The sequence below is a fragment of the Mugil cephalus genome, chromosome 8, assembly GCF_022458985.1.
Source record: "Mugil cephalus isolate CIBA_MC_2020 chromosome 8, CIBA_Mcephalus_1.1, whole genome shotgun sequence".
Lineage (NCBI taxonomy): Eukaryota > Metazoa > Chordata > Actinopteri > Mugiliformes > Mugilidae > Mugil > Mugil cephalus.
This window is the reverse complement of record NC_061777.1, coordinates 26,094,028-26,208,952: the sequence shown is the minus strand read 5'-3', so window position 1 is coordinate 26,208,952 and position 114,925 is coordinate 26,094,028. Positions and strand designations below refer to the sequence as shown.

At 39.6% G+C, this 114,925-nt stretch overlaps 6 protein-coding genes and 1 long non-coding RNA gene across 9 annotated transcripts; 2 read left to right on the top strand and 5 right to left on the bottom strand.

The window, feature by feature from the left end:
• The first annotated feature begins 21,776 nt into the window (after nucleotides 1-21,776).
• Nucleotides 21,777-57,659, top strand: sh2d3cb (SH2 domain containing 3Cb). 2 transcript variants are annotated; one of them, XM_047592521.1, is made up of 12 exons: nucleotides 21,777-21,913; nucleotides 25,554-26,241; nucleotides 30,452-30,491; nucleotides 31,476-31,604; nucleotides 34,796-35,190; nucleotides 36,862-36,959; nucleotides 50,179-50,609; nucleotides 51,068-51,183; nucleotides 51,564-51,735; nucleotides 54,744-54,855; nucleotides 54,974-55,180; nucleotides 56,589-57,659. In XM_047592521.1, the coding sequence occupies exons 1-12, from the start codon at nucleotides 21,895-21,897 to the stop codon at nucleotides 56,756-56,758; spliced, it is 2,577 nt and encodes an 858-aa protein (XP_047448477.1). In that variant the 5' UTR covers nucleotides 21,777-21,894; the 3' UTR covers nucleotides 56,759-57,659. The 2 variants fall into 2 exon arrangements, with proteins under 2 accessions (XP_047448477.1, XP_047448478.1); XM_047592522.1 differs by lacking the exons at nucleotides 21,777-21,913; nucleotides 25,554-26,241 and adding an exon at nucleotides 26,793-26,947.
• LOC125012536 lies at nucleotides 26,251-34,172 on the bottom strand. Its single transcript, XR_007113295.1, has 4 exons — nucleotides 31,739-34,172; nucleotides 31,507-31,652; nucleotides 26,803-26,920; nucleotides 26,251-26,622 (listed from the first exon to the last, which is right to left on the bottom strand). It is a non-coding gene; the product is annotated as an uncharacterized LOC125012536 (long non-coding RNA).
• Nucleotides 40,795-50,166, bottom strand: LOC125012534 (UDP-glucuronosyltransferase 2B31-like). Of its 2 annotated transcripts, none has more exons than XM_047592524.1 (2): nucleotides 49,600-50,148; nucleotides 40,795-43,351 (listed from the first exon to the last, which is right to left on the bottom strand). In XM_047592524.1, the coding sequence occupies exon 2, from the start codon at nucleotides 43,335-43,337 to the stop codon at nucleotides 41,757-41,759; it is 1,581 nt and encodes a 526-aa protein (XP_047448480.1). In that variant the 5' UTR covers nucleotides 43,338-43,351; nucleotides 49,600-50,148; the 3' UTR covers nucleotides 40,795-41,756. The 2 variants fall into 2 exon arrangements, with proteins under 2 accessions (XP_047448480.1, XP_047448479.1); XM_047592523.1 differs by lacking the exon at nucleotides 40,795-43,351 and adding an exon at nucleotides 43,844-45,805 and having other exon boundaries at nucleotides 49,600-50,166.
• Nucleotides 57,660-58,534: 875 nt separating the features above from the next.
• tor2a (torsin family 2, member A) lies at nucleotides 58,535-66,284 on the top strand. Its single transcript, XM_047592525.1, has 5 exons — nucleotides 58,535-58,743; nucleotides 59,345-59,610; nucleotides 61,776-61,951; nucleotides 63,134-63,261; nucleotides 64,620-66,284. Exons 1-5 carry the CDS (start codon nucleotides 58,623-58,625, stop codon nucleotides 64,862-64,864), a joined length of 936 nt encoding a protein of 311 aa, XP_047448481.1. The 5' UTR covers nucleotides 58,535-58,622; the 3' UTR covers nucleotides 64,865-66,284.
• Nucleotides 66,285-87,210: 20,926 nt separating this feature from the next.
• Nucleotides 87,211-91,226, bottom strand: ptrh1 (peptidyl-tRNA hydrolase 1 homolog). The gene is made up of 6 exons (XM_047590822.1): nucleotides 90,589-91,226; nucleotides 89,529-89,748; nucleotides 88,781-88,880; nucleotides 88,109-88,154; nucleotides 87,699-87,936; nucleotides 87,211-87,556 (listed from the first exon to the last, which is right to left on the bottom strand). Exons 1-6 carry the CDS (start codon nucleotides 90,763-90,765, stop codon nucleotides 87,477-87,479), a joined length of 861 nt encoding a protein of 286 aa, XP_047446778.1. The 5' UTR covers nucleotides 90,766-91,226; the 3' UTR covers nucleotides 87,211-87,476.
• Nucleotides 91,227-104,260: 13,034 nt separating this feature from the next.
• On the bottom strand, nucleotides 104,261-106,582 carry LOC125012356 (natterin-3-like). The gene is made up of 3 exons (XM_047592273.1): nucleotides 106,541-106,582; nucleotides 105,566-105,659; nucleotides 104,261-105,477 (listed from the first exon to the last, which is right to left on the bottom strand). Exons 2-3 carry the CDS (start codon nucleotides 105,657-105,659, stop codon nucleotides 104,390-104,392), a joined length of 1,182 nt encoding a protein of 393 aa, XP_047448229.1. The 5' UTR covers nucleotides 106,541-106,582; the 3' UTR covers nucleotides 104,261-104,389.
• A 3,326-nt stretch (nucleotides 106,583-109,908) lies between these two features.
• On the bottom strand, nucleotides 109,909-112,428 carry LOC125012469 (natterin-3-like). The gene is made up of 3 exons (XM_047592442.1): nucleotides 112,333-112,428; nucleotides 112,055-112,133; nucleotides 109,909-111,356 (listed from the first exon to the last, which is right to left on the bottom strand). The coding sequence occupies exons 1-3, from the start codon at nucleotides 112,336-112,338 to the stop codon at nucleotides 110,263-110,265; spliced, it is 1,179 nt and encodes a 392-aa protein (XP_047448398.1). The 5' UTR covers nucleotides 112,339-112,428; the 3' UTR covers nucleotides 109,909-110,262.
• Between the last annotated feature and the right edge of the window lie 2,497 nt (nucleotides 112,429-114,925).

Here is a 114,925-nt window from a genome sequence, read left to right as displayed (position 1 = left end):
TTGCTCCAAATGTGAACTCAGTGTGTTTCAGTCTGCCTCAGGGCAGCTATGACCACTGAAGTAGTTTACCACCACCAGGGTGTGACTGTGTGGGCAGATGAATAATGTATCTCTTTGAGTGTCTATGATAAAGTGCTATATAAAATCAATGCATCATTATTATCACATGAACAAGTAAACTTACCTTCTATCCTTCATTACGCGCTAAAAAAAAAAAACAAAAAACAAAAAACAAAACGCAGAGAGTGAACTAAACAAGAGAACATTTATTTGTTATTTGATGATATAAACCCGGAGGTTTTTGAAGGTGGAGAGGAAGAAGCAGTTATTTACAGTGGAAAATTATATTGTTGCTCTATTTGAAAACCTTTTCTGTTGGTCAAAATGGACCGTGTATATCCTCTGAATTTACCTCTTAGTGTTTGTTTTTAACATCTGACTGCAAGTGTTCACATGCATTAAAATGTGTCCCCAGCCAGCACTTGAGAACGAGTGGTGTAAAATGGTCTGATTGAGACAATATTCAACACTGCTGTGGTGAATTATATCGTCATCAATTCCTTTTATAATATTAGTAAATGGGGAAAACATCTGAGAGGGTGAGTACTCTTCACCCTCCACTGTGTTTATAGAATATAAGTAGTAACCTCCAGAGGTTATTTTCCACGTTTTTTTGTGGACATTGCTCTACATTCATATGAATATCTTATTGACATAAGAATTGTGGCTTTTTAATGAATATGCATCCATGTTTGGTTTTAGGTGAACTTTTACCATCTCTATCAGCATGCTCATTATATGTGCATTTCGTTTCCATACAAAGAAGGGACAGAGAGGTTTGTGTGAGGATTCACAGTGAAGACATGAAGATGACTAATGTTTCCTTTTCCCAGCATCGGAACTAGTGCACATATGTTGATGCAGCTAAAGGAAAATTGTGTAATTTGTGTGCATGTTGATTTGAAAGTAAGAAATGGTGACCCTCTGTGTTTGATCTCAAGTCACCTTTTAGTTAGCAGGTCGATGTCCAGTCTGCAAAAATTCTTCTGTTGCGGTTTGACAAAAATGAGTTATTAACTCAGTCTCTAATTGAGCTCTACCTACCACTGGATCGGAACCATGTCGTGACATGGGGAAATTATGCATATTTTGGAACAAGCTGTATTTATTTGTTAATCTCTGTCTTGACATTAGTCATTTTTGAAGATGAAGCTCAGTTCAGAAATAAACCGTGGAAATGTCCATTCACACAGTAACTTCATTGTTGTGCAGTTTGAAGACATGAAGGAAAATCTCTGGTAATACTGGTGATCTCACCAGTAATTAGCCACAGACTGGTACCTTTTTGAATGACAGAATCAAACTCTTTATAGAATGGAAAAAAATACTTTATTCATCCTCTGGAGGGAAATTCGAGTGTCCAGTAGCTTGTACACAAACATACACAGACATCAAGATAATACAGCAAAATCAACATACAGCAGTAAGAGAAGTGCAGATAGAAGACTGGTAATATATATAAGACTGTATTTACATACACGTACATTTTTACAAGGGAACATTTAAACCATGTTGTTGTACAGTCTGATGTCTGTGGGAACAAAGGACCTCCTGAATCTTTCAGTTCTGCAGTGCAGTGAGAGAAGCCTCCCACTGTTGCTTCTGCAGTATTCATAATTATCCTCAGTACCCTCAGTATTCATAATTAGAGAAAAGGTAATTAAAACAGGCAAAGAATATAATTTAAAAATACAAATATAAAATTTAAATAAAAAGTCAGTTTTGAAATAGTAAAGGACCTTTCATGTATGCCAGCAATACGATCTCAGAACATGGTCCATTAAACGCACACAAATATAGTCATGAAGGAGAGAAAGTATGAATTACTGGTTTGAGCTCTGTTTTTGGTTCTGAGAATTTGCAGCAGAGTGACATCTCTTTGGTTTGTTATGCTCCACTCAGGTGTAAAATCATAAAAAGCTCTCCTACAGCAGAAGGCAAAGCAATTCAGGTAACTCTAAGTAATCCTGCTGGTGAGTCACCTCTGCCGTGCAGATTAATTCACTAAGAAGTGAAGCACAGGGACCACCTGGTATTATTCAGATTAGTTCAAGTCAGATCAGATCAGAAATGACAGTAATTGCAACAATTTCAGTGCTCACTTAAGGCTCCTTATACCATCATCATCCCTTTACAGCACTAACACTTTTTGCCGTTTTGCCACTCTCTTGTTGTTTCTCACATTCTGAGTCGGATTTTCTCTCTGCCCACCCGAACACAAACACACAGAAAGCTGACCTGTTCCATCTGGTGTTTGCTCAACGCCACAGACGTCAGGCCACCCCACATCTATCTAGAATACTGTGCATCCCCAGCCTATGAGTGGACAGGAGGGCATCTTATCCGTCATGTTGCCCCACTGGGTGGATGTGCATGCACAAGTAACCCTGTTTAGATGGTGAGACACGCTGGCTGTCGTACTGCTGCATCAGCAAAGTACTGGGTTACAGGGATGAGTGTGTGTTTGTGTGTCTCATTTAGCAGGTGGACTGTGGAGCCTCCCTCTCTGCTGCAGTCACACGGCCTATTTTTGTACAAATACAAGTTGTGATGATTCTCATGCTCGTTACAAATAATCTAATTCCATTTTTTAGCAGCCAACAGTGGGATGTGTTCATATATGGTCATACAAACCATCTAATCAGTTCTATTTTTTAACTCACAAATTGGGTGTAATGCATGGCACAACCTAAACTAAAAATGATTACTTTTACATATCTCTTTACATACTGTGGTGAACGCAGTCACCTCTACATCAGCCAACAAGACAAAAGAGATGGTGGTTGACTACCACCTCACAGACTGCACCACTGGACATCCAGGTGTTGGATATTGACATATGGATGAATATAAATACTGTCAGACAGGAGGCCACACATGGGGGTTGGAAAATCACGCAGAACATCAGCACTGCTGTACCTCCAGTCGCCAGTGTATCAAGTGGAGTGGGGACACCACAGTGGACACAACAGAAAGAAATGTACTTCCTGCGGCTGCTGAAGAAGTTTAACCTGCCAAAGACGATGATGGTGCACTTCTACACCTCCATCATCAAGTCCATCCTCACCTCCTCCATCTCCATCTCCATCTCCATCTCCATCTGGCATGCTGCTACTAATGCCAAGCACAGAGGGTGAATGGCTGCAGTCTCTCCAGGACCTGTAGCCCTCCCGGACACTGAGGCGGGCAGTAAAGATTGCAGCCGACGCTCTTACCTTGGACACAACGTTTTGAGCCACTCCCAGTTTATTGCAGGGCTGACACAGAGACAAGCAAACATTCACACTCACACTTATTTGTGTGAATAATGAATAAAAACTATGGACTAGGTAGACTGGATCAACAACTGACAGTAGTTAGACAGTAAGCAAAACTAGGATGTCAGCTCCCATAGGCTATGGCAATTTTCCTCACTTCACCTCACTTTTGTTTCTTTTTAAAATAGCATAGAATGAAACCAGTTTTCAAGAATTTTAGCTAAGTTCTCTCAAGGAAGGTAGTGATAAGCATTTAAAAAATAGGGAAAACTCCTAATGACACACATGATTAAAAACCACAAAATACCCCTGAGCATCAGATTAATAGGGTGATGCTATTTAATTTGAGGCCGGGACTTAAGCTCAAAATTGATTAAATTCTGCAATTAAAGTACTCTGGAGCTGAACATGTAACAATCCCCCTGGAGACGTCTGCCATGGTGTGTTTTTCAGCTTCTGCAACAGAGTGGGCTACAATGTGTGACTCATCGCGTGTTTTCTGATCATCTCACATGTCAAACGCCAGAAAAGCTCAGCATTTCTGCAGACAGTCTGTTTGTGTCCGGGAGTGATTGATGTGTTTACATGTGTGTGTTCAAAAGATTTCCATGTAGCAAGGGAGTCCTCCTCCACATGTTCATCTCTAGAAGAATAAAGTCCATTAAAATGGGACTAAAGATACAGAAACACAAACAAGCCTGTTGGTTTATTTCAGAAGTGAAAACTGGCATCAATCAACAATGTTTTAGAAGGAAAGTAAATTGGTACATGCAAGCTGACATAAAATATAATAATATACCTATAAGAAAATGTATATTCCAGGTACTTTTCATGATCTGTGAGTTCTTATAGACAAACTATCTTAGAGAAACTAACGTAGTTTGTCAATGTTAAATTTTTAGCTCTGTTGTTTTTTGACACAAACATTAGTTATTCATAGCAAAAAAGCTTGAAAACCAGCTTCATTCAACACAGTTTTAATAGGAAACCAAATTAGCGAGGGCGGCCTTTAAAAAGCATTTACTGGAGCTAGTTTTAAAGTTTTTTAAGATACATTTGCTGACACATAAGCTAGTATGTTTTGTCAGTTTTTTTTTCACATGCTGGCACTGAATAAATATTTATCACAAAAAAACACAAATCAAAACTATAACAATAAGAAAGACCCACAGGTCTGAATGAACAGTAGCTATGCTAGCTATATGGTTGGAAAGCACAAATTTATATGGGCAGCAATGTTGTAAATGGAGTTGGAGAAATAATTTCCAGCGGAGTGAATTGATACAAATGGATAGAGTATACTATATACAGCTGAAGCATAGTGAGCGTCAGTTCACATTCCTTCACACAACAAAAAACATCTTGCTGATTTGTTTTGTCCTAAGCTTTACTCCTCTTTTTTTCTGCACTGATCCCTTGTTTGTAATTAATTGCTGGAGGTAAAGGGCAGGAAGAAAAGCAGAGGAGAAACAGAAAATATTCCCTTGAGTGAAGTGAGTGATTAACAGCAAGGCTGAAGGTGACTTGGGTAGAAAAATAAATAAATAAATGAACAGAGAGAGTGCAAGCATTTTGTGCGTCAGAGGAAAGTGAGAGTGTGAAAGAGAAAAGAAGCGGAGGGAGGTGACGTGTGGATGAGATTCTCGCTGCTGGTAACATGTGTTGTCTGTGAGAATGGGGAAGAAACACAAGGTGCAGCAAAGTTTAGAGTTCAGAGCAGTGCACTGATGCAACATCTCACATCTGATTTTGTTCTGTTGTGAATGATTTTACCTAAATTTTGTTTGTACATTTGTTTGTAACTATTCGGCATTAATCACACAAATATATACACTCTAATACACTGTATATACAAATGTGTGGTGTGAAAAAGTGTTGGCCCACTTCCTGCTTTCTTATGTTTTGTATGTTTGTCACACCTAAATGTTTCAGATCATCAAACTAATTTCAATATAAGTCAACACACGTAAGCAGAAAATGCAGTTTTTAAATGAAGGTTTTTATTATTACGGGAAACAAAATCCAACCCTACATGGCCCTGTGTGAAAAATTGATTGCCCCCTAATCATAATAACTGGTTGGGCCACCCTTAGCAGCAACAACTGCAACCAAGTGTTTACGATAAGACTTTTACATAAAGTGTTAACTTTTCCAGTGCTGTGGAGGAATTTTCCCCCACTCATCTTTGAAGAATTGTTGTAATTCAGCCACAGTTTCCAGCATGAACCTCCCTTTCAAGGCCACACCACAGCATCTCAGTAGGATTAAGGCAGACTCTGACTAAGCCACTCTAAAGTCTTCATTATGTCCTTCATCCATTCAGAGGTGAACTTGCTGGTGTGTTTTGGATCATTGTCCTGCTGCACACATGGTCAGACATTCTCCTTCAGGATTTTATGGTAGACAGAAGAATTCATGGTTCCATTTATCACAGCAAGTCTTCCAGGTCCTGAAACAGCAAAACAGCCTAGACCATCATACTACCACCACCACCAGATTTTAGTCTTGGTGTGATGTTCTTTTTCTGAAATGCGGTGTTACTTTTACATCAGATGTAATGGGACACACACCTTCAAAAAGTAAATTTTTCTCTCGTTAGTCCATAGAGTTTTTTCCCTAAAAGTGTCGGGGATCATCAAGAGACGAGCCTTTATGTTCTTGCTTGCTTGCATGCTCAGCAGTGGTTTTGGTCATGCCATGCAGGCCATTATTGCCCAGTCTCTAACAAAGACCTTAACTGAGGCAAGTGAGGCCTGCAGTTCTTTGGATGTTGTTGTGGGGTCTTTTGTGACCTCATGGATGAGTCGTCTCTGAGCTCTTGAGGTAATTTTGTTCAGCCGGCCACTCTTGGGAAGGTTCATCACTGTTCCATGTTTTCACCATTTGTGGATATTGACTCTCAGTGTGGTTCACTGGAGTCCCAAAATCCCAAAATCAGAAATGGATTTATAACCTTTTCAGGTCCTTTTTTTTTTTTTTTTTTTTGGATCTCAGCATGATGTCTAGCTTTTGAGAATCTTTTGATTTACACTTCACTTTGTCAGGCAGGTCCTACTGAAGTGATTTCTTGATTGAGAGCAGGTGTGGCAGTAATCAGGCCTGGGTGTGGCTAGAGAAATTGAACCCAGGTGTGATAAACCACAGTTAAGTTATGTTTTAACAGGGAGAACAAACATTTTTCACACAGGGCCAGTAGGTTTGGAGTTTTTCCCTTTAATAATAAAAACCTTCATTTAACCAACACCTTTTCTGTATGTATGTGTATGTATAGCCCTGCCATTTCCTGAGGAGTTATCTACTATTTTACCTCTGCTGTGTTCTGTGATGTTACTCCATTTGTCTTAGACTTGTACTTTCTCCTGTTCCTTAGTTTTGTGATCTTATTAGTCACAAGTTTTCATCAAATCTGTTTTGTATCCTGCTCTTGCATCATCGCTGTGTCCTGCCTTTGGGGTCTTATCGCTACAAAACCCTGGACACCTACTGTCACAGAAAACTGAGCACATCCCCTGACAGACTACAGCAGTAGTTTTTCTGACTGTGTGCCTAAAGAGATGTGCTAATTTCTGAGCTTAGAGCATTTCTTTAATTTGTTGTTCAGATCTACCTTATTTGAGTCTTCTATTTGGAGAAATCTCAACTAATCAGCGATTAATCCACTCCTCTATTATCCCCTCACGTTGGGTATAAATCGCCTCACACTGTCAACACCACACAGTATTTCCGTCTGTTGGAGTTGCCAATATGCGAAACAGCTCTTGCCTGTCACCCACTTTAAGGTCGACTCTGCAATGAATCAAAATGAGAGCTGATGAACAGTGGTTGGCCGTCAGAGCCTGCAAGGCCTTCTCTGCTGGCCTAAAAAATATCTTAATAACAGACTTATTATATATTATTGTTATTATATATTATATTTTCCATGAATACCTATTAAATAATTCCCAAAGGTCTGTTCACTTCCTTTCATAGCTTTTCCTCTGGTTGCGCTCCAATCGCATTTCAGCCATGATGTGTTCCTAGGGTCAAAGACGTCTGCCTAGAGGCCTTCAGAATCAGTTCTGCAGGCCCTGCAGCATAAAGTGCTGATCAGACTGTTGCTTTAACCAGATTTTGAGTTGAGGACACCAGGGCCTGCTAGCAGGCGTACGGTGACGTCATTTACTGTATATTCTATGGACAACCACATGGATATATACACATAGATGCTGCCTCGACATCCTCTGTCCATTGCAGATGCACTGACAGTGTTCAGACCACTCGTTAGAACCCCTGCCGTGTTGATGTGTCTGACAAGCCTGAATATATCATCTATATCTGTATATATATGGCTGCTGCTTGGGTGACGTCAGCGTATTCACACCTTTTGATTGGATAGTCAGAAAGTGAGCTAGTCAGAGCTAACAAACTATATCTGTTTACAAGCAAAAATATAATTGTCTTGATTGTTATTGTCATCCATGTTTTTTCATCCCTGAATGGCTGAAGGAGGAGAAGAGATGGATTTGCTTGAGAATTTACTGTGAAAGACATTTTCAAGATGTATTTCTCAAGTAAAGCTGGACATCATTAAGGAAGGTCAGGCAATCAGAAGCTACGAAAAAGCTACTATTTAAATCAAATAAACTAACCATTGTAATCAAGATCAAATGCCACCAAAGAGCACAGACAATGTACTGTGAATGAGGGAGAAATGGAGGAAATCAAAAATTCTTTGAACTTTATGGCTGAGGAAATAAGCAAACTGGCAAAGCATACAAAGGTGATTAAACTTATGGATGAAGTGAAACAATGCAAAAAGGAAAATGATAAAAAAGATTGGACTATTTGAAAAAAAGAAGTTACGATCTGGAACAATATACTTGTGTAGATGATGTAATTATAATCGATCTTGAAAGCACCAAACTTACACACGAGCTGCGTCTGGCACAGATAAAGGTGAGGATGCAAACTCTGGAAAAACAATTCATTCAATTCATGGAAAAACTTAACATTACAGTTAACAATGATAACATTTTAGCTTGTCACAAGACAAACATATTGTTTTTCCCACTATACTGAAGCAAACAAGAATAACAAGTGATACAGCAGCATTTTATTTTACAAATGAGATTGGGCATAGGACTGTAAGCAGACTGCTTATGAGTGACATTAGCGACCACGTTTCTCTGTTTGTAATACTACGGAATTTTTCAAGGACAGAACAGAGAAATTTTAATAATATCAAGGTAATGTGGAAAAAAACATCCAAAGCTATTGAGACATGGTCAATTTTCACTGCATAGTATGATCAAGACAATAAATATGTAGAGAGGCCTTGGATTACCAAGGGTTTAGAAAATGCTTGTAAAAAGAAAAGTCTTTTGTATAAACAGTTTATACATTCTAGAACCAAGGAGGCAAAGGCTAAATATAAGAAATATTTAAAAAAAAATAATAAAAGGGATTATTATAATTAATAATTAGTCTAGAATAATTAAAGGGGAAGAAGCTAAATTTAACTGTCTTGCTTACTTAAATATAAATACTGAATCTGTTAATACAAAAACTAAAGATACTGTTAATTAATTTAACAAATATTTTGTCAATGTTGGCTTAGCTAAAGAAACTGTTGATCCTAAAACTAAAGAGGATGTAAATCAGAATACTATTAAGGTCAATTCTATTTTCTAAAAAGAGTCTCGAAATACTCAAAATAATGACTATTGTTAATCATTTCAAAAGCAAAAAATACACTGGTTACAATGATATTGACATAATTTAGTTTTTGCTGACAGACTTGATTACTTCCTTGAAAAGCAAAGCATACTCAGGAAACATCAACATGGTTTTAGACCAAACCAAGCCGTCACAATGACCTCATGCAACACATATCCAAAGCACTTGACAATAAACAGTTGGCATCTTCATTGACCTCAATAAAGCATTCGCCACAATAGGCCATATACCTTTAATGAACAAGTTAGAAAAATATGGAACGAGGGGGAGGGTACTAAAATGAATGAATAACTTGGAAACTTGGAAATTTCAAAATATCACTGATGATGTATAAGATATATAATAATCTTCTGCCACAATGTATCCAGAAGTTGTTTCATAAAAGACAGGGTGTTTGAACTGAGAGGAACTGTTGTATATTGATGAGTGTATATTGAAGAAAGAAGTGACCACCACTGACAAGTCTTATCTTGCATTCAAAAAGGTTTATTACAAGAAAGAACAATGTCAAAAACTCTTGCCGAATCTGAGTAAGCTTCTGGCCAAACGTTGAATCCCTCTCTCATTCAGCAGTCCCATATATACAGTAAGGGGACTCTTGCCCTTATATATCATGATCATACCCAAAAACTCCCATTCACAAACAAAGAGAACTTCTCTACTTACATCTAGTTAGTTTTATGAGCTGGCATCTGGTAAATGACCTTTTGACCTTTAAATTTTGTACACACTCCAAACACCAAAAACAGGAAAAGAACAGAACAGAAAAACAAGAAGACCATATACTACAGAACCTGTATGTTCTCAAAGGTGGAGAACAGAACAAATATCAAGCAGAGGTGCGTTTCTGTTCATGGGGTTGGTCTGTGGAAGGCTTTGGAAATGGATATTAAGGAGTCCATTACAAACCAAATGTTTAAAAAAGTATTGAGGAATAGGATGGATCAAATGAGATCTGGGGAATTTGGAGTCAACACTTTGGACTTTTTCTTCAAACCTTTCCTGAACCACGGACCATTATCCTGCTGTAAGAGGTCCTCAGTTGAATACTGAATAAAAGAGTGGACATGGTACACAGCAATGCTTAGGTAGGTGCTACATGTCATCTAAATGGCAGGACCCAAAGTCAGTGTAGCATCACACTGCATAATGAATTTTGGTGCCATATTTTAATCCACCTGAACATCCACGGGATGTTGAGAACATATGATTCCTCAGATCAGCCTACCTTTTTCAGTTGCTCTGTGTTCTGTTGTAGACATTTTCAGCAGTTGACAGACATCAGCGCACCACAGCATACCGAGATACGCTGTCATGAGCCAGCAATGGAATAAGAAGATGAAGAAGCATCCTCTCCACTAATCATGTGATGTACACACAATAACTGGTGGAAAAGTTAAAAAACAGTGAATGTGGAAACATGTGGAATGACATTTTTTATTCACCAGAATTGGATTCCCAGATATAATAAGTAATATATTGTCTTTTGTGGACCTCAGTCAGTTTCCACCAACACAATTTAAATGACTGTCAAATAGTGTGTACTCTAATTCTGACTATTCTATAATTTCACATGTTTGGCTTCACGGGTATAAAACTTTTTGAAATTCTGCTGCAACATCGACAGATTTTTCCGACTTTAAAATTGTCTAAAAACAATCCCAGTTACTATCACAACAATCTAGACTTATCTAGACATATGCTAGACTTCCAGAACGCAGACCTGAGTTTGAAGCATTAACCCCAAAACTATCAATTCTTAATGGATGAATGGTCCATTTCATGTCTTCATAGTAAGTCTGGACTTGAGAGCAGATGAGTTTTCTGTTCTTCTCTTTGCAGCCTGCAGCCAACAGCCCGAGGCCAGAGGAAGAAAGACCACATGAAGTCCTGAATTAGATGGAGCGGTAAATATTTGATGAGCTGCTGCATGTTTCCAGCAGCTTCACAGGCATCCAAGGTCAAAAAATCTGCAGTCTCACTCAAACACGAGCAAACACACAGAGACAAGCATGTACACAGGCCTACAAATATGTTCACAGTGCATGCTGTCAGAGGAATATGGATACAAACATGTGTAAACAAACAATCACACATGGCTAATTTATGCTTTTTCAATTGTCAGGAGATGATATCTTCACCAACCTCTTAGCAACCTCTGAACAAATTGACTTCCTTCGTTTTTGAAAATATCCTAAAATGTGATTAAGGCACCTAAGTCTTTCAAAAACATTTACACACCTTCTTAAATGTTCTCTCTTCGAAAGCATGTGCCCACAAAGATAAATACACATCTTCTCTTGCAGGTCAGAAAATGTCTGGTTATTTAACTGAATATTTCATTGTCCTTTTTCTATATTTTTTAATTTTTCCCTCCCATTTTCAATAAAAAAGTCCTAATTCTAAAAATATGGGTTTAATGATTTTGGGAGATGATACATATTTTGAAACAAGCAGTCTCACTCACTGAAAGCATATTTAAGCACAGTTATTATTTTCTGTTAGTTATTTATTTATTGCACAATGCTAAGATTATGATTTAAATCCTAAAAACGTCCATATGCACCATAATTTCCTGCCTTGCTGTTTGAAGCAGTAACAGAAAGAGATATATAGATTTGAGAACTAAACGATCTTAGCTGTTGCATTAACACCCATCCCAGATCACAACTGTCCAGTACCTGTGGTCATACCTGGCATTAAAATGCCAGTGTCAGTAGAATATTGTTAACAAGTGTAGTCTATAATAGATCTCTGTTTGTTTTTTGTTTATTATTATTATTATTTTTGATTTCCATATTATTGATTATAGCTGAATTCTAAAAAGGTCCATACGCACTGTAATTTCACCCCTGTGTGTTTTTTGAAGCAGTCACAGTAAAATCTCCTGTAATGAAGGTTAATATATACACTAGTTATTATTGAGGAAATATGTAATTTAACTCCAAGTGACTCAACATGTTCACATCAGAAATTAACCTCACATTTGACAGAATCACACACAGTGTATTACATTGAGTAACTGAATTTGTTCATTGTCGTTTAGATTTACCCATTATTTAGTTGGTTAACAGCTACGACAGAATACTTTAAAAGGCTCTCATCACTAATGAACAGACATCACTTACGGTGAATTAATGGAGCAAAACTCTGCTTACACAAGGGAATCCCTGTTGAGTAGGTGGCCTTTAAAGTAACCCAGGACTCATCAGTCAAATTGGACCTCGGTGTATGTCCTGGGTGTGTTCACAGCTACACCTTTCATGCAATTCATGCATCAGGACTGAACGTCTCACACCGGCATAGGCTATGTGGAAAGGTTACTGCTTCTAGTTTCCACAGTACTCTAAGGCACCTCTAGCAATGGCATTGTTGTAGTCACTCTGGAAATTATGAGCTGTCAAGAAAGCAAGAAAACACAACGTGATACCTGTTTCTTTCACAATTCTTTTTATTATAGTTTTCTAAAATTACAGATTTATACAAAAAAAAAACCCCGCAAACAGAGAACAAAAGCAAAACAAAAACAAAGAAAATTGACACGAAAACCCAGCCTGATCGAAGACACTGTTTGCACTTTTTAGTAAACTATTGATCAGTATCTTTCAAATCACATTAAAAAAGATTAAATGTTGCTAAAAATCTTTTTTTAATCCATTGCTCATGTGTCTTTACACAAACATTTTAATCGCTCATGTTTCTGTCTGTGTAGTGGAGTAAACTGCAGACAAAGGAGGAATAAAAATTCACATCTCCTCCACGCCCTGCTTCTGGATGACAAGTCTTCTATTTTGGGCGTTCGTTAAGGCAGGTGGCATCACCTGGGAATTACCAGAAAGCAACAGCAAGGTGATAAATCAGAGCCTTAGAGATGTGCTGAGCAAATGATAACAGAGGGAGAGGGATGAATTTAGCAGCAGAATGTGTTTCCTACAGACTCCAGAAGGTAAAAACAAAGGCAGCTCTCAAAGAAAGCTGTAAACTGGGCACTGACCACAGTGTGATGAAAAAAAAACGTTCATATCTCAGGATGGTTACCCATCCTCTCCCACAGCCAGCAGTACGGCTTTTGTTAACAGTAAACAGTCCTGGTTGCCTGGCAGGGAAAATATCCTTGCGTTCATCAGTCAGAGGCAAATATCTGAGACGGTATCAGCAAAAAAGGAAGGCTCATCAATATTTCAGAGCATGCGATAACAAAAAAAAAAAAAAAAAAAAAAGGGGGCCACTGGCTTTATGCTGACATTTCTGTGTCATTATTCAAACTGAGATCTCCGCTGTTCATTAATTCTACGGGGTTTATATGCAAGAGGCCTGACAAGGCAGGAGAAAAATCCACAGAGAGTGTTTGGATTGGCTACATGGCATGCCATTCTTGCTCACACAAGAATAAATAAAAATAAAGCACAGTTTTATTAAAAAATATTATATTGTGCATAATATATTGTGCAAATAAAAAAAGAAAAAAAAGTGGTACTGCAGCAACACACATTTGGCCAGCCTCTTGGAGAACTCACCATAGTTCTTAAGTCAGTTATGTTTTGTAAGCACTCACTAGAAAACTTCACTTCACTGTCATTGTGTATGGTCATTTAGTTATCTAGAAATCTACTCTAGTGTCCCCCTAGGATCTGTTCTGGGTCCCCTTTAATGCACTATCCAAGCGATCCATGACTTCATTTTAGTAATCATCATGATTACTCCCCTGACAGAAGCAGCCTTAACAACCTATCATGTAGTCTGGATAATATTTAAAAAATAATCTGGGAAATAAATTGTTGCTGTCTTTTGATGATCAAAAGAATAAGGTCGCACATTGTCATTTGAATATATTTCAGCAAGATATGATTTCTTTCATCAGCACATCTAGAAATGGATTGTCCCTTCCCCTTATCTCCCAGACTCTGTTGCAGTGTTCTTTATTCTGATATTTGCAGGTGAAAAGACAACAGCTTATTCAAAATGATTTTATGATTTTAACACTCAAGAGCTACAAGAACTGGCCAGCTTTTGCTGTGGTTTACTGGATCAAAAAACAAATGTATTTTTTTTTTTTTTTACTAAGAAACATCCATAAAAGATTCCTCCAACATTAAATTTTAATAAATAGCGATGAAAAACAACAAGATTACCAGAGGTCAGTTGGGCAATACAGTCCTACTTTCTCTGCATTTTTGCAGATCATAAATCAAATCTGAAACATAAAATGTATTAAAAAATAACAAATAGTGTTTTTGCAATCATAGATGATTGATATGACGCCAGAGGGTTAGCTTAATGAGTGACTGGTCTCCCCGTTCCTTAATCAAACAGTAAGAACAAACTCAGACAAACTTTCTTTTTGCCCTGTCCTAATATTAATACAATTGACACTGATCAGCGATAACATCATGACCACCTACCTAATGCTATGTAATTTCTCCATTTTGCAACCAAAACAGCCCTGACCCATGGAGGCATGGACTCCTCCAGACCCCTGGAAGTGTGCTGTGATATATGACACCAAGACGTTAGCTGCAGATCCTTTAAGTCCTCCTAATAAGGAGGTATCCACCTTTCCACCTCTGCCTTTCTACTTATTGGTACTCAAAGCACTTTACACTCACAAGCAAATTTACCCATTCACTCCCACGCATTCACGCACCAGTGCCAAACACCGGGAGCAGCTCGGGGTTCAGTGTCTTGTTCAAGGACACTTGACATATGGTTCATGGACAATCTGCTCTACTGAGCCATAGTCGCCGCCAAGATAATGGTTTGGATTGAGATCTAGGGAATCTGGATGCATGACTTGTCATCATGTTCAAACCATTCCTGAACCAGGGAGCATTATCCTGCTGAAAGAAGTCATTTTGGAATGTTGTTTCCATGAAAGGGTGGTCTTCAACAATGCTTAGGTAGGTACTATATGTTTCAGAGTAGCATCCACATGAATGGAAAGACCCAATGTATCCCAGCAGAACATTGACCAAAGCTTCTCACTACCTCCAGGTCATAGTGCATCACAGTGCCTTGTGTTTTCCAGGTGACCAATGCGCAGTTATCCATATAATATAAAATAAAATGTGATCCATCAGGCCAGACCACCTTCTTTCATTTCTCTGTGGTCCAGTTCTGGTGATCACATGTCAGCATGGATGCTCCTGGTCTGCAGCTACACAGCTCCAAACAAAGCAAACAGTGACCCACTATGTGCTCTGACTTCTTTCCATCAGAACCAGAACGAACGCTGAGATCTGTCCACTTGAACAACAACTTCAAGGTCAAAATGTTGAACTGCTGCCTGGTTTTTCAAACTGACAGAATCAGTGTTGATTATTTCACCTGTCAGTGGTTATAATGTAGCTGTGTACAACTTTCTATTTCTGCTCTGCCCAAGAAAATACAGGAATAATGTCAATGGTGTGGTTGAACTCTTTATTCAAGCTCTTCAGATTTTTTTAAAATATTTTTTGCAACACTCAGAGAATCCAGATGTCAGTGTATTTCGGCCATCACACTATAATAAAAGAGTGTGGATCAGGGTAGAATCAGGCCGTGAATAATGCTCTCTCAGTAATCCTCTGTGATGGATCAGGATCTGATCCTGTACTTCATTCAGAATCACTTTAGCCGAGTGCCACAGGAAAGTGACGGCATGTGTTTAATTAATGTGCAGTGATTTAGCATTTATTTACCGGAGCCGAGTGGGAAAAAAATAAATAAATAAAACATCATAAATTAGCGAGTTTACGGCTCTGTGGGCCAGATGGTGTCGTTAGTTGAGGGACACATTTTAATTTGATCAACCAGATGTCCTCATATTCTTCGTGTTTATTTGTGGTATGGAGACCTTGTTCCAGACGTCATGTTTCTTTACTGGTGGATGGCGCAGACAGGAAAGTCCTCCAACAACCACGAAATACTTTCAGGGACACATCCAAGGTTTAAGGAGAGTCTCCTGTGACTTCACTTCCTGATCTGTGAAGATTTGCTGAACAGAATTTTAGACCTTGAAAACAATTGTGTACGTATACAGAATAATAATAGTACTAAAAACAAATAAACACAAAAAAACTGAATTTGCATACAGTTACTAAAAACATCATCAGTCATTAGAGTAGACATAGAGGAGAAGAGAGAAGATCAATAGAATTTTAGTCCATTTCTCAGTACAGAACTACTTCACTTTTGAGATGATGGGTGTTTCTTCACATGAACTACACAATATTTCTTTTGGATTAAGGTCAGGACTTTGACATGTCCATTCCAAAACATTCATTTTGTTCTTCTTTAACTGTTCTTTTGTGTTCTTGGGGTTGTCTGCATGACTCATTTATTTCCTCTACAGATTCAGCTCATCAGCTCACAATTTATTTTAGACCTTTCTGGTATAATTCAGAATTCATTAGTCCATCACTGATGGTGAATGTTCTACTCCAGATACAGCAAAACAGACCCAAACAAGGACATTCCTATCCCATTCCCATTTTTCACAGACAGGGTCAGGTTCTGTTGCTGGAATTTCTTCTCCAGGCATGATTCTCTCATATGAACCAAACAATTTTACTTGAGTTTCATCCATCCACAAGACACTTTCCCAATAGTCTTCTGGCTTGACCTCATAATATTACCACACTGCAAAATGTCCATCTTACCTTGGTGATTCATCCATCGACCCATCCATCCACTAGAGGCCACTAGAGGTTGGGCTTCTTCACATGATTCTGGATTATGAGATCCAACTCAATTCCTTTAATCTCTATTAGCCTCTTCTGTCCCCTGGTTAGCTCACAAGGCAGCTGGATAATTCTGAGATCTGTGAGATCAACAAGTCAATAAATCCATGAAGCTGCATGCATTTGTTTAAACCACAGATGTGTAGAAGATTCCACGTCTTGTCAGGAATTGCTGGCAGTTATGGGAGTGTGCATCTAAGGGCCTTCACACACCAAGCTGATGATTTGGCCGTTTTGCTGGAGTCAGGCCATGGGTGAGCATCTGTAACCTAAGTTTTCAGTTCTGCTGGCACTAGTTGGTAGGGTTGCCACATTTCAGAAATGAAAATAAGGGCCCACCACACATAAAAAAAAGGTGCAAAACATTACTTCTTCCCTCAACAGGCTTGGATTCATCAGAAACACTAGCTTACTGAGTTACTCATTTTCCAAGTGTACTTCTTGTCACTCCTTGCAGCACTGAGCTTTACTTTGCCATTTAAAGTGCAGTGGGAAAACCCTGAACAGGACTGCTCAAATTTGAGAATGATCAGGACCTCACTCCTCATGAGCTCCATGGGGCACCTGTTCCTGTAGTCACTCCCTTTGTCGCCCACTCGTCCAGCATGTGAACCATGTGTCAAATATCCTTGAAAGAGCGCCACCCACCTGGCAGCCACACCTTTAGGCAGGTGTGAAAAAATGGCATAAACCAAGAATGATACATTTATTTTGTTGTATTTATTTTGTGTGTGTGTGCATGCATGTATGTGTGCGAGACAGAAGTGTATTGGACATTTATTAAAATATAGAACAAATAGGGCGCAACATTTAGTTTCCAAATAAAGGGTGACTGTATTTTACAGGACGGGTGGCAAGCCTACTTGTCAGCATCTTTTCAGCATGCTGAATTGAAGTCAGAATGAGTTACTCAGAGAGATTTCTGTGAAGGTTCTCAGTCATCAAGATCATATATATGTTTCGTTCTTCAGTTGTAAAAGACTGGTGGTGGGTTGGAACATCTTTGGAACATCTTTGGATATTGTTTGACCAAGGGTTTAAAAGAGAAGTAAAGGAGGCAAAAACTCTGACACAACTCTGATTGACTAATCAGTTATTGAACCAGAACACATATAGAAAAGCAGAGTTTGAAAAAAGGGGGAAGTTTTTTTACATTTTTATCTAATGTTGACCTTCAAATACAATCAATAGGATTAACAAACTGTGGACTAACTGATCAGTCATAAGCTGGTACGCATTCCTCTTCCTGCATTTTAAGACATTTTTAGGGTCTAGGTTCTGTTGGATTAAGAAGCTATGAACATTGATCTGCTACACTTCAATAAAAGACCTGTCACTGATTCCTCCTGCGCGTCTTCTCTCTCAGAACTGAGGAGTTCTTCTGCCACCTAGTGGCAGAAATAAAACATAAAACAAACCAAACCGCAATTGACCATCAGCCACAACACACGCATTCAAGCCAGAGAATCAGTTGTTATTCTACTGAAGAGCCGAAGCTGAAAGCAGAAAAAGACATTTTCTTCTGCAGAAAGTTGCTTAATAACTGCTGTGACTGCAGGTGTTCATTGTGTTTTATGACTGAAGGTGGAAGTAGCAGCTCTGTGCACACTGACACTTGACATCTGTTTTTGCAGCATCATGACTTTATTTTGACACTTCCTGTCAGCTGTTGTGTTGTGTTTAAACACAGTAACATGTCTTACTTGGTGCAGCCTCCATTAGACCATGTGCAGCTGTTATACCCTTCAGACAGAAAGACAGTCATAACAGCCAGATGGGACAAGACACAGTTCATCGCCAGTAACAGGTCGGTCAGTGTGAGAGGTTTGTATTCAGTCTGTCTCTCAAACAAATCTCACTAGAAGTCTGTAAATGTAAGACAACACTACTGGCCACTGGTTAAATAGACACCGAGGCTTAAGTCTTTGCATTTAAGTTTGTTTTAGCTCTTTGTCTTTTTCCACTACTGTGAATCTGGTGACATGCCTTATGTTGCTCCTACACCCATTAGTTCCCCCAATGTCTTGTTTCCCAGTGCATGTGTATATTTAGCCTTGCCTCCACCTTTGCCTTTTTCAGTTGTTCTTGGTAAAACTGGGGACAGAGTTTCCAGACTTCCAGTCTTTATAGATTTTGACAAGACTAACAGACTTGCTTCAGCAGAGTTTTGTATTATGACTGAAAGATTAGGGATCACACACTTAACTGTGCTTGGTGAGGGATCACAGTCTGTAGGATTTGTCAGACTAACTAAAGCCAACTGAACGCATCAAGCTTTTGTGCAAATCTTCCTGAAGTAAAGCCAACATTATATAGACACTTGTCCTCCTGCTACAGTTTGATTCATCTCTCTTTCTTTTCTGTGGTCCAGGTTTGCTTTGTCGCCACTGTAGTTATTCTCCATCATTGTTTTCATATTCCCGTTACTTTGATTCGTCTTCTGATCCTACTCCTGCGTCCCATCAATGAATGACTCAAAACTATTAACCCAAGACCACTTCTACTGAGTAGGTGGTCTTTAATGTGACTCGGGACTCATTGTGTGTTCACACTACCCAAGGAATGAGATCACGAGTGTCCCAGACCACCTCCACATGTGTTCAGAGATCAGATCACTCAGATGTGTGCTCAGTGTGTACTGGGTGTTTGCACACTTGTACTTTTTATTTATTTATCCGGGACAGATGTTATTGCAGGGTCTGAATGCTACTGGACCTGGACTGTTGAACACTCTGATCTGCTACAGCAAACAGTAAAATCCTGCTTTATGTGGATTTATGAGTAATAGTTAACATTTTAAATGCAGGACTTGTTATTGAGCATTTTTACTATGGTGTATTTGTACTTAGGTAAAAGGTCCCATGAAATGGATATCTTCTGGGAGGGTCTACGTTAGGAAAGGAATAATAGAAGTAATAAGAAGGACACAATTCCCACAAGTTCCTTACAGTGAAACAAGCCTTAGATTAACTCAAAACACTTTTCTTTTCAAGAGTTGATGGACCTTAAAGTTGAAGACTATTCCAAAGTTTGCGGGCCATGACTTCAAACACTTAGCATTAGTTTTAAGCCTGGAGGAAGGAACAGCCAGCAAATCCTTCCTGTGGACACAGGCTTGTAAAATCTTATTGATATATGAAGGTGCTGCATCACAGGGAATAGAGGAGCTCATAATGGAGTCTGGATTTAATGGGGAGCCTTAGTGAGCAAGTCAGCCCTGCAAATTTTAGTGAGCACGAATTTCAAGAAGAAATAGTAAAATAATCTCATTTCAGATTATGACACTGGTGGAAAATTTCATAAACTTCCTTCCACTGTCACAATGCTGCTTAGTCACCTACGTTAGTGTTTCTAACAGGCAATCAATGATCAGTGACACTAGTCTGATCAGTGGGATTGATGTCCTAGAACTAGTGCAGAATCTGAATCTGATGTGTCCTTTATTTCAAATGCCTCTTTTAAATTTTTCTAAATCCTCAAACAATGTTTCCAAAAAAAACAAACAAACAAAAAAAGCAGTAGTGAATGGTTTCAGTGACTCTTCTCGTTCACCAGGAAACGTTGGCAGGAAACTTTACAAGATGTTGACAGCTCTGTGCCTCCACCCACTGAGCCTGTAGGGTGATAAATGCCCTCCTGCTGTGGCTCCATGTTTTCCTTATTCTGTATTTCTGTCCACTAAAGAGTTCAGAGAGTCTTTCATCTAACGTCTAAAACTGGAAAGAAATGCTGAACTGACCTTTTTTTGTGTAATTTAGTATGTTGATTATTGTTTTATTAGAAGCATCTTTACAAAGCTGTGCTGATGTAATGACGACAGCTTTTACCAGAATATTAGTGACTTGAATTTTGCCATATTTTCCAAATGAGTGAGCAGATTAAATTAAATGAACAGAAAAATGTGAGATCGTCTGTCTTTAAGGCTAAACTACCTGCAGTATTTTTCTTTTATCTCATGCTCTAACATTCATTTTAATGTAAAGGTAAGGCAGAGGTCAGTTTGACTCAAAGTAGAGCTCCACCCAGTGACTTTAAAGAACAGGAAATAGGAAGTGAAGTAATCCTAATGTGGCGTAGCTTTTTCTTAGGAAACAATGTTTTTTTTAATGGCCTGCATTGTATCATCTTCTCCATGGTACTGAGTATATGAAACATAATGCACCACCCAACAAAGCAAATAAAAAATAAGAAATAGTTTTACAAACGGTTCTAGGTGTTCTAGGTGACTCCAAATTTCTCTTTAAAGCCCAAAACAACCTAAAAGGCCTTCAGTGAAATCCAGTAGAAAATAAAGTATTTATCCTCTGGCATTGTTAAAAAAACACGAATTGAAAATCAGCTACTGTTTGAGGAAGTGTAATTGCGATGCGTTGAGAGGACTCATGGACATCATGTTGACCATCGGTTGGATTCTGTGTTCTTCTGGGTGTATGTTTGCCCTGTGGTCCTGCTCAACGTGTTTAATTAGCCTCTAAATTCCTAAAATCTTAGTCCAATCCAGCATCTGTGGGATGCAGCCAAAATGTCTGGTCATGGCACCAGGATGCACTACGGGAAGAATGTGGATGTTATTTCGACATGTACCACCTACCTAAACACTGCTGCAGACGGTGTCTACTCTTTCATGGAAACAGTATACTCTGATGGCCTCTATCAGCAGGATAATTGTCCCTGGTTCAGGAAAGGTTTGACGAATAACAAAAATATGTATCCAGCATCTGTGAGATGTTCTGGACAAACAAGTCCGATCCAGAACTCTTCTTGACCTTCAGAGATCTAGAAGAATCCAGGCCATGCACAACATTATGCAGGTGGTGGTAATGTAATAACTGATCAGTGTGTACAATCATTCATTACAGGTGAATACCTAAGTGGATCTCTAAGTGCATATTCATTTACAACATTGCAACTGCATTCTCAGAATGAATATGACACCTAACTGCATTAAAACAAAACTGCTCTGAAGTGTTTACCACCCCCTCCTGCCACTTCTGAGTGCTTCCGCTGTGTTCAAAGACAGGAAGTAGATTCTCTCTGTTAAAGAGCATGCGCCTCATTATCGCACTGCAGGAACAAGTGGAAGGTGGAAGGCTGTTTTATGTGTGACAGGACCCCAGGAAATCAACACATTCTGCCTTTGAGCCATGAGCAAACGAAAACTGAGTGAGTTTCATTTTATTTTCTAGCATCTGCTGTGCAGTATTTGAGATAGTTGGAAAGTTTACTCCAAAAGATGGCTATGAGAGAAATCCCTGTTTGAGAAATCAACACGGTAGACCATATAAAAAATCAGCAGTTAAACCAGTGCTTTCCGGTATTTTAGGTTTGGGACTTATTACACCATATTGGTCATTTCATGTTATTTTCAGCTGCTGTGACATTTCTGATGGTTCAATCAAATCCTAAACCTCTAAACCTGTTATTTGAGTGTTAGCTCTCTCTGAACGAATATTTGATGTCACCGAAATAAAGAAAGCAGTGAGTGTAAACAGAAAGTGGTTGTGATCTGACAAAATAACCATATAGCATGATGCTGCCACCACCATTCTTTACTATAGGGATGCTATTAGCAGCTGATGTCCTTCAGTGTTCATTTATTGTCTCCCGATCAGAGAACCTGTTCTCCTTTAACAGGTGTTTGGCAAACTTACCACACTTAGCAAATTAATGTAGCCGGTTATAAATAAATGTCTTTCATTTTGTTGCTGTGTCATGTAAATATATACATTTTTATTTACAATATTTTTTTTTATAATAATAAATTTGTTATTTTAGGTGATACGAAACATCGTAATCATGATATCCTTTCAAAATTTAGAGGTCCATGCGTCAGATGTGTTTGTTGAAGCAGCCCCACAGCATAACGCAGTTGCTGCTTTGCTTCTTTGGGATCTTGTTAGCAACCGATGCCTGTTGTTCAGTGGAAATAGTGCTCAGAGTTGTACACAGATCTCTGCTGTTCGTGAACTGGTGGCATAGTGGATGCTGGAAGTAGTTAAGTGAAATACCAAAAAAATATCTCAAACCTTTCCTCACACAAATATACTTTTCACACACGTTGATGGTTATTTTGAGTCAATGACTTTTGTAGTTGCTTGTCTTCAGGTCTTTTCAGACTTCCTGAAGTTATTCTTACAAAGCTTTCTTCAGTCACTGCTACACTACCCGTCAAGAGTTTGGACACACCTCCAAAGTTTTGACTGGCAGTGTATATCTATTTGTAATATTGTTATTGTTATATGTTAGTAATCAGTGGAAATGTTCCAGAGAACAGTATTTTCTTCTTTAACACGGTGGAAACAAAGACAGATATGTGATGAGTCAGAGAAAAGAGGCTGATGCTAGTTTATTTGTGTAATGCCGTTAAAATGAATGTGATCTATTGACACTTGTTTTGCTGTTTCTTTGTCCACTGTTCCACTTACAAACAGCTTTTTGGTTCATTGTAAACCAAGCATAGACGTTCTCTTTGTGAAGGACCAGCTGAGCGCAGAGTTTAGCACAGAGCTGAGTTAAGAAAAGGACAACAGCTCCCTGTATGTGTCTTTTCTGCTGTTTGACTTTGACTGTTAGGTGTTAAAAGTAGAACGTGGTGCAGCTGAAGGCTATTCTGTCTGGTTAGCCTTGCGTACAGAAAACTTATCACTTCAGGATGCCAAACATCTTCCGTACTTCTAATCAGTTTGGTTGCATGATTTCTGACAAAACACAATTTAGTTATTTCTTTAAAAAAAGAAATAAAACAAAATGTCTCTGGATCATAAGCACTGATGTAACGCATAGGTTTTTTGAAAAACATGTGGTCAGATAAGACAAATACACATCTGTTTCATCTCATCTTGCCCTGGAACTTGTTTTCAAATGAATCTGACACATACATAGCTGCTTAAAAACACCCCCTCACGGAATTTTCTGTGCAAAAATGACTCAAAAAAGTCCTGAAAGTAAACAAGGACAACCCAATTAGATACATAAAGCAGAAATATTATACATGTGCATTTATTTATGAGCAAATCTGTGAGTTGGGCATATGCCAACCCCTGTTTTCAATGTAATAACAGGAACTAAATGTCCAGAGCAGTGTATCTTTGGACCAGACACAATGAGACACAGTGTTGGGCTTCATTGCTAGGAGTTATTATTTTTGTGAGTCCTTACTTGAGACACATGCATCTGAAACAATTTAGCAAATGGTATTTACTCTAAAAACATCTCAGTAATGATCCAGCTACTCCAGAAAATATTAAACCAGATACAAGGAACCAGAAAATGTACATCTCGGGGGACTTTCATTATGTCTGTGTATCGTACAAATCCATGACCACCAAAGAAAGAGGCTAAATCAAGTAAAAAACTTACATTGCACAAAAAATAGCAAGTTTGGAAAAAAGATTTAAATGGCAGATGCTGACATTGCCAATCCAATACAGCTCAACCTCAGAGAAGCAACACATTCAGCTTTATTTTCAAGACATCTCTAAGCAAATCTGAAGACAAGAATAACGTTTACTGTATGTGATGCCTCTTCCCTTTTCTTATTTAGATTCTGATAATGAAAAGATCAGCACAATGGGAAATTCCCAACTTGTTTTTCATGGAAGATATTTTACTCATTTTGATGGTGCTGTACAAGAAATCAAGCATGGCTTATAATGTGCAGGTAAATGAAAATTTCAGGACCTACAGCAACCTCTTTCTCAGAGTCCATATTTAGCTGAGGAAATAAATATCCATTAGTGTCTCAGAGCCTGTGGTCCCCGGGGCAGAAACATAATCAAACACTGCTGAGAGCTCAGAATAGAAACATGGACACAACGACATTCCTCGGATTACTCAAACGCAAAGAAAATATTTTATTTTTTTCACAAGACTTAGTAAAAATTAAATGTTTGCAGCTGCAGATCCAACTTTAGATTGTAAATGTCGCACATTATTTTTCAATTGTGTTTAAAACTAAAGTCTATATGTGAAGATGTCTATAGTCTGTGTACTTATATGCATGAAGTTAGACACTACTCGCTGGTTTACAGACAGTTTGACAACAAATGGATCAACATTGTCACCATCTTGGCAGACTCCACCTAGCTCCCAGCTAATTCAGAAAGGCTCAAGAGCATAAGCAGCAGTTAGGTGAAAATGAGGTAGACAACTAGAAACGTATCGTTCAAAAAAGTAATTAGCTATAGAGAAAACTGTTTTAGTACCAGGCTGTAAACATGTTTATTTTTGCGGTAAAGTTTCTAACAAGAAGCTCTATCATCTCAATGTTGGAGCCAGCATCTAGTGGACATTAAAGGGACTACAGCTGAATGGGTGGCAAACTGGTTCTACCACTCCTTTAGTACTTTAGACATGACTTGGCAGCAGCTTGTAGAACCCTTTGACACATTAGCCAGAAAGCTAATGCTACTCTGACAAGTGTCACACTGTTTTTCCTCAGATTTGGATATTTCCACTCATTACAAAACTCTGATGTCACTAAGAAAAGTTTTAGTGTTCCCCTGTCTCTCCTAATCTGTTTGCTCTGCCTTTGGTCACTTTGTTTTTGTGTTGAACTGTTTAAGGGTGCACCTGTCTCAGCCCTGTAGTGCCTTTTGTTGTAAGGTTTGGTCTCAATAAACTAACCTTTAGCCCCCACCCCCCACCCCCCTTTTGCACCAAAACGGAAAAGATAAGGCTGGTAGAAATTTAATTCATGAGAGAAGATTGCAAAAATTGGCATTTCAGGATAGATGGCCGATGACAGATTTTTTTTGGTTTACAGTCAAGTATTTATCCTCATTAACTACCTCCTCCTTGACAGGTTTTAAATGGTTTGGGAGCCTCACCAATCTCTCCAGCCGCCATTCGCCAGAGAAGAAGACCGTCCTCAAAGCAGCCCCAGAGCATGATGGAAGTCTCAGCAGAGCAGCAGCACCAGCAGTGGGGGGTGAGACAGTGGACGACATGTCCTCCTCCCGCAGCCCCAGCTACGCCCGCTCCAGCGACATGTTCTCACACGTGGGCACTGTGCCCCGCAGCGACAAGCAGAGGAAGAGCTTCAAGGGGATAAAGGAAAAGAACAAAAAAGAGGACATGGAGGAAGGGATGAGTGGGGGGCAGAGCAAGTGGAAGGCGGAGGATTCTGTTAGAGCCTCCCCCCTCCTCAGTGCTCTTTCCAGCCTCGGTGTGAACAGCATGGAGCAGCCCCAGCCAGCCTCTGGATCGGCCCGGCCGCTGCCTGCCACTCCAATGCTCAGCCGAGCCTCACCTTTGACCTCAGCACCTGACGGCTGCACCAATGATCACTCAGCAGATCCCATCACCGGCCATGATGCACTAACGAGCGGAAAGCCTTCAAAGACGCCAGCTAGTGGCCGCAAAACTTCAAATCAGGACGTATATGTGCCGATGGACCCGATAACTGACTCACAAACAGAGAGGCCTCCAAGTGTCACACAGGAAACCAGCAAGACTTTAAACAGTTCAAAGGAAGTGGAGAGCGATAACAAGTGAGAACATTTATTTATTAATTTTTTATCATAAAATTAGTTTGGTTTCACGGTCATGTATGGCACTCTGAACCAAATCAACTGGTTTGGAGAATTGAAGCTTATTTATCTTTAATCCATCTAAAATAGGGGCTGACAGAAAGAAGACTTTAAGATTTATAAAATAGACACAAAACAAAAATACAGAGAATGATGCAGAGAAGTTGGTCGCTTGTAAAAAAACAAAAACAATGACTTGTCATCTTTTAGTTTGTATTTGAGAATGATTTTAATTGATTTTGATGATTTTAAGAAACAATTGAATCATTTTGAAAAATTTGGAAAAAGTCATTTTATAAACTACTAAAAAACAGTAATCACACGTAGCAGACATCACAGCATCTGGAATGAAAAAAAACATTATATTATAAAAAAAATACTGTAGTTTAACAAAAAGAAATCTAAATGTTTTCTGCAAAAGTGTGAAAATAATTAAATAAAATAATAATAATAATAAAAAACATTACACTGCCAGGGTCAGATACTCTTATAGTAATAAATAATGAAATAATTGTTACACACCGGGCATGCGCAGTGGCGGTGGGCAATCATCTGGGTTGTGGTCGGCGGCGGTGCGTTTTGTCGGACTTTTACGGGAGGAGATGTGTGAAGTTGGGAACGCTGACAGTCCGTCATTCCGCTGCGGAGAGGCAGAGACGATGGGAAGGTGAGGAAACTGTCCTGTGGGCATTTTTCAATGTCCCGGAAGTTTTCCCACTGTTTGTTCACGATCTTCACTTAATCTGTTAAATGTCATTCAGCCTTGATCTTACTCAGCTTTAAAGCCTTAACATCTCAACTCGAATCGACTTTTTTTTTTTTTTTTTTTTTTTGCAACAGTGCTTTATGCAGTTAAAGAGCAGAAATAAAAAAAACTTAATTTATTTTTATTATTATTATTATTTGTTTGTTAGTTTGGTGCTGTAAAGATTTATGAGAAGACAGTTCAAAGTATTTTCAGTGTGAGTGAAATCTTGTGTTGTGCTGCAGTCTGAATCTGGACCAGAGTGGACGTTACATAAGAGGGAATTTGATCCTTCTTTGGCTTCAGTGGGAGCAGTGATAAGGCTTTTCATTTATTTATTTTAGCATGCCAACCAAGAACAGTCAAAATACATGGATGTGATCTTGCCCCACACATGTTATTGATGATGCATCGGGGGTAATTTGTGTGGAGTTGGTACAGCCAAGCTTTAGCTCGTACCTTGGCTCTAGAAAACCTGTGTTCTCCCTAACCCTCTTTAGAATATTCTTCTCCTTGACACTGTCTCCAGGAAACGTTTCTTTTAAAAGCAGCGTTCAGTATTGGTTGTTGTTTTGGTGCAGCCTTTGACTGAGTAGATATGGATTCTGTTGGGTTTCTTTTTGAATTCGTGTTGAATCAAGTTGGTAGTATTGAATGATGATCAACTACTGGTTTTTCTTCTTCTTCTTCTTGGATTCTTAGACATTAGCCGACCATAATTAAAACCGAAGATGCTGTTTTGAGTTGACAGAGATGTGGTTTTGGTTTCTGACATGCCTAAAATAAATAGCTACAAAACATCAGGCTTGAGCATTTCTTCACATGTCTGGTTGGAACCCGATACCAATCAGGAGATCCCTACATTAAATGTTGTGAAAGGGTCTCTTTTGACTCCAAGCCTCACCAAGTTGTTTAGTTGCCTATATGTAACAAAAGTGAAAATAAAAATAATAACAAAGATGTGTGATAGCCCAGGCTGGACGATGGACACATCCATCTATGTTGTTTTGGTAGTCAAGCATAACTGATCAAGGCTGTGTTATTGTTTGACTCATCCACGAGATTGGAAAGATTGCAAAAGGAGCTATAGTAAAAAAACAAAAACAAACATTAAGTACACCTCAAAATGTTTCTTTTTATTATCAAATTTTGATCCCAGACTGTGATTCTTGCTTGGCCTCTTTGAACGCCTGGGACACACATTCTCTGTATTTGCTAGGTGGACTGTGAAGGACCCTAGAGTCCCTGGTCAGTCTGTATACAGAGTCTCTCAACTTGTTTTCACTTCACCATGAAGTCTAATATATTACGTCATAATGTGTTTTCTGATGCTGATGAAATCACAATTTTATAATCTGGAATGTACCACATCCAATTGAGATTGACTCAGGATTTAGTCTAATCTTGAAATAATTGGAATTATAATGCTACTTCTGGGGTTACCAAAGAGCTCCAACCTAAATCAGAACATGAAATCAACTTGCCTGGTTTGTAAACGTAACTTTAGAGTTTAGAGTTTCACTCGTGTGTTCACATCTGTGTTTGTGTGCTGCCTGTTCTCAGAGTTTGTGTTTGGGAACAAAAGGTCACCTCCCTTGACTCATGGAAATATGCAGCAAGCTGAGGAAGAGCAGAGTGACTGTTTCACACTGCCAACGTTTTACTGACACAACACATCACTGCTGTCAGAAAAAAAAACACGCACACTGCAGTTTTGGGTAGTTTTCCCCTTTTTCTACCGTCAGTTCTCCGTGTCCTCTGAGTGCTGAACTGAGTTTGTGTGACTCCCAGAGTCTCCAGACTTTGTGAGGAGCCAGCTGTGCTGTTACTGACGGGCAGAAAAAATGTTTCCTTTGCTTCAGTCCTGGAAGTAAAGACAGTTTATGGATGGGAGGCTTCACAGATTCCTCATCCTCTCTGGAGAAGTTTGTTGTGTTGCAAGTTGTGGCTGGGTGGTGTCAGATGAACACAGTGCTGCAGAGGGTTGTGCAAGAAGAAAGATGGGAGGATACTAATGCAAAGCACTACTGGTAGTACAGCTACTAGTAACCCAGAATGTTTTAGCAAGAACTGATGACCGAAAACCGTCAAATACTTGGAACCACTGCTGACTCAGAGATGTGGGCCATTTCCACACACCAACCAGATACACAACACAACACAATCTGGATGTCAATCTCTGTTTGCTTCTTTTTGGTGTTTTGCTTCTGTTACCTGAGGTAACCATAAAACATAGTTTAGTTACGCTAATGGAAATTCTCTGACTCATAAAACTCAGAACATCTTGAGTAATGAATATGCCAAAGTGGGACATGAAGTATGACACAATAGATCACAATTATGTAACATGACAGTTCCCAGATTCTCGCCACAGTCAACTACTCAGAGCAAACAAATAAAATAGCCCGGGTGCTAAAACACTCTCTTCAGTCTGAGAGCCAAAAGTCAAAAACTGCAGTTCTAAAAATGTCCACAAGATGCTGGCCCCAACAGTGAGCCGATCCCTATGACTTCTATGTTATAATTAACAGCAGAAATAAAAAAAAATATATTATTATTATTATTTTTATTATTATTATTATCTAGGGGGAAAAACAATACAAAAACAAAAAACAAAAATAACAATAAAAAAAAAACATCTGTTCTGCTACCTCACCCAGCCCACTTATGTCGCTCTTTCCACAGAGACAAAGTTTAGTCTCGTTTTAAATCATCTTTATAAGGTAATTAAAACAAATGAAATGAAAACCAAATTTCGTTCATCAAAACCGCCCTATCTGGCAATACTGCATGAGACTGAATATGATAATGACTACTAGTAGCACAATATAGCTAAAGTAGCACGTGCACTAACTGGCTCACTTTTCGATCGTGTGAAAATCAACATTTCAACTCTGTATCTGGAAGGTCCCAGCTAGAACAGAGCTGCAGTTTCTCGGTTTCAAAACCAAAATGGCAGTTCCTCTAATAATTACTGGAGCAGGGACGTCAAACTCATTTTAGTTTGGGGGCCAGTGAGATAACAGCACATTAACTTATAAATAATGGATTACATATTAGGGGTAGCAGTTATTTTCATTGAAAAATTGCAGTCTTAGTCTATGTAATTTTCGCAGTTTACAAATTCATGCTGCGGGCCAGATTAGATGCTCTCGCGGGCCGCTTTTGGCCCACAGGCAGCATGTTTGACACCTGTGTATGAGAAGTTCCGACCGCAAGTCAATCCTCATAGGCCTCCATGTTAAAATGTCCAACTTTACAACAGAAATAAACGTGTTTTCAGGATGGTACAAAACCATTTTGCTCTCTGTAGCTAATGTCGCCTTTCATGGAGGATTTCACTTAAATGATATCAGGACTTTTATTTTTAGTTAATTATGGCCAAGAGCACATTTTTATTTTAAAAATATTTCTCCTGTTTTTCAGTCGTCAGAACACGCGAGATGGTGGTGGAGAATATGTGAAGGTAAACCTGACATGTTTTGTCTCTTGTTTATGTGTGGTTTCCTTTTCTGGTGTTTCTTCTTTTTACACTTCCTCTGGTTTAACCTTACAGTTTTGTATTTGCAGGATGTTTATAAAAAATGCTCAAATTAAAACAGTTTTCTGCTGTGAACTCAATTCAAGCAGAAAGAGAAAATAGTCTGGGAATGTGCTGCTCTGTCTGTGGTGGCATACTTTAATGCTGCCTCGGTTACCAATGGCAACCTCCGCCTCTGCCGTTGCCTCGGTTCGACCGGTGCCTCAGACTGGAAGAGGCGCAGAGAGAGAATTTCCAGTTCATTGACTTATAATTGGACACTTGACAACACACACTTGTCTGAATGGGACAAGCTGGCAATGAATGATAATGTTAATGAAATTAAAGCCTTTTAAAGTTTTTTTTTTTTTGAAGTGGTCCTGGCTTTGTGCCCAGCCCTTGATTCACAGTTCAGTGGAACAAACCATTCAGGCAGAGCAGGAGGGGTGGGAGGTGCCAAAGAGTAAAAAAAAAACGCAGGGGTAACTGTAACCTAGGAATGTGTGTGTGTCAAAACAAAAGCTCATCCTCAACCTAAACTCTTGATATACAGTAGCTTCATTTTGGTTTTGTTTGTGTAAAGACATGAGCGACAAAGCGCACTGAGTGATGACCTCAGTCGCACAATGACGTTGCCACAGCGACGAGGCCAAGACTCCAGCATGGCTCTGGTTTTTGGGCCCCTGGTGCCCCCGTGTATGGATGCCAGTGTGGGAATGCCAGAGCTGTCCTCCCTCTAGCTCCCTGTCCTCCCCTTCTGCCCTCTGTTTCACACACATTTACACAAATACAGAGCAGGGGCTGCAGTTTGACTCATTTTCTGCTTCTTTTTGTGCCATTTTGAGCAATTTCTCCTTAAGGAAAGAAGCAAGTCTGCCAGATTCGACCCAAAGCAAGCATACATTTAAACTCATGTCGTTGTTTATAAAGTTCTCCAAGGAGAACCTCTGGTTGGACCCACCATCAGACAAACTGAGGAAGCAGCTGGAGGAGGAGCTGAAGCTAAGCGCCGCGAACCTGAAGAGTCACGCCTGGTACCATGGATGCATCCCGTGGGAGGTTTGCCTCAAACACACACACACATCAACATGTCGTCCAGGATTCTCCCTGTAAAATCCAGAGTAGTATTTAAAATCCTTCTCGTTCCAAACAGTGCCCTTAAAGATATAGCTCCATTTGATGATGTCCATCACCTCTGTCATTTTCAAGAGAAAAGTTTTTCCACATGGGATGCACATTTACTTTCACAATTCACGATGGATCAGCACCAGTACTGGTCCCAGTCAGTGCTGGGGCTGAATTTCCCTTGCTATAGTATCATATCACCCCCAAAATAGCTACTGCTCTCTGAGTGGAGGGTTACTAAAAGTAGAATGTGCCCCTAGTTTGGGTTCAGGAGGCAGACACCCTCTCTACCTTTAAGGTCCGGCTTAAGACTTTACTTTTTAACGAAGCTTATAGTTAGGGCTGGACTTAACCGTCTCTTAGTTATGCTGCTAAGCCTAGGCTGCTGGGGGACTTTTTATGTTACACAGAGCACCTGTCCTACTTTTTTCGCTATCTATGCATCTGTTTGCTACATGTTGTTAGCTGTGAATACCTCTCTCCATCTCAGTGACCTCAGTGACAACTGTGTATCCAGTAAATGGGTTAAGTTCAGTTTTGCGAAAAGAAAAACAAGCTACAACAAGGACAACTGGACTTGTGTGGTTTCTTGAAGACATTTGCTGTTGCTTTGTGTTGCTGTCACTTTGTGTACTGTACTTTATGTACGGTACTTCTTGCTGCTTGTTGCCTGTTGTCGCGTTTAATGTTTAATGTTGTTGTCCTATTTAATTTCTTTAATTTCTTTCTGGTCATTGTTGTACTGCTGTAACATTTGAATTTCCCCAATGGGGATCAATAAAGTACTATCTTAATCTTATTTCATCCAAGTCTTAAATTCTAAATGACAAGTAAGGAGTAAGGGCCTGTATTTGTGTTGCTCATCAGAAACTCATATTACTAGAGATTGCTATTGATCAGATACTCAGCTGTAGTGGAGGAATCGGTTTTGATCCTGTTTCTTTTCTTTCCCCAGTGATTGGTACTCTAATGATGCATTAATCTACAAAAACTGCAGTCTCACTGTGTGAACTGGGGTGAAGCTGTTTTGTACAGATGTTAAGACTGCTCAGCAAGGGGTTTTCCAATTTGACATAGACATCTGACTTTACCCTCTTCTGAACCAACAGCTGTTGTTTTGGTTTTGTGCACATATTTCTAGTAAGCATGAAAACCACTTGTAATAATCGCAAACCAACCAAACTTGTAGTCACAGAGACATGATTTTCTGAACATCTTAAATTTGTTACAAAATTCCCTTGATAATTTTGGATTATGCACTGATGGGAGAGGAAGATTTCCCACGAACAAATTTCCGTTGCGATTTGTGCTTCCACTGCAGAGTGGAGTGTGTGGTGCACCTGTGAATGACGATGTTTTCTGGGGGTACAGGTGTTAAGACTGTGGTTTATGTGACTACTAAGCTGCAGTTTCAAGATGGGAAATTAGCAGCTGTCATGAAGTTAAAGTTTAGAAATACATTATCACCTCAAACCTGATATAGTTTGTGTTTTATTTTATTTGGGTCAGTAATTTTTAGAACAAATCAACCATTTGGGCAGGATGTAAGTGGTGATATATTGAAGAGTAACAGCAAAGTAGTAGTACATGTCACCGGAGTTGATTTTGAAAATGCAAACTGTCAAGAGTCCACTTTTGCAGATGTTTTTAAAGATATTGCCCGCAAAACAACATCAAAGAATGAACAGTTAGCTGTGCATTTATTGAGCATGTCTTGCTTAATGCAACCCATGCAGACATAGGGAGAACATGCAAACTAGACTCAAACCTGGACCTATAGCTCTGACATGGGGTGGAGAGAGAGACAGAACAGCTGGCTGAACTATTGTGCATGAAAATACGGTGTGAACGGTAATGTGACTTTTATTTGATTATATTCATATATTATGTTCACTGCTGCACATTACGTGACGTTTATTTTATTGTATTTTACACCAGACGTTACAAGGCTGCACATTTACTTGTAGATTATTATTGTTATTGAGAAGAGTACTAATATTCTTCACTACCTCTTTATATACACACACAGTGGAGATACTTCATAACTGTTTACAAGTTAACTTCTGTCATTAACAGACATAACACCTACTGTGCAGCGTTATATGGTATGGAAGACTGTGATAATGAGTGTTTATATCAGTCTCTAATCATTTTATCTTATTTAGCAGTTGCACCACGTTCCTCTTTTTGTACTTCGTTTAGACTTGTGTTTGAGTTTCTGATTTTGCATCGTTTCTGTACTTGAAGCTGAAACGTATTTGGTCGTTGCCGTCCGTTTGGCCCGTGTCGGCCACCGTAGTTTACATACACGTTAAAAAAAAAAAATTATTGCCTTAATTGGACTCTAGCTGGGCAACGTAAGTGCACGTAAGCACACTAAAATCGGAGTTCTGTTTATCCGATTAAGACACCTAGATAATGCGATTGGAATTCGGTTTTTCCGCCACGTATACGCCTTAATCAAACTACAATCGGATAACGTGTGTGCGTGTGACCACAACAGCTGCGCAGGCGTGTGACCCCAGAACAAAAACATCCAGGAAAACCGATCGCAGAAGAAGACGGTAAACAGAGCCGTCTGAGGGATAGCGCATATCTCACCTGCACCAGAAGTAGCGCGCACATTACGTAGGAGATTAAAAAAGCTGTACTATTATCCATTTGGTTGTTGTGTGAAATGCCGGTCTGCCGCATGAACAGCTCTTGTTTATTATATGATGTGATCATTGATTGTATACTGTATACTGGATGTAATAGGTCAACCGGAAAACGGACCGTATTAACGTGGTATTAACCCGCTGAAAAAGCACATGTCGTCACCTAGTGCGGAGGAGGAGAACATGTTCTCATCAGTTATTTGATTTTCTTGTGCTGCTTGTAAACTTGGACAAGGACTGTAGTCAGAAAGTCGAATTTTTAGCATGGCTCGATTAAGCTCTGCATGCACACGCACTGATTGTCCAATTTCATGCAAAGGGATTACTTTTCTCTATACCATGTTGTGACAGATTTTTTATGCAATTAGATAAAAACTGAAACATCAAAATGACATTCAGCACCATGAACCATGTGAATTTCTGAAAAAAAAAATTGTATTGTAATTTGAGATTCAAACACTTTCTCAGGTGTCAGAGAGCCTAGTGGTGAACCATGGAGATTTCCTCATCAGGGACTCTCGGTCCAGTCAGGGCGACTTTGTCCTCACCAGCCGCTGGGAGCATAAAACATTTCACTTCCTCATCAAGAAGACGATGGTTCATTCCAGTGAGACGTACACTAGGTTCCAGTACAGCCTGGATGGTGAGACCTTCGACTCCTTACCGGCTCTTGTTCACTTCTACGTGGGCGGCCGGGCAGCCCTGACCCAGTGGAGCGGAGCTAAAATTCACCAGCCTGTTAACAGGATCTTGCCTCTCAGCCACCTGGAGATGGCCTTCAGCACCACCGTCAGCCCACCATCCGGCCACAGAGGGAGGAGGAGCGGCAGCGTTGAAGGAGAGGACAGGCTCTGTCCGAGAAGGTGAAGTTTAATCATTTCTCATAATTTGTCAGTTAGATTGTTTTTTGTGGTACTGTTTGCCATAGAAGAGTTGAAGAGTGCAAAGGTGGCATGAACCTTAGAGATACAATAAACTCATTCACTGGAAGTATACTGGGCTGAGCAATGGCCTTTCACCCAACAAAACTGGTAGAATCTGATGTAACTAACTGCCTTAAGAACCCCATAAATATGAGAGACAGTCAACAGTAAACACAATCCAGACTGCCATGCTCAGTGTCATTTGAAACTCCCGAAGCTTCTCTTTCCATTGATACAAAGCATTTCATAGCTGGAACTAACCAGCTAGTCTCAACTACCTAGCAGAAACATGCAACTAAATTTCACAGTCAGTGTGTCACAATTTCTTCTTGTTCCTCAATATGAAAATGCAACTGATACTATTTTTTTTTTACCATTTGTGATCCTTTTGATGCCCCACATGATTCTTCATCAACTGTACGCCAACCACATGGTGACCTGACAGAATCTAGTCCCTACACAGTGCCTATTATCTATTTGACTAATGGTGGTGCTACAGATAATAAACAATATGGTCATCTTCTATGGAACATAACCTGTACAAAAATGTACAACATGCCTCGGGAGTTACATGGTAAAGCAAAGGGTCAAAGGAAATGTGTGTACATAGCCTCCCGTGTTTGGAATAAGGAATATTTTGTAGCTAGATTTTCTTTCAAGAGATAAAAGCCAATATGGCACACTCTTGTTCTCCAAATGACCAAATGAACTATGAACTGCTGGTACAGTTGTAGTCAAAGAGTTGCCAAATGAGTTCAGTAGCGTCTCTGTGCAAGAAATCATTGCTATCACTAATTAATTACAGTGGCTAATGAAAATACTGGGATCCATTCTTTGAAGTCAAACCTATCCACAGAAACCATGGCCATGCATATGAACCTGACAGCTTTGTCATTCCTGATTTTGTGGTCTATTTAAGTGAGCGTCACCTCACTTAAGTAGTATAAACTAGAACAATCCTTTAAATTCAAGATAGAGTGCATCAGAAAGCAGCATTAGGAAACAACTGTTTACAGACAGAATAACACAGGTGATATCATTAAGTTGTGTTTACATGCAGACCACCTGCCCTGCTCGTTCTACGGTTTTGTCTGATAATTAATTAATTCCAAAACAACAGCTTTAAAAATTAGATTTTTGGATTTTTGGTATTCATTTACATCTCATAACACTTGACGGGTTTAAGAAATAACTAGCTTGGTTGCATTGGAGCACCTCCTGGAAAAAAGCTGGTTTTAGCTTTATTTTCCAGACTTTGACCCTGAAGACTGTCAGGATGAGTGGGAATGAACTGAACAAACACTCAGACTTACCACTTCTATGCATTCATTGAAAATAAACATGAAACCATAGAATGAAAAATCAGGCAGTCATCTGTAAAAAGTAGTTTGTCAGAAATATGACAAGAAAATGAAAATGCACAATGAAGCGTTACCTCAGAATTTTGCACAAAATAAGCAGAAATTAATATAATATATATATATAACAGAAACTTAATATCACATTATTAGTCTGAGAAAATAAACTGACACACTGTACAAATTCAAGATGAGACTGCTTCGTTTAGTGCGATAACATCTACTATCTGTCTCTTGCTGTCACTCCATGCAGTCCTTCCTGTCTCCGCCAGAGGGAGGCAGACTTTAACAGGGAGAAGGATGGTCAGCGAATGGCTGAAGAATCTTATCTATCTACTCCATACAACCACAGTGAGTCAAACTCTTTCTCCTCTTATGATTATTTCCTCATTATATTTGATTTACAGTTTGGATTTATAGATAAACACTTTACTTTAAGAAAAGATTTTGATTTAACTTCAGCAGTATTTGCACCTGCAACTATTGATAAATATTTTTAAACAAAATGCTCATATTCATCTGATATGACAGAACATAAAATCTTTTTAGGGTGCACAAAATAAGACATTACAAAAAACAAAATAAGCCCTAGCATTGGAGAGCATGAGGATTCAGTGTAGTACATCACAACGCATTTGCCTGTTTTGTCTGTATCACTGCAAATTTACAAATGCATTTGTGTAATTTTATCATGCACTAAAACGAAATGCACTAAAACGATCTTCTCCCATTCAGTTTCAAATTTATTAAGCAACCAGAGAGTGTTAATATACAAATATGCTTGTAAATGATATGAAATTTGATTACAAAACACATTATTTGTGTTTTTCTTGTTCTGTAGAATGAAAGAGTAATTTTTGCAAGAATATACCTGTGTGTGTGTGTAAGCTCTATGTAAATTCCTTTAATCAACCTCTACAAGGAAGTAAGTGAATGTGAGGCGTAAACAGAAACAAAATGGCATTGTATTACCAGTGCTATTGGATTACAGTAACCCAGAACTCATGTTGATTGAGATCCACGTACAGTAAAATGATTCCAGTAAGCTGCTGCAGTTTACTGTAGTTATTTTATATTTCTATCTCCACACAATTCATTGTGTTTACTACTTATTTGACAGAGACAATCGGTGAGCACTGATTCAAAATGTTCTTACTTCTGAGCCTTCATCTTTTTCCATTGAACATTTGTCATCTTTGAGAATCTTATACATTTCTTTATAAATAGTCAAAACATCAGTGGATTTTCACATTACATATATTTATTTGTTCAAGAAAATTGGTCCGTTACCTGAGATACTTACTTCAGGTCTTACACAGCATTACACAGTTCAGAACTGACTTGAACATCCCCAAACATTCATTTTGTTCTTTGTGGAAAGTACATGTCGTTCCACAAGATAGCGGTTAACTGTGGTGGCCCTGAAGGTCAAAACACAACAATATTTACCTTCTTATGCACATCAAAACAGACAAAAACACAACAACATTTCACAAAACACAAAGACATTTGAGATTACGGACAGGGTAGGGACAACACTTCTTGTTTCTGATTGAACAGACCCCTTGCTAAAATACTTTTACTGCTAGTCACGAAAGGACAGAACCCAACAGTTTAACGTCATTTCCTTTTCTGATCAGCCATGCCCGTGCACACCTTTCACAGTTTTTTTCCAACTGCTAAAACAGAATTTTGCAAACTAGGCAGGTTTTATCAAAATACTTGACACAATTCACAAAACCACACACCCAAACTACAAAATACCTCATATATCCTGCAAAATGAAGCACTGCAAGCAAAACTACATGAAGCGTTATCAAAATCCAACCTTTGTACCAAATGGCACACAATTTACACACTGTTGGGTATATTGAAAAGCACTCTCATCTTTTCTATGCTTTGCCATAATCCAAATTGCGGAAAATCTTCAAATTGTTTTTTATTGTTTTTTTTTTTTAATTATCATTATTATTATTATTATTATTATTATTATTATTTTAATTTCTCACCAAACCAAAGTCAGCGCAACATATGCACAGCAGATATTCTCACCGGCCACTTTATTAGGTACACCTTTGCTAGTAAAAGGTTGGACCCTCTTTTGCCTTGAGAACTGCCTTAATTCTTTGTGGCATACTTTCAACAAGGTGACATTTTGGTCCATGCTGGCATGACAGTATCACACAGTTGCTGCAGATTTGTCAGCTCCACACCTATGATGAGAATCTCCTGTTCCACCACATCCCAAAGGTGCTCTATTGGATTGAGATCTGGTGACTGTGGAGGTCATTTGAGTACAGTGAACTCATTGTCATGTTCAGCCTGAACTGTTGATACAAGGCAGGATAGATCCATGCTTTCATGTTGTTCACACCAAATTCTGACTGCCATCTGAATGTCGCAGCCGAAATCGAGACTCGTCAGACCAGGCAACGTTTTTCCAATCTTCTATTGTCCAATTTGGTGAGCCTGTGTGAACTGTAGTCTCAGTTTCCTGTTCCTGGGTTTGCATGAGTATCCATTTCCCTAAAAACAAAGAACAAAAATCAGTCATATAGTGTTATCCAGTACATTGGGAAACAAAGTTGCATGTAGTGTACTGCAGTTAATATTGTACTTACATCCACTGACATTGTCTTGGCTCTTTGTTTCTTTGAGAGTTTCTCTCAAATAGCACCTTATAAAGTTGTTTCATTTAGATTTGGTTTTGCTTGAGAATGTGAGCCAATCAGACTGACTCGTTGAATGTTGTTAACTATGATGTTGTCTTGGACGTTGTGGTTTAGAATTTCTCATTACAAAGGCGGCTCTCTGTACTGTGGTGAATATTTGGCCCCTTCCTCCACCATCATCTCTCAGTTTGGTTACATATCGGCACTCCAGTCTAAATGTCCGGATCACAGATGTGGCACTTTCAGTCCAGCCAGAGTTGGGCAGTGTTGTGAAATGTGACTTTATGTCAGATTGTTGTATCTTATGTAGAGGACATTGTTCAGTCCATTTACAAAGTGATATTTTGAATTGCAAAAAGTGTGTAAATGAGTTTTGGAGACTTGGGAAGACGTTTTGCTCTCTGTGTGTCACTTTAAATAATTGTGCTGTGCATGTCATTTGAGTGTGTTAGCTATTGGGAAAAAAATGTAAATTGTGTAATTCAGTGCTCTCAAGTTTTGAACTTAGCTTAGAGTTCAAATGCAGGCTAATTTTGAGCTGTAGTCCCTGGCAGGTTGATGGTATTGAAAAGGAGACTAAAAAGAACACAGAATCTTATAACACACAAGAACAAACAAAACAAGACAGAATCAGAGGATGGGAGTACAGTATTGTTTGTCTAGAAAACATCTTCTTTGTTGAGTGCACACATTCGCACATTGGTGGAAGGTGTGATTATGGAGCTCCTATTACACCTGGCAACGGGTTCTGTCCAATCAGAAACAAGAAGTGTTGTCCCTACCCTTTCCATAATCTGAAATGTTATGTGTTTTTATGAAATGTTGTTGTGTTTTGAACTTCAGGGACACCATAGTTAGCCCTTTTTGTGCCAAGGATTCAGTATTCAACTTGTCTACAATTAGTTTTTTTGTAATCTTAACCCCTTTCACATTGAAAATAGCGGGTCGACACAGGATTTTTAGACCCAGGTCAACCCACCTTTGGTGTGTTTTCACATCGTCAGTAGTCCCGGGTCTGACCTCCCACTGTGAGAGCTGCATGCCTGTAGTCCCTCTCATATGTCATTGCGTTGACAATGTAATGTCATCATTATACATTTAAGCACACTGTGAGGTAAACGATGGCCAGCATGGTGTATTTTTTAACGCTTTCAGTTTGTTGATGAGTTGAAGAATGGACTGGTCAAATCCCACTATTTCAAAAGGCTGCTGACATTTCAATAAATCACTGTGTCCTGCAATATCTGCCACCAAATCCCCTCTTCTCCTCAGATGCAGAGCACCTCGCGGATCTCATAGTCTTGCCAGTGCGCTGCCTTTGATAAAAAAAAAAAAAAGTGTGCCATATACACAAGCGCTACACGCTGTATAAACACAGTCACACCTGCATTCTCCGATCTATGCAAATTCCCAAATATGATGTAGGGCCAATTCACCTATGCTCTTCCATTACCAATTGTGTAACAACACATTTGATTTGTTTGATTGAAAAAATGGACAAAAGGTGGGCTTGGTTTTGTGCACATTTGGCATTTATTTGCTTTAAAGTGATACACATACAATTTTTTGAAACTGAGGTTGTCTCATGTTTTTCTTGAGGTACAGGAGAAATGTGACTGTTGTTCAAATTCAAAGTGTCATCTGAGCCACATGTTTTTCTTTTGCCCTCACCTACACAATTATTGATCCAGTTATTTCAATGTAATATCCACCATAATGGGAATTGACATACAACCCTGCCCTTTTATTGCCATCTTTGGAACTCGTGTTGACCCAAGGCTATTCAATTCAGTTCAACGAGAAAGTATTAATTTCACCTCTTTGATGCAAACGTCGCCTCCTCCTCCAGTGGAAGTCTTTTAACTCCCCCTCTGTGTCTCAGTGATAAAATTAAATACACAATGAGAAGGTGTACCCATAAGTTCTTTTCCAAGTGGCAATCCTTTATTGCCAGATTAGTTGCTGGTTTGGTAAATATTCATGTTTGTGATTTCTGCCTCAGCCAGAGTGGGACGTGAGAATGCTGGGATTAATTTAGCAATTTTGTTTTGTTTCATTCATTTTATTTTTGTCGCTGTTGTTGTTAGTGTTTCCTTTATGTAGTTATCTGCCTGTTCCTTAAAGATGAGAAAAGGATCTGGTAAATCTGTACTAAAGTTTCATTGTCATTCTTATTTTAAAAATATTTTGCAAAAAAAAAAAAAAAAAAAAATTCTCTGCCCTTCAGAGATCAGTCTTTTATGGGAGTGGACCGAAACTTTTGCCAGGTCATTCGACCTGGGTAGAAAACCCACGTGAACCCAGGTTTTTAGTCCGATGTGAAAGGGCCTTGAAATAATCAAACAAATTAACAGAAACATGACCAATTCTGCCAAAGTTATTCAAAAATCTGAAGACTGAAGATTCAGCTATACACACTGAATCTTGTTTATTACTTTAAAATGGAGGACATGGTGACCATCTTGCACCATATACATCATTCCTTTTTTACCTTTTTTCTGCAAAATACCGTCCGCCACAGAAGCCTTACTGCAAAAATAAATATAGTAAATATGAGCAAAATAACTGCAAGCAGAAAAGCAATCACATCTATTGAGTAGTACTGTATCCTGGACATCTTGTAAGACTCAGTCCTTAAGTGCGGGGCTCCTTTGTGCCTCATGACAAACTCGATCCAGAACATGGCTTTGTCCAGTGGTTTCATGGGCTGATCTCTGTGCAGACTGGACAGTGTCTTCATGTTCTTGTTGTAGGATGGTTCATAAAGCACCTCTTTCAGTGCCTCTAGGAAGTTGTCTTTGTTCACAGTTGCAATGTCAAGGACTTTGGCCACACCCCTGGCTTTCATCCTGAAGAAGTTGTCTGGTTGATCAAACATGAGGGGCAGGCCGACGAGGGGGACACCGTGATAGATGGCCTCCTGGATTCCATTGGTGCCTCCGTGAGCCACAAACACTCTGGTCTTGGGGTGACCCAGAAGGTCGTTTTGGGGTAGCCAGTCCAAGATTAAGGTATTGTTGCCAAGTGTGGATGGCCTTTTGCCTGTGTGCCTCCAGATAACCTTCTGAGGAAGTTGGGCAAAAGCAGCGGCAATGTCCTCAGCAAAGTCGCCAGGAAGCTTTTCCACTAAGGTTCCCAACGTCATCACAATGACACCGTGTTCACCAGAGCTCTGCACAAAATCCTCTAGTTCTTTAGGCAGAGGCTTGGCAGGTTTGCACTGAAATCCTGACATGTAGACAACGTTTGGCATTGTAGGTCGTGGGAACTCAAAGGTGAAATCGTTTCTCATCAGCCAGATATCCGCCGCCTGAAACAACTCCATGTAATGTACATCACTACCGAAGTAATGTTTGACAAATGGCGTGTAGGTTGAATCTGTGACATACCAAATTTGAAAGCATGTGAAGAAATAGTACATCATGTTCTTGATCCTCTGGGTAAAAGTCATCTTGTCGGTCAGCTCTGACCCTGGTATGGGAACATAAGAAAGTGGGGAAGGTGCAATTGCTTGATGCCCCTCACCCTGAATGGTCCATCGAACATTAAAGACGAGAGGAAGACCCAGACGATGACCCAGAAGAACCCCTGCTCCAACCGCAGGGTCCGTAAGAAACAAATCATATTTGGCATCGTGGAGGGCCTTTATGAGTTTCTTATCCTCAAACACCTCTTGTATCATCTTAAGTACTTGCTTATTCATCTGATAGAACTGGTCCACGAGTTCATACTCCAACGATAGTCGAGTCCAAAATGCAGCACCCTGGCGCCGAATGTTCACCATTCTCATTACAAATGAGCCAAAGCGATCCTTATCAAAACCAGCAGAGGAAGTCATGGTAATGCATTTGTAGTGTGGTGAGTCTTCCTTGATGTACCAGGCATCATATGGCCGCAACACTGTGATTTCGTGGCCCCTGGAGTGAAGTTCCTCAATGATGACATTCATGTTAACCCAGTGGCTTCCATCCACAGGGTATACCAGAACTTTGCCTCCATTTGCATAGGTTGTAGAGCAGAGCAATACTGCAAGTGTCACCAGGGTCAGTTGATACATCTCTGAAAGAGATTCTGACAAGAAACATAAGAATGTTAGAGCTGTTCTTTTTAAACAAATGACTCAAGTGCAACAGCATGCATCATCTTTACTCATAACTGAATATTATTGACAGACTTGTCTGGCTGAATAGATCTTTAGTTGTTTTAAAAATTTCAGTCTTTATAAAGGCTTCTTGTTTGTTGGTTCAGAAGTGAAAAAGTAGAATATTCTCTACTGACTGACTCAGCCAGGAATCCCAACCCATTCTGGCTGCATTTTACTTGAACATTTACTTGAAGACCAAACTAAAGGCAGAAAACCCCAAGAACAAACAGCTTGTGTAAAAAATTGTTCTAAGTCTTAAACCTTCTATTCATTGTGCATGTTTGTTATTGACAGCTTGTGTGCTAACTCAATATTTAAACAAAAATGTATGGAGAAATGGCATGAAATTATTGCTAAAAATCCACTAACAGTGTTTCATTTTCATCTTGCTCGATCAATATACAATTAAAGGACACATCTGGCAGTATTTATAAAATGTATTTAATTTTATTTTAGTAAGCTCAGTATTTTATGACTAATAATAAACAAATCAACACCATTCCTCTATCCTGGAAATAACAGTCAATAGATTTCCTTCAAGCAGTGTTAACCATTTAACAAATCGGTTTGTATATTATTTACAGATTTTGAAGTTCTGCTAACTAGCATATGAATAACTATCCACCCAATGAAATAATCAAACAAATTAACAGAAACATGGCCAATTCTGCCAAAGTTATTCAAAAATCTGAAGACTGAGAATTTAGCTATACATACTGAATGTTGTTTATTACTTTAAAATGCAGTACAGTTTATAAATCACAATAAACTGGTGACCATCTTGCACAACATACATCATTCCTTTTTGACTCTGTTTCTGTAAAATACCATCTGCCAGAAAAGCCTTACTGCAAAAATAAATATAGTAAATATGAGCATAATAACTGCAAGCAGAAAAGCAATCACATCTATTGAGTAGTACTGTATCCTGGACATCTTGTAAGACTCAGTCCTTAGGTGCGGGGCTCCTTTGTGCCTCATGACAAACTCGATCCAGAACATGGCTTTGTCCAGTGGTTTCATGGGCTGATCTCTGTGCAGACTGGACAGTGTCTTCATGTTCTTGTTGTAGGATGGTTCATAGAGCACCTCTTTCAGTGCCTCTAGGAAGTTGTCTTTGTTCACAGTTGCAATGTCAAGGACTTTGGCCACACCCCTGGCTTTCATCCTGAAGAAGTTGTCTGGTTGATCAAACATGAGGGGCAGGCCGACGAGGGGGACACCGTGATAGATGGCCTCCTGGATTCCATTGGTGCCTCCGTGAGCCACAAACACTCTGGTCTTGGGGTGACCCAGGAGGTCGTTTTGGGGTAGCCAGTCCAAGATTAAGGTATTGTTGCCAAGTGTGGATGGCCTTTTGCCTGTGTGCCTCCAGATAACCTTCTGAGGAAGTTGGGCAAAAGCAGCGGCAATGTCCTCAGCAAAGTCGCCAGGAAGCTTTTCCACCAAGGTTCCCAACGTCATCACAATGACACCGTGTTCACCAGAGCTCTGCACAAAATCCTCTAGTTCTTTAGGCAGAGGCTTGGCAGGTTTGCACTGAAATCCTGACATGTAGACAACGTTTGGCATTGTAGGTCGTGGGAACTCAAAGGTGAAATCGTTTCTCATCAGCCAGATATCTGCCGCCTGAAACAACTCCATGTAATGTACATCACTACCGAAGTAACGTTTGACAAATGCTGTGTAGGTTGAATCTGTGACATACCAAATTTGAAAGCGTGTGAAGAAGTAGATTAACATGTTCTTGATCCTCTGGGTAAAAGTCATCTTGTCGGTCAGCTCTGACCCTGGTATGGGAACATAAGAAAGTGGGGCAGGTGCAATTGCTTGATGCCCCTCACCCTGAATGGTCCATCGAACATTAAAGACGAGAGGAAGACCCAGACGATGACCCAGAAAAACCCCTCCTCCAGCCGCAGGGTCCGTAAGAAACAAATCATATTTGGCATCATGGAGACTCTGCATCAGTTTCTTATCCTCAAACACCTCTTGTATCATCTGAAGTATATCTACATGCATCTGATGGAACTGGTTCATCAGTTCAAACTGAATCGAAATACGAGTCCAAAATGAAGCACCCTGGCGCCGCATGTTCACCATTCTCATTACAAATGAGCCAAAGCGATCCTTATCAAAACCAGCAGAGGAAGCCATGGTAATGCATTTGTAGTATGGTGAGTCTTCTTTGATGTACCAGGCATCATATGACCGCAACACTGTGATTTCGTGGCCCCTGGAGTGAAGTTCCTCAATGATGACATTCATGTTAACCCAGTGGCTTCCATCCATAGGGTATACCAAGACTTTACCCCCATTTACAAGGGCTGATGATGAGCAGAGCAATGCTGCAAGTGTCACAAAGGTCGGTTGATACATCTCTAAAATGACAACAAAAGCAAGCATGTTAAAACTGCTTTAACAAGATTTGTGACGCTCATTCAAGATACTGAAGAATGGAATCAGTATTTTTTTTTTAAATCAGAATCAGAATTATTATTGTTTTTAATAATCCCAAGTTGAAATTACTTTTTGTTAGCTCCTACTCAAAGTGTACCAGTGTTCAGAATAAAAAGCAATGTAGACAATAAGAATATATAAGAATAAGTAGGCAATTATAATAAGAATATATGCATCAATGTCAAAAATACATAAAATATGTACAAGTATAAGTGAACATGCGTTCTGAGATGTTGCTCTAATAACACTGAATATGGGATATTGCACATTGGGAAATTATTGCACATGGTAAGTCCAGAGTCCAATAAATATATAGAAAGAAATATGTACAAGTATATGAAAGAAAGTGAACACGAGTTTGCATTGCATAATATCAGTATAAATATGAGTTATTGCGCAAAAGGAATTTATCCAATCAACTGAGTTGTACAGGTTGATGACCATAGGCAGAAATGATTTCCTGTGGCACTCGGTGGTGCATCGTGGTGTAATTAATCTGAAAGAACTCCTCTGTCTGACCAGCACATCATGGAGTGGGTTGGACACATTGTCCAAGATAGCTTTCACTTTGTGAAGCATTCTCCTATTCTCCAGCTTCACTCCCACAACGTCACTGGCCTTGCAGACCAGTCTGTTGGCATTATGCTGCTGCCCCAGCACACAACAGCATGTAAGATAGCACTGGCTACCACAGACATTCTGAGCATAGTCCTGGAGATATTGAAAGACCTCAGTCGCTTAAGAAAATAGAGGCAGTTCTGGCCCTTCCTGTACAGGCCCTTATTTGAATATTATTGAAATGAATGGCTGATATAATCTGTTTTTTACAGTTCTGAAATAACAAACCTTGTGAGAACATAAAGAATCTGAAAAGTTTAGGTATAGCCAAGCTTATCTTGGTACATACGGTGCAACTTAAGTCTTTGTGCCCTTCACAATATTCTATATTTCTGCACAAATCCTGAAAGTAGGCAATGAGAACCCATTTAAGTGTATGATGAGATGGAAAAAGTACAAAGCAAAACACATAATATTCCAGAGAAGGACTGAATTGTGTCAGTAAATTCTAAAAGATAATCAGGACATCTGTCTGCTGAGTCTAAAGACAAAGTGGGTCATGCCGAAAGACAACGAACCCAAGCACACAAGTCGTTGTACATAAGAACAGTTAAAGAAGAAAGAAATGAATGTTAGGCAATGACTAAGTCAGTGTCCTGGCCTTAATCCAATAGAAATGTGGTGGAAGGAAGTGAAGCAAACAGTTCATGTGATGAAACCCACCAACTTCTCAGAAGTGTTTCTGTACTGAGGAATGGGTATAAATTCTTACAAGCTGCTGCAGACGACTGATCAGCAGTTACTGGAAATGTTTAGTATTTGTGGTGTTATTGCTGCATAATAAGGTCTCACTAGATACTGAAAATAAGACTTCTCATACTGTTTAAATTGTCAGACATGTACTATTTTCAAGTATATTATCAAATATGATATTTTGCCTTTAATTTGTTTTGTTGGAATGTCATTTGAGTCTTTTTTTACAGAAATGTAGAAATTTCTGAAGTACGTAAAAACTTTTAACCAGCACTATACATACGGTTGGACACTTTTTAGTTATTTATCAAACATATTCAAGAACATATAAAATTAATGCTGGCTCAAAGACCAGGCCCTGAGCTTGAGTTTCAGGGTTTTCATATCAACACTGAAGAAAAGGTGTACGAACTTAAACAATTTCTATACAGTGTCCTATTTTCAGAGGCTTAAAGATGATTGGACAATTGACTCGTAGACAGGTGTGGATTATCTTTTCATTATTTCTTTATCAATTTAGTAGGTAGAAGTTCTACAGGTGATTTAAGTGTGGCTTCAATTATGCTTCAAAACATACAGCAAGTCAGTGTCAGGGGGCCACATTTGGCCACAGTTGGTACATTCTGAGAAAAAGGCAGAACACACTGGTGAGTTTGTCAACATGCCTGAATGTCCAGGGGAAACCATTCATGAGCTTCAAGAATATCAATCAATCAATCAATCAATCAATCAATCAAATTTTATTTGTATAGCACTTTTCCTACAAAGATGCAACACAAAGTGCTTCACACCAATAAAAACAGAACATTACACCAAGAAACAGAATCAACAACCCATGTCCCCACATGTACACATACTGACACATATACAAAACACATTCACACATACACATGCATACATACATACATACACACACATGCATGCACACATACATGGTACACATACACAAGCACACACACATGTCCACACTCATGCCATTATACACAATAACAGTTGTCAATGAGACATGAGTTTTCCTTCTTAACAACTTAGTTTTTGAAGGTAAAGAAATGGGATATTGAAAAAACAAGCCAAGCCAAGACTGGGGAAATTCTAGAGAAAACAAAACAAAAAAGAAACTGGCTCACAGTTTTGTACAATTCTCTGTGAGAATCATCAGAAATGGAACCCAAATAAATAAATATGTTGCTCTATAGGTTATAAACCTCAACCCTAACCCTGACCCCAACTGTAACCCTGCATGTCCAGAAGCTTCACAGAATCAGTTAACATTTGTAAAAATGGTTGTAATTCCGACACTAATTCGATGTGAAGATTCTCAAATTAAAGCTAAATAAATGTCACTGTGTTCTGGTAAACAGCTAGAATAACTACAATCGTGTCCGTGTGCAAAGATATTTAGATTAACTGTAGTGCACTTCCACAATGTGCTTTCTCCTTTCCATCACACTAAGGCATGCTGCTCTAAGACTTGCATAATACACAAATTCTCAACAGCTTCCTGATTACACAACTACAGTGTGGGAATTCCTGCCGCAAAATCCCGGGAGGTTTAGAAAAGCTCTTTGTTTTTGGTAGACGTTCTCTCTCAGGTTTCAGAGCTTTGTGTTCATGTATTGTAAATGTGTGGCCCCGTAATGACAGGAGTTGAAGTGTAAGGGGGATCTTTTCTATTTAGGTGAAAGTTTAAGTGAGCTTTTGCACAGCATTAACAACACAAACAGCTTATAATGTTCATTCAGTTTGAACAAAAGTAAGATTGGGTTTCTTGAAAGTAAAGTTCGAGTTTCTTTAATCCAGTTTAATCCACCTTTATTGAAAGCACTAAAAACCACCATAGTAAACCAAACTTTGTACAGTATGTAGAGAAGATATAAATAAAAGACAAGACAATAATAATAATAACACACACACACAAGGAAAACTACAGTACGTAGAGCTCTCTCTTTACTAGAATAATAAAACTAACTGTAACTGTAAACAACCAAGACTACCTGCTATAAACAGAAGTGAAATATACTTGAATCTGACAGTTTTATGTTTGCAAAGCAATCATTGTTCTTGCTTTAATTACCTCTGATCAGAACAAAGTAAGACTTTCTTGTTCGAGAGTTCATCATTTGAACAATATTTGTGTGACAGCACGGTTTATAGTGAAGTTGCTCACTGCATTCATAAAGATCTTGTTACAAGGAAACATCTGGAAATCACTTTCTGGCATGCTGGGAGTATAGAATCCAGCTGCAGCTATTCGGTTTGACTTCTTAAATATTTACAACACAAAAACTGCTGTGCTTAAAATGTGTCTAAAACCATTATCTCGGTTTATCCTTATCATATGAGCAGCCTCATCGCAAATTTATCTTCTGAAAGTCTTTTGATCTTTTGAGATTGGTAAACTTACCGAGTGCAGCCCCACTGATCTCACGTTTACGCACAAGCTTCACTGTTCGTCCGTCCAGCCTCCCTCAGAGCAGATGGCAGAGTAACTGACTGCCGCCCAGCTCTAGTTGTCATAGCCACTAGGAGGACCCTGGCATTGAAGTAGAAAGTCCAAAGTTTAGACAGAGTGTGTGGCTTGACGCTGCAGCAGGCAGGTTACACAAGTGAGAGCCTGTTGTTAAGCCTACAGGCTGATGTGGCCTATCAGAACAACTACAGGCTGATGTAGACCACATTTCTTGCTACTTGTCTTTTTATTAAGTCTTCTCACTTGACAGATAGAAAAGGCAAAGACCAAAAACATATAAATGCTAAAAGAATCTTTCAAAACATTGACAGAAGTCTTTTCTTTTCATTGTGGAGTCATTGTGGTTGAAGTTGAAGGTCATCACAGTGTTTAAACAAACTGTGTACACGAACTACATAACCCCTGGATTTTAAACCAGTCAGTATGTTGTTTTTGCAGGACAAATGAATGACATATTAAAACAAATAAAATTATTTGCTTTGTGAAAATGATCATCGCTCCATTTCCTTCTAGCCTCACACTCAAGAAGTCCGAGCAGTAGCCGGGAAACCAGCGTGACTCTGTCCCCACCCTCTCCAAACAGCACTTTGCACACACAGCGCCTTGACACACCTCAGCCTCATCAGAACCTGGTCTCCACCTGCTCTGATACAGACGGAAGCTGCTACACAGAGCTATACCCTGGCACTCAGAGCTACGTGGACAGGCTGCGAGTGGAGGAAGGGTCATCAGCCATCGACCCACTGAGGGCGGAGGATGGGAATGTGTACTTCTCACCAGTGGTGGAGACAGTCTCTTGTTTCAAACCCAGTGGGTACCACTCTCAGCTGATGCCCAAGAATAACAAGCCCCTGGAGGTGGGCATCCTACGGAGGGTGAAGGAGCTCCTGGCCGAGGTTGACCCCAGCACTGCAGCCAAACACATCACCAAGGCTGACTGCATGGTATTGATCTATACTTTAAATCAACAACTGCTAAAAACCAGAAGGGCTTTTCACAGAGCAGTAACAATTCAATTCAGTTTTATTTAGACACTTTACAAAAACTGGCCTGAAACCTCCAGAGTAAGCCTGAAGGCAACAGTGGCAAGGAATAACTCCCTTTTAACAGGAAGAAAAAAGGGAGACAAAGCGGTTGGTAATAGAAAAGAAATGATAAGAGATTAGAGTACAGGTGCTTGGCACCAGAGAAGAGAAAGTAGAGGACATGTCCTCAGTGCGTCATCCCCTAGCAGCCTAGGCCTAAAGCAGCTTACCTAAAGGATGGTTAAGGATGGTCCAGCCCTATCTATAAGCTTTGTCAAAAAGGAAAGTCTTAAGCCTGATCTGCGGGAAACATGTATAATGTGAATAATATTGGTCCTAGCACAAAACCTTGAGGAACTCTACTGTGTGGTTCACAGGTGGCCAGGATTTTGGAGGTGACTCCAGAGGTTCAAAGGATGATGGGAGTTAATTCTGGGATGGAGCTCCTTACGTTGCCACATGGCCAACAGTTGAGGCTGGACCTGCTGGAGAGGTGAAAACACAACCCACTAACACAACCCACTAACGCTTAACTTCAGGTGACCTGATTTAGTAGCGTGGCTTGGGTAGTAACCAACTTAATTAGTAGAATAAGGATAATCAAGTTAAAAAGGCTTTTCAGGCAGCATAGGATTGTTTTCGTTTTGCCGAGTTGTGGTGCTTTATCTATCTATCTTTACCATTTCCTCTGTAGGAGAAGGGTCATCTTCACTGTACTGTCATGCAAATAATTAAATTCCTTTGCAGTGTTCACATACAATATATGAATATAGTAAGACATGGATGAGCTTGACTTAATGACAGATGCATTCCGCTAGTAAAGTGTTGTTGGAATTTAAAGAATTTATCTTTCCTGTCACCATGTTACTGCAGGTTTCAAACCATGGCGATCATGTTGGCCGTGGATGTGTTGGGCTGCACCGGGACAAATGAGGAGCGGGCCAGCCTTCTTCATAAAATGATCCAAATTGCGGCTGAGCTCAAGAGCACCATGGGGAATATGTTTGGCTTTGCCGCTGTCATGAAAGCGTTGGAGCTGCCACAGGTAAACAAGTTGAGGTCACGTGTCTTCGGATCCAAGCAGGTCAGAGTGGAGAGATAATGATATGTTCTCATGCTGAATTATCAGTACAATAAAACTAGTTTCACCCTTTACCCACTGTGTATTCAGGATACAGTTTGCACTTTTGCACAGTGTTGGTACTGCCATTTAACCTTTGGCTTTTGCTTTAAAGAGCAAATGCTTTTTACCCAGTACCCTTTATTACCCAGTATGTGTCTTATCTTCTTAATGGGTGACAAGTTCTAAAAATGATTATGAATCAAGATTGTCCTCACGTACTAGATAGTGTGCTTCCCACAATAAAAAAATGTATTAATATTTAAGTGTTTATCCAAAAGTACCGCCAAACCATTTTAAAGATTCTGTGGGCGTTGAGTACCAGCGGTCACACCAGGTATTAAAATGTTCCTCCACATGCGTCCCCACTCCAAACCAGCACTAGAGGGCTGATCGTCAGGCGTCTTCAACCTTTTTTCCCTCATAAAGCTACTTTTACAAAATAAAAACGGCGAGAGCTACTCATGTTTTCTAACATTTATTCTCATTGCTTATTTTAACCAAACAGACTCATTAAGCGTTGTTTTCATGAACATTCACAATTTGTTATTGTCCACATCTCACATTGTGCTTTAAAACATCACAAAATTATTAAACTTATTATAGTTGTTATTGTTATTACTACAAATACAGATGTTGCTACTTATTCACTTATCATTGTTATATATGTCCATGTCACTGTATCACACTTCATAAAACTATTTACATGTACAAAGACATCTGAAAATGAAATGTTATTATGGATCACTTACAATTTCTACAAACTAAGAATCAAAAACTTTAGCCAACACATTTTAAATCATCAATATATCAGTGTATTCTAAATAGTGAAATCCACATAAAGAACAAAAATTACATTCACAATAAAAGTCATTCAGTTCAGTTCAGTTAAATATTAAGCAGATAATGTGTGTGTGTGTGTGTTTGAGTGAGTTACACTGAACAGAGAACCATTTTAACCGGTTCATGTCTGATTCCGGCTGCTTTGCCGCATCTGCAGACAGCGCAGGCACTCGCCTTGCAATGGTATTGGCACCAAGTTGTACATCGGCAATAGCAGACAAAATTTCTGTTTTATTTTTATGGTCCAGGAATAACGTTTCAGCCACCGCGGTCATGGCTTCCTTTATGATCCCGCCATCGGTGAACAGCTTTTTGCGCTTCGTTAAAATGTGCGCCACTTTAAAGTAAGCCTCTGTAGCTGAATTGGCCTTCTTTGCTGGTTTGGTGAACAGCGTTGTCTTCAGCTTTGTTATCTTGTCTCTTCGTACACTGCTACCAGCAGGAAAGTCCCGTGAAAAGTTGACGTGGACTTTGGTGAAATTGCGGTCCACATTACCCCTTTTACCAACCGACACGCTGGCACCGCAGATCAGACACACACACTTGTAGTTAACATTTGTAAAACAAAATTCGGTCTCCCACTCTTGGTGAAAATGGTACATTTTAACCGGCTTGTTCTTTACACTGGTCGGCATCTTAAACTCACGTTTCTCACGTCACCACCGACTTATCAAGTTTGATACCAGCGCAACTTTTTGATTGACAGCTAATTAGCTAATAATCGTGAATAAATCGTAATAAAAGTGTTGGAAGGGGCGGGACAACTATGACTGTGAATTCTGATTGGACATAACTTTAAGTAGATTTGCCGAGGGACCAATTAAGTTTTCAAAATTATATACGATTCACTGGCCCTTTGGCAAGCTACTTGGAAAGGGGCGGCGAGCTACTGGTAGTTCGCGAGCAACGCGTGGAGACCCCTGTTCTAAGATCTGCTGTCTCTAATGGATTTCTACCTCTGCAACGGAACAAAGGACTGCTGTTTGTTCATTAATTCAGTGTTTTTCAACCATTTTTAAACCAAGGTCCAATTTTTTTCAAAAATCACGAGGCACACCACCAACCAAAAATATAGTCATTCTTATCAAAGTGTCTTGAATATGAATCAGATAAACACAAAAAAAGTATTTTATCATCCTTTATATTTCTTCTTTCAAATAAAAAAATACAGCTTGAACATTATTGCCACATTAATGTAGTCTTAAAACTAAAGAGCTACTAGAAAACTTCAGTGTTTTGCAAACTTGAATTCTGTCCAGAAGCATTCTGTTAGCAGGAATACAGAAATATAGTGCTTATTCTGACAGAAGCAATAATATTTGGGAAAGATGTCACAGTTCCACACTGAGAAATATGAAGAGTTGCTAGCTAACTTTAAGGGCTCTCTCATTTACCTTTGTGTTTTTTCTCATAGAAGTTGCCTGTTTCTTTGTGTTCACACAGGCAAACAAAATAGCCCGCATTCTTGTTTTGAATTGAAGGGTGTTTCGTTTGGAGATGGTGTTTAAGCTTGCTCGGATCCATAGCACTGTTGGATAGCTTTTCACCACACACCAAGCACAACGGAGCATCCCTGGTGAAAGTAAATCCAAATGAATAGTAACTCTCGCTGTGGCTTCATCTGGGTCCAAATTTTGTCCAGGGGCCAGTGCGGAGTTAGCATTTTTCCTTTTCAAAACCTTCTCCATCACTGTCATTGCGGTCTATAGCACAGACACTGTGCATGTTATTTGCAGATAATAATTCATTTGTTTTCAGTTAGGTGAAATTGGACAATTTCCCACATCGCACTAGTGTGACGCTGCACAGTGGTTGAAAAACACTGCTTTAATTTACTGAATGCACACATGTTAAGTGATCGCTGTCCTAACGTTTTTTCCTATCCATCTGTGTGCAGGTGATTCGTGCTTATTACTTGACTATTTACGCCTGTCTTTATTTGTGGTCATTTGTGTCTGATTTGTGCCGATGTAGTCAATCAATTAAATGTTTGTTGCCCCTCATAAAAGCTGTCATCTTCTGATACTGTCCCATCCATTTGGAAAAACATAACTGACAGATTGTATTGGTGATGATTTTCTTTCTCTCAGGTGTCCCGACTGGACCAGACGTGGATGGTGTTACGGCAGCGTCACACAGAGGCCGCTATTCTCTATGAGAAGACCCTGAGGCCATTTATGAAGAGCCTTAATGATGGAAGAGGTGAACATCACATCAATATTATATACTACTTCTTGCTGGTCCTTTTATACTGTAGTCCACAGCTACTTTTCTACAGAAAAACACTGGCTCAGTGTGTGTGTGTGTGTCTTCCTTTCAGAAAGCTGTCCGCTGTCCAACACCACTTTCCCCCATGTCCTCCCTCTCCTAACCCTGCTGGAAAAGAGCATGGCGATGAGTGAGGGGACGGAGCCATGGGAGACGGTGGAAGTTGGGGTGGATGTGGTCATGTTCCACCTCGGGGCAGCAAGGACTATCGCTCAGCTGGGAGGCATCTACCGCTCCAACGCTGAGAGCAAACTGCAAGGTAAGAAACTCAGAGTAGGGCTGAGATTTGACCGACCCGATATGGATTCATCAAAAATAAAGTTTTTAAATATGTGCCACTGCCTGTATCCTGTCGTTTGAAATGTTGCCATGGTCTCACAGTACACAGTTTCAAACAACAAACCTCAGTGGCATCTCTTGGCATATCCTCATTACTATCAGGGAATAATCTACTTTCTAATGTATGTAAAATTTTTTATCTATTTTTCTCCTCTAGTTTATCACAAATTAATCAAACATAGTAACAGCAACAATGTTACCAACACTAGGAATCCATCCTCTGAAGTCATACCTATCTGTAGAGACTAAAGTCATGCATATGAACCTGATAGTTTTGGAGCTATTCATGTTCATTAATTTTATCATGTCTTTTTAGGTTTTTAACTTCACTTCTCAGCACCCAAGATGTTTAATTATCCTTATTAGCAGCAAAAAAATAAAATAATGATGTGGTAAAATTAAATCTGCCCATCAATTAAAATATTCAATGATTATTTTTCAAGTTTTAAATACTCTCCTCAACAGTAAAATTACTTTTTTTTATTTAAATAATCTTGAGTAGTAATAATGCCTTAGTTTTATATAGCACCTTATCATAGACACTCAGAGCGATTTACAATTGAATGTATTATTCATTCGCTCACACAGTCACACAACTGTGATCTCAGTAGCCCTGGGGCAGACTGATATATGGCAACCACCGAACATCACTCATTTGCAGTCATACACAAGTGGAGTTCACAGCAAAGACACAATGGACAGACTAGGGAATCGAACTGCCAACCTTTTAATTATTGAATGATCACTCCTGAGCTGCTGCCGCCCGAGAGTAGGTTGGTCCTTAATGTGACCTAGGACTCATGGTTTCAGGGTTTTGTAAAGCATTTCGAGACTATTTAGACCGTTTTTGGCACTATCAAAATAAAACTAGAAATGATTTGTGTTTTCACACTTCCAGTGGAATGTGTGTCAAATGCGTCTTAGACCACTTCCACATGTGGTTTGAGATCAGAGCATCGAAATGCTTCGCCAGTGCATCCTGATATTCACATCGGTACTTCAAGCAGGTCTGAACGTGGACACCGATGCTGTTGAATTAAGTTCTACCAAATCTGATGCAACACAAGGGAATAAAAGACACTATATGATAACAATACGATAACAATATGATAGGAGACGACACGATACGATACAATGGTATTTTAATTTATCCCATAGTGGGGAATTGTGTTAATTTTGAGTGGTACTACACTGCTATGTTGAATGAACCACACTCTGTATTCTTACATTGGTGCTTAAATCACAGATCTGTGCTGGTTCTGGTTCAGTTAGAAAAGGATGATCTGTTTACACGCTGTTGACACTGATTACGTATGTGCTGTCACCAGGTTTCCAGGAGCAGGCCGAGGTCCTAGAGCTTTTCTTGACTGATTTCCAGATGAGGCTGCTGTGGGGGAGCAGGGGAGCTGAGGAGAACCAGGCTCTGCGGTACTCAAAGTTCGACCAGGTGCTTACAGCTTTGTCCAACAAGCTGGAGCCCCCAGTCAGACGACACTGACCCCAGACCTGCTTTCGAAAAACTGGGTTTATGTGGAAAATAGCTCATTTCTACATGGACTAGTCTTGGGTTGAACACTGAGCACCTCCTCCTAGTAGCCTTCCGTTTAACAAATGTAACAGATACTTGAAGTGTATAATTAACTCTGGCTAACAACTGCATTTTTATCAGTGACTTGACTTCAGACTCAATTTGAAAGTACTATAAGAAAGAGGACATTTTTACTCTAACTGAGAACTTACACCACTTTAGAGTTCCTAAACCTCAATGGCAGAAACTAACCAGGTTGTCAGCAGGTCTTATTTAATATATTGAGGTTCATTACCACAGTCAGTATTCGATGTCACTGTAAATACTTGGTTCTGCTGTGGTTTCAGGAAGCCCTGACATCTGTTTTCATTATCTAGTTAGTGAGACGGGGCTGTGCCTTTGGATGCTTGATCTATGTGCTGTATATTGTCTTCCTGAAGGCTGGACCTTCATTAATCCTCCAACTGCATGTCAGAATTTACAACACAATAACAGAATAACAGTGTATTTTTTTTGTTTTGTCTTTATTTTAATGTCTGTATAATTTGGATTTTCTAAGCGAATTTCTAAGCGATTTTCTAATCTGTTAAGGTTTTTCTGTACACTTATTTTTAATTGAGAGTGAACCAGTTCAAATTGCTTGATATATAGCAGATTTTTCAAAGACTGTGAAATGTAAATAAACATATTTACCTCACTGGGAAGCCAGTCTTTTGGATAAAACAATTTTCTCTTCTCTCATTAAGCCAAAGTGAATTTCATCAAAAACGAGATTTATGGTACTTGGAATAACTTGTGGATTTTAAAAGTCTTTCAGTCTTAAAAGGTCTCATGTTCTCTTTTTATGAAACAATTAAAAATCTAAACTCTCTAGAGTGGCTATTTTTTTCTGCTCAGTCTTTCCGGAAATACTGTGTGATAAACCATTTCCACAGGAATAGCACCCTCTGCTGTAAAAATAACCTGTTTTTCCATGACGGACAATAATCTGTTGTTTTCTATGATAAATATCCAGGTGAAATTATAAAAAATCATTAGTAAATGGTTTTTCCAATAAATTAGTGATAGTGCAATTGTCATTTTTTCCCCAGATGTTTTCCACTCAGTTTTCTTAATTCACAACAACTCATTCAGCAACACTCCATAAGTGATGCCTTGGGTTTAAGTTTTCTTTTCTTTTTCTATTTAAAATTTTAATTTTCTCTTAACCTTATATAAAATAAAGGACAAGGAAATTGTGAAAGACAAACATATGTTACTGGATAAATACAACGAATAAAAACTTCCTATTATATATAATTATTCCATATTAATAGCACCCTATTCTGTATAAATGTAACTTTTAGTGTAATGTAATGTAATTTTTTTTTTTATCATTTTGGATTCTAGTCACTTATTTACAGGTTACGGGTGTCAAGCAAGGGTTAGAATTTATTAAAATTTTCAGAATTAATATGTTGAATTCAGCAAGAACCTTTCTGTAAACACCTGTACTGTTATAATCATGTTTTTGAAAAATGTGAGTCGATCGTGAATCAATTTCTTCGTTTTCTTTTATCATTATTATTTTTATTTGTATATGTTTGTTATATGTTTATTTGTTGCCATAATAAATAGTAAAAGATTTGCCTGTGAAAGTTTCTTACACGTTTTCTGGACTGTGATCCTCCAACGTGTCCTCACTACGCCCGTTGTCGAATGCCCCGTGGGAAACGTAGTCTTCTTCGTTATTGTGTTACGTTGTTCGGGGCGTCTTCCCTAAAGTAGAAGAACTACAAGCTCACCGGTGACGGTAGAGAGAAGTTCCCGTAGTTTTTGCCAGCAGGCAGCCAAAATGTTGGCCATCCTGTCTGTGCTGTTTTTATCCGTTTATAACCCGGTCGACTGCGTGTTTCAGAGACTTTACTGCACTATATCGGACAGCTGCGAGTGTGACTTCAAGCCCAATATTAGAGGTAAGTTCTGTTAGCTGGTAGCTGTTAGCCTGTCGCTACTGTTTCGTGTTAACGTAACCAGCTATCTGTGGCAGGGAGACAAAGTAAATATACATTCTTCAGCCAACTGTGGCGTGAACATGCGTGATATACATAATTCTTTATAGAAATTCTGTTCTATAGTCTTAGCTACCTGACATATTTTTGTGTATAGCTTCCTAACGCCGAGCTAAATGCTACTTTGCTAATTGTTTTGCTATCAAAAAAGGAAGTCCTCTCTTCAAAATAAGACTTTAAGAGAACATTTTGTATGACCGTAATTCCTATGGTATAGGTATTTAACCTAACCAGTTTATTTCAGTGTTGAGGTTTGGAAATAGAAAGTCCTGAGAGAAATTGATTCGATTAGTTAGATCTCATCAGTGTTGTCTTTAAGCATTTGAGATGATTGATTTATAATAATCACAAAGGTCAAATCCAGGGTTTATCACGTTACTGTATGTCTGTCGAATTTTTTTCCCTGATCTATATTTTGACTTAAGGAACCAGAGTTTATTTTTTTTTTTTTTTTGCTGTATTATTTTGATGTATTTTGTCCTTGCCTTTATTTCCTGATGTCCAGACTTTGAATGGGACCTCTACAAGAATGTCTTTGGACAACATCTTGCTCAGGACGTCCTGTCAGAGGAGGTGGCGAAGTTCCTACAGAATAAAAGCCCCGACCGGCCCCTGGTATTGTCGTTCCACGGCTCCTCTGGAACGGGAAAGACTCTGGTCAGCTCCATGCTGGGAAATCACCTGTATGGCTCTGCTATGAGCAGTCCATATGTGCACCAGTTTATCCCAACACTGCACTTCCCTTCACCTCAGCGGGTAAAGCGATACAAGGTAAGTCATAGATCACTGTGTGCTGGTCAATTATGAGAAATTAAAGGCTTGTGCCAAACTGTTTTTTATGTCAAATAACATACAAAGCACTGTTAATATTGACAGAGACATTATTGGCAAATACTTTCATAATTGATTAGTTGTTTATATTAAATATAGCATCTATACACACAGGATTTCTGCTTTGAAGATGTTGGATAACTGTGTTTTATGTAAGTTCACCTAAAAAGACCCCATATAAATTAGGAATAGCTCCAAAACTGCTAGGTCCATATGCATCAGCCTGGTCTCTATATGTAGGTGAGAATTCAATTCTCACCTACATATGAATGATACAGCACCAATAACAATACAAATTGTCTCAAGTCTGCAAAAACCAGCCTGCAACCTCCAGAGCAAGCCTGAGGGCGACGGTGGCAAGGAAAAACTCCCTTTTAACTGGAAGAAACCTTGAGCAGAACCCAGCTCATATGGAGGGACCCATCTGCTGAAGGCCAGCCGGGTAGAAACAGAGAAGATAGAGAGAAAAGAAGAGCAGGAGAAACAAGATAAACAAACTTCTGTCATAGATACATACATCAAGCTGTAGGAAACACATAGAATCGAATAACATAGCTGATGATCTTATGAGATTTGTGAGTATAACAGGAATCATGGGCAGGTTGGTGAATTGTTCATCTAGGTAGGAGTGGACAACTGGAGGAGGCCATGATGACTGGGGCAGATGCAGTTTATGGAGCTCCACAGGTCTGATACACAGACCATCAGACATCAGAGAATGGATTCTAAATTACTAAACTAAATTAACATTTAGATTAAATAGTAGATAACTACCTGATAGTAATGATGTCATTCCACTGAACTCATTCAGCAACTCTTTAACTATCAATCTGCATTTTTTGGTGCCAAAACCGAAAAAGTGTCCCAGGGGTGTCCAAGCAGAAGCTGCATTTACTATGTTACCCTCCACAATGGTTCCACTTACTTCTTGTAATATCGTTGTTGAAAAGGCTTCACTTGATAAAGACAGACCAGACTTTATCCCCTCTGTGTCCTCCTTTGGTCAAATCGTCCATCCAGTGAATGAGAGTGTAGGGGTCAGTGAAACTTTTTAAAGTAACACTCTGGGAGTGAGTTTTAGTATATTCTCTAAAATATGTTTTCTTCATCCATTCCTTCCAAAACATCCAACATCCGTTGAAATATGGTAATCGGCGTTTACAGGCTATAGTGTTTGAGATGTTTTACCTCCATGTAAGCCCTACCTCCAAAAACGCCACATTGTTTACAAGCCATGAAGAGGGCTGTACTTTACATGAAAAACAAACGTCCCTAACTGTACCAAGAGTTGGTAGTTAATAGTAGTAGTAGATAGATTGCGTTTTACCTCCGAAATCTGGAAACACAATACTACTGATTCCCACTACAAGAGACAATATACTCACTTAGTCTATCTCAAACTCATTTTATTTAGACTGTATATTAAACCATTGTGCACATTATTTTTTTCTACCATATTTGTGTTGTGTACGCATGTAAGGCTTGTTACACAACACGAGAAATTTGTTCTCGCTCCCAGTGTGGGATAAGAAGAAAAAAGTTCTCGTTGGGCCCTCCCACTCCAGCATACACCTTAAACATTGTGGGAGATGCGCATGCTGTATCTCACATCATCTCTTGCCAGGGGAGATTAGCACTCAGCTCACAGACTGGCCGCTAGCATTTAACATTAACCACACCCGCCTCCAATTCCTGACAAATGACAGAATAGTTGCGGAGAAAAAAATTACATAATTTTGTTCCCGTAGCCCTAGATGCGAGAACAAATTTCTTGCTCCTTGAGGAGTATGTATCAGCCTTAACTCCCAGAGTCTAGGGAGTCACCAAGACAAGATGTTTATCTGGCAAAGCTTACTTTCTATACAAGCTGTATTGGTTTTGTTATTTGTAGATAGAGGCAAAGGATCACGTATGAAACTGGTCCACCAATTCTATCAGACGTGGTGTACACACAATGGATAATTGTGTGGCTTTAAAATACCCTATAAGGGAATAAAAATAATATCGGTTGCATTTCTTGTCAGTTGTGTTTGAATTTGATTGGTTTTGAGTTGAATCCTGGTTCTTGGAGAGGGAGAACTAAATGTACCTCCTTGGGTTTGTAGACGCAGCTGAAGAACTGGGTGCAGGGAAACTTGACGGAGTGCGCTCGCTCTGTCTTCATTTTTGATGAGATGGAGAAGATGCCTGTGGGCCTCATCGATGTGCTAGAGCCCTTCTTGGGTCCTTCCCACGTTGTGTTTCGCACCAACTACCGCAAGGCCATTTACATCTTCATCAGGTAGGAACCCACACTATGAACCAGAAACAGTTATCATCATCATCATCATCATCATCATCATCATCATCATCATCATCATCATCATCATCACAGGTTTTATGTGCTAAAAATTTCAGTTCTTACACTCTTACCTTTGAAATTGTCTCTCTAACCTCTTTTGAAGATTTTTGAATCTGAAGATAATGCTCAACTTTGGGCTGTTTCTTAAGAGAAAAAAAATATCTGTACTATTACCTTGTAGACGACATCTCAGAGAGGTCCTTATGGAGTCTCAGGACCAGTTGTGATGGTGAAAATATAAGTGTCACAATGCTGAGACTGTACACTCACTCGCCAGTTCATTAGGTACACCAGTGAATTCAAATTAGAGAGAGTTTGTGTTCACTAGTGTACCTAATGTTTTGGAAGAAACATTAGCACTGCCACTTTCATGTTGGCGTTGCACACAACTTTACCCCTTGCTAACACATAATCTCTCAAGATGTCCAGTCTCCATGTACACTCACTTGCCAAAACATTAGGTACATTAGTGAATACGTTTTTATATAACAGTTGTGCAGTTAACCTTGTCTTTGTGAATGTTCATATATTGAGCATTGTTTTCAAATAACATATTAAACTGTGATTTCATTTTGGAGGCTGTGGTGTGTAGTGCTATTGAAATGGAGAGTGACACATGTTCCTATTATTTTGAAATTTTAGTGGGCTAGCTTGGCTAAATAACACAAACCCTTTTAATCCAGTCTAGTGTAATTCACAAATTACATGAAAAGTGAGGGAGATTTAATTCATTGTTGTTATATTAGAATGCATTCAATGGTGTTTTGGCAAGTGGATGTATATGGAGATTGAACTTGTGAAAAGAGGTTGTTTCAGCAAGGATTCAGGCTATGTGCAATACTGACAGGAAAGTGAGAATGCTAATGTTTTAGTCAAAATAAAATGACTGTGCTAATGTTCAGTTAATGTTGAAACCGTATCAGAAAGGTAGTAATTCAACTGGATGATCATTTTAGAGGATGTAGTTTGTGGTGCTGTTAAAATTCTTTGCCTAAATCTGAGTAATTGAATATTTGCAGTAACTTCTTATTTATTGCCTGTCTCAAGTCTAAGTTCCACTGAGGTCAGTAACCATAATGTATGAAACGGGTCCTAATAGTGTTAATTTGTGATTCCCTGCAGCACCACAGGAGAGGAGGTGATAAATAAAGTGACTCTGGAGAACCGACAGGCTGGACGAGAAAGAGAAGAGATTAAGTTGGCCGACCTACAGGAAGCCATCGCACTGGCAGTTTACAACAGCAACACAAGTAAGAGCAACCACTCAGCATGGCACCAACTCCCCAGTTCATGTGGTACACTAGTCGATGCATTCAAATTTGAGATCTGAGTCCGATATATCAGCCGGCTGATATTTGTAGATATTTACGTATTTTACTGGTATCGGCATCTGTCGATATGCGGGTGCGCGTTCGCAGATACATAGATTTTTTTCCTGGCAAGATTTCCAGACAGATGCATCCACAGGCAGCCCTGTGCTGCTGGAGACACTGCAGACTTGTGCAGCCCATACAGTGACGCTCCCCCACTGGCAGAGGGTGTGCAGCTGGAAACCTGTTTATTTTGTATGCATAAGAGCGTTAAATATTCTTTGAGTTCAATAAATGTTTATGTTTCTGGTTAAATTGAGACTTGTAACATTTGTTATCATTGTGTCATTTTTGTCATGTTAATGGAGGCGGGGGGGAATTGTCAGCATGTATCGGCAAAGGCTGATGTAAAAAAAATCTCTATTGGCCCTAAAAAATCCATATCAGTCTGTCTCTAATTCTGATATAGCAGCCCTGCTTTAAATCTCCCTTCATGACATCTACAATTGCCAGATGGTATTGAATCAGTGTCAGAAAGACGGTAATTCAACTGGATGACCATTCTTGGAGGATGTACATTGTAGTGCTGTTTAACAGGATTGAATTGTTTCTGTCATTGAGGCTAGCCCACTGCCTGTCAAAATAATAGGAATATGTGACAGTACAACACAATACAGTTCAATGGTAAAACAAACCACTTCCTGGAAATTCATGAGTGTAGACTATAGACTGTATGGTGTAGATGTTTCATTTTTAGATTTTGCAAAAAAAAAAAAAACAACATTATGTGAAATACAGAAACTGGAGCTTTCTTCCGAACAACCTCCCCCCGCCCCCATATTGCATGTATACAATATCTATATATATTAGTCTTAAAGGAAACCAGTGCAGGGATCAAAAACACTGCACAAATCATTTACGTCATCTCATCTCATGTCATCATCTACTACCACTTAATCCTCACTAGGGTCGCGGGGGTTGCTGGAGCCTATCCCAGCTGGCATCAGGTGAGAGGTGGGGTACACCCTGGACAGGTCGTCAGCCTGTCACAGGGCTAACACTGAGACATACAACCATTCACACTCACACACACACACCTAGGGTCGATTTAGAATCACCAATCAGCCTAACGAGCATGTCTTTGGAGGTGGGAGGAAGCCGGAGTACCCGAAGAGAACCCACGTGAACACAGGGAGAACATGCAAACTACATATCATTAGCTGCGAGGATGATAGAAATCATCAGTAACTTATGTAAATTCCTGAACTTGGCTCATCAATAGTTATGTCTCTCTCCAGGTGGGTTTTTCCAGTCCAGCATCATCCAGCAGAAGCTCATCACTCATTTCATTCCCTTCCTGCCACTGAGCCGGTGCCATGTTGAGCGCTGTGTTCACTCACAGCTCTGCCAGAGGGGCAGCTGCAACCGCAGTGACGTGGTGGAGGCAGTAGGGGGCGACATGATCTACACTCCTGCACAGGGACAGTACTTCTCCACAACTGGCTGCAAGGCAGTCAATGCCAAAATCAACTTCTTCCTGTGAGCTGACGGGAACAGTGGTTGATCTGTTCTTTTTTTGTTTGTTATTTTGGACTGAAATGAAAACTGCTTCTGAGGTGAGTCAGTGAAGAAACTTCTGAATCTATATGGATTTTGCTGTGCTGAGGTCAGAGCAGCATCTATGAAGTGATGGACACACCCTCAGTATGACCTCTAAAGATTCCTCAGTTCAGTCACACTCTACCTCTAATTAATTTGAGAACTTCAGGTCGCAACAGTGTGGTTTCAGATTTCAAAGGCTACATCCGAAGGTCATCCATTCATTTTTGTAGTTCAGTATTTACCCAGCCTGAATTTATTTTTCCATCCTTATACATTCATACTGCAGGAGGTACTGGGGCAGCTGGAGGATCGTGCATGAGTGTAGACCACAGACTGTATGGTGTAGACGTTTCATTTTTAGGTTTTGCAACAAACAAAAAAAAGAAATGTCCATAAAGAAATCATTGTTTGTATCATCTGGACGCTTTACTTTAGAGAAACAGATCTGCAAACAGTTTCATCATGGAAGGAGATTTTTGCTGATAAAGTCTTAAAAATCTTCTTTTTGGCATTTCATGTGGACAATAATACATATGTGGCCTCAAAGAAAGTTTCAGAGTCAGCACATGGAAGTGTATGTAATCAGTGCGTTGAGCTGAGTAGTTGAGGTGTCAAAGCAGTTTTTAAAAAGACAAAGACGGCGCGGAAGAAGAATTATACTTGAAAACTTGTTTGGGAGCACGTCACCACTTCTGCCAGTAGGTGGCGGTAAAGACTTTATTTTGCCAAGAGTGGAGGAGGTGAGGCAGAGTTCACTTGCAGCTCAACATTTGATCCACCCATAGAAGTGGCTTCTGTCACGTATTATTTAGTTATTTTATTTTATGTTGTAAAGGTAATAACTAACAACAGTAAAATTGCACTTTATGGAGTTTTTAAATGATGTACATGTTGAAATACTGCCAAGTTGTAACTGTTACGACAAGTTATTGATTGGAAAGTAATTTGTTATGTTAATGTGTGGTTAAATTTAGTAGGAATAAAGGTGAATTGAGTTCTCAGATGAATTTACAGACAGTCTATTATTCCAAATAAAACCATTAGTTTTTAGGTCATCTTCCCTTCTACCTGTCGATAAACACTATCAACATACAGAAAAGACAGGTGGTAGACTTCCACCAGAATCCAGTCTTATGTCTGCGTTTATATTTCCGTGCTGAGTGCATTTAGACTCTTCCACCAACCACCAACTTGTTTTGCGGGTTGTTTATGTGTTCGTTTTTTATGTGACTACATGTGCCGTGTAATTTTCAATTTCAGCTGCTGTGCAAGTGCCTGGATGTTGGTGAATGAAAATTGTAAGACCAAATGCAACTTTGGGTACTCTAGTGTAAAGTAAAAATAAAATGAAGACAAACAAAGCTCTTGATCCGTGCCTTTGTTCTGTTCTTAAGTGCAGGTCATTTTAAGTATTTTCGTTTTTGTACTTCAGTTTCAGATGGTTTCAGAAGTGTTCATTCTTTTATGCCACAATGTTTATTTGAGTGCTTGAGTTGAGTTTGAGTTGCTTTTTTCATATTAATAATACTAAATATGCTAGAGCATAGATACTCTTATAGATTATTAGTAGTATAGACCCTAACACTAAGACCCTAAGACAGCATTTTTTTAGTACAAAGTAGGTAACACAGCTCCACATAAACCAAAAAGATAGATAGATTAGATTAGATAGATCAGATTTGTCTGTTTATCTTTATTTTATGCAGACGTTAAGAGTGTGAAACATGGAGCTGCTGTGTCTCAGCTCTCTGAACAGATGCGATTGCTCTGATAACTTCTTCAGCAGGAAATTACTAGATTCTCCAACGGAAATGAAGAGGTGCCAAAGGTCTAGGGGATGATGTGTGTGTGTGTCACGCTGCTCAGTCCACCAGGCTGCTCTGGGTTGTGTAGCAGAAGATGATTTTACACGTATAGCCCCATGTTTCATTTACATGTGAGCTGTTAGTGTAAGAAAATATGGAAATTGGGCATGTTTATATATATATATGTGTATATATATATATATATATATTCACACATCTTATATTATATTATTATATTATATTATATTATATTATATTATATTATATTATATTATATTATATTATATTATATTATATTATATACACACACATCTACCCTTTGGGAGGGAGGGAAGCAGACAGTGCAAGACAGGTATAAGAAATATATGTATATGTATTAGGGGGGATATTGCACATATGTTGTTGTGGGTCTACTGGGAGCAGGCCTGGTTTAATTAAATGTATTTATTATTTAAATTTATTATATTAGTTAAACAACAAATAAAACATTCAAATATAACTTAAGTTAAAATAAATATATATATATATATTTTTTATTCAAAACCCTTTAGTTGTCAGTTCCATTCTTTAAATACATTTCTGTCTTTGCTGCTACTTCGCTCATCTTAGCATAAAGGCTGGAAACTGGTGGAAACAGCTAGGCTGGTTCTGCACAGAAGTAACTACTTTCTATTTAGTTATAATTTTGATGAAAACCCTTTGAACAGAAAATTGCAATATAGCAATTATGTGTTTAGTTAGGTGGGGGGTAAGCCCGATTTATACCTTACGCACCGACTCTGGGCCGGTGTGAGACATTTCTACTTGCGGCGGCGTCAGTTTGGTTTGCTCTGTAACAATGCAATCCAAACGCTAGATGGCGCTGTGTCTTTTTTGCCAGATGGAATCATTTTTGTTTTCACTTCCAACAATGGAGACTGAAGCTTTTGAAGAAATTTCGACTGAACTCCACCAAAAATGAGTCACGCAAATGTCTGTATCCCCAAACCTCCTCTGTTAACCTTACCAATTCTTTATTGATCAAAACAATCAATGTGAAATTTGCGGAGCTGCAGAAGCAGCCAGAAATACTAAAGCAGAAAAACGGACTACCAGGCAGACCAATCACAGCTCATGTGCTGTGTGCTGCTGCAGCGCGTTGCACTTCAGCTATGAAGTGAGGCTAGTAACTGGACTTGTAGGGAGACTTGTGGGGAGCTGGGTACACACCACAATCTGTGAGTTTCAACTCACACCTTGAGACTGGAGTCTCTGGCTGAAAATGGGTCACTAGAGTACCATTCACTGGAGAGGACAGGATCAAACAGATGGACACCACCCACAGATGTTTCTATTTAAACCCCAATTCCCCACCAGTCTTTTAGAACTGCAGTCTTGGATAAACCATTTTCAAGAAACTCTAAAAGTTCATCTGCCCTTGTTTCGGCTTTTTTGGCTTCACCTGCTTCTCAGTTCTCTCTCTCTCTTTTTTTTTGTCGAAATGCATTTTTTTCACCTCCCAACCTCAATTTCCTGATGACATTTTGGTAACATCTTCTTGTTCATTTAAAAAAAAGCCTCAGCATGGCTTCCTATATATGCCACATCTCACCACAATCCCACTGTGATGACTTCATCAACGCTCCGCCCTCCGCCACCGTCCACCCCACCCACCACCAACAACCACGCAGGCGGTGTGAGGAAGAGGAGGGGTTCAAAGGTCAGCTTTGGAGGCCTATTCACCCCAGCTGCTGTTGCTGTGCATCGTCATCTCAGTCCTTTTGGACAATGAGACTCGTAAAACATGGCAGGATGACCGCAACATGCTCATATGCATAAACACACTCCCATCTCGTGACCCCTGAGGTGTTTTCACACGCTCCCTGCAGAACAGCTGGACCAGACTCTGGTTTCGACCACTGGATCTCCTCTCTGTATTTGTGAAGAGTTTCTTTTCCATACTTATGTCTTTCCCTCCTTCATCTCTCTTTTCGTCTCCTGTCGCACATCTGCTGTAAAAAGCCAATTTCACTTCCCACTGTACCTCCTCACCCCTCCACAGCCCTCCCTTCTTCCTTCCCTCCATCAGGGTTTTTTTTTTGGGTGGGGTGGGGGGAGGGGGGCAACAATGGGACGCTGCTCCTTCCTCCCCTCCTCCCCACCCACCTCCACATCTGTGAGTGCCCCTCTGTCTCCTCATTCTTCTCCCTAACCGCTCCATTATTGGGCCTCTTTCACTTGTAAATGCAGCCAGCGATACTTCTGATGGGTCTTTTATGCCCGCGGCCGGGGTCAGGAGAAAGGTAGGGGTGGCGGCGAGGAGGAGGGGTGAGATGTGAGGCCGGGGGGGGTGGGTCACGGTTGAGGGTGGCAATGGGGGCAGTTTGAGGAGCCTTGTGCTGTTTTTGCTTGCGGGCCAGAGAGTGTGAGGGGACAATTGTGACAAAGAGTTAAATCCTTTTTTTGTGTGTGCAGTCATTTGGGACGGTTGGGGACGGCCATGCTCTCGCATTCCTACAGCCGGACGTCCCCCTGCAGGACAGAGAGGGACGTGATGGGCTTGAGGTGGACTGAAGCGAAAGCTCAGTCACAAGCTGTGTACTAAAAACTGCATATTGTGTTTTTGTTTGTTTTTGCTTTTAATGTAATTGGCACTCAATTTTTTATTCCCCTAATGAGAGAATATTGATTTTTTTTTTTATCTGCTTACCTCCAGACAGACAGACAGACAGACTATTGATCCCGTGGGACTTTCACTTTAAGGAAGTATAAGTCAGCACGCCTTGAGTAGAAAGTATAGAAAAGGTAAAAATAAATGCACAAATGTGTACAAACTGTACTGGCTTGTGCCTACCAAGGAGCTTGATGGTTCTGCTCAGTATCTTAGCTGTTCCTGGTACTGCACTCTTCTGGAAAGAGATCTTCCAGTTTTTTGGTAGTAACTGCCTCAAGTGATCCTATTGCTACAATACTACTGTTGCCTTCACCTTCCACATCTTTTCTAGTTCCTCTTTCAGTCCATGGCATTTCTCAAGCTACTCTTCTCGTTCCTCCTTCCTGATTTGCTACATCTACCACCATGACCCTCTTCTGCTGTTTGTTCACCACTACAGTGTCCGGGACCTTGCCTCGTCCATTCTCCACTACCTGTGAAGGTGTCTGTCATTTTGATAATGGGACTTCCAGCCTGTATTTTTCACCTATAGGATTACTCCTGGTGTGGTAGGTACTTTCTATTGATCGTGTAATCCAGCCTTTTCCAGTCACTGGTAGCATTTCTTAATATCAGCCACTTTTGTTATCTGCTGGTGGTACAGGGTGCAGGGGTTTGTCTTCCCACGACAGTTCCTGTTTGTCCTTCTCTTCCTCCTCATGTTTCTGCTGTCTGAGGAATTCGGACCAGTAAGCATTTCACCAAGGGTAGCCATCTTCCCGATGTACTATTGGCTCTAGGAAATGGATCTATTTTCACCCAGGACAGTGGCTCCGCCACTCACTATTACTCAGTCTCCTTCCTTCTGTACAACCTCAGGGTGCTGGATTTGAGGTGTAACCCTTCCTGCACTGTGAGAGTTTGTGTAAACCGTTGTTACTGTAGTCTCCTAATAACCATGTAAACATTCGATCTGCTTTCTCTCATGAGGTGAACATCAGGTGAGAAGTTCGCAGGAGGGTCAAAAACATAGATTTAGAAAAACAACCAGTTGGTCAAACAAGTATTTGAAAAGATGAGCTGGAATCCATGTGGGACGGAAACGTTGGAGACATGGAGAAATCTTGGTTATCTTCTTCTGCTCTATACATTCAGGGGTGGTCAATTGATTCAACAGAACCATTTGTCAATAAAGGTCTCTAGTGATTGGTGTAAACATGCAAATCCAATCTGATTACTGGTCTTTCTGTTGAGTTGAACAAATATCGTGCATGTCAACAAAGGAGTGGTCTGATCACAGGTGTCCATGTTAAGTACAGGTATGAACACACCCAGGACACGTTGACGACACATTTGAGAGATTCAATCTCAGACCACATGTGGAGGTGGTTTGGGTCTCATTTGATCTCATTCCTTTGGTAGTGTGAACACTCACTCAATGCGTTTACATGCAGAGCTTAATCGAGCTATGCTCAAAATCCGACTTTCTGACTACAGTCCTTGTCCCAGTTTACATGCAGCACAAGAAAATCGAATAACTGTTCTCCTCTTCCACACTAGGTGGCGAAACGGGTCTTCAGCGTATCTCTATTTCTCTTCTTCTTCGGCGATCGGCTTTCTTGGACGTTTTTGTTCTGGGGTCACACGCCAGCGCAGCGGTGGTGGAGCATGCGCACATGCATTATCCGATTGAAAACTCAGATTCCAATCGCATTATCTGGGTGTCTCAATTGGATAATGAGAACTCCCATTTTAATCGGAGTAACGTGTTTACATGCACTTAAGTTCTCCTGTTATAGTCCAATTAAGACAGTAATTAATTTTTTTCACATGCCTGTAAACGCACTGACTGCGTCCTGGGTTACATTAAAGACCACCTATTCAACAGAGGAGAAATGTGAAAGAGGAGGTGAGCTCATTCATTCAGTAAAGAAAGCACACAACCACTATTATAAATGAACACCTGAAAAGATAAAAGTAGCATGGGTGATGTCTGTTCATTAGCAATGATAAACAGGAATCAGCAAATACAATCAGTACAGTGTGTGTGATTCTGTCAGTAGAACAGCGTGGTGTGAAAATTAACCACATTATGTGACTGCATTGATTACAGTATACAAAGCAGCTTTATGGAGGATCTGTACAGTCATCTGTCCCTGTTTCAAACAGCACAGCAGTGAAATCATGGCGTCTATGGACTTCTTTAGAATTCAGTTCTTATCTGAGCTTTGTCACTAAAATTACGATCAGGGCAGAGATCAGTAAGCACATAAATTGATGTAGGAATGTACTTTCAGTCAGTGATAAGGACTTTAAGCTACTTCTTGATTTTTTGTCACATCCCCATCTCTCCACGACAAACTTAGCTGTTCATTATTCTGTTCCACCAGTAGGTAGAGATCCATTATAATATTCTCCTGATCATATTAAGTGTTAGTTTGCATGCAGAGCACAAAACTGTGAGCAAATTTTGAGAAGGATTTTAAATATCTGGAGTAAATAAATAATTTTCAGCTGGTACTTTGGTTTTCTTTTATAGGACTTTATTTTTTGGCCAAATTGAGCAATACTTGGATTTTTGTGAGTTATGTGACAAACTATTGTGTAATGTTCAGTTGTTGGTGTCACTGAGTGGCCTCCATAGTGTCATGGCCTGACCGGTGCTCTGTGGGATTATCTGTTATTTTAGCTTCTGTCCTGACCTCTGCCACACACACACACACACACACACACACACACAGTGGAAGGGTGGTCTCAGCGGCAATCGAGTCTCCAGGACAACAGGTGAACAAAGGGACGCTGTGGGGGGAATGCGAGGCAAGGAGGGATGTGGAGCAGGGTTGGGGTGAAGGGTGACGCTGGGAGAGGGCTCTTGCGGGGGTGGGGTTCAGGTTGACCTTGGCCTCAGTGCGATGGTCATATGGGGTGCGAAGGCCACCGGCCGTGAGGGAGGAGGAGGAGGATGAAGAGCAGAGAAGGATAAAGGCTGCGATGCCTCCCGTTCTCTTCAGACCCACAGTGATTAATAACAAAACACACACGAACACGGAGCACCCCAGCTGACCCCTGAGAGCCTGCAGCTCAAGAGGGTCTTTGGCGTGGTCACTTTCCCAACACTTCTGATTGATGAGCGATTCTTTTCCCACCGCAAATTATGGTAATAACGCTGAAAGAGACGAGGAGATGCAACGCTGCAGCTGCTCTGCTCGCCTCTCTGATCACGCCAGACAGGCAGCATGGCAGCCTCTGTGTTTGCTTTTTAAGAGCTGGTGAAGTTTTCTGTTTGGTTTGCCAGTAGCATGCCTCTACACTATATGCAGTGTTGACTTCTTGCACACACAACTGACATTCAGACCTCTGCTAGAAACTACACAGCTTGTCATGACATTGGCTTCCTAAATAAATTCTGAAGGTGAATTGGCGTCATCTTGGCCCAGATTCACTACTAATTTACATCTGCACATCGAAAGTAAAACCATTTCGTCTCGAATGAATTTGGTGCATTTAGTGCATAGTCTCAATATGAAATGATTATTCCATCTTTAAAATCAGTCAGAATGACCAAAACTGATCTGATAGCAGAACATTTGGATACACATTTAAAATGCTACTTCTGTTCCAATCAGATCAAGCAGAACACATTCAAACAATCTGAAAGGCACCAATGATACCTTATTTTACTGTTGGGGGACATGTTTCTTCCTTGGTCTGTGACACATGAGCATATTCATTGGTAGTGTGTAGAGTGAGTTTAGCCTCTTTCTTATAAATTATGGAAAAATCACTGTGAGGGATGTCTGTTCATTAGTAATGGAACTTGTAGCAAAATAATAAATACATCTAAACATATCTTAACAAATGAAAATGACCGAATATTAGTACATTGTGTGGGATCCCGTCAAATCTCAAAATATGTATTGATCTATTAGAAACAGAAGCTGTTCAGCTATTCTGATGATATACTACAGATGATGCTGATGATACGAATCTGGGATCAGACTTTTATTTTTCTGCGCAAATTGAGCAGTTGTTCATGCTGTGATGTTGTCTGACTTATTTTGTGCAATGTTCGGTTGTGTATCAATACTTCTTGTGTTTGTCAGTATTTTCAATATATCACCTGTTGCGCTCATATAATTGTAATATTCCAGAGTCCAGAGTATATAAAACTGCAGCCCTAATGTCTTTTCATTAACTTATTACATATACTGACTCGAGATGAAAAAAATAATAATAATATAAAATGTTGTACTTAGGACGGGACGGGTTATTAGGGTGACGTGCATGTTTCAACACAAGATCTAAAAAGCCAGGGATGGAGGGATGGGATGGATGGAAGGATGGAGGTTGATGGGGATTTTCTGATGGATGGGTGGTTGGCTTTTTCTGAATAAAATATAAAAGACAAATTGCATGTCATTTAAGATAATGGAAAGGTCAGTACATTAAAGGTAAAGCTGACAACTCGCATGGGGGTTTAAAACATCCATTTTACACTCAGGTTATGGCTTCTTTGATACACGTCATATTGAAAACAGAGAACCACAGCAATTCGCTATATACAGGTGTAGAAAAGTGAAACACTGGAGCTTTTGAAGAAGTTTTTTTTTTTTTTTGGAGAAGCTGAGCCACATGCTACACTATATATGTGGTACATAGAGGATGTTAAGATTAGGTGGGTGTAAAATGCCAACAAGACCCTGAAAGTGTCATGTTGACAAGGTTTCTGAGTGAATTTGATTCTGTCCTCTCTCTCTCTACCCAGTCAGCTTTATTCAGTGGCTGCTCAAGGTTTCTTCTTACCACTGTCACCTCAATGCTTCCTCTGGAGATTCTGTAAGTCACTTTGAGTCGTTACTGATGCCATATAAATGATAACATTTAGCAGAATTGTAGAAATGAGATGATTTTGGAGAATTTGTCACAATAATTTTCAGCTGACAGTTAAAAGAATGAACTGACTCAAAGTTATCAATGAGATATAGGAAATACACTGCACTGATAGTTACTACAAAATGATCCCTTTGACTTTGACTGTTAAAACATCTCCCGTGCTAAGTTCCTGCCAATAAACCCAACATATCTGCCCCTGGTCCGGCTCCGACCGCTGGTCTTGAGACAATTTGTATTGTTATTGATGATATATGAGTGAAATTGAATTGAAACGGATTGCTTAAAATAAATGGGAAGGAGGCGGTGATGTCAGAGTGGCCCCGTGCTGAACTGCAGCTGTGCGACCTGCAGCTGGGTCTGAATGGTGGTGCAGTGTGTGGGTGGAGCGTCAAAGGGTGGTGATGATGGTCCGGGTGTCTGTAGCTAAAATGGCGACCAAAAACTAAAACGACATGGCCCCCCACCCCCCGATCTTCAAAATGCCATACAGAGGACGGAGCTGGAGGGGTCGAAGGGGTCACCGATGACGATGCTGGTGTTTGGGTGATCACATGTGTGTGGGGAAATGATGAAGGGGGGTATCAAGTAAACCATCTGCAGTCCGCCTCACAGCCCCAATCCAAAACATCAGAAACCTTACGGCCCATTCAATCGTACCAGACCACAAGCAACACTCCTGTGACATGGTCCTCGTCACAGGAGGTCATTACCAGCACACTCACACACCTCTGAGATCCTGCTTCTGCTGCCACAGTTTGTGTGTGGGTGACGGGAAGGAGGACATGATGTGACGTCACCTGCTGTGATCCTCCCCCTCCCCTCCCCCCTGCTCCTCCTCCTCCGCCCACATCCGGTCCCCTCCCTTCACCGCTACACCTCCTCCTCTCCAGTGATGATGACACAGCCTAGGTCATGTGACCGTGGAGGTGGTGGGAGAGGAGGACGGACCTGAAGGAGGAAGTGAGTGACCCGGAAGGCAGGAGTTGCGCTATGGCGTCCAACATGGAGGCCGAAAGCCAGGAGGAGAGGGCGCTTTCCAGTGTTTGAGCGGCACATCAGCGTCGTCTGCGGTCACATTTATGTTCAGTTAATAGCCCCAGAACACACACATTCACACACTCAGACTATACTGGGGAGGGGAGGCACTCATGAAGTCTTTTTGCGTAGGATTCCCACCAATCATAGCGTCTCAAAGCAGAGGAGAGGCAAGTTTTTGTTAGCAAATTTGTGAGTGTTCGAACACAGATTCCCTTGTGGTGCTTTTTAAAGTCACATTTTGAACTAGTAGTTTTCAGTGCTGCAGAAAGACGGGAAACACCAGTGATTGGTCTATAGCTCATCAGCAGACGTCAGCGAGGTTAAATGGCTCTAATGATCTCCCTGGTCATGACACCGTTCTCCTAATTGTTTCCTCAAGATATCTCTGTCGTCAATATCTGCCGTCGATGCCGGTCAATCCTGAGGCGTACTGAGGGGAGCCTGAAGTAAACCCAGAGGGCAGAGCTACCTCAACGCTGCTGCTGCAGAGCTCTCACGACTCTGCAGTGTGGGATTTTCCTAAACCGTTTGGTTCTTTATAAATAAATTAAGCTGTTGTTGTTTAAACAAAGAGAAATAAGGCAGCAGATTTGTACCAAAAGACCCCAACTAAACAAAATGATCTCTACTTTTTAGGTCTTTCCGTTTCACTGTTGCACTTATTCTTTTCCCCCAGGCCTCTGCATAAAAGAATAAAGATCAAGGCAGCGAGTTTCTCTTATTTTTTAAGAGGTCTGGTGGCAAACAAGACAGAATTCAACTCCATTTGCACCTGTGCTGGCTCTACATCACGGCCTTCAAACGAAAACACTGTTCACGCAGAATAAAACCAGGATCTTTTCAGGGTGTACTGAAACTTCAGACGTTTAACAACTGTCAAGAATCAAACCATGAACAGTTTAGCTCCATCTTTAGACTCGGAGTTCTCCAGGAAAATTCCTTGTGCTTGTTTTGTTGTTGGAAAGCGCTCAACGCTTTTGTGGAAAATGTGTTTCAGGTATCGTTTTGGTGCTGGAACTCCAACGCAAACTTGATCCCAAACTGAGATCAAAATGGACATGAGACATGTCTCTTCTGAGCCACTCATCAGTGACACTCAGTCAACAGACAACTGGTGGCTCCCCCACCCTCCCACACACTACTTGGGTGGTGGTGCACACACTCACTCACACACACAACTCTCACTCTCACTCTGGTATTTTTAATCCTCTGAGCTCCGTCCCAGAGCAGCTCTGCTCCTCAGGCAACACGCTGGGAGCGGATTACAGCGGCAAATTAGCCTGAGGAGACCCAACGCATCTGAGGCCGAGGTGACGCTGTGGTGTGAAAATCAAACAGACCCCTGTCCCCAAAACCAAAGGAGGCCCAAAGTCAAACTGAGGAGGTTCGGTTGAACTGATGTGGCGTCACAAGCTTTCAGGAGGTTTCGAGGACGAACAGAAACACAAAACAATCACAAATCTCCGGAGAATTGTTTGTCTCCAAGCTGAGTCGAAACAAGGTCTGAAATCAATTTTTGAAATTAAAAATTGAAATTAACTGCATTTTAAATATTTTTTCTTCTAAATGTATTTAAATGTATTTCAAGTGTGACTCAATTTTTGTGACAAAGATCTCATGAAATAAAAGAAAGCATATATATATATATTTAAATCTTATTTAGTCTTAGTTTTTTTTAAGAGGAAATCAATCCACTGATTTCTTTTCCTGCTAATCTTTAAAATCAAATAATAGATGAAATCTAAATTTGAGGAAAAAGAAAAACAGGAAACATGAAGAGAAAAAGAAACACGGGTCAAAAACCAAATCAAAAAAAACCAAAACTTGATTCTTCCAACGACCATTCATTCTTTATTATTCATTAACAGCAGATTCAGCGCAAACGAGTTCCGTCTTTATTGGCTTGTAATGGCGTCCTATCCTCATCAAAAGAGATAAAGGGCTTGGAAAGGGTCACGGTTTGTTAAACAAAATTAAAATGATACATTCCTGGAGAATTATGCAAATGATAATCCTCCAAAACTGGCAACAAAAGGCTGCAACAAAAGCTCACCAGTGGAGCGACAATAAACCTTCCCTGCGAGGTTTTCAGCAGGAAAAGAGTGCGAATAAAAAAAAAAAAAAGAAAGAAAGAAAGAAAAAAAAAGAAGAGAAGCTGGGCCTGCCTGGGAAATATTAGTTTCACTCCAACAACTTAGAAAAAATGTCCCAGCTTGTAAAATACTTAATTATCACTCTTTATTATTTCCTGCTTGGCTTCTTTTTCATGCTGCAGGCCTGTAATGGAACAAAACCTGCACATAAAAAAAGGTAAACATTTTCTTTCTTTTGCTTCGATTAATCAATTACGCATCGAAATAAGTGTGATTTAAGTGGATTAAAAACGAATTACACTCCACTGAAGGTGCCAGGAAAGGACAATGGCCAACAAAAACAACAACAAAAAACTAAATGAAACAACAGCAAAACATGATCATGTGCGTTTAAATAAAATAAAATAAAATAAAATAAAATAAAATAAAATAAAATAAAATAAAATAAAATAAAATAAATCAAACATGCAGAGAAGGTTCAGGAGGATCAGGAGCGACCAGCAACAGATGTCCAGGCACAATTCTCGGGTTGGATTTGAAATTGCACAAGAATTGCGTTTGGACAATCAGCAGCTAGAGCCCATAAAACAAAACAAAATAAAATAAAACAAAAATAATTACAAATGAATCAGCGTTTAAAACAGAATAAATGATTCTGAAACCCGAAGAGAGATTAACAAACAGTGAATGATCCCAGACTCAAAGCTCAAAGTGACACTGACCACATATCAGCCAGTATTACTCAATTCCAGCTGCTAATTAGCCACTCTCCAATTTATCGGAGGGAGAAATGAATGAATGAATGAATAAATGAGTAAAAGCAGAAAATCCCGTCCCTTCATAAATATCAAAGTAACAACAACTCATCTGCAGATAAACGGAGGAATCCAGAAATCGATTCTTTCGTTTCCCCCCTTAAAAAAACTCCTCTCCGCCATATCTGCACCTGTTAAGACGCATCTCTCTCCTCCATCTCCATCCATCCATCCTTCCTTCCTTCCTTCCACTCTTATGTCCCCCTCCTCTCACTAAAAATCTAAAAGAGGAGAAGAAAAAAAGATGCAACAACCATGCAGGGCTGCTCTTCGCACAAACCTGCAGAAAGAGAAAGGACAGATGACCTGCAGGTTGCACGATGATGCACCTGCTCCTCCGTAGTTCCAGAAGAGAAAATTGGAAGCAGCAGCAGCAGCGGGCTACTCCGTCTGGAGGATGGAGGGACATTAAATAAAAAAGAAGAAGAAGAAGAAGAAGAAGAAGGGAAGCAAAGAGGCGCGCAGCAACGCTGGATGCTCCCCGGGTTTGGTGGCAGAGAGGACGGGGTGCAAGTGGACGCTCACACCGCCACGAACAACCACCATCACCGGCTCCTTCTCATCCTCCTCATCCTCCAATACTCCTGGCCAAGCTGGTGCGCCTTTTCTGGCTCCTCCAACAATGAGTCCCGGACAATCAGCCTCCGTGTCACCGGGAGAGAGCTCCGGAGTGGGGCCGCTCCGCTCTTGGTACTGAGATTTGAATAAACACATGCACACGCACCGCGGGGGTGATGATAAATACCCATTGTGCCCAGGGGAGGAGAAGAAGAAGAAGAAGAAGAAGAAGTAATGAATCTGCACTGAGAGAGAGAGAGAGAGAGAGAGAGAGAGAAAGAGAGAGAGAGAGAGCAGCTGCCAATGAAGGACCGAAGCTCTTAAAGAAACAACGCTCTCATTTTCTGTTCTTCTTTTCTAATAACAATCAAAACTCTGTTGACAGAAACACAGAAACACTGAGGGCCGTGGATGAGGTCTTCTTCCTCTCTGCTGAGACACCACGACACAGCAAACCGACTCACATGGGAAAGAAAAGAGATGGATTTCTGCTTCAAATTAAACTGCTTAAAATGTCTTTTTTATTTTCTTAGTAGTATTTTCACAGTAGCAGCAACAGACATTTTAGCACAAAAAAGAAACTAAAACACTGAAAAAAATCACATTGTTTATTTTACAATTTTTAGAAATATATATTTTAGTTTAAAATGGTTCAATTCAATTTTACAAATAATAATAAAATTAAAGCTTGACTTTTTCTGATAAAAAAAAAAAATCAAAATGAATTACTTGAGTAATTCAAGTATTAAAAATAAAAAAATATTTTTTATAATTCTTCAATGGATGGATAACAGTCACATAAAACCTCCATCTACTAAAATCATAAGATCATTATTTTTGTTCTATTTCTTATGTATTTATATTTTATTTGTGAATGACAAACATAAAATGGTCATTTCAAAACAATATTTATAAAATGCCATTGTAAAATGTTAACAGCAACAACAATAATAATAATACATTATGTGTTATTGTTGCTTGATGTATCACATTTATGCAAAAGGTGCTCATAGATCAATAAACAATAATCATAAACATCAACGATCATGATTTTAATGAATGCTAAGCTAAGATAGACCAAAAAGCAAAGCTAAGCTATGACTTTTTACACTATATATATTACCTATTAAAATTATAATAATAATCACAAACTTGAAATGTTTACCTCACTGAAAAATCTTCTATGTTGCTGCATAAACTGAAACACATTTGAGAACCTGAAATAAAAACATGAAACAAAAGGACTCCCATCCTTTAACTTAAATTTCTCTTAATCTTCATTTCACTTTGGAGCATTTGTGGGTGTTGTCCATCTGAGACTTGGCTGGTGAATGGCTTGGAGCTGAGGAAGCTGAGGTTTGGATCCTGTGTTCTATCGAGTCATTAATGAGGGTATTTCATAGGCATTTGACAGTGTTTTTAACTCCTCTAAACCATCTCTCTTCTCTGGATAAAAGCTGGGTTCCCATTCATAGGGAAAGAAGACAGGACCAAAACAGATCCCTCCGACCACAGGTCAGTAGCTGGTTAACAGGCTCTAGTCAAATTATTTTTTTTCAGGTGGACAACTCCCACAAATGTTTTTATTTAAACCCAAAGTCCCCACCAGTCTTTCAGCTACGTAGATGAAACATCTTCAAACACTCCAGTTCCTGACTGAGAACCTCCACAGTCTCTCAGCAGATACAGTTCTTCCGTTGGTTTTGATGCTCGTACAGTGAACCTTGAATTTGGGCCCATAGTTTATAAGAGCAACAAATAAAACCAACATATAGTAAATGGTCTTTTAGGAGTTTAAAATTAAATTAAGAATTTTCCATCGATAAAACATGAACTGCCTTAAAGTTTTCATTATGTTCATCATTTACAATATTTCCAGACTGGAACTAAAAGCTTTGGCTTAGACCATACCACAGATTATATGCACAGTATAAAGGGCTGTTAATAGATTAAAAAACGTCATTGTGAATAATTGCACAATTTTTTACATTGAAGCAGATCAATTCAAATTTATTTGAAATGTACCTGGCAAGCATATTTTTAAAGTTTTTATTACTCTTATCAACACCTCAGGTGCTCAGAAAAGGTCACTGCTCTGTTTATAACTCATCCACAGGAAATGTAGATGATTTTGTTCCTGTCAAGAAAACCACATCTTCTTGTTTGATAGACTTGTTTCTTTGTCCATTGCTGTTTGTTGATATCTGTTTGCTTTCTTCTTCTTCATTTCGTTTTTGGACTTTCCTGATTTCCCAAACTATAGTTTGAGCCGAGGTCATTATTATTACGTTAACTTCGACGCATGAAGCCAAAATATGGCAAAAATGCGTGCAGCCATCTTGTGCTGTAGTACCGCCTCATGTCTAGCCATAAAGCAAGCACACCATCTAAACTCTACATTTAATCTTCTCTCGAGGGACCTTTCTGCTTCTGAAAAAATGTGCAAACCTTGCTAAAGTGGAAATTTTATTTTTTCCCCTTCCAGAAAAAAGTCAATTTCTTGCTAGCTTGCGCCTAAAACTGGATTAGTTCAAATCTGTTTGGAACAAATCTGCAAAACTGCAGTCTTCAGTGACAGCATTTGTATTTTTTTTTATTATTTCTGTAACATCAGTCCATGGAAAACATTTTTTTGGACATAATGTGTTTACTAATGTGTTGACTCTTCTAACAAATGGCTTCCTTATAATTAAAGATAAAAATTATTCAAACTGTACATAACATCTAAATGATGGACTTAAGTCTGGGGTCGGTACCAGCTTTCATCCATACTGCCTTAAAAGAGTCACTCCGGGTTTAAAATGAATGCCTGATTTCTGCATAAGAGGAGGAAAAATATAAGAAAACCATCAGCTTTGCACCAAACAGTTAAATTACCCAGCAGGCTTTGCCTGTAAGACGATGGCAGACCCTTCCATCGCCTCTCATCAGACATATTAGTGGTTTCCCTCTTGCAACTGCTCCGTGCTCTGTATGGTGAGTTAACATTTCCGTTGCTGGGGGACATCTTTGCACGTTGGATGCTCATTTGCCTCTTAAAGGGCCCCGCTGCTGCCTTTTCAAGGCCCTGTAAGAATAATTTAGTGCGGGAGGCCCAAGATCACTGGAGATTATGGCTATGAATAGGGGGAGAAGGACGCGTTATTAATGCTTGCTCATCGGAAAGAGGCGAATGAGAAAGGGATCCCCAACGTGCCTGGACTCACTGTAACACAAACTGTGCCATGGGAAACCAGGACGGCTTCAGTCCTCATGAAATAAAAGAGCTGGAGTGACACCAAGGGACACTACAGATTCACTAGATGTCCTGTCTGAAGCATTAGAGCAATACATGATGAAATACAATGCATTAAGGTCACAAATAGGTCTCTATTCAGTTCCACAGTGAGTACTCGGCAGAAATATTACTGGAGCATTAACATGATACGTTGAGATTCATGTGGATAAAAGCAGTTCCTCGTCATACAGTCATCATAAGGCAACACAAGAAACATTATAGGAATGTTGTATGTTTAACTGAAGACCGATAAACGTCGATACTTTCAGTCGATTATCAGAATTTTTAGTGTTTGCACATCTAACAAAAGTTCAGTGACATATTGAGGATAGTAGATGCTACAAGGAAATGAAGACATTAAAGGTTCCATGAAAATATCATAAAACTAGAGTTCAGTGATGACTGGTGATTTTGATCAAGCTGTCTTCATGTCTCCACTGCTTCTGTTCACATGGATTCTAGCTTGATTCATCATTCCAAACAAATGGTTGTATTTCTACCTCCGTCCCTCTTGGAAACTGATGTTTACCCCGCGTGGAGCAAACACACAGATTCATTCTTACACCATGGTTTACACCATCCATATGTATCGGACTGAAAACTCCTTCTGATCAGATCAGTCTGTTCTGATGGAGTTCGGATTATTAGAGTTAGTAGTGACATTATTAAACCTGTGAAACCAGTGTTAGGTTGGGCGATTTTCAATTTAATGTGGCAGGTAAAATGTTGTGTTTCCTTTGGGAACGTCTCTGTGTTAGTACTAATTGTGCGCTCCTCGTGCTCCTTTCTGAAGAGTGCTGCCATCAAATGGCCTTGTAGCAGGTGGATGTTGGTAGCTTGATAATGAAAAGCAACTAGGGTTCTTGAAAGACACCCTGTCCTTAGAGAACCATTTACGGTGCAAAAAGATACCCCTGGGTTAATCTGAACAGCGTCCTCTAATATAATCAAAATACCCGAGTGTGTTCTAGCTTCTGTGGATTTTTGGGGACAGCATTGGGAGATAACTCGTGTGAACAGCCAGGCATCCCCGAACGCATTTCCATTTCCAGAATGACCGTCCTCCAGTCCTCCAGAGTCCGTTCTCAAATATCAGACGTGTTAAGTCCAAATTAGAGAGTACACAAGTCCAGGCCATGTCCTTTAGAACATTATGTAGCATTATCCTTGAGGAAAGGTCATCTGCGAGTTTGGCTGCAAACCACCTTAAACATATTGAGACATGTAACTCATGACAGTAACACATTTCAGCATCATGGTGGCATCAGAGGGTCAGTAAAGTCTGTGGGAGTGTTAACCACAAATGTTCACTATGATCCCAACAAAAGAGGTGCTTCAGACTGTGTGGTGGAGACAAACAGGTAGACTCAGCTGTATCTAAAGATTCATGAAAACACGACCAGAGCTTCAGACTAGTCTTCATCCACTAGAGGAGTCACACAGTTGTTTTCTGCTTCTGCAAAATTTAGTGGGAAGACCCCCCCACTAGGCTGCTACTTCTAGCCATAGAGCACTGGGGGAGGTATATGAACCCCCCCATTCCTGAATAAATTTCTTCTTTTGTAAAGGCCTGGTGTCCAGCCTGCTACTGACCTCTGACCCCTGCAGAATAAAAGTTATTGAAGCTGCTCCTAAAGCTGACCAGCAAAGAGGGGCTGGGAAAGTGGCCTGATGGAGGCGAAGGGTGGCTCAACAGGGTCATGAGGGGGGTCACAGAAGTTTCCTTTGAGTCACCCCCCCAACCTAAACCTCCTCCTCTTCGTGTCCACAAGTGTGTCCCTCCAGCTATTGTGACTCTGAGCTACGGCAGGACAGAAGGCCTCAAACAAACCGGGTCTAAACAATGTTTGGCCCCTTTTGTTTCTCGCCTGCCTTTCTTCCTCAGCCCTCCATAGCAATCTACCGGCCTCCTTTGTATTGATTTCCCTCATTCAGCAGCTCGTCAGCCTCTTTCCGCTGTTTTATATGCTCTTTTCTGGCCTTTTTTTTGTCCGCCACCTCCCCCGTCGAACTCCTCCATCGAACCATCCCTCAGTCCTCTGGCACTCTCTCTCTCTGCAGTGTGAGAATGCAACCTCTTGACGGGATGCAACTCATTAAAGACGCCTAATTGATGAAGAGTGTAATTAGTGTGACAATCGAAAGGGGAAATCAATATGTTTTGGGCCAAAAGAGCCACATCACAGAGGACAAGAGTGTGTTAGGAGAACCTTATGTTCTCAAAAGGGAGAACTGTTTGTCAATTAACAGAAAATGGCCTGGATGGACTCCCCCGTACATAATCATGAAAGAACAATCAGTTAGCTTTAACCATTCTGCTTGAAAGAAAATACCAAGACCCGGCAATAACATTATGACCACTATGATCTGGTTATCAAAGCTCCTGTCAGAGGATGTGTATGACGGAAACTCGTCAAGTGAACATTTCATCTTTAGGTGAAAAATCTTTGGGGGAAGGATTTGAGAGACTTCGACAATAACCAAACTGTGATGATTAGGTGACTGGCTCTAGAACTGCAGCTCTTGTGAGGTAAGAAGTGGAAGAAGATGAATCACATATTTTTCATGTAGATGGCCAGGTTTTCCTTCTCACAAGGGACCAGGAATCACTATGAGAAGAAGACAAGCTGGTGGAGACACTGTGATGCTTTGGGCAATGTTCTGCTGGGAGACCATGGGTTCTGTGTTTCATGTGGATGTTACTTTGACGCCTACCTAAGTATTGCTGCAGACCCTGTCCACCTATTTATAGGGAGATGATTCCCAGACGGCCTCTCTCAAGGAGGATAATGCTCCCTGGTTCAGGAAAGGTTTAAAGAACACAACAACTAGTTTGAGGTGTTGACTTGGCTCCAAATTCCCCAGATCTCAAACCAATGCAGCATCTGTGGAATGTGATGGACAAACAAGCCAGATCCCTGGACCTCAACTTACAGCAGGACTTTAAGGATCGGCTGCATGGGGCCAGATATGACAGCACACCTTCAGAGGTCTAGAGGACTGACTCGTCTAGGTCTCCACGGGTCACGGTTGGTGGCAAAGAGGAGAAGCAACACAATATTAGATCATAACGATACAGTTCATATAAAACATATTCATGCTGTGTGAGATATTTTCATTCTATATACATAACACATGGGGCGGCTATGGCTCAGTAGGTAGAGCGGATTGTCCATGAGCCGAAGGGTTAGCGGGTCGATCCCCTGAGTGTGCCATATGCCGAAGTGTCCTTGAGCAAGATACTGAGCCCCTAGTTGCTCCCAGTGCAACTGGCACTGGTGTGTGAATGTGTGTGTGCTTGTGTGAGCGAATGGGTGGATGTGTCTCTGACTGTAAAAGCGCTTTGAGTACCTTTGAGTAGGTAGAAAAGCGCTATATAAGATCAAGACCATGACCATTTACATGCATCTACAAACATCTAACGCACTCTTCATTCAATAAAGGAAAACGGATCAAGTGCAGAAAGTTTTAAAACTCTCTTAAGGTCGAAGCATCTAAAACAGTTCTCCACATCTATGTTTACAATGAAAACTTGTGATGTGTTCAATACTTATTTGACTCACTATATGTCTCCTCCAGTCCTGGTGCAGAGACAGACAAACAGCTGTTCGGGTTTCTAATCCAATAGAGACAGCAGCTGTGGCAATATTCTACTGAGCAAATTATGTTGGTTTGTTTACTTAAAGAGAAAAATGAAACGGATCAAATCTTAGGTGGTAGCTGGGGACACATGTAGAAACACATTTTAATACCAGGTGTGAACACATGAGCTTAAAGCTGGCCAGCTGTGATCAGATTGTCCTGGTAGAATGTTAATGTTAAGCCAACCTGCAACCATAAGTACACAATCCATTGAAATAAGCATAGTTTTGATCATTAGTAAATGTGTATGTCTGTGTCAGTAGATCTTAAACCTTTATTTTCAATCTGCTCGACAGCTTTAGGTGAAAACAGATGAAAAGGTTTTAAATGTCACTCAAGTATAGTAACATAGTGTTTAGTTCACATTTGACCTGATTATGAATGTGTTTGTTTTTAATGGTTTGCCAGGTTCTTAACCTTTTATAGGGCACTCATTGAAATAGTTAGAAGTTCTAAATTTCAACCCTAGTGTTATCATAGGACGTCAGAAAACTATTTATGTGAAATTTTGCAAATCTTTTCATTTTCATTTAGAAAATCAAAATGAATGAATTCAACATTTATGGTTCCTTATCCTTAAGTGGTAAAGAAATGTAAACATGAATTTAGAGCATTAGAACATCAGAGCTGATTCAGACGCTTGTCAACAACTTATCACATTAGACAACACCAGGACACTTCTTTGAGGTACTTAATAAATCAGTCATGCTCAGTGTTCATGCAGAGGTGGACCTAGCAGACACACTGATTTCACCTGAGAATGTTTCTTTGAGCTTCTCTAAATGGCTGAATGAAAACCACATGCTTCTAAACCTCACTGAGAGGCACAGGGACACAATTTAAAATGTGTGCCTTAGTGACTATACTTGTCCTATAAAGGGTTAATTGCTATTTATTAACTTTTCTTTCTCAGCTTGTTTCCACAAATGGATTAAAGTGTCTATATTACACACGTTACCCAGAAGTGATCCTTTTTAATGCTATAAAAAGCCTTAATCAGTACATATATCCTTATGACAAAATACCCGCTGATGCCAAGGTTCAGCAGTTTTTGTGGGTTGAGCCAGGAGCCAGTCTCTGCTGTGTATTTATAATGCATTGTCTTATATTTGGTACATGAGTTTCTGAGACCTCTGTACTACCCACATAATCAATATTTGCCCGATAATACAAGTTACAAGTTGATCATTACTGTACTGTATTTCATGATACTTGCCACAATACCATTTTATTTTTAAAAGGTACTATTTAAAAGATTAAAATATCATCTTAAATTGTTCTTTAAGTTATGTTCCATGTTTGTGCATCTTTAGACATGTGTGTTTTCTATGCAACCTAATGATGCCTGAGCAAAGACAGAAACTGTATTTGCTTTTCTACCAAATTTCAAAAGGTCATAAAAAGCATCCTCTTTGGGAAATACAACCAAAGCAACAGCAAAGTCTCAAATGTTCCAATTACAGTGACCTAAAAATGGTCACCAGTAAATGGTCATTACTGGCAGATTTATCAAATAAAATACAAAACAAAAATCTTATATTAAAATGGTTATCACTATATTTTTTATTTTGTTTAATGTATATGCACTTAAATGTCAGAACAGTAGATCTTTCTGTTAATCCATATGTCTGGCTTCACAGGGATCTCTGTGGCCTCCTCAGGATTCCCAGCAATAACCCTTTAGTCAGTTCAGTCATCAGAGTTCATAAATCTGCATGAAGCAAACACAGTGGCCTAACAGGCATACAGTTATCTGTTTGCATCAGCTATCAATCATTTCTTTACCAGAGCAAAAGCTTGTCAGCAAATCTGACTGAAACCATTTTCAGAATCAACAATCAGGTTGATGTGATTCTGGCTGCTGGTTTCACCGCCAATATCTGTGGAAAACCAGAAATCGCTTTCAGTCTTTTTTTGACTTGTTATGCACCTTTGAATGCGTTTCTTTAAAGTCATTTTTTTTCACCCCTGACAATAAATAAATAAACCTGGCTCAGCTCTGAGCAGCAGCTGATTGGCCACCTGGAGAGGCTGAGGGTTCCCTCTCCTTCCTCTTCAGTGCTGCTTGTCTGCCCCCTTTTGGTGAGGAGGGGGACTGGGTGTCCTGCTGGGAGAGCTGGGAGAGGAGGAGGTCCACACTCTGGACCACAACAGAGTCCAGAACCTTCTGTTCTTCAGAGGTAAACCGGCTCAGAACGTGGCGGTCCACCGGCGTTTTCCCTGACGGCCGGCCAATACCGACCCGAAGTCTGGGCATCACCTGAAGAGAGACCAAAGGATGGGACAGCCCTTCTTTAGTCTATACATTAACAGTGTGCTTAATTTATCTGGCATTTGTTTTAATTTGTACCCACAAATATCAAAACCGTGCTTAATCAGATCAGAACTCAAAACCCACCCCAAATGAGTCACACCATCCTACAGTTACTTACATCAGTCTGGAGACAATCGACACAGGAGCGGACTCCATTGTGGCCTCTGTGAAGGAGAAGAAGAAGAAGAAGAAGAAGAGGAAGAAGAAGAAGAAGAGGAAGAAGAAGAAGAAGAGGAAGAAGAAGGAAGAATTTGGTGTCAAAGGTTCAGATTTCCCCTTTTCAGGCATCAAACTAAAACAAACGAGGGATAGCAAGGTTTAACTGATTACTGACTAATCTCTTGTCAGATTAAAAGCAGAGTTAAACTGATGTGATATTGACTATTTAAAGACAGCACTTTTTCTATAAACATGAAACATGGGAGTTGTTATTATTTTTACTATTTAATAAATAAAAAAGAGACAAAAAGACAGAGAGCAGCCATTTTCAGTGAAGCCATTATCCATTCACAATCTCATTTAAGTTCCTAGCTACCTTGGACTTTCCACACTGACTGTATTGGACACATTATTCTTGGATGCTTCTTGTACCATTCATTCAAAATATTATCATATAAATTATTATATATTTTCTTAGCTCCAACTAGAGGGATGTTCACCCACAAATAACTTCACCTTTTAATTCTTCACACATGTCCAATACCAAGATGTTATTCTGGTTATTAGCACATTAAGTCCGATGAGAGTCCTGTAATCCAAAATCACAAGAGCGTGGTAGAAGAACACCCACCTGGCGCTCCCTCCATGCTTCATAGCGATTTTCCCCAGAGGCTTGTCTAGTTCATCATGGACCAGCAGGATGTCTTCAGGCTTGATGCCATATTTACCAGCTGGAGAGAAAGACGAAAGGATACATTAGATCATCAAACACTCACAGAAAGTAGAAAAACATTAACCAGTGCAGTTTAGTCATCTTGTTTTTGTTTGTATTTTTACATTGGATGAAACAATGATAATACCACAGGATGTATGGTTTTGATTAGGTTTAGTTAAAACAACAATTCTGTATCATTCCAGAGTTGTTTCACTGTGACTAGCTGGGGTTTTAATAGGAACATCTGTGATTGGAGGAAACAGTTTTGATCCTTTTGATTTTAATGCAAGGTCTGAATGGGGTTTGAATCCAAAGACTCTTTTTATACCTTGATCTCAGGCTGCATTCAGTCTCAGAGGCAGCCTTAAGGATAGTCCTTAAAATGTTTCTATTCTAAAAGATAACCAGAGCAGCTGGGATGCTAGAGCTGATGTTATGACCATGTGAACAGTGAACAGTCTTTCTGCGGGGATTCTGGAGCAGTTAAAGATCTGTTAAATACTACTGAACAATGTGAGAAACAATTCACTTGAAGAACATGCAAAGAAAATTTAAACTGAAGATGCTGTTTTACGCTGTTTTATCACATCCGAGTGAAAAAGATCTACAAGTGACCTGCAAATAAACTAAACAACAGACATATCAACGACAGAAATGAGCTCACCTGCTTTGGCCACTGATACTCCGTTGACATTCATGAGCAGCTTGGGACGGAGCAGCACCACATGCGTGTGCGGCAGCTCGGACAAGATGACCTCACCCGACACATTCTTGTCGCCACGCCAACGGTCCGCCAAACCCAGCCGGGCGGCCAGCGCACCAAGCACCGCCATGCCGACGCTGTGTCTGGTATCCTCCATCCCTGGGTTACCGAGCCCCACCACCTAACACAAACACAGGGTTACTTCTCTGTGATGGAGATGCAGATGCGCATTATGTATCATCACTTTATGTCAGGCTTATCACCTGAAAAGAGCAAAACTCTGATGGCACTGGATATTTTTCACAGGGGTTCAGACTGTATCTACCCCACAAGGGTTGGTAACAGCTAATAATTTTATTCACCATCAAGAAAAAGAAAAAAAATACTGCTAAATGACATTTCGCAGTATAGTGTAAGGTTTATTTCTCTTCCAAGAAAAACTTAATGTGTGCTGACATATATCCAGTTGTCGCCTTGTACTGATGGTACTGATCCTCAGCAGTGAGACCTCTGTTAGCAGAAGGACTATAGACTACATTGTATTACACTCGTACTATTTGAATGCTGACACACTGCAAACATTGTGTCACCTCTACACACTGAGCATTCATTTATTTTCAGTGGAACAGACACACTGCAAAGACACAGACACAAGAGAGGTCCAGCAGAGATTTAAATAAGACACACTGAATAAAAAGAAAACTGCAGTGGTACAGTACAGAGACAGAACTCCTCAGTAACAACCAGAATATGCTGAATTGCATAGTGACTATTCCTTACTTAGAAAGCATCTTAATATTTTGATTATGGGACCCAAAAAGCGAAAAGCTTGTTATTATTTTTTTTAAGGGTTTTTGGTTGGATCTGACTTGCTATTATTCGGGCTTGGTAAACTTGCGCTAGTGAAACTTTCAAAGAAGTTAGTGTGGTAGCGGCTAATTTCGCTGGTACTTGTACTAGTGACAATAAAGGGTTTTTGATTGTAGACAGGGTGTAGATGATATGAGGGCTTCAGACTCACCAGTTTTCGGCGGCCTTGTGTGTGTATCTCTGCTTCGACGCCCATTGTTGGTGCAAACGTATCGCTCAGCAGAACTCGGTTTAGGACTCTCATCAAAAGTCGTCGCATTGTGATTAAGTTCAACAGCTTCTTGAAAAATTGCAAAACAGCGCGACAGATTTTACGGCAGACTGTCATTTGTCATTCGGCTCCAAAAACAAACCGGCCTGGCCTTGAAAATGAGTCAAATTTGACGTGTTTTTGTACGAAAGAAACTGTCTTCATGAGGAAACCCTTGATGTTTAATTCCTAATGGGTTCACGATGTTTAATACTATGTTTGACCGCTAGAACCATTCGCCACGACCTCATACAAAGCAAAGTTAGATTCTTACATTGTGTTTAAGCCTCAACTGTGTGGTGATAACTTTGACTTTAGCTGTTAGCATGCTACAGTTATCTTACTGTACCTTCTCTGCTAACAAAGTAACACAACCCGAAAAGACGCGATAAACAACTACTATCAAATTCACGAAACTAACATATAAAGCCCAACAAATGAAGTTCACTATTTAAATATATTCTCGTTTCTTTAGGACATGAGGTCATGCACCAGCTTCACTTGCTGCCATGCCTCTCTCTCACCGCAGTCAACGAGTGTTGGCGTGACAACCTGATGAGTTGGCTTTTCCTCTTGTGATTGGCTACACTGCCATCTAGCTTGGTAGCTGAGAAATGCATCCCATTTCACTCCTACATCAAGAGCTTGTATTCTGTTTAATTTGAACAGACAAAACGTCTATTGCAATAAAACTCACACCATGTATTTCTTAAATAGAGTGTGAATAAAATAAATTATGTTACTTGAGCTTTCTGCACAAGAATAAAGATGTTGCATCCACGTCTTCAATTGTCAAAGACTGGTGGGGAGGTGGGATTTGAATAGACTTGGACAGACCTTAATGATCCACAAGGGAAATTGCTTGATCATAGAAGCTTAGTTGTTACGAAAAGATAGAGCAGTTTATCCAGTGTCCTCTGAAACACATTATATTGTTTAACAATATTGTTTGTTATTTAAATTTAAGACTACTAAGTATCTCTGAGAGCCTGTCAACATTCTTTAAGAAACCTACAAAGATAAAGATCGACGCCCAGAAGCACAAGTGTATCACATTGAGGCTTTTGACTTGAGGATAGACTTAACTGTTTAGATCAGGGGCGTCAAACTCTTGTTGGTTCAGGGGCCATGTACAGAACAATATGATCTCAAGGGGGCCAGACCTTCAAATAATGACAACTTCAAATATTTCCCTTTGTTTTAGCACAAAGAAGTAAATTATGAAAGTGTTTACATTTAATGAACTGCACTATCACAAAATCTTTTATGAAAAAGAAGTGCAATTTCTGTATGTCTCAATGTTGTGTTATGTCCACAGCTCTTACTAAAATTGTGTGAAACGTAGGAAAAGTAGTGACTTTTATTGGAAAAATAGCAGTTAATGTCTTCAATGTATTTTTTGCACAATTCATCCTGCGGGCCAGATTGGACCCTCTGGCGGGCCACTTTTGGCCCGCGGGCCACATGTTTGACACCTGTGGTTTAGATCTTTACTGAGCCACTGCACGACAGGGCGCAAATACTTCACCAATTCAATTAACATATAGTGAAGAGGCAACTGGAATAATGAAGTCTACAGAAAGTTTTACTTCTTTGAATGGGTACTTGAGCTAGCTCCAACTAGCTCCAAAAGTGAGTCAATCAGAGACCTCCTTGTTAATATGTCCAACCATACAGCTGAAACAGTCTGGTACTTTAGTAGTTTAAGTCTCTATGGCTAATTTCTCCATTCATAACAACACTTATTTTCTGATCATTTACCTGTTTGAATGTATACATATGCACATAATTAGGGTGTGGCTGATTTGAATGACAGGTGGGTGTCTTCGTAACTGCTCATGGGTGAGTTTTTCCAGTTTTATTTATAATAAATTAAAAAAAAAAGTAAAAATAATTTTTCCCGTGACATTAAAAGACTGGGAAGAAAACGTGTACATCTGACACAAGAATTATTATTATTATTTATTTTTATTTTGCTTTGGTTAGTTGGGAACAGGAACATCTAGGGGGGCACAATGCAATGTGGTAAAAGAAGAATCAGACTTCATGGAGCAAGTGACAGAATCACCTTCTTCTATGAAATCTATTTTTCCTTTACAATAGCAACGTAGAAACCCAGAGAGCTATGAAGACTTTTCAGAAGTTGCTCCAGAAAACTGAAATAAGATCCTACACTATCCCATTTCCACTTTCCAGAACTTCTTGGAAGCCGTTCAGCTCCTGGATTTCTTGTCTTTGAGTGTCATGTTGTCTGCTGATGTCCTCATCCTCTGCTTTCACATTTCATTCCAGAGCTTTTTCTTTCCCCAGTTTCTTCTCAAGCTTTTTGACCTCTCTGCGAAGGATGTCGTTTTGACGGCTGACGGCATCTTTCTCCACTTTCAGGGACTTGTGCATGAGCCCAAAAATCTTTTCACCTTGGAGTTTGCTATGAAGGCCCTCTATGGTGCCTTGCAGAGCACACGTTGCAGTCTTGAGTGCTTCAGTTTTGGCTTTCAGCTTATTATTCTTCTCCTCCAAAGCTTGTTCCTTTAAGAGCTTTGCAGTCACTACGTCGTATTCTTTCATCAGAGTATCAAACTGGTGACGAAGAGCCTTTTTCTCTGCCTTCAGTGACTTTAAATTTTTCTTCTGAGTCATCAGATTTTCATAATTCTCCTGGAAAATATTTGTTTCTCCAGTCATCCTATAATTCTTTTGCTTCAGGGCATCAACTTGCTTCTTCAGCACATTATACTTGTCCGTCCAGTCTTTTTCATTTGTGAGCTTTCTCAAAGCCTTAGAGTGGGCTTTGATCAGGGCTCTGCTTTGCGCCTGCACAGCTTTCTCCTCAGCTTCCAGGTCTTTGTATCTCTGTTTCAAAATGTCTCTTATCCCGATGTGTCTGTTGATGAGCTGTATTTGACTCCGTAAATCTTCATTTTCTTTCTTCAAGGCGTCGATGCGTGTCCTCGTTTCTTCACAGAGGATCTCCAGACCGTTTACCTTTTCATATTCTCTGTTGAGACCTTGGAGTTCCTGTTTCAGGGCGTCATTGTGACGGCTGATGGCCTCTCGCGACACTTTCATCGCATCGTTCAACTTGTGCAAAGCCTTTTCATTGCCAATCTGTCTGTACATCTCTTGAATCTCCTGTCGCAAAGCTTCATTCTGTTGGCGGATGGCTTCACTCTCCTCTTTGACCAGGGTGTAAGATTCATCTAAAGCTTTGATGTGTTGATTCTTCTCAGAGAGTCCCTGGATTTTCTTTTGCAAGTAGTTATTCTGCTGACTCAAAACTTGTGTCGCATCTTTCATTTCCTTCAAAACTCTGTCATTTTGAATCTTGTCCTTCAGGTTCTTGAGTTCCTTTTCGAGGTCCTCTTGTTCTTGCCTCACTGTTTCATGTTCTGCTTTGATTTCTTTAAATCTGTTTTTGTCATAGCCCTGTTCACTGTCTTGAAGACTTTGTTTAAGGTCTTGAATTTCTTGACGCAAGGTATGATTTTGACAGGTCAGTACTTCAGTGGACTCTTTCATAGATTTGCTCTGGTTATTAATCTTATCACAGAGTTCCTTCACTTCATTCTGAATTGAAATGCATTTTTGTATTGCAGCCATTTCCTCTGCCTTCATCTCACCTCTCGCTTGCTCCAAACATTCAGAGCCCTGTAGCTGTTTGCTGAGCTCACGAATCTGGAGCTGGAAGGCATCAAGCTGTTGGTTGATGGTCTGCATTGTAGTGTTCATGGTGTTTGCTAAAGCTACCTCTCTGTTCCTGCAGAGGTCAGGGTCAGACTCCCAAGTGGGAATGATCTGTTTGTCACAACTAATTTGCTGCTTCCTTAAGATTTCTTAAGATAAAGAATTACTGTGTGTGTAAACCTGTATCGTAAAGCAGATAACTAGTTGAACGTAGTTCAATTCAAATTCTCAGTACTGTAAGATCAGTATCTGTGAGAGATGTGTACCTTCTGGTATAACAGAGATTCACTATAAAATGTCTTGACAGTTTGTCTTTGATCATCATCATGTGACATCATGAAAGGGCGGAGCGCCATTGCCTGGATGTGACATCACCAACAGGCGGGGCCTATTCACATGCACTTGACGTCATCTATGGGCGTGGCCTCGTTATCTGTGTTGCTTGATGATTGACATTGTGGTGTGAGGTGTTATTGTAGGTTGGGCTAAGTTTTTTTTCAAGACCAAACACCACCCTAGGAATTTCACCCAGGGATTATGAAACTAGGTCTATTAGACAAGCCCAGATTACTTCTGAATATACACACATGTGCATATGATATAACTTGACCTAAAAAGCAAATTTTATGACTGCATAACAAAAATAAACCCACTCAGCGACTTTGGCATGGAACTTACTCGTGGACAAAGAGCAAGGCTGTATTGTCAATTTAACTGAAAACAAAACAAGTTAAAGTGGAGCCACTAGACATACTGCATTTCATCACTGCGGTGGATGCAGACTGAGACATGAACACTAGTTAAATGTGAAGGAATGGACGAGCTGTCTTGATTTTTCTTTTCAAGTATTTAGCGCTGATGCCTCCAGGTTCAAGTCCAGTTCGGGCCTTTTTGGGTGGAGTTTGCACGTTCTCCCTGTGTCCATGTGGGTTTTCTCTGGGTACTCCGGCTTCCTCCCACCTCCCAAGACATGCTAGTTAGGCTAAGTCTTGTGTGTGTGAGTATGAATGGTTGCTTGTCTCTGTGTTGGCCCTGTGATAGGCTGGAGACCTGTCCAGGGTGTACCCTGCCTCTCGCCCGATGACAGCTGGGATAGACTCCAGCAACCCCAGAGACCCTAGTGAGGATTAAGTGGTACGGAAGATGAGATGAGATGAGATGAGCTGTATTTTATTTGTGTTGTTGCTGTTTGTTCCTATTTCTTGCACCTTTCCTAGGCTGTCTTTGGAAGAGGTCAAAAGAGGTCAGTGTGTCTGAATGGGATCAACCTGATTAAATAAGGCTAAAAAATAAATCAATCAATAAAAAATGATGGCAAATGTCCAGCTTCAAGTACTCGTGGTCACACCGGCCATTGAAACGCATCTCCACATGTATAAGCCAGTCAGTTTGATGCTCTGTATGTAAATAAACCCTGACATCACTTGGGAGAACATTGTCAGAGCTGATGTTTCAAAATTGATCTCTTCTTACTGCTGTATCAGAACCAACAGCTCAGTTTGCTGTGTGTGTGTCATGACTTTATAATTTTTGTTATAATATTGACAGAATGGTTGAGAAAGTTCCAGGATAACCAAAGACCATTTAAATTGTCCTTTACTGTGCTGCTCCATTAATCTCTGTATTAATTTTCTCCATGTTCCAACAGTAATTCAGTGAACAGTTGATTGAATCCTCTATGCTAATGCTAATGCATATGAGCCTGGTAACAGTCTATTTGGATTTCATTATGGGGGTGTTCAAACTGGTAAAGAATATAAGACTCTGAACTTATGAGATATTGGATATTTATTGATGAATATGTCAGTTTAAATGAGTCTATGTCACCCAGTCATAGTAATTATCACATTGCTTGAAGCACATGCCGAGGAGGAGTGGCAGTAACCTTCCATCCTGTAAGTAAACCTTTAACTCATTTAAAGGCCCTATTCTTAGTCTTATGCTCATCCAGACTGGAAAACACAAAAACCAACTACTTTTATGTGGTAGTTCATTGCTGACCCAATGTATGACACAATGTAAACAGATCAACTTATTGTTTTAATCACTCCTTAGATCTTGTCCTAACATACAGCATAGAAACTGAAGGTTTGACAGTATTTACTCAAAATTCTTTTGGATGATCATTTCCTCATAACATGTGAATTCACAATAATGGATTACACTGAAACTGGAAAGACATTCCATTACAGTAGACCATTAGACCTGGCTGTTCGAAAACTGGAAAGAATCTTGCGTTCCACAAATTCTGAAGTAGCTCATATAGCCTGGAAAGACTGTTTAACAACTTATAAAAAGCCCTCTGTAATGTTAGAACAGCATATTATTCATCATTGGAGGAAGACATGAACAACCCCAGATTTCTCTGTAGCCTGGCTGACAAAGAGTCACAGCCCTGTTCAGCCATCTATTCCCTCAATAATGATTTCATGAGCTTCTTTACAGACAAAATTGTTGGCATTAGAGAAAAAAGTCAACACCTTCATGTTAAACCAAATAAATGTATCTTTATTAATGAGATATGTTAAGGCTGCTGTAATTAAATCTTTGTTTAAAAAAAAAAAAAAAATACTCGACCCAGATGTTTTCTATAGGTATCCGTAGTCCAATATCCGAGGGGTGTAACGATTCATCCACTACATCGATGAATCGATTTATTTTCCTACGATCCAACTACATCAATCTGTGCTCGGCAAGTTGGCTGTCCGGACGACATACATCGATTTAATGTCGATTTTAAAGGTAATCAATCGATTGTATCGATACTAGGCAATAACGCATTAGATTAAGCACATCAGAGGATCCGCTTAGAGTATTTACTTGAGAAACACTGTAAAATTGGAAAAACTGAATTTACAAATTAGTTTTATGTATCGAAATACATATATGCATATTTGTACTTATACAAATATGCGTTAGCTTCCGGCTAACATCAATGGCAAAATTAATGTATATGCTAATGCTAACATTCGCCTGAACAAGAGCAAGAACAATTGTGTGTGTGTGTGTGTACAACAATAACAGCAGTGTGTGTGTTAACTAACAAAAACCATTAACAGACAAACAAAGTGGGGCAATGGAGCCATAAGCACACACAGACGGCTCTGGAAAAGGGGAAAGAATGTCCTCACAGTCGCCTCACTCAAGACTGCCTGGAAAAGGGCTCCTGCATGTGTCTCGGGACGAGGCTAAAAGCTGGTGGCATAAATGGACAGATTGTAAAGGTGAAGACGGGGTCACAAGATCTTGCTTTGTTTAAGGGTCCTCAATGAAAACTTCAAACCAATACACAAGCCATTCACACCCTTCTCATGCTTTTCATCTGTATCCTGTATAAAAGTAAACAGGGTCAGGGAGAATGGTTAGATAAGACAGTAGGTAGTGCTTAATCTGTACTTGATATAATACATTCCCAGTATCATATCGGTGGGTGGAGATAGACTGCTAGATAAACAGATAGACAAATGACATTTTTAACATCAACGTTGACATTTCATGCAAACCAAATGAAAAAAATAACAATGTCTAAGAGTATACCTCTGATAGCTAATGCTTAAAAATGCAAAAACTTTTAAAATGCCGTTATTTCATCAACTTACCAGTAATTGTTCGTGACGAGCAATTGAGATTGACGGAGCTCCGTCCCTTGTTTGGAACTATTGGTCCCTCCATAACCTGCAAGTGTCGTCCGCCATTTTTTACAACGGGAGTCAATGGAAGTGTCGTAACTCTGTTTTACTCTATAGCTCTGGTGAGAACGTCAGCGCTCAAAAGAGGAGATAATAAACAGAAACGGACATATGGTGTCCATTTCTTCTGGGCCATAATAACCTTGTTCTTTATTGATAAACCGAGTGCCGTCCAGGGGTCATTTGTCTGTCTGTTTATCTAGCAGTCTATCTCCACCCACCGATATGATACTGGGAATGTATTATATCAAGTACAGATTAAGCACTACCTGCTGTCTTATCTAACCATTCTCCCTGACCCTGTTTACTTTTTTACAGGATACAGGTGAAAAGCGTGAGAAGGGTGTGAATGGAACTGCCATGAAAGGTCTTGTTGCTTTGTGTATTGGTTTGAGGTTTTCATTAAGGACCCTTAAACAAAGCAAGATCTTGTGACCCCGTCTTCACCTTTACAATCTGTCCATTTATGCCACCAGCTTTTAGCCTCGTCCCGAGACACATGCAGGAGCCCTTTTCCAGGCAGTCTTGAGTGAGGCGGCTGTGAGGACATTCTTTCCCCTTTTCCAGAGCCGTCTGTGTGTGTTTATGGCTCCATTGCCCCACTTTGTTTGTCTGTTAATGGTTTTTGTTAGTTAACACACACACTGCTGTTATTGTTGTAGTTTGTTCTTATTATTCTTTATTATTATTATTATTATTGTTAATAATAATAATAATAATAATAATAATAATAATAATATATTGTGTATGGTAATAATATATATTATTTATTATTATTCCTAGTCATTTTTTTCTTGTACACACACACACACACACACACACACACACACACACACACACACACACACACACAATTGTTCTCATTTCAATAATTTTTTAATACAAATCTTGTTTATTTAACAACTTTTGTACCAGTCATACGTATTCCAGTCCATCAGCTCTAACATAAATTTCAAGTGTGAATAATTAATTGCTTGTAGAGTTAGATTTTGACTGATCATATTCAAACATAATTAGTGGTTGTTTGATCTGATACATGGCTCCATCTTGAAGTCTCCATGGTTCTGATGCATGTCCTACAAAAAGAACTAAATGTCCTTTAGTCTCCTACATGTCCTTTTAAAATAACTAAACTTAATAAATAAAGATAAAACGTACTTTGGAAAAGCTGACATTTCACAAAACAGGTAAGTGCTAAGAGTGCATTAATAATAATAATAGTCCAATAATAATAAAAAATTAAATGGTAACTTGTTTATCTAAGTGCAAATACAGAACAACCAACCTTGTAAAGTTAGCATCACTCACGTAAGTAACCTAGCCAAGCTAACACCAACTTTTCCCTCCAAAAGTTTATTATTAATGCAGTACTTTCAATTACATTACACACAATAATGCAAAAATGTCTTAAAAAAGTGTGTGTTGTTTTATTTTGATATTTACCATGCAATAGCCCATTTTGTCCCATACAAAACAATGACCGCTATCACAGCTTGTGGTTTGTTTGGAACTATTGAGGCTTACATGAACCACGTAACAGCCCTAGCGGCGATATCAAAGCGTGTTGCAACTCTGATTTACTCTATAGCTCTGCGGTAGATTAAGAACACCAGGGGTATTTATTTCAGTCACACTGGTTTCATTTTTAAAAAGTTACTGAATTGATTTCAAGTCACTGAATCGTTTTGGATCGTATCGTTCTAAATGAACTAAAATCGTCCTTGAATCGTATCGGCCACCACGAAACGTGAATCGAATCAAATCGTTGTTAAAAACGAATAATTACACCCCTATTTCTAATACTCAAGAAAAGTTATATATGTGTACACATAATATTTAGACATGTGTGTATACATATATATATCCTGGACATGCAGTACTCGTGATGAGCCTAGAATTAGCCAGGTAAAGGACAAAAAAGAAAAAAAAACAATTTTTTTGTGTGCATTTTATTGTTTATTCTAGTTTTTAAGCTGCAAATTGAGCAGAACGAGCATTAGTCTTGAGCTGGCGCGTAGGGTGAGGTTGTCTCAGTGTTTGAGGTCACTTGAATTTCAGGAGGGTTGATGACCTCCCGAGAAGGAACAACATTTTCCAATATGGGGTTCAGCCATGGCTCTAGACAAAGACAGAGATACTGAATGTGCGTTTGGATAAACCTAGAACATGTAGAGAGTATCACCAATACTAAATAACAATCCATTCTTAATGAAAAGCTGCTCCAACGAGTTTGGCTCAATTTCCAGGTCTTGTTTGGAATATTACAGTGAAATCTACTATTTGAATATATTCCATGAAAATATCCTGATATACCGGTTCCAAACTCAGACACTTAAATGCATCTTGTGGATTCCTAGCATTCCTTTTACGGTTTGTTCTTTGGTGAAATGTATGAATTTGTCTTCTAAACATGACAGCTGTCACAATATGAGGAATATATTGGAAAACTACAATACAAAATTGACTTGTAGTTGTAAATAAGTTGTAATTGATTTATTTTTTAAATAGCAGCAACTTTGAGGTTGACTTTCCTCATTGATGAAACTGGGTTTAGGATTACAGTGTGACTTACTGCTGGGGTTTGCTTGGTCATCCTGCAGCTGGTAGAACAGTGGCTCAGACTGCAGTGCTGGGCTGCACAGTTGCAGCAGCACCAGGACAACAATGATGCAACTCATCTGGAAAGACTTGGAAAACACAAAGAAATTAGTGTGAGGAGAAGTTTCAAAAAGAAACTTACCATACCTACAAAATGAAAACTGACAAAAGTTTTAACAGACAGAAGTCAGTCTAGGAAGTATAAGAAATACTTCTTAGAGTGTTATTGTAGGGCATAAGAAGACTATTTTACTTTTTTTGTTTTTCATGGATAAAATTATTGAATGTAACATATATGGTTCCTTGCCTCATAAAGGGTTTACACCAGTGATTGTCGAAGCTTCCCTGCGTTTAGCTCACAAATATTTTACCTATATTGGTCCCTCTTCTCCTTTACATGCTTTACATTCTAAATCATTCATTGTTTATCTTCAAGTGAAACTGTGGAGAGGTCTGTCTAGCTTTGGTGGAACAAGAACTCAAGTGTAATGTTGAGATACATTCACTTTAGTCGAGTACTTCATGCTCGCGTCACTTCATTCTTCCTATACGTAACAATTGTACATGAAATACTTTGAATCTAGCCTGTTACTTGTTGCTTGTGGGTTTGCTGATTTCTTTAATAATTTCAGACCATAAATTAATTTGTTGACTGAACTGTAACCTTTAGTTGTGGAGATCATAAGGGCAATTTAAGAATGAGGTGATGACCCAGAAGCTTGTCATAAGTGCTTCATAAATTAATTTCCTTGGATTTACTGTATCTGTTGGCTGATAGAGGGGTTGCATGATGTCCAAAGTGCTTCTCCAGTCTCCCTCCCTGCTGAAGACAAGATACTGTTCATGTAAACAAGCTCAGACATGGAACAATTTGATTAAATCTTCTGCAATAGTGGGTAATTGATCAAGACAGCGCTCCGTTGGGTAATTTCGCCCTGTTGCCAAGATTAAAGCGGGGTGAGACGTTGCTTTAATGCCGGCATTGTTATCCACAAACAGTCCTATCATTGAAAATCACTGATGTCATGGCCATCTTTGTGCGTCCTTGAGACAGAACGTTATTATCAATCTATTAATTTAGGTCTGAACGAGAACTCTGTGCCGAGCAAGGCTGGGTGAAGGTCATTTACATAGAAAGAACTGCACTGTCAGTGCCTTCAGTCGCTTCAGCACAAACAACATTGTATTGATCATTTTCTCATGACAGCAGCTGAAGCAGATATAAGATAAGATAAGATAAGATAAGATAGTACTTGCATGATCCCCACTGGGGAAATTCAAATGTTACAGCGGCACAACAGTGACCAGAAAGAAATTAAAGAATTAAAGAAATGAAATAGGACAACAACATTAAACAGGCAACAAGCAACAAAAAGTACCGCACAAAAGTACAATACACAAAGTACAGTAAACAAAGTACACAAAGTGACAGCAGTTGTGGATAAATTGACAGTGTAAGTATACTACATATGGGCCCAGTGAGGTCAGAGCTGTGTGCTGTTCACACTACTGTTGTACAGTCTGATGGCAGTGGGCACAAAGGAGAGTCTGAAGCGTTCAGTCCTGCTCCGGGGTGGGATGATCTGCTGGCTGAATGCGCTGCTCATCAGCCACAGCTCATCGTACAGAGGGTGAGAGGGATTGTCCAATATTGCACTGATTTTGTCCTTCACCCTCTTCTCAGCCACTGTTTCTAAGCAGTCCAAGTGCAATCCCACCACCAAGCGGGCTTTCCTCACCAGTTTATTGAGTCTGTTGACCTCACCAGTCTTGGCCCCGCCCCACCATCACACCACAGCAAAGAAAAGCACACTGGCAACCATAGACTGGTAGAAGGTCTTGAGGAGTCTACTACAGACACCAAATGACCTCAGTCTCCTCAGGAAGAACATCTTGCTTTGTGTTTTACTGTAGAGGGTGTCCATATTATGAGACCAGTCCAGCTTATTGTTGATGTGGACCCCAAGGTACTTGTACGAGTCCACAATTTTCACCTCCTCACCCTGGATGGTGACTGGGGCAGGTCTCCTCCGGTCCCTCCTGTAGTCCACCACCACCTCCTTAGTCTTGCTAATGTTGAGTTGTAGGTGGTTCCGGTTACTCCGGATATGTCAAACAAATCACAGAGACAAGTCAAAGTGTTTTCTGTCTAATCTGAGTTCAGTATCAAGGCTAAATGAGGAAATATGAGTTTTTGTGGGAATACCAGTGCACAGCCAGTGGGAGCTTTGAGTTAAATGCTAACACTTGCAAGCTAATATCAGGAATAAAGTACCCCATGCTGGCCCTCAGCTTGTTACTGTGTTAGCATGCTAACTGTGCTAATCAGCTAACTACTCCTCGGAAGAGTTTTGCAAACTACAAACCTATTCATGAATAATTAGTTTTACCTGGGGATGTCATGTCCGCATATTGACAGCAGGAAAAAAAAATTAAAATTAAAATAATTTTTAAAAGTAAAACCACAAATTGCAGAGATGGTAATTCGTGCTGGATTTGTTTTATGAAAGGTCCGTGGACATGATCCTTTGTTTTGAGAAATATGTTTATTATTGCAAACTGCTACATGTCCCCAGCAAAAGCTATAATCCTGTGTGAACAGGGCCAGTGGTCAAAAAGATGTCTGAACTTAATTTTATTGTAATTTATCAAATACATATTTCAGTCTCAGAGCTGCCATTGTTGTACATGATAAGGATCAGCAAGTGTAACTCGATGCTTTGAAGCTAGGTTAAGTTTGGGTTTTGAAATAGTTAATGTAACAGTGAACACTAAGGTATTGGCAGTCAGCAAAAGCTGGTGTACAAATGAAAAAAGAAGTGCTAACATTTTAGTTCTAGTGGTAACTAGTGTATAATCAACAAACCAATATAATTTTGCGGATATGCACAGTATGTAGTTAGAAAACCACCTAACACAGCAGAATTTAATCATGGCAGCTTTAAGAATCAGTTTGCATCATTGCATGTACATTTGTCAAGCTGTGTTTCTGTGCACATTAACATTGCTGTAAGTTAACTATATTTATTATCAAAGCAGTTTTCAATAATACCATTAGAATAGAGGAAAAATGGGAAAATAGTTAATAGGTAATGGGAATAATTTAATTATTTAAGGTGTGTACCTAAATTTTCTGTTTGTGCTCCTAAAATTTTCATTAAGGGGCTGTTCAGTGCTGAGAATAGCTCCAAAAGTATGATAGTGCAGCAAAAATCTGTCATATTTTCATGAGAGCCAGGAATCAGTAAGAAACATTTTAAAACCTGAACAAACATGAAGAAGATGTATTTATGATTTTGGACCTTTTTAGGGTCATCAATAAAAGTGTCACTTTGTATAATTCCACAAAATCCCAATAGAAAGAGTACAAAATCCATGTTGTCTGTTTAAACATTTATAATTTTCTAATACATTTTTTATATGGTTGGTGTTTAGAGAAACTGATTGAATTATTATGTTTAACTGCAAATATCACCACAACATATTAAGATATACTGTATATAGGATATGTGTCTAATTTACTATAAATATTTATATTTATTTAGTAGCTGGTAGTAGGATAGTTAGTAGGATGTAGAAGTAACAGTGAAGAAAACGCATCATTTGAGTTTAATATTATTTTATTTCCATTTTCTTTTTTTCAGACACCAGCCATTAACCATTTACCACACACCACACAACATGTTCCTGGTATTACTTTTATAGTGACAAACATTTTAGTCATATTTCTTTTATGGACATGGCTTGGCGTCGGTCACAGGTTCACAGCGGTCCACTACGGCCCGGACCTCTCCGATCTGGACTCCATCATAGGTCCCAGAGATGGATGTCCACTGCGTCTCTCCATTGCGGTAGGTTCGGCTTAGGCGAGCCGTATAGGGGATGTCGGCTTTGAGTTTGCGTCCCTCCATGCGGACTCTGCAGGAGTGGTTTGGTGGGACTGTGAGCTCCACGGACACGGAGTGGCTGAGTTTCTCAACCATGGTGGTTCCCCTGGAGAACTGCAGTGTTTTCTCACCACCCAACTCAATGCCTCCAGAACCGATGAGGGGGATCTTGGCCGTGATGCTGCCTGCGATGCCCAGCATGGTAGCTCGGCCAATGTTCCAGGTAGTCTCCACCTCAGAGGTCTTTGAGATGGTGACTGTCTTCACCACTGTCTGGCACTCGTTGTTGGTGACCCCAGAGATGCGCATGGTCTCAGGGGGATACTGGAAGATGGCGACCTCGTCAATGGCATACTTAACATCACTGATGTGCTGGGTGTAGGCGTCCCTGTTGATTGTCAAGACCTGGTAGTTCTTATACCAATACTCATCACCTTCCCAGGGCAAGAAGAAGGCCTCAAACTGAGGAACAACCTTCCCGAGGCCATACTTGTTCTTCCCAACGTAGATGCCGACTCCAGAGCAGGTCCTCACTGAGTGTTGTGGCACTGAACCATATGAGCCCTCTTTCCACTCCAGGAACTCAAAGTTGTCTTTGTTAGCAAGGATCTCAAACTCTGGAGCGTAATACTCCCGGTCTCCATAGGGGTAGCGGCAGTAAGGGCCTAAATTGGGGTGGTAGAAGCCAGCCTCGCAGTTGTATTTGCACACGTAGTCAGTGCGCTTCGTGTAGCCATTGTAGATGGAAACTGCTGCGTTGGGCAGGGACCCATTCCAAGTCAGCCACTCCAGGTTCACATTATCACCGAAGATGATGGAGGAAGGCAGATCTTGCTGCGACTCCAGGTCAGCAGGAGTGAGAGGGCCAGAGACCACTAAGTTACCAGTTGGTTCAGGTACCTGGTCCTCCAGTTCTGGGTTCAGCAAGGAAACTGGAGAGAAACACCAGCCATACCATTGTAAATGTAAATGGACAAAAATAATAGTGTCACTGTGAAACTGTAATCAGTCAGAATATACCTTTTCTGTGCTGCAAGCTCTTCTGCACGATGTCTGGCAGACTAGCCGAGGACAGAGCTGGCAGGGCCAGCAGTAACAACACACACAGCTTCATCTGGAGGTGAAACGCAAACTCTTAAGACACTTTAAACTAATATTTTGCAGTCATAAGAGCGATCAGTGTCCTAATTGCCCTTCGGGGGTAAATAAATTTTTTTCTGATTCTGATTCTGATTCTATCTTTAGGCATGTTACACATTATCTACAATCTTTTCTCTTGTGTGGCAACATAATCAGAAGACACCACTGATAAACACCACAATACCCTCTACTCAAGATTACACTGTAATTATATAAATCAAAAGTAACACTGTGTGTGTTAAATCAGAATGTACTGCAAGGGTTCCAAATCAGAGTTATTGATTGTATTTTGACTTCCACATCCGCATTTCACAACACCGCTTTTACAGTTATACTTGTTTTTGTGACTTATGTTAATTTTGTTCACCTTTTTTCATTTCTTATATTTTTCCTCTAGTTCTCCTTTATTTTTCACAAAATGATTTAGTTATACTGTACTTTTCACTGGAGATATTACCTTTGTTGGTGAGAAATAAATCATTTGACTATTCATTATATTGACAGTAATAACTTTGGTAATAATAGTTTATTTATAATGTCATGATATTTTCTTTTTATGTGTTTTTCAGTCAGTGTTTGATTATAATTCAGGATATTCAGAATAAAAGATTTTATGATTTCCAATTATAAGTCACATGTAAGTTATTGTAATTTATTATTTTTTAATTATACAGTAAAAACCTAATATTCAAAAATAGTGGATATTCTTGAGACTCTTATTTGATGAAATTCCTGATTGACAATCAATGTGGAAATGTGTCATTGAATCAATTGTGTCTTTACAGACGATTATAGCCACTTTATATCTCAGAGACGAACTAAAAGAAGATGAAAAAGAGATAGAACAGCACTCACCCTTACCGTTGCTCTGTGGTGAGTCCATTTCCACTCACCCTCAGTTTATATAGCTGCTTTATGGCTGAATCATAAACTGTGCACTTTCACGGTGTCTGGGATCTTTGGCCAATAAACACAGACTGCTGCAAATGAGATGTTAGCATTAGATGGGGTTCCTTTTCTTTAGTATCTTCCCTGTTGCTGAGAGTTTAGTGCATGGACTCCTCTTTGACAAATACATAAAACTGAGAAATACTTTTAGCAAGCCTGAATCCATTTCTACAAGAGACCAGATTAGTAAATAGTTGGTACCACCAAGAGCCTTGGTGGTACCAACCAAAGCAAAAATCTCACCTGAATAAAGTCCAGATTTCCACTAGTGTATTGTCCATTCCATGTGTTTCTTGGTAAAAGCTATTGTCCTCTTTCTGTTTTTCCTCAACAACTGCTTCAGTGCAGTGGTTTGGCCATGACGACCTGTTTGACTCAGAGGTGCAGTTAGTTTGAGGTTTCTAAGGCTGGTAACTCTGGTAACTAATGAACTCACTCTTGGTGTTCTTCTCCTGGAATGATCCCAGGAAAGGAATGGATGTAGCATGTCATTAGCCTAATAACATAATTGCCTATGTCATATTTTAACGTTTTCACAAAACATGAATTTTTTTTTTTTTTTTTTTTTTTTAGAAAGCAAGTTGGTATTTCATTTTGTAAGAGTCAAAAAATGACTTGGGCAATTATGCTATTAGGCTAACAATGTATTGCTTTTATTTCAGTTGTATTATGTTCAGTAGGTAGTTTTTGAAAAGGTAGTTTTAGAAAATGTAGTTTTAGAAAAGGTTGAAAATCATAATTGTCATTGTATGATGGAAAAAAGGTGGTTTACGAGTTAAAACAAGGTGGTTCACTTTGACCTCACAATTTCGAAACTGTTGTTGCATTTGGGATTTTACTTGTGCAAATAAAAAATGCCTCGAGCTTGACTATAACCAATGACAACTGAGGACATGTTACAAAATGAGTGCAGATAAGATGCAGGACATGATTCAGGATTATTAACATGTGAAAAACACTCTGATAAGACAGCTAACAGTTATCAGTTATCTCTGTCCTCCCTTTACTTTACACTTTAGCAATAACCTTCAGTGTGTCATGCACTTACTTCATGTCATGCCTCTAATGAAAAGTCCAAATGTCCGCACACAAAAAGATTTATGTAATTATGTAATTATGAGTACACCAAATTCCTTTACATTTTTTACTGTTTTGGTCATGCACTTTTGTGTTGCTCAGATTTAATGATAACTTGTTTCTGTCAAACCATTTTTTTAGTTTTGTCATTTCTATAGTGACGTCCTTGTTGGGAGGTTTTTGTAAATGATCCCCAGAAGAAAAAATATTTGTGTCATCTGCAAAGATGTAATGTAAAAAAGTGATAACTTAGTAATTTTACATATGTGATTAATGTACAAAATGACACATTTTGTAGATAGATAGATAGATAGATAGATAGATAGATAGATAGATAGATAGATAGATAGATAGATAGATAGATAGATAGATAGATAGATAGATAGATTTATTCATCCCAAACTGGGAAATTTCACAGTTGCCGCAACGATGTACAGGCACTCAACACCATACCATACACCATACATACTATTTATCAGGAAAACACAATATACTACATACACAATATTTATAAGAATTATAGAAATAGGTGAAGTACCTGGTCCTGTGAGCAAAAAGGCCCACTGCTTGGGTTCAATAATCCCAAAGTAATAATTGAAAACATGGTGAATCATGTCCACTCTGGTTGAAAGAGTCTCCTCTTCCTGTGGACTGCTTGTTTGGTCCATAGGAAGGTTGTCTTCATTGCCATCACTCAAACTTGGATTGTGTTTTGAAAATATCTTTTCAGACCAAGGTTTAATTATCACCAACTCAGTGCAATGAATACGAACTGAATTTGAAATGATTCTGTGAGCTATTTATACCCCTCAGGAATGCTCAGGTATCATAGGGCTGTGACACATCAGAATGGATCAGAAGGACACTAATAGAATGTGACATCATCAGAGAGGGACTAATGGCCTTGAAGAAGTGATTGAATAGAGCAACACTTAACAGAACACGAGTGGATCCTCAGCTAAAGCTCTTTTTGAAATTACTTCTCAGTGTTTGGACTTTTTTATTTGTTGTTTGTGCATGAAAGCTCTGTTGAAGACTGAAGTGAAGAGTTCTGGTTTGAATTAAAATTAAGCTAATTGAGGGTAAAAGGGAACAGTTCTCTCTCCAGCATCGGCAACTGTTGGTCGTTTTGGTTTATCTTTATATTTGTTTTTTGTTTTTTGTGTTTTCATACTATGATATTATAATCTACTATCTCAGGTTCAAACTGCACAATCTTGTCATTCAATAACTATGAGAAGTTGAAAAATGATCTTTGATTTGGGTCACAGCTTTTCATTAAGGGGTGGTTAAAGGGTCCTGAAACCAGACCAGCTGAGAGCCACTGATGTAGAGCACTGAAGAAGTATAGTGTACCTGTAACTGATGTAACTGTGTGTATTGTGGGTGATGTTTCTTTTCCTGGTGTGTAAACTATTTAATAGGTATTTTGCATTTGTTAGCCCACCCACCAAATTTCACCACTGTTTACACTTATCATTTACACTTTATAGTTTACATTGTTCTGATTTTCAATTTTCCATTCAATTTTTATCATGTCCTAACTTTTATTCTCATCGAGGGTGGGGAGGGAGGGTGGGAAGAAACCAGAGTTATCTGTGGCCTGCGTAGTATTTATTGTGCCTCAAAGTTTTTTAGGTGAGGGAAAATTCAAAATAGTTGTCTCACTGTCAAAGCACAGCCACATGGCACCACCTTGTGGAATTTTTGCTACCAGTGATTGTTTCCTTGATAAAAATGAGTGACACTCACCCCTGACTTCTAAAAACATCAGTAATTGTGGAAACTAGTCAGTCTTGAACAGCTCTTTGAAAGGAACAGTTTGTGTTCTGCTCTGACTCCCTTCAAAGAGCCATGAATCCCATCTCTAAACCCTTCCTCCAATTTGGCTTTGAATATCATCAAATTACAGCCTAGAGCCTGCACTTTAAGCCCATATTGAGTATAACTGTAGCTTGAACATGTTTTGGTAAACAGCTTAAATAACAAAACTTGTGTCACTGTCCAAACATATATGGACCTAACTATAAACTTCCATTGCTTTGCAGATGGCACCCAGCTGTATTTATCCATCACTTCCCTCCATATGAGCTAGGTCCTGTTCAAGGTTTCAGTCATAAAATTGAATTTAATTTAACTGCCATAATGCATTTATTTTTCAAGATAATATATGAAGCTTGAAAAATAGCAGTCAGTGTTTGGTGAGAAACTTTTATTTATTTATTTTTTAATAATTTTTCAAATGTAATGAACTGATTATTTAAATAATTAAATGCATTGATGTATTAGTAAAAATATGCCTTCATTTAATCAATGTGTAATTGATAGATTAATCATATAATTGTATTAAATATAAAGCGAGTGTCCTATAAGCACCTCAGTTTCAAAATAATCATGCTTTCTGAATATTATATATTATATCATATGCCAGGCTTCAAAGGGCACTCTTTTCCCTACTTTTACTATAAATTAGAATCTAAATTATTTGTTCTTGTGGTACACATAGTAAAACTACAGATTCACTACAGTTTCATAGAGGAGTCTCAGGTGTCTTAAGCTGTCTTTATGGGACATGGCATGGTGCTGGTTAAAGGTTGACAGCGATCTACTACTGCCATAACTTGTCCAGTCTGGACACCATTGAATGTCCCTGAAATGGATGTCCATTTGACCTCCCCGTTGCGATAGGTGCGGGTTAGACGTGCATTGAAAGGGATGATTGACTTGTACCTATAGCCCAACATTCGAGTTTTGCAGGTGTGGTTTGGTGGGACAATGATCTCTACAGAAACGGAGTGGGAGCTCGTCTCTGTGTAAGTATGTCCTCCTGAGAACTGCATTGTGATCGCCCCGCTGACTTCAATTTGTGAACTCACAACATTTGGGATGCCTCCGGTGAATGTTTTCTTCATGCTGACCATGATAGAGCTGCTGATGTGCCACATTCTCTCCTCCTGACTTTGCTTTGAAAGGGTTATGGTCTTTGTCACCGTATTACATTCATAGTTGACGATGGTAGAAGTGTGCATTGTTTCTGGGGGATATTTGATAACTTCAGCTGCGTCGCTGTTGTACTTGATCTCAGAGATGTGCTCGTTCTCAACATCCTTATTCATGGTCAGGACCTTGTAGCTCTTGTACCAATATTCTTCACCTTTCCAAGGAAGAAAGAAGGCCTGGTGTTTACGATGCACCTTCCCAAGACCGTACTTGTTTTTCCCGACAAAGAGTTCATCTCCAGAACATGTTTTGACTGGGTGTTGAGGGATTGAATCATAAGAGCCATCTTTCCACTCCAGGATCTCAAAGTTGTCTTCATTCACAAGGATCTCAAATGACTGTTTACGATACTCTTTACCTCCATAGGCGTAGTGGCAGTAGGAATCCACGCTGGGGCTGTAGAAGCCTGCCTCGCATTGGAATTTGCAGACATAGTCCCAGCGTTTAACGTAGTAGTTGTAAATTGAAACAGATCCGTTTGGGAGAAAACCAGACCAGATCAGCCATTTCAGTTTGCCTTGATCATCAATTGTAGAGGTGAAAGGGTTAGCCTGCCTTTTTAGTTTAGGCTTATCAGGAGACAGGTGATGATGTGTTAACACTGATGTGTTAACTCTCTCTTCAAGATCGTAGTTCAGTGAAGAGACTGTATTGAAAGAAATAAGAAATCCAAGAACAAGACAAAGTTTAAAAACTCTTTTTAAATAATGAATAAAACATTTTAATTTGAAAGAGTTTAATTTGAAATAATCATAATCAATATCTCTTTATTATTATCTCTACACATATATATAAAAGCTTACCCTACAGAAATATGCAGACATTTTGCTTTTGGTGTTACTCCTCTCCGTCACCACATAAAGCCCCACCCAAATGATTTGATTGGCCCAATAGATCTTTTGGGGAGCATAATCAGTGTCACGGGAAGGGATTGAACTTCTTCACCTACAATTTTTGTGGAGGAAAGCTGGTCTGACTTCAAGGCTAGGGAAACTTAAAATGTGGGTCTAAATTAAATATAATATGTTGAAAATTCATAATAACATTAGCTTGCAGTTTTGGGAGACACAGTCTAACTAAGAAGTCTGAAGAGCTCCATCACATATGCTGGCAAACTTGGTGGATCAATTTTAGCTTGCCTACTTTCAAATGCTTTACAACACTATGAAAATTACTCTTTTTTTTATATTATAAACCTTCTGCTTTAGCTGCTAGATTCTTTCATGGATTTAAAATTGCTGCTAAGCAATTGCTCAAACATGTAGGTCCTTTATAGGTTTAAAACATAACTCTATCCCTAGTCATATCTTAGGTAAAGTGCAAGGGAGGACACAGTCATTTTACCATTTAGGTCCTGAGAGGGTTTCTTGACAGTGTCCTGCAGACTGCCTGTGGTCAGAGCCAGCACCAGCAACAGTGACAGCTATAAGTAATAGAAAAAAAATCACTGTTGGCAAACTGTTTATAATGCGACCTAAAACCAACTAACGAGCAGAGGTGTTTACATGATCCAATCTATGCTGTTTAGTGTCAACAACAGGGTGAAGTTGTTTTTTTCTGTAACAGGTTAATAATTACTTTTATTTCCTAAACCAACTTGCTGTGAAATAAAAGTCACTCACCATCATATCTGTGGGCCACTTAGTCTTGACCGTGGTTTGGCTCGTGTTGGTTCTTTATGGCTGAGACAGAAATCATATATGCCCCTTGGGATGATCTGGACTCTGATCAATCCACAGTAGGGTGAAAGGAGAAATCAATGAGACTTGGCCCATGTGTTTGGGTTTCTGTTAATGTGTAATGAGACTGGATTTATCAGCATTATCAGCCTAGATGTTTCCCTGAAATCAGAACTTTCAGCATGGACAGATATGGACAGGTTTTTAGATTTTTTGAGTATTTTCTTGTTGTCTATTTCCTGTAGTTGTATACACCATCAACTGATCTGTTATGTTCTGATATCTGATATGTTTGAAAATCCTACCACGCTAATTCCCTCTGGAGTAAACCTGCAGAACAGCTGACAGTTAACACAATAAACATGACCATTTACTGCTTTTTAAGGACAGCACAAGACAACAAACAACAACAACAACAAAAACACTTGCTAATACCATTCTTACAGTAAAGCATTGTTCTTGTCCCTGTGGTGGCCCAGTTATTTGAATGCTGCATACTCAGAGCTGGTAAACAATAGAGATCAGGATTTCATTATGTGGCATGTTTCAACCAATACAGAGAAAAATAAAACTGTTTGTGTGGAACTGGATAGTCCTCCAACCAATAAGGACAATGCTGTACTCAAGTCAGTCACGACATTAAATTTAACTTAAATGTGTGGATGGTGTCATATATGGTAGATATCCCCAGCAGGATGCAGCCCGACATTCATACACACAAAAATGGTTTAGGAACAACTTAAAAAAAAACATTTACTAGATCCCAAACTAATCAAGTGTCTGTGGGATGATCCACAGTGGCCCATTCCCCTAAACTAATAGGACCCCCCACTAAAAACATTCTTTTGTGACATTTTGGTCAGAAAGTCTCCATAGGTCTATACAATACTATAAAGATGGTCATAATGTTCAGTGCATGTCACGTTAAGTGATTAAGGCTGTTATTAGCTCATCCTTTAAATCTACTTTGCTCTTATGATAGTGGACTCTTGACAGTTTGCTTTTCCAGTGACAACCATTTAGCTATAAACAAACTCAACTCTATGGGGCTTTGGGGGATTGTTCATATTAACATTAACTTGAAGTTTCTACTTAATTTTTTAAAAAGATAATAATTTTAATTTTAATTTAAAAGTATAAGACATGGGTTCATTATCATCTTAAAGTTTTTTATTTATTTTTTTTTTGTTCACTGCCTACGATTGAAGCATGGAGTCCTCCGTCTGCCTGGGCCCCACCATGTTGTCCCTACAGTTGGGGGCTGCGATTGGCTCCTAGTGTGGACAGCCCTCTGTGATGGCATTTCCTCACTAGGCCATCTGTGCTCAGCCATGTTACTCATTTTATTGGTGCTCTTTCTATCATTGTGCTCCTGTGTGTGTGTGTGTGTGTGTGTGTGTGTGTGTGTGTGTGTGTGTGTGTGTGTGTGTGTGTGTGTGTGTGTGTGCGCACGCACCTTATGTTGCAATTCATTTGTATGAAAGATGCTATGTAAATAAAGTTTGATTTGATTAAGCAGGGCTGGTAAAAGTGTAATGAACCTTATCATAACATGATGCATTCTGTACCAGGAGTCTGAGAAGGTAAAGTGTGTATTTTATTTCTAATTCATGGCAAAAGTCAGATATATTTTTTTAATTAACTGTCAAATCAGAATTATTAGAAATTATGTCAATTTTTGCATTAGCCTTTTTCTCTGTAGTTTATTTTCTGGGTTCTCAGCAGACGAAACTCTTTACTCATGCTCTAAAGCGTTGTTGGAAGCAAAGTAATGCAAACTGAGTATTTACTTTCAACCAAAACTGTAGCCTTTTTTCATTAACATTGTATCTTAAGTCTTTTTAGATTGCAGATATAATCCTGAATCATTGTTACATGCATGTATATCAGAGAAACAGCAGGGGGCAGCAACACACTGGACAGAAAAGCAAACTATGCTGCAGCTTCCCTTGAGATGAACCTTACATTTGCTGCTATGGCAGAGATTCTTTTTTTCCCTTGGGAATACCAAGAGGATATAGTATGCATGGAAGTCAACGAGGAGGAGGAAAATGAGGAGAAACAATACATTTTCTCACATCAGATTTATGCTGATTCATTCACTTAAGAACTTTAAAACTAAAAGCTGCCTCACTAAATTTTGGAAAACATGCTGGTGTGCAGGATGGAAGTAAAACAACTTTTAGACAGGGAGCACTTCAGTGCCTTGCTTTGGGGCTTTCTGACGACGTAGCTCTGCCACATCTCAGGTAAAAGACTGAGGGCTGTAGGACAGTCTGTGTATTAAACTGCTCTGGATGCTCTGGATGTTCTAGTGAAATGGTTCTCACTGCCGCTTGCCCAGAGATAAATAAATCATGGACTTCCATCTTTATGTAGCTATAACTCTGTCCCTTTGTTTCAAACACACATACACACAGAACTTGAATATACTCAACTAAAATTTGAGATTTTGATAGCACAAATTATGTAGTAACTACAGCGATCAGTCTTAACATTATGATCACCAGCCTAATATTGTGTAGGTTACCCATTT

Bases quoted from the DNA above. Each gene is read 5' to 3' on its own strand.
- sh2d3cb (XM_047592521.1), top strand. The intron at 31,605-34,795 runs GTTTGCCTCAAA...ACACTTTCTCAG, and splicing joins ATGGATGCATCCCGTGGGAG to GTGTCAGAGAGCCTAGTGGT. The intron at 55,181-56,588 runs GTAAGAAACTCA...TGCTGTCACCAG, and splicing joins CGCTGAGAGCAAACTGCAAG to GTTTCCAGGAGCAGGCCGAG.
- LOC125012534 (XM_047592523.1), bottom strand. From the start codon at position 45,803: ATGTATCAACCGACCTTTGTGACACTTGCAGCATTGCTCTGCTCATCA.
- tor2a (XM_047592525.1), top strand. From the start codon at position 58,623: ATGTTGGCCATCCTGTCTGTGCTGTTTTTATCCGTTTATAACCCGGTC. The intron at 59,611-61,775 runs GTAAGTCATAGA...TTGGGTTTGTAG, and splicing joins AGCGGGTAAAGCGATACAAG to ACGCAGCTGAAGAACTGGGT. The intron at 61,952-63,133 runs GTAGGAACCCAC...GATTCCCTGCAG, and splicing joins GCCATTTACATCTTCATCAG to CACCACAGGAGAGGAGGTGA.
- ptrh1 (XM_047590822.1), bottom strand. From the start codon at position 90,765: ATGACAGTCTGCCGTAAAATCTGTCGCGCTGTTTTGCAATTTTTCAAG. The intron at 88,881-89,528 runs GTGAGCTCATTT...CTTTCTCTCCAG, and splicing joins AGTATCAGTGGCCAAAGCAG to CTGGTAAATATGGCATCAAG. The intron at 87,557-87,698 runs GTGGCCAATCAG...GGTTTTCCACAG, and splicing joins GGAACCCTCAGCCTCTCCAG to ATATTGGCGGTGAAACCAGC.
- LOC125012356 (XM_047592273.1), bottom strand. From the start codon at position 105,659: ATGAAGCTGTGTGTGTTGTTACTGCTGGCCCTGCCAGCTCTGTCCTCG. The intron at 105,478-105,565 runs GTATATTCTGAC...GTTTCTCTCCAG, and splicing joins GAGCTTGCAGCACAGAAAAG to TTTCCTTGCTGAACCCAGAA.
- LOC125012469 (XM_047592442.1), bottom strand. The intron at 111,357-112,054 runs GTAAAATGACTG...CTTTCAATACAG, and splicing joins ACCCTCTCAGGACCTAAATG to TCTCTTCACTGAACTACGAT.